At 38.4% G+C, this 127,629-nt stretch overlaps 2 protein-coding genes, 1 long non-coding RNA gene and 1 pseudogene across 8 annotated transcripts; 2 read left to right on the forward strand and 2 right to left on the reverse strand.

Moving 5' to 3' along the window:
• The first annotated feature begins 264 nt into the window (after window positions 1-264).
• On the forward strand, window positions 265-85,068 carry LOC114469592 (uncharacterized). 6 transcript variants are annotated; one of them, XM_028457228.1, is made up of 20 exons: window positions 265-474; window positions 11,445-11,546; window positions 16,706-16,896; window positions 20,985-21,151; window positions 23,035-23,160; window positions 23,986-24,074; window positions 44,138-44,287; window positions 46,631-46,959; window positions 47,944-51,405; window positions 56,486-56,965; window positions 61,445-61,539; window positions 63,847-64,068; window positions 66,237-66,416; window positions 66,511-66,610; window positions 67,627-67,758; window positions 76,583-76,669; window positions 76,858-76,956; window positions 79,285-79,326; window positions 84,078-84,113; window positions 84,468-85,068. In XM_028457228.1, coding segments are annotated over exons 1-20 (6,162 nt in total). In that variant the 5' UTR covers window positions 265-402; the 3' UTR covers window positions 84,469-85,068. The 6 variants fall into 6 exon arrangements, with proteins under 6 accessions (XP_028313029.1, XP_028313030.1, XP_028313032.1 ...); XM_028457229.1 differs by having other exon boundaries at window positions 16,709-16,896; XM_028457231.1 differs by lacking the exon at window positions 79,285-79,326.
• Window positions 3,254-3,371, forward strand: LOC114470484 (uncharacterized; annotated as a pseudogene).
• Window positions 85,069-89,875: 4,807 nt separating the features above from the next.
• Window positions 89,876-96,837, reverse strand: LOC114470390 (beta-1,3-galactosyl-O-glycosyl-glycoprotein beta-1,6-N-acetylglucosaminyltransferase-like). The gene is made up of 4 exons (XM_028458576.1): window positions 96,319-96,837; window positions 96,152-96,245; window positions 92,546-92,950; window positions 89,876-91,050 (listed from the first exon to the last, which is right to left on the reverse strand). Exons 1-4 carry the CDS (start codon window positions 96,624-96,626, stop codon window positions 90,535-90,537), a joined length of 1,323 nt encoding a protein of 440 aa, XP_028314377.1. The 5' UTR covers window positions 96,627-96,837; the 3' UTR covers window positions 89,876-90,534.
• A 900-nt stretch (window positions 96,838-97,737) lies between these two features.
• On the reverse strand, window positions 97,738-108,818 carry LOC114470391 (uncharacterized). The gene is made up of 2 exons (XR_003674868.1): window positions 108,740-108,818; window positions 97,738-97,833 (listed from the first exon to the last, which is right to left on the reverse strand). It is a non-coding gene; the product is annotated as an uncharacterized LOC114470391 (long non-coding RNA).
• Between the last annotated feature and the right edge of the window lie 18,811 nt (window positions 108,819-127,629).

A 127,629-nucleotide genomic window follows, 5' to 3' on the forward strand; every position in this document is an offset into this window, starting at 1 on the left:
AATTTCACCTAGAGGCACCAAAATGGCTAGAAACGGCCCTGTGTGTGTGTGTTTGTGTGTGTGTGTGTGTGTGTGTGTGTGTGTGTGTGTGTGTGTGTGTGTGTGTGTGTGTGTGTGTGTGTGTGTAGGAGGGGGGTCATTAAGTTGGGAGGTGCTTTCTACCGCAGGGAGCGCGCCTGGATCGCCGTGCGCGCCTCTAGTTGTCGGTGACGTCACAGCTTCGGTCGGTGGAGGCTCAGTAGAGAGAGAGAGAGAGAGAGAGAAGGGGGCGGAGCCTCTGCTCACAGAGAGTGGTGCAGTGTGAGCACAGCGGGGGACACTGAATGCACACACACGCGCATACACACTGACACACGCGCACGCACATGCACACAACGGCCTCAGTGAAGAAACTTGGTGTTAATGGATAAATCTGTAGCAGCGACGCAGGCCATCATGGAAGAATATCTGCGGAGGATCTACAGCAGCCTAGCGGTGAGTTACACATCAGGCTGTGGGTGTAAAGGGAGGTGTGTCCCCCCCCCCACCACATCAGAGCACCTGTAGATCTACAATCATATTATGTGAACTGCAGCAGTGGGGGGAGCGCGTGTGTTTGGTAGCATCATCATCATCTTCGTGCGTGTGCGCGTGTGTGTGTGTGCAGCAGCCTCTAATGACATGGAGGCGTGACACCAACAAGTGGAGCCAGAGGCTGTGTTTCTGCTATATCAGTGCTCTATGCTGCAGATACTGAGTCATGAATACACACACACACACACACACACACACACACACACACACACACAAAGACATTAATTCAATTTCACTTTATTTGTATAGCGCAATTTACAACAAAGTAATCTCAATGTGCTTATCAAAATATAAAATTCATAAGAAACAAAAAACCCAACAAGATCCACATGAACAAGCATTTAGCGACAAGGAAGAAACAACTCCCTCTTAACAGGAATAAATCTCCGTTAGAACCAGGTTCAGAGGTGGCAGCCATCTGCGTCGACTGGTTGGGGTTAGTGGACAGAAGGACCAACAGAACAGGATAAAGAGATAGAACATCAGAGTGTCTCAGAGTAGTTGAGCCATGAACCACAGATCAGGAACTGCCATCATCAGCTTCACGACACCTGAAACAGAGCAGAGAGCGAAGAACGAGGAGAAGGCACTGACTGCAGAAAAACATGATACATTATTATTAAGTCAGCCTGCCTTGGCCTTGGGCCTCACTCCCAGTGGCCTGGTCAATACTTATTGTAAAGGTGACAAATCTCTTCCTGTTTATTGGTAAGCTAACAGCGACTCCAAGGTCTGTAAATGCGACCGTTCACAGACGAGCCCATGTCCGCTCTAGTGGTTATGTTATGATTCAGTCCTGTTTATGTGCAGTCTCATGAAAAAACAAAAACACTAAATGGCGACAGGTGCACTGCATGTAGCCTTAATTATCACTAACTTGGCATTGCCATGAATCTACTGCTGCAACACACACAACTCAGCAACATGCTTCTACACATGTGACACACACAGCAACACAAGTCGAAAACTAGTCATTTATGTATTTTATAACATCATTTATTCACGTACCAGTGGACAGCCTCCATTCACCTCCTCAGCAAACATTTGTGCATCTTTCTCGCGCTGATAGAAACACATCACCTGACCATTTAATTACCGAGTCCAACCAGAGTGAGTGTTAAAAAGATAGAAATTAAGCCCGACGCCGGGTTAAGTCAAATATCTTTCAGTAGGAGTGCAGCTCTGTGATTGTGGGCAGAATCTGGTCCAGACATAAAATACATCTCCTCTGATCCAAATGACGGTGAAATAAATCAACAGTTGTTGGAGAAATTCACTTTAATTCCAGAGAGTGATGCACACGAACACTCAGAGAGGGAGTGTCTCTGCGCGTGCTTTTGTTTTGGTTCATTGCAAAATCACACGTTCATTCATTGGCCTGGCATGTTTACTACATCATTATTGATGCTTCCAGAGATCAATTTGAAAACGTTGCCGTAATAATGCCGAACTTTATGGAAACAAAAATGGAAACAGAAGCAAAACTTTGTCATGTAAACAGGGCCTAAGTGTAATTCAAGTACTAATATCTATAACAAGTAATATGTTTATTAGGGTGTAAGAAAAAATGTATTTGGCGAGGTATCACGATCGTTGTGTCGATCCAAAACATGTCCAGCTTGATGGTTTTTAATGAAAAAAAAAATAAAACTTTTAATTGCGCTAACATATGCATAGCACGTAAATTTCTAGTCACTAGGTGTCAGTGAACGCACCATCAGACCTTGTTAAACTACCTCACTCTTCAATAAATTTTAGCTGGAAGTTAGTTAATTGCACTTTATTTTCATTAAACATACTGGACACTAGGGATGCCCCGATACAACTTTTTTACCATCAATATGATACCGATAATGCAGCATTGCGTATCGGCCGATACCAATATTGATCCGATATCAGCACAAATCATACATACATTTTATGACTTATTTTGTAGTGTGGAATGTTAGAAAAGGCTTGATCAAGTGATGCCACTCAAGCAGAGAACATTAGTCAGTAACAGAAGGTATGAGAAAAACTGACCCATTTATTATTAACCAATTGGTTACATACATTTTAACCTTCAACATAATATCTACAGTATTTCACAACTGAATAAAGAATAAATACTAAATAAGACCAGCACCAACGTTAAGGTGCAGTACCGCCACCTACTTTGTTAGAGTGTGAACCACAGTCACCAATGAATACAAGTGCTGGAGCGGAAAATTTTATCGGAGCGCTTATATCGGTGATTTTAGATGCAGTCCGATAAAATTCGTTTTCTGGCTGATATCGGACTGATATCCGATATCAATATTTGATCGGGACACCTCTACTGGACACTTTTATAGATGGATGTGGTTAGATACTTAAATAATTTAAGAACTTAACAGAATCAAAATCTGTTGTAGAAACAAAAGTTAAACTTAGTTTTCTAATGATTTTTTGTGATATTATCTATAGAGCCTTGTTTAGTTTTTTGTGATGGGGTAGGTTCGGTGTGTATAAGCTTTTGCTTTTGCAACCTACAACCTCTCGGCTCATTAGCTCGACAATTGAGTGTTTGTTTGTTTTTTTTTACCACACATCCCAGCTATGATCAACTCTCACCACTGAGTCAGACCTGTGTAGGGCTGGGCGATATGGACCAATATTCATATCTCAATATTTTTTTCTCAAAATGGGGATATACAGTATATATGGTGGCCACACCAGCATGTCATTGCCCGATCCCATTAGATCTCAGAAGCTAAGCAGGTCTGGGCCTGGTTAGTAGTTGGATGGGAGACCACTGAGAATTCCAGGTGCCGCAGTGGGGTGGCAGTCACCCCAGTGGTATCTGTCATTGTCTCCTTGGGCAAGGCACTTCACCTACATTGCCTAGTATGAATGTAGTGTGTGAGTGAGTGTTGGTGGTGGTCGGAGGGGCCGATGGCGCACTATGGCAGCCTCGCTTCCATCAGTCTGCCCCAGGGCAGCTGTGGCTACAATAGTAGTTTACCACCACTAAGTGTGGAGTGAAAGAATAATGCCTTAATTCTGTAAAGCGACTTTGAGTGTCTATGATAAAGCGCTATATAAAATTGATGGATTATTATTATATGGTATAAATCTTGATGATTTTAACTCAATCAAGTCTAACCAGAAAGACAATTTTGGGTTAAATTTTCTGATGAAAAATGCATCATAGGCACATTTATTAACAAACAGCTGCACAATATGTGACACTTTTGGCTTTTTCTCCTCTAAGAGACAGCACGTGTGAGTGAGTTCTGTAGTGTGGCTTGTTTAGGGGAAAGTCTGGGTTAGGACACTTATAAATTCATCTAACTGATTTTTATGCTGTTTTCAGAAGTAGTGATATCTGTGACTCCTAAAATTTTAAATTTGTAATACTAAATAAGCTATATAATAAAAATATATTGTTATAGGTGATATTGTAATTTAGTTTATCGCCAAAATAGAAATCTTGATATATCTTGAATCCCGATATATTGCCCAGGCCTAGATCTGTGCAATAGTTGTGACTTTGATCAATGTTTGGTGTTTAAGATTTTAGTTTAAACACGGATCCAGATAAACATATAAAACCTGCACACAAATCTGCTGATACTGTATTTCATTAATTGCCCAATAAACCTAAGCCTTAGTCCGTGTCCATACAGCCGGGATGGCAACTTTATCACAGCGGGGGCCACATTATCAACATTCATGTTAGCATTTAAAATAATGACCAATCAGAGCATTAACACAGGGAAAAAAAGTATTTTTTTTGTCTTTGTGGTTTTTATGTTTTGTCAATTTTAGTCATTATTTGTGTACTTTGTGTCTTTGTGTACTTTGTGTATTATGTTGGGCTTCATATTCTTTCCAACTTCTTGAATTACAATTTTTGGGGATTTGCTTTGGGGGCCGCAAAAAATTAGACTGAGGACCACACGTGGCCCCCGGGCCGCCAGTTGCCCTTGTCTGCCATTAAGTGCACACCAGTGTATGAGCAGCTGTTCTGAACTAAAATATAAACCAGATTCGGAGCATTTATCTATAGCTGCACTTCTCATAAGCCTGGTGGTAATTGAATGATCAATGTAGCAACTGATGAGAGGCGGAGGTTTCAGATATAGTGTAACACAAGTAATAATTGAGATCCATTTCTCTCTCCTTTGTGCACTTACACAGTGGCACACTTTAAATCCCTCACTTCTAGCTCTCTGCCATAAACTTTGATGATTCACTCTGTTGCTGGCCATCCATTATACGCTCTGTCATTCTCCTCATGTCTCCCTCTGATGGCTGTGGTCCAGGAAAGCCATACCTCTAATTGGTCCCGCTAACTCAACCCCACCCCCCACCCCCACACTCTCAGTTTTTCCTCTGTGCAGCTTCAACTTTTTTCCTCTCACATCATTTGGCTTCTGGCTGAAGTCATCAAGAGCAAAATGTACACCCAGCCTTTTTTTTTTTTTTTTGGCCGGGTTCATCGTGCTGCTTTAGAATTGTGTTGTGAAAATAGTTTAGTCAGGATCACTTTAGTCAAATTGTTTTATTTAGCATGCAGTTTAGATTTGGCACGAAGGCTCTGTTCTGGGACCTCTGCCCTTGAAAGCCTGAAGCAAAGGGAGCTCCCCCTTTCTCTTCGCTCTTCCGTGAGCTACATGGAGCGGCATAAGCAGAGAGAGTGGTCAGCAGGACCCCTGGAACAGAAGCACAGATGTTTAGACACTATTTAATTAGACAGAAGAGGAGGAGCTGGGGTGAGGGTGGGTTGCATGCAGAAGTAGGCGTGTTCCTAGTGGTTAGGTTTACGCTATTATTATATTGTATGCGCTTTTGCGAAAAAGTAAGCTTTGAGTTTAGCCTTAAAGGTGGAGAGAGTAGCAGCCTCCTGTATTAAGACTGGGAGCTGGTTCTCAGCTCCCTCTTTCCCACGGTATCTGTCCTTGCTGCTGCTTTGTTTTGTCTGGTTTTGTGAATCCATTAGGAGCCTCTCTTTGCATCTCATCCAAATCTGGAATAATGGAAATGATCAGTTGGTCTCTCAATACAATAAACCACATTTTTTGGACAAAAAAAACTGGCAGTGGTGAGCCCGCCTGTCCGAGCGGTACGTTTGCAGCTGGATATGCACTCGATCCTTGGAACAAGTGGTGAGTTGTGTATCTGTTGATTCTTTCCTTGAAAGACATCGCAGACATCTACATGATTAGAATTATGGTAGTAGGCTTGCTGCTGATTGGAGCTGGCAGCTCTCGGACCTATCGCAAAGTCCGTATTACGTCGTCAGCTATTTTGGGAAGGCTGCCAGTCTTTTCTGAAGGATGTAGCAGGGCTCTCAACACTCAGACTCATTTGATGAATGATCTCAAAAGCAAGCAGGAGCTGGTTTGGAACATTTACACATTGCCCGCTAGTTGAAAGGCCACCTTATTGGATTATCTGCTGGGAGACTGGGACTAAAGGCTATTGAAATTGAGCTAACCTGAATCGAAAACAAGTCGCTTATTCATCTTCGAAAACAAATCACTTATCATCTTTGGCTTCCAAAGCCCAAAGCCAGCCGCTCAAGGTAGTCTCATCTATCACCAGGCTGTTGTGCCCGCTGCCCATATTTGAAATTGTTATTTTTTGGGGGGACATTTTTTAAAATGTAAAAAAATTATGTAATACAGTACAGTGATTTATAAGAAAAAAAATCTAAATTTGATGTCCAATTACATTATTTTTCATGAGTGTTAAAGGATTGTTCAAGGCAAGGAAACTGTAGTGTTGATTGTACCGGCGGGGTATGTTGTGTCCCATTTTGTTGAATTTATATTGCACTAAATCTCTTTGAAGATATTTAGATGTTTCATAATTTTATGCCACGAAACACAGTAAAGAAAAGTGTTCTTTAATTTCAAACTACTTGAAGTGTTTATTTTGCACAGTTATGTTATTGGTATATTTAATTTCATGCACTGCAACATGAATGTTTAGTTTTGGCCCGCGACCCTCGACCGCAATACATTTATATGCTAACAGGAGGATTTTAAACTCTATTCTAGATTTTTACAGGAAGCCAATACTGGAGAGATATGCTCTCTCCTGCTTGTACCTGTTATGTTAGTAATCTATCTGCAGCATTCTGGATTATTTGGAGAGTTTTAAGTGAGATACTGGGACATCCTGACAGTAAAGAGTTCCAATAATCCAGTCTAGATGTAACAAATGCATGGATTCGTTTTTCAGCATCACTCTGTGCCAAGATATTCCTGATTTTAGAGATATTACAGAGGTGGTGAACTACAATCAAAATAAAAGTAAATATAGTACCAATTATGTGGTCTTCTACAGTATGTTGTGGCCGAAAAGAAAATGTTTGATGTGTGTTTTTTTCCCGATAGACATGAATACGTCACGTTCTCCTCCTGTCCAATCAGAACTCTTCTCAACCCCCAGACCTAAAGTGCAATTGAATAAAGCCGAATAAATGTGTTTCCATGCAAACTTCAATTTTGAATTATGTAAATCATGTAAACACGGAGCAGAATACTTCAATTCCGAATTATTTCATTCCCAATAATTAATTCCAAATAATAATAAAAAAAACATCATGTATATGTGGCTAATGTGCTTTAAACTAGTCTTTTCTTCCTTTCTACAAGCTGCAATAATACAGCAACACAGGGTGGTGGATCTCAGCAAAGGAGTTCACAGATTGATAGATATCAGATAGCCCCACACACACACACACACACACACACACACACACACCAGTGCTCTCTCGTTGCACAGGAACAGACCATGGCCTTTTCTCCTGCTAATGCATTACTTCCTTTTTTTTCTGCCCAACTTGTATTGATTTATTCTCCCTCTCACCCTCCTATGATGGAGCCAGCTCAAGACTTCCTCTCCCACTCTCTCTTTCTCATTCACACACACATTTCAGGATTTCCATCTTTAACCTTTATTTAGTTGCCTTATCTCACTATATCTTTATCTAACCTCTTCCTATCTATTCCTTCACCTGTCTACTCCTCACTTTTTTCAAACCTCATTTGTCAGTCTGACTTCCTAGCTTTTATAATCCTCACTCGACCGCTTTTCCTCCTTCCTCTAACCACTTCACACTCCTGACTTTCTCATTTTCTCTAATACTAGCCTCCAACCTTTTTATTGCCCTCCCTCTATGTTTTTCAACCCTCATTGCGTTTATCCATCAATAGTTCACCACTTTACACACACCCAGTACACTTGTTCATTATTGCCTATTCTTCATTCTTTGGTTTTCTAACTGTGTGATAAATCTTTCTTTTACTGATCAGATTTCATCACTCCTGTCCTGTGTACAGTTTGAATGTTATCACCCATTAATTGCATTATTACTGTCCATTGTTAGAGTTGCATCACAATTTATGAACACTGCAGTATTTTTATGATTGCCATTTACTTTAATAATGCATTGGATTTATATAGCACCTTATTTTGGTTACTCAAAGCACCATCATTCTTTCACTCCACACTTAGTGGTGGTAAGCTACTATTGTAGCCACCAATAGTCTGCCTGGGGCAGACTGACGTAAGCAAGGCTGCCATAGTGCGCCATCGGCCCCTCCGACCACCACCGACACTAGGCACCAACCACATTCATACTAGGCAGATACCACGAGAGCGACTGCCCCCTTTCTGTGGCATGTGGAATTCTCAGTGGTCTCCCATCCAACTACTAACCAGGCCCAGATCTACTCCTCGGTAGAGTGACACTTCTATTTTTAGAGCTCCTCCTGCTGACTGGCTGTAGTATAGGTCATAAACCCCGCCTCCTCAATAATAACAGATGAGGTGTTGGTCAAACTGTAAAGTTAAAACACTCGTCGCAAATTTTTTTCCCTATATTGTGTTCAAGTGCTCATTCAAGTTTGTTTTAAACAAGTTACTTGAGGTTGAAAAACGTGATTTTACATCATACAGTATGACAATGATTGACAGCCGTAGATCTTGCGTTACTCTCTTTGTGAATAGCAGTTACGTCATGAAAGAAAGCTGAGACGCCATTTAACTACACCTCTATGATCTGAACAGGACATTGGTAGAATTTCCAGACGGGAAAGATACTTATGTTCTTGGTGTAGCTGGGCTGCGTAACTCATCAGGGCAGGGGCGGGGCGTGTTGTCAGAGCTCCTCCCGCCAGACCCTACTGCGCAGACTCTGGTTCCAAATGACATCAAATTTGCAAGATGGAAGCGCCCCTAAGCGCTGTATTTTGGCTTCAAGAACGTTGAGTGGGAACAGCTACAGTGCACGCCCACTGGTTGGATCCTGTTTGCTGTTGCTAGGCAACAGTGTTTCGTTGACCTACAGTTTCTGAGCAATGGTAGAGTGTAAAGCTAATGGTTGCTTGGTGATATGCGAGGACTGCTGAGTTGTGGGCTAAGCTAATGGGCACAAAGCCAAAGATGCGTCTGAAATCAGACGCGGTCGTGACATCATTTCTTCACAGATGCAGCTTGTAAACGTTTACTTGTTCAGCTATGACAACATGAGCACATGTTGATATTCTACTTGGTCACTTTTGTCACTTCAAATGTTTCCAAAACTTTCAAAGTAGGAGAATCAACAGAGATATTTAGCCTCAGTGTGCTTCAGGTTTTTGTTGTTGGTTCGTAGTAGGTCATAGAAGACAGTATATACTCATTGAGTTTGTAGTGTACAGTATAGTACGTTAGTGGGACATTTCGAACACAGGTTATGTCTCCTGTAGTTGAGAATCTCTCTCTTGGGGCAGATGTAGCAGTGAGGGAAAGATATGCTTCCACTCGTACCATCATCAATAGATTTGTGTCTCTCTTCTTTCATCTTTTCATTGTATCAGCTATAAACTGTGTTATTTGTGTCCCAGTTGTTTGTAATAAATCCAATGACAATCAGGGCTGTGGACTTGTGCAAGATGAGATTGAAGAGGTGAAACTCTTAGGGAAAAGTACACCTGTTATTCTGGTTCGTTGAGCTCTTGAGAGCAACGGGACTGAAATGGGATAGCACAGAGCCACTAACGCGCTCACTGCCACAAAGGCTACATAGACTCACTTTTCTATTCAGTGAAGGAAGAACACTGATATCCTAGCACACTCTGAAACCAAGGCAGTGAACGGGTGTGGCAAAGAGTTGTGTGCATGTTATTCAACTCAATAAAGCTTCTTTTTAGCTTTTTTTGAAGATTCTTTTGGTTTTTGCGAAAGTTATAATAACAACAGCATTAATTAAATCTATCTGTCGTTGCTCAATGTTTTTTAGCGTCAACTGAGAACAGATAGCCACGATTTTCATATTTTGGTTGTTAATGGTGCAGGATTTAGATCAGGCGTGTCAAACTCATTTTAGTCCAGGTGCCAAATATGGATCAGTTTAATCTCAAGCAATTTTATCATTATTGTGGCCTAGTTTGCACTTCCACCATCTATAATAGTATATAAAGTATGAAAGGCACCAACAATTTCCAAGCAATCCCTGCAGGATCTTAAATTTCCTTGATTTTGTGCTCATTTTTTATTTCTTTTAAATTGTATGATGATGGAAAACATGAGAGTACTTCCAACCAGGGCCGGCCTTCCTGCCAGGCAACCCAGTCCACTCCTGCCTAGGGCACCAAATAACCTAAAGCTAGCTCTGCTTCCAACAGTTTGAGATTAAAAATGACTGCCATCATATGATATAACAATGGAAAGACAGTGAGTTCTGAAAAAATGTGCAGTTTCATTCAATTTGTGTATTTGGAGGTACTGAGATAAGATAAAATCAGTTGAGTTTTCAGTGTCATTTTTACTTTCTCCTAAAAGCCAAATTGGGAGCTATAAACTATAATTAACTTCCTGAAACAGAAATGGCAACATTGGTATATTGTAATGTTTTTTAGATCATATCAATTTTCAAACAAAATCAAACGGAAATTGCGTCACATGCTAGTTTTGCGACAATATCACAGATTTACACACAATCTTTCACCGTATACGAGTGACCAACAAGATGGAAGTGTAAATTCTTGTGAAAAATGTATTAGATTTTTCCTCTTCCTTGTGGTGAAGACAAATATACTGGCAATAACCAAGAATGCAATGAACGGTATCAAAGAAAAGTTTTTTTTCCAATGCTGTCTCAGGAGAAAAAAGTTTAAAAGCCAGTAGTGACATCTGATTAAAGAAAGACAATAAAACAGAAACTCAACAGAAAAGGTTAACTGACGTTAAAAATGCGTTAACTCTGAAACGGGAAATTTTCAAGTGGAAAATCGGAGCCTTACCCAAAGAAGACTTTAGATATAGTTGGGGAAGTTTGCTCAAAATGATTAGTATTTTTTTTCACGCTTGATGTCTACAGATCTTATGTCTTTATCCTGAAGAGTATTCTGCACAGAACTAAATGGGAAAAACAAATGTTCTGCCTTTTTCACTCCAAGATAAATGTTTATTCTCTGTAATAGAGCCGTCATTAATGTTCACTTAATCTAAATGGGGAGTGTTGTGTCCTCGTTGTTTTAAATTAATGAACGCCATTGCTGCTGCGATGCAGCTTGGTGTTTTAACTTGTTGCTAATACATAGAGCTTTGATTTACCGTTCCAACAGATTTTTGTCCTTTTTTGAAGATGGATTCATGATCACTTGATCACTTTCATGTTAGAGCTGAAAAATTAGAGCCATTACTATGTTCATTAATAATGGATACTTGTGGTTTATAAATGCTGTAGACATTTAACGCTGACACAGTGACTCAGTAAAGTCCAAATAAAATGTCCCACTCTGCTAATCAATCACTAATGTACAGCACTGTCAACTGTTTCCTATGCTGCATGGTCTAAAACAAAGGTATTTCACAAACACAACGAACCCTTTATTTGTGTGTGTTTTTTTTAGGCAGAAGAGTCAGAAGGTCCAGTTCATGCAGTTTTAGGTGGACCAAAGCCTGATGTGGACACCGTAGCTGCAACGCTGTGCTTAGCGCTACACCTCAACCAGGTAGAAATCATTTTTCTAACAGTGTAAACACGTTTTCTAATCTAAAACACACTTACATGCTATAAAAAGGAGTTTTTCTAACTGCCAAAGAAAAGGAAAGTGGTAAAAACACAGTGAGTTTGGAGAAACATGAATTGAAACTTTTAAAACTAACATCTCTCCTTGAGCTTGCACTGTGTTCACTGTGTTCATAAAGTCAAATGGTTGATAGCATTTGCATTATGATAATGCTCATAATGCCTAAACCTCTATTTTGCAGCAATGAATAAACTTTGCTGGTTGAGACATGGAGCCCAGCAGTTGGTTGAGACACAGAGGTTGCCCATGTCTACTCAGTTATTAGTCCAATGTTATTATTTCAATGACAGATGATGATAAGATGATTCCCTTTTTTTCTGTCCATTTTTGGATGATGTGTCAATATTGGCTTAAAGGTGGCAGAAATTGGGGTGGGGGGTTTGGGGTAATGTACTTTTAAAAGTCGAAACAAGGAGTTTGAACTGCAAAATAATGGGCATGACAAATCGTGAATGTGGTTAAATTGGCAATAAAGTGACAATAATGGGTCAACATATGTGACATTAGATGGAAAAGTTGTAGAAAAGGTGACAAAAATGTGTTGAATGTGGGAAAAATGTGCTGAAAAGGCATTTAATTTTGATGGAGAAGTGGCAGAAATGGGAGTAATGTAGCAAACATGCATTAAAAGGAGCAAAAATATGAATAAGAAAAAGTGATGAAAATAGGTTAAAAGATAGCTAGTTTGGTGTAGCTGCAGAAAAAGGGTAAAAATAAGCAAAAATGGTCTCAAATTGTTCAAAAAATTGTCTGTTTTTTGAAAGCATCTAGTGACCCCCTTCCAGTATCTCGTGACCACAAATGGGGTCTTGACCCCAAGATTGAGAACCCCTGATAAAACTCTCGTACACATATTTAATTCCCACATTTTGGAGATTTTCGTAGACATTCCATTGTGCTACTGACTAAACTTCAAAACAGGAGCCCTATTTACAAAAGAGTTAAAAACTAATGGAAGACAAGAAGAGATGCTTTTATTTTGAAAAAAGGATGTTTGATTTTGAGCTTGAACCTTGTCCCAGGACGATTTTACATTTTGCTTGCAATGCATCATGAGGCGGTTGAGTATGACTAGTGTGCCCACCGTACATACTTATAAAATAGAGGTTTTGCACTGACGTCACTGATACCATGTGGGTTTTGTTTATGCTTCCATTTTGGACGGCATCAGCGTGTCAGCAGACCACAGTCCAAGTTGTGTGAATGTGATCATAATCTATAAATGAAGCCACATTTAACAGGGTTTATACTTTTAAGTTATACTAGATCCATCTCCGATTGCCTAATTTACTAATTCAAGCAACATAGTTACATTTTAATCACTGTTTATACTTGACTTTGCTGTTTGAAGTACTCCTGCTAATTTTAGCACACTGTACACTCAAAGTCTCACACATTGGGAGCGAGACACACGCATTTCAATCTGCTCACACACCTCACCATGTATATCTCACGTAGAGAAATTACCAGGATTAAGGTTTGTTCTGAAGTGACTAGATTACATTCAAAATCAATGTAAATGATGCGACTTCAAGTGAACTTCCTTCAAGTAGCCCGACTTGCATGATTTCGGCAACTAGGTCCTGCGCAACCTAGTCGCTCAAAGTAAAAAAAAAAATCCAACTTTTCTAGCGACAACTCCCCCGGCCATCACTGTCTGTAGAGCCGAGGCAGCAGCCCCTCCCTCCCACTACAGTGAGAATGTTGCAGAGAGAGGCTGTACACTTCCTCAATTTACCAGGGCAAATTTAAAGCAGTTAACTTTTTGAATAAGCCTACATTCTAAGTGAACACATCCTTTTAGTAACTTTGTAAGTTGATCATTTAAACTGTAAAAGCGGCGTTGTCTATGATAAGTGCTGTAAATGCACGGCCAGAGAACACACACACACAAGCGAAGCACCCCTGCACCCGTGCGTCAGGAAATCCGAGGCCCACCAATGGCGCAGAGCTGCGCTGCACTCCGGCATAACGTGACGCGCAGGGCTGAGCCCATGAGAGGCCACCCACAGCTGAAATTCCCTCATGTGGAGGCGGCCGAGATGGATGATGTCATCAAGCCATCAATCTGATAAACCGGATACATAATCTGAACTGAACAGATATGGCCGGTCAAAACAGTGCAAGGCATGCCCTGAACGTCTCCATCCGCTGCGCCGACAGGTGCGCGGTGAGAGGCACCGAGCGCAGACACAGTCCCAGAAGACAGTTTCCTGTGTAGGGGACAGCATACTCTTTTCCGCATTTGTCATGAACCCTAGGTCAGAGGTCAACAGAATATGCGTGCGCTGTGTCCTCCGATTCAGATTGTGCCAAAACCAGCCAATCGTCCAAATAGGTGGCCAACCGGATGCCCAGCCTCGAATGCCGGCACCCCCTCATTAGGGGGCCAGAAAATACCTGGAGTAAAACTGCTCTGGGACATTGCAGGTAGAACAATAGAGATTGCTCCTCTGCTCAGCAAAGAATCAATCTCCTCCTGTAATACACGGGCCGGGTCTCCCTGGTGTGTATTACACCCGCAAAACGGGGAGGGACAGCCGCAAACTGCGGCCTGTAACCTTTCGTTGTCGTCCGCAGCACCCATGGTGGAGCCGCAATCACTGTCCATTTCTCTCACTTAACGGAGATGGTGGATAAGTGCTCCGGGTTGTTCAACCTGGGAGGCACCGGCCGTGGTACAGTGGCGCCCTCTCCCGGAGGCAATCTGCCAGTGGCCAGAGAAACTATTTGCGGCGTAATGGCGCCCTCTTGAGGTGACAGATTGCACACTACCAGAAGGCTCAACCGGAAGGCTTTATGTCCGTGGCAGCCCAACTGCAGAGGAGCCAACCCTGTCACGGCGGCGCCATCTGCCAGTGGAGCAGAGCCATACCCCCAGGAACGAGCTAGTGGTACCGCTTGTTTCCGGGGACAGTGTGGTAACAGGAGCTCTGCAGCACCCAACCCGGAGAAGGCAGAGGCCTCCCGCCAAGCGGAGACTAAGACCAAGCGGCCGCAGGCCAGCCCGGGGGGCCTCGTTGAGGCAGAGCGGACTGCGGAGCGGCCGAGCACAGTGACTTAAACAGCGAAACCTGGGGGTCAGTTTGAGACGGTCTCTTCTATGAGGACAGAAACAAGACCGGGGGCTTCCGTGGAAGACACAGACGGAGAGCTTCATCATCTCTCTTTTTTCTCTGCAGCATCGCTGCACAAAAACCAGCGCTCGGCCAAATATCCCATCCGGGACTACTGGCACATTGAGGATGTGGCTCTTTTCTGCATCAGAAAGCCTAGTGAAGTCAAGCCAACACGCTCGTTCCTGAAGCACCATTTTGCTCATCATGCTACCCAAGGCCTGCACGGAGTGCGGAGATACACACCTGGTACAGACAAAAATGTTCTCCACTGTTGCTGGGTCTTGAGACCGAGTGAAAACCCTCACACACTTCAGCTTCGTAAGCTGTGAGGAGGGAGAGGACATTTAGAGCTCTCACTGAGAGCGCCGCTGCCCAATGGGTACGACTGAAGATAGTCCGTCCCGGTCGGTAGCATGGGTGTCCAGGGAGACAGAGCAGGCTGGCATGGCAACAGGTGAGCTGCAACCAGCGGCTCCACCATTGGCATTCTGAGATGTCCGAGGCTGTCCACATCCTCACAGTCAAGGGTGGAGGAGCCTGTCACATGAGACTTTCCACTGAAAGGGCGGTCCTTTCATGGATGCGCCACTTTCAGCAACATCTCTGGGAAAACCGAGAAGCTTACTCACATAGCGGGACCTAGTGGCCTCCATTACGACAGTGCGTCACGGGATGGCGAGGCGCATCACCGCGGGCCTTCACAGCTCCACGGTGTCCAGGCTTGAGAGAGAGGAGGAAGGTGTGAAAACCTCCTCCTCCAAAGAGGGAAGAAAGACGGCACGCCGCTGGGAGCCCCAGCTGGGGCCATGAACAGCAGCTTCCCGTCCCTTCGGTGAGAGGAGCCTCGGTTTCCATCGCCGCTTGACGCAGGAAGGAAAACCAGGTGGATTAGCTTTTATGCTACCATGTGGTGGCTAACGCAGGTGCTAGCAGGGATGCATGACAACGTGCTCCAGAAATCCGAGACGTCGGGGACAGTGTTGACTCTTTTTTAATGGCAACTGGATTGCTGAATTTTGGGAGCTTGGGTACCATGGTAAGGAGCTGGAACCGGGCCTTACATGGTGGTGAAGACTCGGGAGAGAGATCTACTGCCTGGAGGGCGTCAAGAGCAGCGGTCTGGGACGGCAGCAGATGTGCTGGAGTCGGTGAGCTCTGGCCTTGTGGCACAGACCTAGCATCAGGGCTGTCACCGGGGTCATACCGGAGTGAGAGGCCGTTGAAGGCCAATGTGCACACCGGAGGGGCAACGTTGGAAGGAGCAGTCAACGGTCGCTGAGGCTCGAGGTTTTCACACCTTGTGGCAATGAAGGACAGCACACACAAGCCCGGAGGCATCAAGTGGTGATGTCTGGGAGCTCTGGACCTGTCGGTGCCGAGCTCAAGTGGCTAACAGATACCGTGAGCGGGAGAGCTGCGCGAGGACCAACGTGCGCCGAAGTGACAACGTTGGAGGAGAACCGACAGCCGGAGCTGGGGCTCTGAATTTCACTTACCTGTAAAGAGCAGCACTAACCGAGCAGAGCAAGGTAAGCGCTGGTTGCTTCTCGACCTGTTGTGGTCCACGCAATGCGTTTATACTTACCAGTGCTTCTGAGGGCTACAGGGAGTGTGTATCCCATAGTGAGACATCTCACAAAATATTATGAAATAGAACCTTAAGTATTCATCCGGCTATTTCTCACATACTCAATCTTTCTATATTATCTAATGTTAACACACTACATACTCATTTGGATGTCACACTTAGTATGAGTAGTACGTTAGTATGACATTTCAAACACAGCCTTTAACTGTTACATATTTACTCTGGTTATGAACTCAATAGGAATACAACACATAACCATCTGATTTGTAGTCGGCCGTTAAACTCATACCCTCGATACATCTTGTAACGTTATAATGTCAACACCCTTGTTTATCAGCACATTGATTATTTTATTTTTCTTTATGATTTGAAAGCAGGCTTCAGGTGGCGTTTGTGTGCCCGTGCTGTGCTGTGATGCCGTGCTTCCAGAGGAGACACTGAGGTATCTGCAAAGGGTTAAAATCAATGAGAGCTTGTTGCTGTGGAGGGATGACGTGGACCTGGTGAGGCTCCATCAGGATGGAAGGCTCTCCATCACCCTGCTGAGAGATGGGCTGTTGGAGAGGTGAACACACACACACACACACACACACACACACACACACACACACACACACACACACACACACACACACACACAATCGCACACATCAGCATCCTACACAGTGGATGTTTCCAGCAAAGACCCGTGTGGATGTTTTAACGAGATCGTACATATTTGATTCCATGTGTCAGGATTGTGGTCATTTATAATTGTAATTGATAATTAATTACAATTATGATGTAATTTTAATTGAAATTGTAATTTTTTTTAAAATCTGTTGCTGCTGTGTTCATAATTGAATTGTAATTGAGTTCATATAATTCACTTTGTAATTCGCATGGAAATTTATTAGAAAAGGTCAATTACAATTTAATTATACGCAACCTTGGGGAACCACGTTACTTTTTACACTACCTGTCATTTCTCTGGAGGATCATTTTACCATTAAAAAAAAATAAATAAACAAATCGAGTGGTAAAAAATGCTCAGACGCCCACACCAAAAATATTGATACCAATATTTTTATTGATTAGGAAGCCTAACAAGGTAACCAAGAGATAAAAAACTAATTAAATGATAGATATTTTTTTTTATTATAACACATTGAGTGTATATCCTTTAATGGATCCCCGACCCAAATTTCACAATGATTTTAACATAAAATCAAATAAAAGAGCAATCAATTATAAAAATCTGAAAAAAATTAAAATCTCAAATATAGAAACACCAAAAACATAAAACCATTAGATGTGCTCTATTAAATATTAGATCACTGAGATCCAAATCTCTACTAGTAAATGACCTTATCTCAGAAAATAAATTTGATTTATTCTGTTTAACTGAAACATGGCTGTATCAAAATGAATATGTTAGTTTAAATGAAGCCACTCCTCCCAGTCATTTAAATACTCATATGCCACGAGACAAAGGCCGTGGAGGTGGTGTAGCAGCTATTTATCATTCCTCTCTCCTAATCTATCCTAAACCAAAGGCCAATTACACTTCCTTTGAAAGCCTGTTTCTAAATTTATCTCATACCGAATCAAAAACCTGCCAGCCAGTCTTATTTGTGATAATTTACCGTCCTCCAGGCCCTTATTCTGAATTTCTGTCAGAATTCTCTGAGTTTATATCAGTTCTGATAAAATACTGATAGTAGGAGATTTTAATATCCATGTTGACAAAGATAGTGATAGCCTGAGCTCATCCTTTATGTCCCTAATAGACTCAGTTGGCTTTTTTCAAACTATTAATGAAGCTACTCATCGTTTAAATCATACTCTTGATCTTGTTCTAACATATGGCCTTGATATTAATGAACTAAAAGTCTACCCTGAAAATCCTCTGCTATCAGATCACTTTTTAATATCTTTTAACATTATCCTAGAGGATCTCGCACTGTGCAATGAAATAGTTACGAGTAGAAATCTGTCCAATAGTGCTGTGGCTAAATTTAAAGAGGCCATTCCTGCTGCCTTAAACTCAGTGCACCATCCAATAAATAACTATGATATTAATTATAACCCCTCTCAACTGGATCTGCTTGTCGATAGCTCTGCTAGTCTACTAAAATCCACCTTGGACTCAATTGCCCCATTGAGGGAAAAAACTATTAAACGTCAGAGGAAAACTTCGTGGTTTAGCTCTGAAACTCACACACTCAAAAAAACAACTTGTAAATTAGAGAGAATGTGGCGCTCCAATAAAACAGAGGAGTCACGAATACTCTGGCAAGAAAGCCATAGTAAATACATGACAGCCTTACGACATACTCGATCTACATACTACTCCTCACTAATTGAAGAAAATAAAAATAATCCGAGGTACCTTTTCAGCACTGTAGCCAGGCTAACACAAAGTCAGAGCTCTATTGAGCCCATGATTCCTTTAGCCCTCAGCTGTGAGGACTTTATGACATTTTTTAACAATAAAATTCACAAGATTAGAGATAAAATTAGCCACTCCCTGCCTTCACCTGTAAATAGGCCTAACCTAAACTGTTTCACACATATAGGACTTCAGGAACTTAACTCTATTATTTCATCCTCCAAACCATCGACCTGCCTTTCAGATCCGATCCCAACTAAGCTGTTTAAAGAAGTTGTTCCCCTGGTCTGCCCATCTTTGTTGGAGACAATAAATATATCCCTATCAATAGGCTACGTGCCACAGTCTTTTAAAGTAGCTGTAATCAAACCCCTTCTCAAAAAACCTACTCTTGATTCCAGCACTTTAGCAAACTACAGGCCTATATCTAATCTTCCTTTTATTTCAAAGATTCTTGAGAAAGTTGTGGCGGCTCAGCTCTGTGACTTCCTTCAACACAACAGCCTGTTCGAGGACTTCCAGTCAGGTTTTAGAGCTCAACACAGCACAGAGACGGCTTTAGTTAAAGTAACTAATGATCTACTCTGGGCTTCAGATGAAGGACGACTCTCAGTGCTGGTTTTATTAGATCTTAGTGCAGCTTTTGACACTATAGATCACTATATTCTACTATAGAGATTAGAAAAATTACTTGGAATCACAGGGACTGCCCTAAACTGGTTTAAGTCCTACCTATCTGATAGGTATCAGTTTGTACACGTGAATAATAGGTCTTCTGTGTACACTAAAGTAAGCTACGGGGTTCCTCAGGGCTCTGTGCTAGGTCCAATCCTCTTCTTTATATGATCCCCCTTGGTAATGTTATGAGAAAATACTCTGTTAACTTTCACTGCTATGCTGATGATACCCAACTGTATGTATCAATGAAGGCTCAAAACATTCCTCTTTGGTAAAGCTTTTAGTTAGGAACCAGCTCATAGCTCATAGTTAAGATGCAATAGGCATAGACTGCCGGGGGGGTCTGGCATGCTCGGTTGGAGAGAGGTTGGAGAGGGCGTTAAGAGAGAGGTCATTTAGGTTCGCGAGGGACCGGAGAGGGTCCCATTCCTCTCTCGAACACTCCCTCTATGTCTGCTTTTTCCCTTGTGTGTTTGCTCCTGTACTCCTTCTGGCTTTTGTCTTGCAGGTCCGTGGGATCCTCAGTGTGGAGTTACAGAGTCTCAACAACTCTGTCTCCACCCTTTTCTCTGCACACACCCAACACAGCATAACGTGGATGGCTGTTCATCATAGGAATGGGATCCACACAAGGTTCCTGCTGCTTAACAGAAGGTTTTCCTTGCCGCCATGATGAATTCATGTTGGGTGTGGGATACATATGTTTGTGTATATACGTATATATGTGTGTATCCATTAAATGAAGAGTCCGTCCTTAAGACTGCTCTACTGTAAAGTGTCTTGAGATACCATTGGTTATGATTTGGCGCTATACAAATAAAAGATTGATTGATTGATTGATTGATAATGGGAAGGTAATGAAATTGACTAGTCTTACATAAGCCAAGAGTTGCTGCTCATCTTCGCTTCAAACTGAGCCTCTGTCCAAACTTCCCTGGTCTTAATGTCTATATAAGAACTTTAACCATTGTCTCTTTCTCTTCTCTCTGTCCCTGAGCCCTCCTCATGTCCCCTGGATAGTTCGCCTCCTGTGTCCTGTCTGTTGGAGGCGGGTTCTCGTGCATTAGCATCATTGCTGCATGTGTTGCTACTCGCTACGCTAACTGCTGCTGTGTTGCTGCTCTTTTCCGCTCTTTAGCTCTGGCTTAGTTAGCCATTTTTACTGTTTTCCAAGCTGACAGAGAAAGAATTTTTGCGCAAAATCAAAGTTTAGACACAATGTGGGGGCGTGGCCTGACTTTGCCCCCTCTTCCTCACTCGCGCTCATTTTTACATTCAATTTTGTGTGTACAATGACATTTCCAGTGATTTTAACTCAATAAAAGATGCTACTGTCCAAATGTAATGCTTAAAAAGATCCTATGAAGGGAGGTGCCAGATCTTGCTGCGGTGAATTAAGCTCTGAATTCAGTTGTAATTGAACATAGAAAATTGAAGCCTTAATTGTAATTGAAAAATGTAATGTACCCAAACCGTGGTGTGTACTGTTCATCCTCTATTATCCAAAGCTGTGTTTATACTTATACAGTATCTCAAACATAATCATGGCTTATCCACAGTTTGCCTCCACATCTCTCATGGACCCCGTTTCCTCCCTTTTCCAGCTCTGAGTATCGCTCTTTTCAGTCCAGTTTCCTCCGAGTGGTCCATGATGACGGACAGCGGGATGCAGAGGATGATGACCCTGTGTCCACGGTGACAACAGTCGCCACAGAGATTCTTCAAGATGCAGCCGAGCACATCCGAGCAGAGCTGGGGGAGATTCTCGGAGGTGAGAGAGGAGCAAGCGCCCCCCCCTTGGGCGAGTAATGGGGCGATACAAGAGGACACACACAAATCCCCTAACATGACTCGCTTAACTCCCACTAGGAGAGATGCAGAACAAGAGAGATGAGGGGTGGTGAATGTGAGTAAAGAAGAGTTAAGGAAGAACATGCATAATGGAGTCCATCATCAGATCTATTCCCCCCTCCCCTTTAAAATAAATAAATAAATGTGAGAATGTACACATTTATCTTTGTTCAGAAAGTCTTTTCCTTATAGCCTTATTATTTTTTTTATTATATATTATTTCTCAGCAAGATAGATAGAATTCAGAGACAAATTTTACTCTCGGGATACATTGTTAGTGACATTATATCAGTGATTTCCAACCTTTTTTTGATCGTGACCCCATTTTAATATCACACATTTACACACAATTAGTGACAAAGTAACAAGATTCGCCAGCTCAGCTATTTTTATTCTGCATTTTGTTTGAACTACATTTATATTTGAGAAAGTGAAAGTATAGAATACAGTTGTTTAAGATTGTTTTTTGAGTGGCGTTGAATAATAAATACTAATACTTTAAATAATTTTTTAATCAGTGTTTCTTTCATTATTATAAATAATTACACATTTCAGGGGACCCCATTTGAATTCCAGGCGACCTCACATCGGGGTCACAACCTCAAGGTTGAAAAACACTGCATTACATGATTATGTTTTTTATGTGTGCAGGAGTAGTAGGTACGTGGCTTCAGGTTAAATGTCTGAAGAGGTACAGGACTGTGAAAAGTTTGGGAAACACTGCCTTATAGGAAAAAATAAAAGGGAAATCAGTTAATTGTAATAATTATGAATAATCCTATTGCTTTGTAAAATATTGGTTTTGTTTCTGTTTTGGTGATAAAATTATTGTAAGACCTGAATCAGAGCCATACAAGATTTTTTTTGTCTTCTTTTTGAATAATATGTTCCTTAGGAAATCCACTTTGTTTCAGCAGACACCTCTGACGAAGACTGGCAGTTGACAGTCGAAACAGTCGTGGAAAAATCTGACTTAAGTTTCTGAATGTGTGTAAATAATTTTTGGTGCCAGTAAAATACTTTAATTTTGGTTCATGGGCTGAATACAGACCAGTTTGATCTTAGGTGGGCCACAGATTTTAGGCGGGAAAAACAAGCAATTTCAACATTAATGTGCCGTAGCTTGTACTTCCACGTATAAATGATGAATAAAGTACTGTATGTAAGGCACTTTCAACATCTAAGCAATAAATTACCTTATTCTCTAATTCACTTAAATTTCTTTGATTTTATGACCAATCTTTTAGACTAATTTGAGGAAAATTGCAGGATTTTGGGAACAATTTAAGTTCTTTCAATAATTTGTGATTAAAAAAAAAATCACTGCTGTCATGTGATATAAGTATGAGAAAACTGAGTCCTGCAAATATTGTGAAGTTTCATTGAATTTGTGTAGTTGGATGGACTGAGATATCTACAACTGAATTAGTTGCTCATTTACAATGATTCATGTTTTCTGTAATTATTACTTTCTTGAATTCAATGCACTAAAGGGCTAGATTTGGCCCCCGGACCTTAAGTTTGACATTGGTAGACTGTCCATAAACTGAAAGAGCTTTATTTTATTTTTTACATTTCACTTCTGTATTTCACCTTCTGTACACAATCTACTGTGTTGTGAAAGCAAAGTGCATTTTACCAAACATCTTGATAAGATCAGACTGCAAGGTTTAAAAACACAATGAATGGTTTGGTTGGGATTGGCCCAAACATCTTCCAATCTTTGTCGAGATAGTGCACAAGAGCCTGATTATAGATTTATTTTTACAGCGCTAAAATGTAATATTTTGTGTGTGTTTAAAGTGGCTTTACAACTGCAACGAGATGCCCTGTGGATAAAGGAAGGCCGTCGCTCAGCAAAGCTGGAGGACCTGATCAGTTCATTGGATCAATGGAGGGAAACCACAGATTGTCCACCTGATGAAGAAGGTGCATTTTTGGAGGTCTTTAATAAACACTGTGTCTATTTTTTGCACCCCCCAAAGTAAACAAACAAAAACCGCAATAATGATACATTTACAGAAATATACAAAAAATGACAACAAAAACAATAGAAATGCGTAAAACATGAACAATAACACACAAAAGAAATAGGAAGCTAGAAATACACAAAATTAACAAAAAAGACCCCATAAAAAATAATAGATAACATCCAAAATACTCAAAATTACCCAAAAGTTGCATAATACATGCAAAAGGATAACAGAGAAAGATACTAAATTACAACAAAAACACACACAAATCCTTTATTCTTTCCTGTGTTAATGCTCAGATTGGTCATTATTCTAAATGTTGACTTAAATGATATTATTTTGGCCCTGGGAGTTCAGCCATATCATTTTTGAGGCCTCTGCTGTGTTTAAAGTTGCCCATCTCTGACTTAGAAACTTATTAGACATCATGTTTAGTTTAAAAGTGAGCAAAAGTTAAATTGGTTTGCTGAAGTGTCACTATAGTATACACTATAACAATTTCATTCCCGTGTTTCAACCTATTGTTTTTCTGTGTTTTTCTTTCATTATTTCGTTCTTACATTAGACTCACATTACACTTATCATATGAGAGTCAAATACATTCATTCATTAACTTATCCCAGTACATCATGTGATTACTCTGTTTGTGGTTAAACTACGCCATTCATTCTTCTGTGTGTGCTTCTCCTATCTGTTGTGAAACTGTTTTGTATCCTTTGGGTGTGTTTCCTATAACTGTAAAGTGTGTTTGTGTGTGTTTGTGTGTGCTGACTTGGTGTAGACTTGATGACGCGACTGGCCGTGGAGCTGAAGGAGTTTTCCAATGGAGAGATGACCGTGGCACTGACCTCACTGACTACAGATATGGAGGTAAGTGCTTCAGGCCACCTCATGATAATAAAAAAAAAAAAATCACATTTTGTGTCTTATCAGGTATTTATTACTACAACATGCAATGAAAAGCTTAAAGGGGCAGTGATATCCATTCATTTAGCCTCACTCAGAGGCCAAAGTTGAAAAAATTTGGTTTCTTCCCTCTTTTGCTATTCCACATTTTGTAAAAAGTCAGCTCCAAATGGGTGAGTTAGATTTTTGCCCCCTTATAAGAGGGCAAAGGCTGCTCCTCCTGACAATCCAGGCTCCTCCCACTCTACATAAGAATGTTAGCTCCTCCCTCTCATACTACCTCACAGGTAAAACAAACATGGCGAAGGCAGCGCATCGTCACAAAAGGTGTGTTGCTTTTGACTGCGTTGAACAACGGACAAATATATTTCTATTACCTTCAGAGCCTCTCAGGACCCAGTGTCTGGATTTTATGTTTGCTGCTCATGTACCAAGCGAGATGGGTAGAATCCTGACTAGTGGGCGGGGCCTGGAAGTCTCTCCCATGTCCCATCGATTTTCCAAAAGTGCTTGGATCGGGCCGAACAAGGTATCAGCGGAAAGGACTGGTGCCCCGAGTCTGAATATGTGCTGGGTAGAGTCCGAAATGCACCCGCTTGAGCTGAAACTTACAATTTTCCGGCTGAAAAAAAGTGCTAATTTTGGTCAAAAAGTGGCATCAGCGGACAGGTTTTATTCCCCCGAGTCCGGATATGTGCACTGTACTAGAGGCCGAATATGCCCGCTGGAGGCCCTGGAAGTCTGTGCTTGTCGTTCAGTCCCATCAATGGGACCAGGGGAATCTCTGGTCCCCTTTAGTCAGGCAGGGTGCCTCATCCCTGGGTAGAGTCCTGGTAGGCGGGCCTGGAAGACTCTCCCATTGATTCTGGAAAAGTGCTCGGATTGGTCCAATTGAGGTATCAGGGGAAAGGTCTGGTCCCCTCGAGTCCGAGAATGTTAATCATTCCTGGGTAAAATCCGAATTTCAACTGCTGGAGGCCCTAAAAAGTCAGCGTTTCCCTCTACCAGGGGTAACTTTAGTCAATGGGAGTCTGCGTCTACAGACACGCCCACTCATGCATATTCATGAAGGCCCAAAAACAGCGTGTTTTTAGAAGAGGTAATGAAAGTGACTTTTCAGAGGGCTAAAACTCCAGAAAACAGGCGAGTTTGGGAAAATAAACCTCAAATACTGTATTGTTGGGGTTCTTAGAACAAATGGAGATCTTGGATTAAAAATTGCATATTGCTTTTAATAATGATGGTTGGTGATGAAAGAAACCATCAAAATGTCACACTCCACCAACCAATAGCAAAATTGGATTGTCATAGCCCGGCAATCGCGCTAACATTTTAATAAAATGTGCTAAATTCTAATACAGGAATTAATCAATGACAGTACTTCATAACAAAATACATTTGTTTTCAGCAAATACGTTTTGGGGTTTAATTTTTCTTAAAAGAATCAAGATAGGGTGATGGTGAAAGATTCCTTAATTATTTATATTTACTGTAGGGCTAGAGGTGGACAAAGTACTCAACTGAATTACTTGAGTGAAAGTACAAATACTTCTTGTCAAATTTGACTCTAATACAAAAGTAAAGTAAAAGTTCTTAGTCAAAATATTACTTAAGTGAAAGTACTGAAGTAATTGCATGAAAAATTACTTAGGTATTGAAAGTAAGTAAATCTTGAACGTCATCTTTATCATCATAAGTACAATAAGATAACACTGATGCACAATCAATTACAGTAAGGGACCGGGTGTAAGAAAAAATGGATTCGGCAATATATCACGATATTTCACCAAGCGATTATCGTATCAACCTCACTCCGACTCCTCAATGCATTTTAGCTGGAAGTTGATTGCACTTTATTTTCATAATAAATACTGGCCACTTTTATAGATGTATGTGGTTACTATTTTTTAAAGAATTTAAGAACTTAACAGAATCAGAATCTGTTGTAGAAGCAAAAGTTAAACTTTTGGAATTACAGATAGTTACCATTTACTTGTTCATGCAAGTTTATATATATATATATATATATAAATATATCATTTTTTACTTGGTGAAAGGTGAAATTTGTAATCATTGATATCGCGATATATCGCAATGTCCAGTGTCCTCTCAGAACACTTTGAATTACAATATGCTCAAAGGTCATTATGGATTTTTGATCAAATGAAGCAACAAAAAACAAAAACAAAATGTACATACTACAGCTTTAAGGAAGTTCTGGACCAAAGTAACTTTTGATGGTTTTGGTGGTTTGATTAAAATGTATGAGACCTGCGCTGTGCCTGATTAAGGAAGGTGTTGTGATGTTCTACATTTACATGAGATGTAGATGGACATCTGAGAGCGACATACACACACACACACACACACACACTAAAGTCTACCCTTTGTATATCTTTCTCCTGCAAACTTTAATATCTCACACACACACACCCGAATAACATCTCTGTTGTCAGTCTCCTCTCTCCCACCCCTTCAAAAATTCTAAAATATTCATTTTGTCTTTCATATCTCCATCTTACTTCCAAAGCCCATTTTTCTCAGCGGCTGCATAGCGTGCAGTATTAAGCTATGTGTAAAATAAATGATGTCTGTAGCCGTAGGGGTATGGCTCTGCCTCCCTCACAAAACTACCTAACGTCCAAGGAACATTAAACACCCAGATCCTCGTTTAGCGAATAAATAACCATTCATTTGAATGGCTTTGTCTGTGTGTGTGCACCGGACTTTCTGTGCATATTTTACCAGCGCTGTGCCTACACGCTGAGTGTCAGGAGAGAGAGAGAGAGAGTTTGTGTGTGTGTGCGTGTGTGTGTGAGGGGGGGGCCATTAAGGACTTAATATAGAATAAATGGCCAGGGGCCTGTGTGTCGCCAGCGGACCCCAACTTCACAGCGTCATGGTGGGTTACTAATGACCTGATATCAGGCTCTAAAATGAACCCCTTATATGCATGCCGGTTGCAGTGTGTATATATTTATATATTATGTTTTAATTGTGTTTGAAAAGAGAGTAAAATTGTATGAGAGTCATTTACTGAAGGGGCTTTGGGAAGTTCTGCCTTAAATGATTCTTTCCCGAAAACTAAATAAATTAGATGGAATTAGCCGTTAATGGTTTGTGTACTGTGCGTTTGTTAAAGTGTGCGGTGCGTGTTTCACATTGTGTATCCGTGTAAGTGTGTGTGCGTGTGTTCGATTGCACTTAGAGAGGAAAGAGTTAGATCATTGGCTGAATAAAGTATGGCAGTGATTGCCTAGTTAGCAGAAGAAGAAGCTTGTGGTGTGTGCGGTAATGATATGGACACAACGTATAGACTGACTAATGTAGTTGTGTGAGATGTGCAAACACGCATCAGTCAGTTTCAGTGCGTCTTCATCACTGGAAGAGAAAGTGCAAGTGGAACTGAACGGGGTTTAAGTCTGAAAATCATGTTGAATGTAAAGATAAACGTTATACAATAAGTCAACTCGTCCTTACGGGGGATCGTGAAACTCTCACGTTAGTTAATGTATTGTTTTGTGCGTTCCAACACGATTTCCTCATTCATTTGAGCTGCTGTAAATGTAAATATGCTTCAGATGGGAAACAAGTGCCCATAATAATTGTACGGTTTTATTGGACTAACTACCTTTAATCCACTAACTCCCACCGTAAAGGGTGTGCTTGACTGGTGAAAAGTGTCACTCAAGCTCGGACATCGGATTGCTGTCTTTTAACAGTTTTATTTCCATTCAACCCTAACTATTATTAGCACAGTAACCGTGTCGTTTGCCAGCCAGGTAATCAACTGTAACGACATAAAACAAACACACCCACAACATTAACAACACGGACATTTTAACGACTGTATGAACTGCACACATGAACATTTAAGTAGTTAACACAGGTTTAACATCTACACAATAACTCACCAGCTCAGCTTCACCGACATCCGTACAGATAAACACATACGTGGGTAACACACATCACGCCCTATATTTTCATAGATTAATCCGCCCCAAATAAAATACAAAAAAATGCAGTAATTCCTCAACATAAATACAGGGGGTTTGGTTGGTGATAAATCGAAACAAATATAAAATATACACCAACCTATAAAAAATAGGAGAACTCCACACAACAATCCTCTGCTGCCCTTGTGCACCAACTGGAGTTATACAAAAGGATGTGGTACAGTTAATAATAAATGGTTGGTTATGGATGTTTTAGACCAGGGGTCACCAACACGGTGTCCGCAGGCACCAGGTAGCCCGCATGTACCATGTGAGGGGCCCTCAGTCACCAATAAGGTCGATCTAAAATCTGATTTACTTTCCAGGATTCAAACTCACAAATATAAATGTACATATGACAGAAGTAGTTATTACCTAGTAAAGTTAAATACTGCTGCACGTGGTCACATTTTAATATCAAATTAACCATTTTTAAATGTTTATTTTAACTGAAACATTGTGACATTGTTTGAGGTTTGGTGCATGTGTTGTGGTATGTTATAGTATAATACGCTACTGGTCAAAAGTGTTAGAACACCACATGTGGGGATGTGTCGATTTTCTTGAGTCCTTATTTTTCTTATTTTCAGCTTCCAATATCTCAGTAATTACATCACATAGGAAACTGATATTTAGTATAGTAATACAGCTCCACCGACTCTCTCAGAATACACAAAAACATCTGCTACATCTTCTCTGGTGGACATGCCAGCTCCTCAAAATTGGGAAAAGGTTTGTCGGGATTTGGGTCTGAAACATGTTTGGTCCTTCAGTAAACAACTTAGCATATGTAATTTCATCATCTTAGAGCTATGGACATACTTTCTTGCTTTACATTAATACATTCTGACTAATGCTACTTACATATATAAACATATATTGTACACACAGAAGGGCATTTTTTAAAATTGGAAATGGCAGTAAATATGTTGAAATTGATATAAGCATAGAAATTTAAGCCGGATGGACAATTTCACATTTTTCTGGACAACTGAGGAAGATTTTAAAACAAATGTGTGAAGTAAAAACCAGCATTTTCTATTAATTGTACATTACGTATTTATAAAACTGCAATTAAGTAAATATTGAGAACCTCCCGACCCCTCCCCCTTTAATTTTTTTTTTTAAAACATTCTAAAAAAAACAAAAAGAATAATGGAAGAATAAAACAAAATAATTTTTGGTCTTCAAACCTTCTGATCGCCCATAAAAAATGACTTATCTTCTCTTTCATAAAACATGTTTACTCCACCCTACAGTGGCACGTTACAGGTGCTAAATTTGTTTTTTTTCCTTCCAATCTTTCTGTACATATTTGAATTCACTTGTGTATAACAAATAGGTGTACAGTCATAAAAGCATCGAGTGAGCAGTCGATTTTTGAGAGTTTTCACAGGGTAATGGGAAAGTCTTCTGTTGTTGTGACATTCTACAAACACATTGTTCAAATATTCATGACAGTGAGTTTGTGTTTGATTTTAAAAAGCTCAGAAATTAACGCTGGCAGATGAAAGTTTGAGTCAGATGAAGACGTGTCATGCTGTGGAGTTGATGAAGTGTGAGAAGGACGAGAGGATGAGTGCACACACACACACACACACACACACATACACACACACGCACAGACCTTACATTTTAAGTCAATAAACTGCTTTTTGTTATACATTAATACAGAATCCATAAAAGAATTGATTAATATCTTAAAGTTCCTTTTTTTCTATACATTTCTCTACTTTTATGCTATTAAAATACCCATCGATGGTGAAAGCGTATTATACATTTAATATTATTATGTTTGACTCTGTGTTAAACCAGATCCTTTTTTTTTTTTTTTACTTTAAACGTCAAATAGTGTTGCAGTCCTCAGTAGAGCAGGGCTGGTTTTAAATAACAATATATTTAGATCAAACCAACCCATTGTTCCTCAAGTCAAATTTACTTAAATTTCCACATTTAGTCATTTTTTAAACAATTCAAGTTGTATTTAAGGCCATTAAATTATTATTATTATTTTTTTTTTATCACTGTATTTATTGAGTTTTTCATACAGATATAGAAAACAGTCCGATAAATTATTACCTGAAAACATTCAAAAGCTCTTTAGAATAAAATATTCACTTTTCCTGCGGATGCTTAAAAAGTCTTAAAAAGTCTTGAATTTACTTTGATTAAAGCTGTTGGAACCCTGGTATAATACAGCTTTATCTGTGATTGCAACAAGTACAACAACATCAGTGCAATTATTTAATTAATATTAATAGTAATAATAGTAAGTTAATTATTTATTGAGAGGAAAGGGGTTTACAAACTGAGAAGTAAAATGAATTTTAGGTCTGCGAGTGTGTAAACAACAAGGAAAAGCTTTTGTATTTCAGTTTGTGGAAAAAGATTCCTGGACAGTTTGCCAGTGGAAATTAAAGAATGTACAAATATCCAGCAATTTTAAAGGAAATATATTTATGTAGTATGTATAATGTGTTTTTTTGTGTGTATTATAATCAAAATCATATAAAGATGAGACAAAATGTTTTCATTAACGGCAGCAATGGTTAGAAAACAGGATGCTCAAAATTATATTATTTGTTTAGTGGGAAAAGGGGCGGGACTAATAAGTTTATACTTCCACCCACTCACTTCCCAACACAAAAAAGTGTGTATGCAGTAATATATGTGATATTGTTGTTTTTTTTTTCTGGAGGGAAGCCATCTGCATCAAATCTTTTTTTATTATTCTAATGTTGTTTTTTGTATTATTGCATTTGCAATTTATTCGAAATAAAACAGTAAATCAAACATTTTTAGAGGAATGCACATATTTTCCACAGCTAAAGGCCACGATCTTCTTAAAATCCTTGTCAGAGGTAGTAGGCTGGAAGTTTTCTCAGTGCTAAATCTGATGCATTAGCCTTTTGGCACAGCTGTCTTTTCAATGCTTTTGTCACTTTCCAAATTCTTTCTCAGACTTGTGCATCAGGCGTCATGTTGATCCCGCTCGCGAGCAATTTAGCTGAGCTTCGAAAACACAGAAGGAAAAATCTGCTGACGTTCAGCTGGGAACAATATTTTAACTCTTCTATTATCCTCAAATATTACTAACACATTTTACCATGGGGGTCAATTTCACCCCAGAGATATTTGCCTCCAGAAATTCATTTTCAGAAAATTGTTGACCAAGATTTTGTATCAGACACTCTATTTGTTGAATTAAAAAATAAGCCCTTGAAAATGAAACCATGACATTCTCTCTAGCGCCACCATCAGGACACACTTTTATATTAGAATTAATTTATTTTGAATAGTTTTCATCCAACTCTTCTCAAATTTACTGACAACATTAACGACCACCTGAGTATGAATAATATTGGTTGTGATGATGATATGACCTTTCCTGCTGCGCCACCATCAGGTCAAACTTTCAGTTTTTGAGTTAGTGTATCTTGGAAATCTTTAATCCTAATCTTTTCTAATTTGGAGTGCACATTAATGACTCTCATACTGATTGATATTTGTGACCTCCCTTCCTCATAAACATTTATTTACGGCTCCTTTTGAACATAATCCTCTGTCTCAGACACATGCTTCTCCACGTCACTTTCACTGTGAAAGAGCTGTTCCAAAACCTCATTTTTATTTTCAAATGTCATGTATCATCTCAAAAGTATAAACTCTGCACCTGCAGGTGTGGGGATGTAAAGTCATATATGGGTCTCACATAGACCGACACAGCTAAAACCGATTGGGGTCAATTTGACCCCAGAGGAACACCAAAGCGTGCAATATTCGTTCAGCACATTGAAAAAATATCATTGTGAAAGTTTTATGCTGAATTGTTTGTACCCATCAAATGAACAAAGTCATGAAATATGAAGCAAAAACAAAGTCAACTTTAATGATAAACATTGAATGTGGGTGAAATTGACCCCAAGGATAATAGGAGGGTTTAAAAGGAATTGGATGTTGGTTCTTCTCTAAGCCATGATTTGATGATGAAGAGGATCAAAGATTATAAATGTGGACACACTTAAAAATCAGAATCCATCAAATTTGGATTCAAAGACAGGTGGTAGAGGGACATGTGTGCAGGTAGGGTTAGCACTAGCACAGTGATGCTATCGGCCTGCTGGTTTACTTTTTATTCTTTGAGTGTCCATCTCTCCATCTGGGCTCTGTTTTCAGGTTTGTTCTGTTGATTGCCTCTAATGTGTTTGTTCACAGTCCTCCGGCCCTTCTATTTGTTTATGCAGGGCCAGTTTTGCCCTACGCCACTTGCACAAATAATTATGCTGGCTAATGAAGGGGCCTGCAGCCACGGCACTGGGTAAATGCCTTTCTGATGAGCATCACTCGGGGACAGCAGGTGGAGGCTTGGGCCTCCCAGGGACTAAGATTGAAGACCAAGAAGCCAGAGTGCCCCTCCCCTCCCCGCCGTGCTGCTTTTTTACTTGAAACCTCCAAGTATTTAACACATTTCATCAGGAGCCTCTGCAGCCGTGATAACTCACAGGATGATTGTACCACGAGAAAGTTATGGAGGACAGAAAGTTGTAATTATTTCTTGGACTCGTTTGAGCTCTTTCACAGTTTAGTTTTGTTGTTTTTTTCTGGCCTAAAGGTAATACTGACCATCTTTATTCAGGTGGACATACGTGATATATTCTACTAGGAATGTAAGGTTATATTCTTTATATTTTTATTTTAGATGTTTTTAAAACATGGATATTTTTCTTGCATGGTGATAAATGAAGAAATGTGCAGTTTATTTTTCATTTATGAGTTCAAACAGTTCAAACGTTTTTTTAGGTTATTTTGTCTAATTGTTTCTCCAAGAGTTTCTTTAAGAACAAATCGAGAATGTAATCATTAGTTGAGTGTATCCTTACAGCCCTATATTTTATACAGAGGTGGACTTCGTCAGTTTTCACGAGGGTGGTCGACCCTATTCAATTTCTCAAATCAACCCTCAGTAGATTAGATGAGAACTGGAAAGTTATAGACTGCCATCAAAATGACTATTTATAGATTTAAAGCTGCTGAAGATGATGATTAAAAAATTATATATATATATATATGATAAGTTAATAGCATAGGCCTCATTGATCAATAAATCAAAGGAATTTTGTGGTAAAATGTGTCCCTGTTGGAACGTCTGCATAAAAAAACATAGAGCAAAGTTTGGTTTTGGGGACCAGGAGCTGGTGGGAGATGTTACATTCTGGGCCACCCTTTGGCTCCTCATCCAGTCACATGAAGATTATACTGAATCTTCATCATCATCTCTTCTAAAAGAAAAGCAAATTTCTTTAGTTCCTCACCCTTCCCTGAGGCTTTCTGTGGCTTTAAGAACAAACAAACAAACAAACAAACGAAACCAAAACATCTATAGACCCTTAGCGGAATCTTTAGTTTCTAAATTTCCACATCACATTCATGGTGTCATGTGGAGAAAGAGCCTCATGAGACAGACTGACAGACAGAGATTTGGGTCTCTGTGTGTTAGTGCATGTCCATTGAATGGCTGTTAATATGAACATTGTGTGTGTGTGTGTCCGTGTGTGTGTGTGTGCGTGTGTGGTACATCAAGAACATGTGTGTGTTTGAGAAGGGTGGTGTCAGCTCGCTCCTTGCCACCCCATTTACTGTAGCTGTACCGCTGTGATCACAGACAGATGTATAAATCAAACCTCGCCTGATGGATTCATCAGGGTGGCGAAACGATCGCCTGAGAAGAACTCGCAACTCTCGCAGCATTCTGCGTTCTGTCGGAAAGGGTATGCAAAGAGCCTAAATGGATGAACGCTTGATTAATTCTTTGCCGGAGACGTTGGAGACAGCAGGAAATGTGTTTTTGCTTTGACTGTGTTTGCACGGGAATTTACGCATGCGGGGCGTGAGTTATGAGGCCTGAGTTTTGTACCTAGGGCTATTGTGCATAATGACGGCAGGTTTTGGAGAACTGCGAGCAGCCACTAAAGACTTGCTACCTGTGGAGCCTCGACAGCCTGTGTGTGGGTGCTAGTGTGTGTAACTTTGTGTCAAGGAAAACTAAAGCTGCGAAGCTGTGGAAGCAAGTTGTGGTATAGAAAGGAAAACTTTGTACATCAAGGTAACAAAAAAAAAGAGCAGAAGGAGAGATTGAAAACTGACCAACAATATATTTTACTGTAAAGCACATGTGTCAAACTCATGGCCCAGGGGCCAAATCTGGCCCTTTGTAGCATCCAATTTGGCCCAAAGGAGAAAGAAAACATGAATCATTGTGTAATATTTGCAGGTGCTCACAATTTTCTCTAGTGCTTATGTCACATGATTGCAGTCATTTTTTATGCTAAACAGTTTTTCTTCAAATTGTTACAATAAGTTTCCTTAATTAAATAGAAATTTGTCTCAAGATTTAGGACATTTAAAATGAAGAACCTGTTGGGACTGATATCTGTCACTTATTGGTCAGTTTATTACTTATTTTTCTAGTCTATACAGTAAGTAGAAGTGTAAACTCGGGCACAATAATGCTGAAATTACTAATTTTCCTGCATAAAATCAGTGGCTCTCTTGAGATCAAACTGCTCCTTATTTGGCCCCTGAACTAAAATGAGTTTGACACCACTGCTGGAATTACACAAAGGAGTCTGTGAGGCAAAGATTTAAAATGACAGGATTCATGAAATTTGAGCATTCACAATTTCCATGGAAGTTCAAGGATAACGATTTCCTGATGGGCAACTTCATCTACAGCTAGAAGCAAAAGACGGCACAGAAAACAAACACAAAAATCCAGTAAAAACAAGTAATGAGGGGAAAACCCCAAAAACAAAACAGGAATAAGTTTTGAATAAAAATTGTCATTTTTTTTTCTGGATGAATATCTTGAAACACCTGATTTATTAACATCCCAAATAAATAATAAGTTATAGCACTAAATTAGATGCGCACACAAATAGATTTTGCATACAATAGTTTGTTCACCGGTTGCATATGATTTACTGAGATTGATTTAGAGCTGTGTTTTTCAACCTTGGGGTTTCCCGGAATTCAAATGGGGTCACCTGAAATGTCTAGTAATTATTAAAAAAAAATATATATATATATATATATAATGATTAAATAAACTGGTGACTGATAATCGACTGTGAGGAACAGTAGATGTTGGAACTTTTTTGACACTTTTGCAAAAACAATTACAGGTTTTTTGAAGGCAGTACAAACTATAATTTTTGCATGTTATTATTTTGTTATTGTTATACATCATTTTTTTATAGCGCTTTTCTGGGTACTCAAAGTCACTTTACAATGAAAGGGAGCAGTGTTGGGGTTCGGTTCCTTGCTCAAACGAGGAGCACCAGTAGATTCATTACACCACCTCTGGTTCCTTTAGTCACATATCATGTGCATGCTTTATGTTTTGTTTTAATTTATTTATGTATTAATAACATTTCAATTCACCAGTTGATCAGTAATGTGACTTATGCGTTGCTCCTTTTTTTTGTCCAGGAGTAAAAGTCCTCCCCCATCTGTGGGTCCCCTCTGTGTGGTGGGATTAAAACATGAAGCTTTCGTCCATAGTTTCCCATAAATATCCAAATATCACACAAGCAGAACAAGATTTAATTGTAAAACTGCTTGTCTGGTTTTTCTGTATTTATATGTTTGTTCAAAGTCAGTAAAACAAAATAACCACACTGTTTATTTGTTATTTTGATTTGGTTTTAAACGGAATAACCAAAGAACGAAGGGTACTCGGATTCTTGTGATAAGTCCCTTATGCATAAGTTCAACAAATTTAAATACAGAGTTTTTTCATGTGGGTTTTGGGATTTGGGTAGACTGATAGCAAGTAGATACTTTAGTGTAACATGTTGTCATTTATAATAAAAAAAGGCACATTGTGTCGGGGTAAGCCGAGGGAGAGACAGTCTGAGTAGTAATTTACACAGTTGAAGAGCCAAATGGCAGACAGACTGTCGCCCTGCGTGTTATCACTGAGATTTGCACTCTGCTCGTTTTCTGCCTGTGTTTTTCTTGTCTGTATGAGTGAGTGTGTGTAGTTTGGTGTGTGTATCAACCCAGTTGGGTGGTAACATCAGAACGCCAGCATAAGCTGAACCATCTCATGTGCTCTGTGTTGTAAATGATAAAGTTTGCTTTGGTTTAGTGAAGCTGTCACGAGTGCGTAATGGTTTGTGTTTGTTCATAAGCTGAGGTCACAGTAAACGACTGGAGGTGGTTTTATTTTTTCTATTCTCTGCGTTTGTTATGAGGTACGCGTGCCTCTGCTTGTGTGTTTGTGAGTGAATATGTGTGTTTTAACAAATCTTTTGGAGGCTTCATTGCACTCATCGGGATATCAGTGTTGAGGAATGACGGTGTCAGAGCGGTGACAGTTGTGTGTGTGCGTGAGACGATTGATGAGCTCCAGTCTGACAACAGCCATATTGTGGAGAGAGGAAACGACGGATAGATGGAGAGAGAAACAGAGGGAGAGAAGACTTTGTACCCCCTCATCCTCACAGGTTAATATTGACACAGCCTGGGCAGATACAGAGCTTGAGGTGCTCATCTATCATTTTCAGTGGACACAAACAAACACACTCACACACAGTCATCCTGCTACGGCACGGGAACATCATGCCACGACACTACGACAAAACATACAAACTGTGGCACGTGTCAAACTCATGGCCCGAGGGCTAAATCCAGCCCTTTGAGCATCCAATTGGGTTCGCAAGAGAAAGTAAAAATGACAGAGAAAAAAACATGAATCATTGTGTAAAGCAGTGGTTCTCAAACCTTTTTTGGCTCAAGTGCCCCCCTTTTCTCTTATTTCTGAATCCAAGTACCCCTTTGCCTGACTACAACAGTTTGCTTAGAAAACTATAGAGCTGGGGTCACCAGGTAGCCCGCATGGACCATATGAAGGGCCCTCAGGAACTCTAGTCACCAATGATCTCCAACTAAAATCTGATTTATTTTCCAGGACTCAAACTCATAAAGATTAATACATACGATGGATGTAGTTAGTACTTAGTGAAGTTAAATACTGCTGATAAAGTTTTAGTATTAAATTAACATCTTTTAATTAGGAGAAATAAAGTGTTGTTTGTTGAATCTTAAACATTTCTAGCCTTATCTTAGTTTTACCCACATTGCCTAGTATGAATGTAGCGTGTGAATGAGTGTTGGTGGTGGTCGGAGGGGCCGATGGCGCACTATGGCTGCCTCGCCTCCGTCATTCTGCCCCAGGGCAGCTGTGGCTACAATAGTAGTTTGCCACCACTAAGTGTGGAGTGAAAGAATAATCCTTTAATTCTGTAAGGTGACTTTGAGTGTCCAAAAAACACTATATAAAATTGATGCACTATTATTATTATTATTATTATTTAGCCTCTAATTAAAGTGAAACCGTGAACATTTAGTATTTAAGGAATGCTTTTCTTTATTTTTGTCTGCACATGCTGTCAAAGGTCAACACTACAAGAAGTGCAATCTTTTTAAGACAGCAATGCATAATTGTGACCATCACCAGCCCTCCCTAAGGAAGGGTAAAAAAAACACTTTATTAAAGGGAGAATATAAACAGAGAGGGCAGTGTTACACCTGAGAGTGAGATGTGAAGTTGTAGTTGTGCATATTGTGTTGTGTATACAAGCCCTTCTGGTGACAAGTGTGAAGCTATAATGGTGGTGGCTGTGGACAGAGGGAAGGAGTGAGTGGTAATACCTAGAACAGGTATTTGGGATCAACGTGTCTAAATTAAGCCCAGCACAAGTTTTATCCCACAGCCCAAGGCATGCCAGTGCATCGTAGACCAATGTATGTGCAAAAACCGCTACTGTAAACCCAAGCGCTGTCCCGGACCCGAAGATGCAGCCAGGCCAGCGGAGAGAGCGGGGGCCACGGAGCCCCAGGCCACCCCCCACAGCCGAGCAGCCCCCCAGACACCCCCAAGATCTCAAGCCAATAGGCAGCCACTGCCCCCCCACATACACACCAAAGCCCCAAGGAGCCGAGGACCCAGTGCATCCCGCCACCCACCCCAACTCCAAGCCCCCGCCAACATCCTCCCCTCCACTCACACCCACACCCCCTCATCCAGGCCCCCAAGGGGAGGGCCTAGAGAGCCCCCTGCCGGCGACCCCAGCAGGGGAGCCAAGGCCCACGCCCCGCAGATGGCCCGAGCCGCGTCCAACGGGCAGCCTGCAAGCCAGCAGGGACCGGACCCCAGGCCAGGAGGACCCGAAATAGAAGCAGCACCACGAGTAGCCCCCTAGGAACGACGAACACATCCCCAGCCACCTAGGGCATCAAGCGGACGCAGCAAGTCGTCCCTCTGGCCCCCATACGCACCGACCGAGCCCCCCAGATCACCCTTTATTGACGCTGCCCTCACGACAAAGTCAGGCCCCCCCCCTCCCCAAGAGCCCAGCCAGACTACCATACCGGCATGCGGCGCATGCAGCCCCGAGGCAGCAGAGCTGCAGGGCACCACCCAAGCAGGGGCCACCCCGCGCCGCACCCACAGGCATGCAAGGATGCGGCCCGCTCTACCCACCTCAGAAGACCCCCGCCAGGACCGGCCCAGCCAGCCGGCCACGTCTGCCGGACTCCAAGAGCACCCCCCCCCCCCCCCGGGACCGGGGGGTGAACCCCAAGGGCGAGCCTCCCACCCCAGCACACAAACCGGCCACAGTCCAGCAGGACCGCACAGCCCCAGACGGCGCAAGGACAGCAGCCCATCGGACAGCGCAAGCCACAAGGCAATGCCCCCCACCGGCGTGCTAGCGAGGCCCTCCAATGGCACACACCCGGTGCGAAACAGCAGCCCCTAGCCAAGGGTGCCCCGGACCCACTCACCGGCCCGCAGATAGCAGGACAGACCTACCAGGAAAAATACATTTACATTTGAACCACTAAAACTTACCTTGGTGAGCACTAACAGTAAATGTTACAAAAATCCTTCTACAGTTTTGTTCCAAAGAAGTATCAAACCAGTATTGTTTAAGTTATAAGTAATATGAATAATAATATGCTAACTAAAGACACAAATAAGTGATAAAAGGCAATATTTAGTAATGTCAAAAAAAGTACAAATTAAGTTATGTCAGATCAACACAAAACAATATTAAACAAATACAATGGGCTGTAAACATGATGAAACTTTAGGAAGACATCTGTTTTGTGTCTTTATTTAATTTGATTTCAATTCAACTTTATTCATAAAAAGCCAACTAAAATAAAAAGTCACATCATAACGCTCATAACAAAATATAAAATAAAGAAAAAACAACAATTCCACATAAACAAGCATCAGCTACAGTAAAAAAAAAAAACTCTCTTTTAGAATAGAAGCTTTTATTGTCATTGTACACATGTACAACATTAAGGTGCTCTCCAAGTATAACATAAAACACACTCTTAAATATACATGTTTGAGCCAGAGTCGGACCCGGCGGAGCGAGATGAAAATGAAGATGATGAACCTGAAGAACCCAAACAAGTGAGCTAACACAAGCACCGAGCTAACGCTAGCGCCAAGCTAACGTCACAAAATGCATTTTAATACAGTCTTTTCGGAGACAAAAACGGCAAAATACAATGACTAATGAAAACTTTAGACTTAAATTAAACCACGTAGGCCATATCATCAAGGATCTAAAACGAGCACACAGCGCTAACATATGAAGACGATGCAACTGCTAATGCTAACAAAACAATGACACTTTTTAGCGTTATTTACAGCTTACCGAAGTGCTCTGTTCGTCGTCTCCAAAGATAGAAGGAATTGAACCCTCAATCAGACAAAGTCTTTTGGCAAATCCTTCTTTACACTGGCGGAGGTTGCAGAAGCAGTCATCCTTGAAGTGCTTCACGCACACAAAAATGACCTTACCCACAGATGTGGGTACATTTCCGTGAAAAATAAAACTCAACCAGGCACTTTGAAAAGGTTCTGATGCTGGGAGATGTTGTAATGAAGCGTGTGGGTTACTACATCCAACAACCGAACATTTTGACTTATCCTCTCGTAACTTCTGCATCCTGGAGCTTGGACTACAAAATAAAAGCGAGAAATAAAAATGGCGGATTGCTCGAAGTGTTGGACCTGGAGTCGATGTACTAATTTGGCAGTTCCCCTGACGTTATTGTTCAAAAAACGTAATAGAGAATCGAAAAATCGAAACAGATGGAAAAATATGACCAAAACAGAATATAAAGATATCAACGAGCACCTGAAGAGATTAATTTGAACTTTTCTGTGCTTCTAAACAATCTAAATATACATCAAAATGCATTTAAGGGCTAAAAAAGTGGATTTAGAATGATATGTCCCCTTCAAAAGATTTTATAACGGGGGGACGAAACGAGGTGCAGCACTTCTCTAGAAAGTCCCCTAACAGCCTCTGTCTACAACTTTTGCCCATTTACTCAGTCAGTCGACAGGTGTGAGAACATGAGTTTGAGCTGGAGCTGATACAACAATTGAAAAAATCACACAGTGTCTGCCTGTTTTTACTCTTCTGTCTCGAACGATATAGATGGTGTCCGGGTTTTTCATATATACAGTATATATATATATATATATATATATCGTGCCGTGACCACTAGGGCTGGGTAGGCACATTGCAAATCGAGACCACCAATGACAATTTCATGTTTCTGCTGTCAAGTGTTAATTCAATTCAAATCAATTTTATTTGTATAAAGCAATTTCCAACAAAGTCATCTCAATGCGCTTATCAAAATATAAAATTCATAAAAAGAAAGAAAAAACCCAATAAGATCCACATGAACAAGTGTTTCACCATCTAACAAAATCAATATCATAAACACCATTAAAAAAACATAAACAATTATTTAATATAGCCTCCATACTCTCCCAACAAGATATATCTCATGACACGACAGCGCATCCTTTGTTTGTGTTGGAAACACAGAAATACAGAGAAAATGACAACTTAGAACAGCCTCAGTGAGGAGCATCCACAAAGTCAATCCTTCCTTTTGTACCATTCACTGTGAAAAGTATGAAACATGTTCTGACCTTACCTTAGCTGAAGCTCTGGTAACTCAGGTGTTGGTCTCCATCTTTTAAAAGCTGTCGTTTTTCCTCAAAACAAAGTTTCTCTATCATCTTTAGCGCTGTCATCCACACTGTAGTGTTATCCCGCCCACTAGCTAGAGAACGTAGCAGCAGAAGTCACGTGTCATCTATTCACTAATGTGCTGTGAACTTACGTATAGCATTTAGCATAGCGCGGTTACGTGCAAAGGCAGCTCTCTACGCTGCCTTTACGCATAAATGGATGTCATATTGGGGACCTGACTGCGCATGCGCAAACACGTAAAATCACACAATGGGAACGGAGGCAGAAGAGCGACGTGCCTTTGGGAGCGCTGTTTAGTAATTTGGGCTATGAAACGCACAAAATTCGGACACTTTCAAACTTATAGGTACTGTAGGCTATTGGAAATGGAAAAATAAATAATTTATAATTAAAAAAAATAAATAAATTAAATAATCAAAATATTAATTCACCCTTGGGTAGGCACTGCCTACCTTGCCTACCCTGACGGCACGTCACTGATATATATATATATATATATATATATATACAGGCGGGGGCAAGGAGATATATTTATGTATTTAGTACAATGCCCCAGACTGTTTTATTGTACAGTTACACAGCGGTGGGGATCAATGACTTAAGGCACCCAAACTGTAGCATTACTGCCACCTTTAGGAGGAGAGCTGCTGTGCAGGAGCCCATATATGGAGGGTTAGCTTCTGGAGCTAAGCGTGGAGGAAGCTACAGCTGGACCCCTCTCACATATTTTGACCATATTTGGTCAGTATAATATAATATTTGTCCATTATAATAAAAGGCTTTTTAATATCTCTTTCCTCATTTAGATGTTTTTAAATTTTGGAGTGCCTGGTTTTCCCATTTTTTGACACATACAGTATTTCAACATTGTTTGACATCATCAACAGATAACACACAAAAAGATATGGTTTTACGTTTATTTTATATTGCCACAACACAATACACAGTTTCAGAATTTTTTTTTAAAATTGTGATTTAATGCCATTAACTCGGCAAAATCATGTGAATAATTGTGAATAAAGATTTTGATAATTTGACAGCACTAATGTAACTATATTCAAGACAACTCGTGTACATTTATATTGATAAAGCTACTTTTAGGCTCTAATTTGCGTTTTTCAACCTTGGAGACGTGACTCCATGTGGGGTCACCTGAAATTTGAATGGGGTCACCTGGAATGTGTTAAAAACTGATTAAATAGATATTTTTAATTAAAAACACAACACAGTCTTAAACAACTGTATTCTATACTTTCACTTTCTCAAATATAAATCTAGTTCAAACAAAAGGCAGCATAAAGACAATAAGAAAGATTAAGAAAAAGAAGAGAAAAAATACAGTATTCAAATATCTGCATCTTGCCACTTTGTGCACTAATCCTGGCTAATCTGTATTTGTTACACAGTAAAACAAACATGATCAAAAACCTATTCTAGAAAAAAATTGGTAACACTTCACTTTAAGTTTTGTACATAAAGGCTGACATTACGTTGTCATTATCTGTCATTAGCATGAATGAGGGGTCATTAAGGCTGTCATTAAGTGTCGTTTGTTACCCTAACCTGATATATCCTACTGAACTAGAAGTATTGTTACTTGATTGAAATTGTATTTAAGTACAAGTACAAGGAAGTCATACATAAGTAAAATGTAGCTCAATTAAATAGTAGTTACTTTCACTCTCCACGTTTATATATAGACGGTTCCCTCACATACAGTAAACATCTCATGTAGAAACTTGAAAAGAAAGAGACCAAATCTTACACAGTTGGAACTTCATTTATTTCCACAAAGACATCTGAATAAAATAAAAGGTTTTGTCAAAATGTTCAATTCTTTTTGAAATAAAATAACACCAATTAATTCAATTCAAAATAAAATACAGTACATTCTCAGGCTCTAAGTATAGATGCTGTACATTTATGAACTCTAAAACTGAGAAAATAACCAGCATTCAATGTTGTTTTTGGCGCCGACCAATCAGATTACGGTCAATCTGATTGGTCGGCTATTATGTGACGCATTTGATTGTTGTCTGGTCATTTCCGTTTTTCGTAGTTTCACAATGTTGATCATTTAAAAACCAAAAAATAATAATTGACTCAAAATGTAACCAATTACTTTACTTATTTTAAAATGTACTGAAATATAAGTAAAATGACTGATTTATAAAAATACTCTAACCCCACTAGATCTCTCCACCTAACCCAAAAAATGCAAACATAGCTCCAAAGGAGTAATAATTTAGCAAAAGGCACTTAATGATGGCTTAATGACACCTTATTCATGCTAATGACAGATAATGCCAGTGTAATGTCAGCCTTTATGTATAAAACCTTCAGTAAAATGTTCCCAGATACGCAAACTCAAGTGAAACAAACAGGGTATTACAAAAGCTTTGTCAGTTTTTTTCATAAATGTCTGTTTAGTTTGAAAGTTCAACTTAAATAAGCACAGCAACAATTTTGAGAACTCCATTAAACCAACAATTGCACAGCCAATCTGGAATAATCAAGCAAATGTGTTTTGAAAAGTATCACTTTACACACTTTCTGAGTAACCCTGCTTAGCAAATTAAAGTTGTCATAACGTCGTTGTTAATCATTTCTGAGAAAAAAAAAGAAGTTCCCTTGACAAACAAAACTATTAATTAATGCAACTTTCAATCCATCAATCATTGTGCGTGTCACTGAATTACCATAAACTGTGCATGGTTGCTGTTTTAAGAGCAAACAGTTAATTTCCAAACTATAAATCACAAAGTGCCTCTCTACCCCTCTGTGCTATTTGACAGCTTCGTCTCTCATTGCCACAGATGAAGAGCTTGCTTGAAACCAACCAGTTTAACACAATTATTTCAAGTCTTTAGTAAAATTTATGACTTTTTAAAAAGTTTTCCCAAATTAAAAAGTGTCTCTTCTTCCCGTTTAGGCCTGGTATGGTTTTGTGGGAGGGCTAAAGTCCTTCAGTCACTGCCATGGTTTTGATGGTCTTGTCATCCTGTTGACCATCAACGACGCCGTTAGTCATCCACGCCAACAGGTGGCCGTCTACTCCAACAACCCTGATGTCTTAGACCAGGTAAAGTAAATGAAATACTCAATTACATTGGAAATATCGGTAACACTTGAAGTTTTATACAAAAGGCTGTCATTACGCTGTCAGAGTGAGGTATCGGGTAACAGGAAAACCTCTGTCATTTATCAGACCAAACTGACTCATGACTCAGCAAAACCTCCATCAGATGAAACGGCCTCATATGTCAAACCAAGTTCCGTCAAATTACACGGCCTCAGGCTTCAAAATAAAATTCATCAGACTCACCGGCCTCAGGCTTTAAAACAGGACACGATGTTTTATTTTGAAGGAACCAAAAGTACCCATGACGAAGTAAGTTCAAAATAAAATAACAGCTTTCAACTTACTCTCATATCCGAAGTAGCACATTTTGATGACGTCGTGTATTTCCGTATGTGTATTTTGAAAGCTGTTATTTTATTTATTTATTTTTAAAGGTTAAGATATATCAATGTTTCATTTAACTATGTATTTATTATTCAAACAATACGTTGCTATATCTTAACTTTAAAAAAAAAAAAAGGAAAACGTCTTTTCAACTCACTTCGTCATGTCTACTTTTCCTTCAAAATAAAACGCCATGTCCTGTTTTAAGGACAGAGGCCATTGAGTCTGATGACTTATTTTGAAGCCTGAGGCCGTGTAATTTGACGGCGCTTGGTTTGACATGTGAGGCCGTTAGATTTGACAGAGTTTTTGCTGAGTCGTGAGTCCGTTTGGTCTGATAAATGACAAAGTGAGGTATCGGGAAAATCTCTAAGACCTGACGATGTTCAAAAATGTACACCCTAATGTTTATCTGTATGTATTATCTGTCATTAGCATGAATAAGGTGTTTTTCAGTTGTCATGAAGTGTCATTTGCTAAATCATTGATTCCAAACTTTTTTGGCCAAAATTCACCTTTCTCTTATTTCTGAATCCAACTACAACATTTTGCTCGGAATTCTATGAAAAAACAACTATAGAGCATAATAATGGAATCAATGAGTGATACACATTTTAAAGAATCTCATATTTGTTTTTTTCTTAAGAATTTTATATTTTGATAAGCTCTACAAGATGACTATTGTAATGTGTAATTGGGGCAATATAAATAAACTTCAATTTAATTTACTTGTTTAAATAAGTGGAAAGAAACTGAATAATTAATTTATATATATATATATTTCTTTTTTTTTTTTTTTTAAATCACTTTTGGTCTTCTCATAACTGGTGTGGGACCAAGACTAATCCTTGTCATTTCAGTTCATGTTCTAAACAAGATAATTTCCATCATCATTATTATGATTTTCATGTTAACTAAAAAATAAACATTATAAAACCCCATATTTTTAATGGTTTTATTTGTTTTACACCTTCTCTCTCTCAAGTTATGACACCTTTGGAGCTATGTTGGCATTTTTTGAGTGAGGTAGAGGGATCCAGTGGAGTTAGGTAGGGTTAGGGTAACGAACGACACTTAATGACATCCTTCATGACACCTTATTCATGCTAATGACAGATAAAGACAGCGTAATGTCAGCCTCATGTATAAAACTTAAAGTAAAGTGTTACTGAAATATCTAATAATGTATTTCTTGTTCTATTGGTTATTAAGATTAAAGCTGCCACCGTTAAAACTTTTTATTTTTGTTTTTATGTCAATATTTATATTTAGCATATCCCAGGTTGTCTTGCATGCTTCCTTGTGTGAATCTATCTATCTGTCTGTCTGTCTGTCTCTGTGTATCTGTCTGTCTACATATTTCTCTTATTTTAGTGATTATTTATTTATTTAATTTATATTATATGATATGTATTTAATGTAAAATAAACTATTAAAATAATTGTGTACGCCTCATAGATCAATGAACGGAACATCACTTACACAAAAAAAAGAATACGGTTGAATTTGCCGCTCAATTGTTTGTTTTTATCTCCACCTTGAATAATGCGTTTGTTGACATTTCACACATTGCATTGTGGGAAGTTGAGGAGGTCAGTGATTTGCTTGACACCATTTTTGCTCTAGTTTATTACCAGTATTTCTCATCATATCGGAAAGAAAGATAAAAACACTTCTATGAACCCGTCTCCAAGACTCTACAACCCATAATGCAATGCGCAAAAATGTCAAATGTGTGTTTATGATGGAGATGAAAACCAACTCTCAAGTGGTAATTTTGACCTTTTTCTTTTCTTTTTGGTGTAAATGATGTCCGATTCATTGATCTATGAGGCATACGCTTTGAAGGTTTGAAATAATTGTTGTAGCAAAGCGCTGTAGCTGCATTCTTCTTTTGTTTTCTGTCAAAAATGTAATTGACAGGGTAAGGATGTTAAAATGATGTGCTTCTCATTGCAGGTTTGCTGTGAGTTGGAAGAATCTTCCAGCTGGTCTCTTTCTGGTGAACTAGATGCTACTGGGTGTCTTAAGGTTTACCACATTCCAATGAACACCACTACATCCTTTGGTACTCCTCCTCTGCTTGAGAAGGAGATCCATGATATCCTGAGGGACTTTGTGGACCAGCGTACCTCCGTACTGGCCTGCGATCCCAGCAGCAGGACCTCTTCAACAGAAGGAGTAGCAGGCAGTGTGGAGTTCTCTCAGGGCTCATCAGGCATCAATGACATGGATGGTTCTGACATAGAAAAAGCTGAGGGAGGAAATGAAGAAGGCGCGATAGCAAGGTATATGAATTATCGGTAACACTTTACTTGAAGTTTTATACATAAAGCCGACATTATGCTGTCATTATCTGTCATTAGCATGAATAAGGTGTCATGAAGGCTGTCATTAAGGCCATGTTTACATGACAATGTTTTGTTTCTGTTTTTGTTTTCAAAAAGTTAATGTTTGCCTAAACCCGGGGTCAGGCTTCATTTCTATCTTTTTATCACTACTCTGGTTGGGCTCAGCTCAATGCTGCGCAGTAAATTAACAATCAGGTGATGCGTTTCAAGAAGCGTGAGATGACGCACAAATGTTTGCTTAACTTGTTGTGTTGCTGTGCGTGTCACGTGTGTAGAAGTAGCTCTCTAAGCTGCATGTGTTGCAGCAGTAAATCGGTACGTAGCATGTAGCGGTAAATGAAACTGTCATGTTTACAGTTTAATGCAGAACAAGTGGCTAATAAATAAAGCTGAGTTATTAAAGAAACTTGCCTACATGTGCGCACTGCACACAGATGTGAATAGTGTCAGCAGCAATGGGTTCAGGCTTAAAGAGAGATCGGCTTTATTTGGGTTTGGGCCGTGTTCTGATGGCTACGGGTCGGGTCTAACATTGTAGGTTTGATTAAAGCTGGCCTTTCAGGCTCTGCAGCTGCAGTGTGCATGCTTGTGATACAGAAATTGTCGTTCGTTAAATGATGACACCTTTGGAGCTATGTTGGCATTTTTTAGGTTAGGTGGAGGGATCTAGTAGGGTTAGGGTAATGAAGGGTTAAGGTAACGAATGACACTTAATGACAGCCTTCATGACACCTAATTCATGCTAATAACAGGTGCCCTGTCATAATAATGACAGCGTAATGCCAGCGTGTTACGGAATCATCTATCCATGATTTTTTTAAATCTTTTTAAAAATATATATATATATAATTCAATTGACTGAAGATGTTTTATATTTAAACAAATATATTAAAAACACTATGTTGTATTTCTGTTGGACAGAGTGATGGCTGATGGTGAAGAAGACTCAGGGCGAGCAGGAGCGTGTGCTGGTGGGGAGCTAATAAGCCCCGATAGCGGTATGACCACCATTCGCAGCAGCCGATCCTCAAAGGAAAGCTCCGTGTTTCTCAGCGATGACAGTCCAGTTGGTGAGATTGGAGCGAGTGGAGGGCCAGCAGCAGGATCTGGAGGAATGTTCCTGAAGCATCCTTCTCCTCTGGGGTGTTCATCTCTTACTCCTCCTGCCCCTCCAGAGAGGCGGAAGAACCGCTCAAGCAGGAATAAGCTTGGCAATGTTGACTTGCTAGGTTTTGATCCACTACAAAGCAGTGACCACACAATACCAACAGGAGGAGAAATGGCAGATTTTGATGAAAGAGACAAAAGAGCAGGGAGCTCTACCCTATCTGAACTTGAGGAACTAAGCTTGCTCGACTTTTCTGTTGGAGGGCTTGAACACCGGGATCAAATTCATGGATGTGAGCTGAGTGACACCGTGGTGCCTCCAACACCCGTCAACAGCCTTGTTGGTAGCCGCCCACCGAGCAGTTGTGGGGTTAGATTCTTCCCAGAGGACGTAGTAGAAAGGATCAATGGTCTTCAGCACAAAGACAGTGTGTCCTCGTCTTTGTCTGAGACTTGGGATGAACTTGGTTTCGAAGCCCAAGGAGCTTTGTCATCAGGAGACATGAGTAGTTGGAGCAGGCTCAAATTTGTAGAAAGCCCTCAGAATGTTTTAGAAGAAGACGAAGAGCCAGTCTGTGACATGGTCGAAAGAGAAAACAGAGAAGACATCGTGAAACCTGAAAATGTGCCTCAAAGGGTAAAGAATCTTCAGCCTCAGCTCAGTCTAATCACAGAGCAAACTGAATTATACGACAACTGGAAGTCAGAATCTCTATTTATCGATCAGTGGAATCCTGTCAGCCTTGCCGAGCTTCAGTTGACACCACCAGAGGATGAAGAAACCGAGAAATACAGAGCTTGCATTAAAGCTGCCGCAAAAGGCAGGACAACTTCTTTGTCGATGAAGAAAGTTATCCATAACACATTAACACCAGATACATCTAAAGAGGAGGAAGATGTGGCTCAAGGACACAAGAGAAATGAATTGACGGAGCCTCTTGACTTCTGGACGTACTCGGCCCAAAAGGGGTTCCTTAAATCCGACAGTGGGACCACAACTTCTTACCCTGAATCCCTCGACATGTGGAATACGACGATTCGCGAGGACAGTATCTCACCTCTTACAACCCCGGACAACCTGTCTGAAAACTCGGGTTCTCTTTGTGGACTGCAGCCCATTTTCAAGAGTAGTACATCTATGGAGAGCCCACTTGGGTATTCTGAAGGTGGAATGCACATGTGGAACACGACCATACGAGAAGACAGCTCGTCTACAATAGCCAGCCAAGAAGGAGCTGAAAACGGAAAAGACCACAGTCGAACGGGGTCAATGGATGCCAAAGAGCAACTTGAATCACTTGTAGAGAAACAGGAAGGGGAAAAAGCAGAGGAAGAGGATGGTGGTTTAGATCTTCATCAGATATCAGATTATGAGGCAAAGGGGAATAATTTCAATGTCAAAATTATTATAGAGACTGTAGAGGGGGAATCGCAGGAAGAGGAAACGGGCAATGAAGGCAAATCAAATGTCCAGGGTGAGCAGTTATTACAAAATGAGACTCCTTCCGTTATTGAAGGCAGTTCCATGTGTGACTTACCCGTCCAGGGCATGGTCACTTCCACATCTGAGTATGACAATATCGGAGCATGGAGTCTTATTTCCTCACCTGATGTCCACTTTAGCTCTGTAGGCGAGCTGATACAGCTCGAGGGAGAGTCCAGCCCTTTTATAGGTCTGACCCAACCAGTTCAGCTAAGTGACAATGACCACAATGTTGACAATAAAGTAGAAATTACAGATAAAAAGCAATTAGCCAATCAAGTATTTTTGTTTGAGGAAACCAGTTCATTGGGTCCTTCGAGCAATTGTGTACAAAGCTCAGTTGAAGCTAAATTCGACATTAAAACTAGAGAAGGCTCAGATTCTGACTCATCTCCATTTTTTATTGTGGAATGCTCCACTGTCCCCCAACATTCATCATCATCATGTCCAGAAAATGGCCAAATCCCAAGTGGTGCAAGTTTAGAAAGCTTAGTTTCAACCAAGCCTGGTGACACGCATTCTGTTTCTTCAATACCTAATCTTACAATTGGTATAGAAAATACAGACAAACCTTCATTTAAAAGCTTGGAGGAAATTGAAATTGTTGAAAACAGATTAGCAGAAGACATATCCCTGAGCCCCAGATCTGGTTGGGAGGGGAAATCAGCAAACAGCCCTGACATCCTTCAAGCAGGTAGTCAAGATAAACATGGGTCAAGTTCAGATGCAGACTCATGTTCAGGTCTGGAGATGGAATACATTATGGTCTCGGGTACAGTCAGGGACGCACAGACTGAATGTGGTCGCATGCCAAAACAGGACAACAGGCATTCAAAAGTGCAGAGAAAGTCTATGGAGACGTTTAGTTTACTGTCATATGCTGCCACGGTACTGCAAACTCAGGCCCAAACGACACGTCAAGATCAACCAAAGCAAAACCAAATCAGAGAATCTGACAGCTCATCCATGGCAGATTTGGAGACTCAGGACCAAGGTAGTCTTGAAAACTTCACACAGCAACATCTGGTGCCAAAAATGATTCTTCCAAGCCAGTCAAAACCTAGCTCGGAATCATTTCAACAGTCCGAATCAAGACCACAAGTTAACGTCGAGCAGTACGACAAAGAAACGAGCTTCGTGACCCGAAGTGCATCGCCATCATTGCGATATTCGTCAGATCACTTCCTGAAAACCAGAGAGGAAGTTTATGTCCATTCCCAGATCTCAATGGAAGATTCCGATGAGGGCGGCCAGTCACCATCTGCACCTCCAGCGTGTCCTACTTCCTTTGGGGACTTTCATGAATTTGGGCATCAGTTAATGAGAGAAGACATTTCTCAAACCACTTCCGAACCTGAATCTCCTGCACTCACCAACAGCTCGTTTTCCCACTCTAGCTCTCAGATCGAGACTCCTGGTAGTGACTCTGCAGAAAAAGGACTGGGGCTACCTTTTTCTGGAGATTTAATGGAGGAGGACATGGATGAAGAGGAGAGGGAAGAGGAAAGCCGGCGATCCAACTCGCAGTCGACTTCAAATGTAGAAACCCATAGAATAGAGGGACAACAATCAGGATCAGCAGATCTTTTAAGTTTTACAGAGGACTTAGTCAGGGGCCCATCCTCTCAAACTGATCGACAAACTATTTGGCCAAACACAGACGTATTTCTACAGAACAGTGGGACATGTTGCAGCGGACAACCCATGCTGACAGATGCGTGTGATAAATGGTCAAGTGATCAGCCGACAGGGGACTGTGAAGCTTCTCACCAAATCTATTCATCGGATTTAGGGTAAGAAACAATAACTACATTATGCCATTCATCCAGGTTGTATATATATCTACTTCATACTCAGTCGGAGTCTGTACCAACTGTCATTAGATGTAAAGCAGCACCATCTAGAACATTTGAAATTTAAATGTAGTGGGAGTGAGGAGAATTGATTTTGGATAAATGAGGAAAAACATAAAATAGTTTTTCAACATGTTTTTCACAGAGCTGTAAAGAGTACTGATATATCCTACTCAAGTAGAAGTACTGTTAGTTGATTAAAATTGTACTCAAGTAAGTAAATAAGTAAGTAAAATGTATTTGTATAGCGCTTCTCACAGACAATAGTCACAAAGTGCTTAACAATAGTAAAATAAATAATTAAAAGAACGCATGTAATTCAGTAATTAGTATAAAGTATAACAAAACACAATGCTTGGTCAGGTTGGACAAGAATGCTTGCTGAAACAAATAGGTTTTTAGGTGCTTTTTGAGGGCATCCACTGTGTCCAGGGAGCGCAGCTCTGAAGGAAATACAAGTCCAAGCAAGTCCTACATGAAATACTGAAGTACAAGTAAAAAGTACCTCAATTAAATAGTACTCAAAGTAAAAGTTGATAGTTACTTTCACCTATTTTTGGTAATAAATCTTGCCAAGATTCCCTTGCATACAGTAAACATCTCATGTATGAACTTAAAAAAGAACAAATTTTATTTTTCACAAAGACATCTGTATAAAATAAAAGGTTTGTCAAAAATGTACAATTCTTTAAAAAATAAATGAAACCAATAAATGAAATTCAAAATACAAAAAAAAATCTGAGGTTGTAAGTGTAGCTACATTTATTAACTGAGAAAATAACCTCCATTCAACGCTGTTTTGGTGCCTTGCATTTAGGGATGTAATGATTCACTCAACTCCCGATACGATTCGATTCACGATACTGGGTTCACGATACGATTCTCTCATGATTTATTTTACAAAATGGGACTTTATTTTTTGGGGGGAAAAAAATAGAAAATACTGTATTATTTTCCTTTCATATTTCATTGTCAAAAGAATCCCTTGATGAACTATTCAAAACAATGCAATTTAACTAAAAATAAATCTTGAATGAAATAAATAAAGTAATAATACAAATGAAGAAGTCTATTAATTTAAATTCTGGTTCCATAGTAAACAATGCAAAACTACATAATAGCTCTTTTTCTTTTTAAAAGTGCAACTGAAAATGTATTTTGTGCCTTATCAATTGGACTTTTAAAAAAAAAAGACGGTCTGCACTGTATATAATGTCAGATATTTGTTTGGACCAGCAGAGGGCGCTGGTATTAGTGCAGTGAAGAAGAGATGCTATGCTAGCAGAAAGAGCTAATAAAAAAACGTAACTCTTACAGATATTTACGTAATATTACAGATATTCTTTCGGTGCTAAAGGGGTAAGGAATCATTTATGAAAATGTTTAAAAGTAGAAGGCGGCCAGAAAGAAAGTAGTAGCAGATGCTGCCCGCTGCCTACACTTTTGGACGAGAATAAATATATAAAAAAAAAAAGTACTGCGATTCAATTCTCAGAGCATCGATGTGAGCCGTGATACCTATTAATTGATTTTTAACTGCCTTACGATTAATCGTTACATCCCTTCTTATATTACATTTGTTCTGATTGGTTGGCTATGATGTGATGCATTTGATTGTTGTCTAGTCATTTCATTTTTTAGTAGTTTAACAATGTCTGTTGATCATTTTAAAACAAAAATGATAATTTACTCAGTAACGGTTGGGTGTACCCATTAAACCAACTCAATTACAGTAACATGAGCACTTGTAATCTGTTACTTTCACCTCTGCATTCAGTAACATTTAGCTCAAGTTTAGTCATTGACGTCATTAAGACATAAATGTGAATAAAGATACTGCATTTAACAAGAAGACCCTTTTGATCTGTTTGTGTGCAGTAGTGTTGTAGTAGTCAAGACCGGTCTTGGTCTCGAGACCGGTCAAATTTTAAAGGTCTCGGACTCTGAAGCATTTTGACTCGGTCTTGTCTCGGACTCGGGAATTTCCCTCAAGACCGTTCGAGACCAGCACTAATTCCTGCTATTTTGAAACTTTTTTATAATGTGATAATAACAAGGAGAAGAACGGGATAAAACAATCCTTTATTCATTCTTTAATCCACCCCGTATAATGACCGCAACCTTCCTTAATGTGTGTGTGTGCGTGTGCGTGTGCGGCTACGGTTTAAGTTTGGACCGCGGAGCAGAAGGGAGATATGAACTAATGACTGGTAAAAAGTCCAGTAAAACTCCTGAAAACAATGACCAGGAATAAATATTATCTCCCTGGTAAAGACAGTAGCTCTAACAACAGGTAAAATGATAAACTGGTGATATTACAGCCAGTGAATGCAGTACAGGGGACGCACTTACTTCACCTCTGGGTCCTAGTGCCTGCCGTCCGGTGAAGCCTGTTCCGTTTACCGAGGTCCGTGTGTGTTTAATAAGTCTGTGTGTGTCCGTGTGAAAGTCTGCATGTTTATGCCTCTGTCCATCCACTCTTTTCATTACATCCATGTATTTTAAGGCTTTTATTACATAGTGTCAGCTGTAGTCCGGGCCGCCGCCATCTTGGATTATGTCGTCACCAGTGCGTCATCGCCGCAAGTCGCGAAAGTGCAGAATGACTCAAATAACTGTAAAGAGGTCTTATTTATATTAACTGTCGAACCTTGTCATAATCTTATTTATCTATATATTTTTTTAAATTAAAAAAAATGTTTATGGTCTCGGTCTTGGACTTGACTCGGTCTCGTCTCCCGGAAGTCTTGGTCTTGTCTTGGTCTCAGTGCATTCTGGTCTCCGTCAAGTCTTGGTCTCGGATAGTGTGGTCTTGAACACAACACTAGTGTGCAGTAAGTGAGAGGATGAGAAAATGAACGAGTATCAGCACTGTGACAAGAAGAGAACATATGTCTGCAAATAATGTGTGAAAAAAACTGTGTGCGTGTGCGTGTGTGTGTACGGTGCCTGTGTGTATAAATCGGTTTACGCCTCATTGAATATGCATTACCTGCCTCATTACAGCTGAAGCCTCAACACAGCTGATGGAATTAGCTTCCCTCGCGCACAAGGTGTTAGTGTGTGTGTGTGTGTGTGTGTGTGTGTGTGTGTGTGTGTGTGTGTGTGTGTGTGTGTGTGTGTGTGTGTGTGTGTGTGTGTGTGTGTGTGTGTGTGTGTGTGTGCGTGTGCGCTTTCACCTACAAATTTACACATTTTAAACTAGAACCCCATATATCCATCCTTGGCTAAAGACATTTATTATTTTTATTATGTAATTCTGTATGTCTTTTCTTTGCTTTCCTTTTTCTTTTTTTTTTTTTGCCATTTCTGTGTTTTTTATTCCAACTGTCAACTTTAGATCGTTTAGAAATTTGTCAAAATGTATAGTGCAGCCTCACTTTGTAATATATTTCTGTCTTTGTTCTAAACTTTAAAAAAATACACAATTTAACACAGTTTTGACGGGAGATTTCTACCTATTAAAAGGGAGTGTTTTTCCCCACTGTAGCTGATGCATTTTTCATGTGCATTGTTAAATTTTTTTCCAAAGAATTTTGATAAGTGCTACGAGATGACTATTGTTGTAATTGGCGCTATATAAATAAAGTTGAATTTAATTGAGTTAAGCTAAATATTACAGATATTAGATTGATTCAGATTGATTCAGAAAGGCTTTACAGTGAAACATTGATTTTTGAAAATTATATCTATACGCATAACTAGGGCTAAGTGGTAAGGACCAAAATCCATATCTCAATATTTTTTTCAAAATGACGATATGCAATATAAATGTCGATAGTTTTAATTCAAATAAAGTCTGACCATGAAGACAATTCTGGGTTAAATTTGATGATGCAACACAGGCTAAAATAACATCACGGTGCTTTAAGTTTGATAAAAAAAAACAAACAAAACAAAAAAAGTTGTGCGTGTATCACAAACATGGGAAACTAGTGGCCCCAAAAGTAAATGCACAAAATGACAGCAAAAAACGAAAACACAAATATATGGAGAAATACACAAAAGAACAACACAAGTAACACAAAAAGAGAAAAAATGCAGAATGCGACAACAGAAATCCAAGATCAACAACAAACAAATACGTCTCAGAAAGACAGAAAAAAATTTGAATTACACATAAGAACAACAAACATGCATAGGACAACAAAATACACAACATTTATGAACAAACAACTGCACAATATGTGACACTTTTGTCTTATTCTCCTCCAAAAAAACAAAACTTGTGTTTATCACAAACAGGGGCAACTAGTGGCCCCAAAAATTACTACAAAAACCTAAATTAACAGAGAAATACACAAAAGAACAACACAAAAACAAACAAACTTAATAGGACAACAAAATGTACAAAAGGATAAAAAAAATCCACTATAAAACACCAAAATACACAAAAAAACAACAAAAAGCCACTATAAAACACCATAATACACAAAAGAACAACAAAAATACACAACCTGACACAAAGAAAAAAAATGCAGAATGGGACAACAGAAATGCATAAAAGAAGAAAAATAAACAAAAGGATGACAAAAGACACACAAGGAGGAAAAAAGAACATCATACATACCAAAAAATACACAAAACAACAACAATACAGAAGACAACTAAATACACAAAAAATATACAATGGGACATTTATTAACAAACAGCTACACAATATGTAATAAGGGACAGCACGTGTGAGTGAGTTCTGTAGTGTGATATGGGTTAGAACGTACTTAGTGATCCATCTAACCGTTCTTTTCATGCAGTTCTTAGAAGTAATGAAAGCAGTTACTCCTAAAATGAGTATTTTAAATCCAAATAAGCTATAGAATAAAAATATATCAATATAAGCGATATTGTAATTTTTTATATCGCCAAAATAGAAAACCTGATATATGTTGAATCTCGATATATTGCCCAGCCCTACTCATAATAATACTAGCCTGCAATAAATAAATATGGGTGATTAAAATAAATCAAGAAATATATGACTTTTTGTAGTTTTTCTGAATTAATTTATTTTTTCTTTCAGAATAAATCAAGAAACATCCCAGCTGCCGACCTGCCTAACAACTGATAATGCTGCGCACCAGTGGACTCCCAGTCAGGACTCAACTCAGGGCCAAACCCAGTATGGCTACAACTACCATCACATCGACCAAAGAACTGAAAACCAGTATTCCTATTCAACCAGTTCACACAGTAAGACCAACATGGAGCCAGGCGTCTATGCTGAGTTCACCACTGATAATCCACCCGTCAGATACGGAGCAGAACAGACTGATGGTTATTACCAAGCTGCTGGACCCACAGCTTCCTGTCAGTATGTGGATGAAAGCAGATCTGCTCACCACCAGTACTCCCAGTATCACAGTGATGGCGGGGACCAGTTGGAGTCAGACCAGGTTAATTACCAGTTCAACAGGCCTTCATTCTACCAATCAGAGGGCCAGGCTGAGAGGGACCGTGCTCAGTATATGACGGAGGGATATGTTCATTTTCACCTGTCGAGGTAAGATTCTGTCTGCATAACAACATTCTGTCCATCTGATGAAATACGCTGTATTTCTATTGGGTTTAGCAGTTGCAGGGCAATAGAAATACAAGGTTATTTAACTTTTAGGTACTGTTTATAATCACATGCTCAAGTCGTAAACATGTGTCAAACTCATTTTAGTTCAGGGGCAAAATATGGACCAGTTTGAGGATTTTAGTTGGTAAAAATAATGTGCCCTGGTTTGCTCTTCCGCCTATAAATGATATACAAATGATAAAGCATGTGAATATATCAGTCGGCTCTTCACTTGAATTCACCTGGTTTTGGGTATTTAGGGAAATTTTGTGGAATAATTTGAGGAAAATTTGCCAGATTTTGGAATGCAGGGTTTTTCAACCTTGGTGTCGTTACCCCATCTGGGGTCACCTTGAAGTGTCTAGTAATAAAAAAAAAAAAAAAAAACTACTCATTAAAATTAGATTAGTTTTATTTACAATACATATTTATCTCAGTAATAGATATACAGTGCAGGAAGAGGAAGAAAGCTCAGTGCTTGAATAATTTGTTGTTGTTGTTTTTTTTTAACTTCAAATTAAAACCATATTTTTAATTTCTCAATTATAAATCTCGTTACGGTAAAATTAATTTTTTTAAAAATATATCTTAGCTGGTTGCATATTGTCACTTTGTGCACTGATACTGTGACTACGCTCTGTATTTGTAACAGTATAAGAAACATGATCGAAATGAAAAGAAAAAAGTCTCTGGGGTCTCCAGAAGTTTGTGATATAAAAATGGGGTCACGACCCCATGGTTGAAAAACACTGCCCTAATGCAAAATGTGCTCTAAAAATATGTTATTGATCATTTACTAATTAGAACCTAAAATTATCTTTACTATTATAAATGTGCACTCATTTTCTTAAATTTAGTTATATTAGTGCTGCCAAACAATTAAAATCTTTAAACGCAATGAAGCATATGATTTTTCTGAGTTAATGTCGATTATTTATTTATTTTTTGCTGAAACTGTGTATTGTGTCGTGGCAATATAAAAGACACGTAAAAGCAACTTTGTTCCAACAAATGTATTGTGCTAAACAACAACAAAGGTTTGGTATTTGTTTATTACTATTAGTACTTATTATAAAGGAATATTTCCTTTACAAGGAAGCACTGATGCACAAACTGAGAGAGGAGTGGCTGGAACAGATTCTAGAAACAACTTCTAAAAGCATCGTCCAGCAGTGTGCAGGCACCGCTAGAAACAGTGATACTGCAGAGAACCGTCAAACTCCACGGCCTGTGGTAGAGAACCAGAGCTTGAAGACAAACGTACCACCCTGAGAGGGTGACATTTGGATTTTATTGAATAAAACTCAATCTGAAATAGTTAGGTTGAGTCTCTGCTGAACAGAAAATATGTGTAAAAGGTGTAAAAAATGAGTCAATGATGTTTTTTTTTTAACTGTTGTTAACCACAAGAGGGCAGCACAGATTAACTCTATACACATCAGCTCTACAATGGATTATTTCTTCTACTCAAATATATTATCAAATGCAATTTAGAATGTAGTTCCAAGTCACATTAAGTGACTTTGTTTGTTGTTTTGTACAACAATAAAAAAATTAGGTGTATGCTTTTTAAATACAATGATAAAAGTTTGTTTTGAAAAACAATTTAAGAAAGGTGTGATACATTAATTCAGTTAAATTTTATTCATATAGCACCAATTACAACAAAAGTAATCTTAAAGCGATATCAAAATATAAAATTTGTAATGAAAAGGAAAAAAACCCAACAAATTCACATGAACAAGCATCAGCGACAGTGGGAAGAAACTACTCCCTTTTAACAGGTGGAAATTTTCATTAGAACCAAGTTTAGAGGTGAGGAACATCTGCTGCAACTGGTTGAGGTTAGTGAACAGGAGGAGGAACAGAACAGGATAGAGAGATAGAACATCAGTGTGTCCCAGACTAGTTGATCCGTGAACCACAGATCAGGAACTGTTAGCAACAGCGTCACGAACCTGAAACAGAAAAGAGAGAAAAGAGTGAGGAGAAAGCACTGACTGCAGAATAACATGATACAGTATTAGCAGGTTTGCCTGCATGGTTTTGGGCTTTGTTCTCAGTGGTTAGGTTAACGTCTAGCGGTGTCTCCATGGTCTGTAGATGCGGCCTTTACAGACGAGACCCTGTCCACCCTTACTTATTGGCCGGGAATCTCACCCAACCAGGCAATGCAGCTTGACCTGACTTCTTACTTTTCCATTACTTTATATTAATACATTCCCTGAGCTGTGACTCAGGATATCCAATATCACAGACTGAATAATAGTCAAATTTAGTTTTGTATTTACTCTTGAAGTAAGGTTATTATGGGAGTTCACAAGCATCTTCATTTCATTTTCATTTTATTAAGATCCTCATTAGCTTGTGAAGTCTCAGTCACTATTCTTCCTGGGATCTCATCAAATTCATTACATGCATTTTACATTTTTTTTCTTTTACACGCACGCACGTGCACACACACACACACAAACAGAAGCCCAATGTGAAAAAACAACATAGCCCATTGTAACAGTTTTTGTTGCAGTTCCAGATACACGTGCTTATGTAATCATACATTCATATTGAAATAATGATGCAAAATATATGTATGATAATAATAGCAACAGAAAACAAAAGTGAGGAGCTCCATCTCCTCACTAATCATTGATGAAGTTTGCAAAGTCCTCTTTCTGTTTTGTTGTTCTCCAGCAACAAAAACACAGGCAATGATGATTGGTTAACAGAAGAGAATGCATCTTTATCAACTTATTTGTAATTTTCACCTAAATCACTACTCGACCGTTTCATTTTTTAATTCAGGGAGTAGACACTGAGAAGCAATGGTCCATTCATGTTTCATGTAATACACAGAAAAAACAGTTGACCTTTCAGTGTTTATTAAATTAATGTTTCTATCACTGTAAGGCACAGCTTAGTTTAGATCACTGTTACGACCCCCTCAAGGATGTCATGTCAGGGGGGCCGCAACATAAACAAGACGCCACACAGAAATCAAAGGTTTATCAAAAGTATTTATTAACAAAATCCTAAAAGTAGCAACAGAACAAACTAAAAGGGACTGGAGACCCTGGCCAAACTGAACAAAAGTAGGGAGGACACTAGGCCAACCCTATACAGGGCCATCGTCCCAGCGTCCACCCTCTAAACTACAAAAACATACAAAGCACTAAAACTACCTAAAGACAAAAACAGGACTGCCAGAAATCTCCAGTCCAAACTAAAATAACAAACTTATGAAGCTCTACAGTGGGGCACTGAAGAACTCTCCCCACATGTCTGTTGTTGTGCCTTACTCCTTCTGGTCCTCTCAGCCCTTTATACAGCTCCTCCCCCTTCTCCTACCTGATTGCTGATGTGAGTCAGGTGTGTTAGGAGAGAGGCAGAAGGGCAGGCTGAGAGGCCCTTGAGGCACCAGCCGAAACAATCACCTATCAAACACTAGGTCCGGTGGCCAAATCCAGCCTTTTGAACTATCCAAATTGGCCTGAAGGAGGAAGGTAAAATGACAGAAAATGTGAATCATTGTGTAAATAACCAAGCTTTTCACATATAGATACATATCTCAGCCCTATTTAATTAAAAAATTCAATGAAACGCAAAAATATTTGCAGATCACGACATGACACGTCATTTATTGAGTGGATATTGTTTGTGCCATATATATTGCATATACATGGAAGTGCAAATTAAAGATGATGAAATTGGTCTTTTTTTCTTAAAGTCTAAGGTCCACTTGATTTCAAACTACTAAATTATTATCAAGACCCTAAAAATTAAAATGTGCTGCACCACTGGGATTCTCATGACCCGCCCCCATCATTTCTATTGGCAAGCATCACTCATTTAACTGTGCCTGTGTGTGCATGCATACATACACACACAACAGCCCTTATGATAATCAGGTGGTCACATGATCCGATTTTTATCAACTCTTGATGGGAATGATTAGGATAAGGTAGAAGTGCAACAAGGCAGTTTTTCAGAGTGGAAGAGGAACGTTTATGTGTGTGTGTGTGTGTGTGTGTTCATTCGGGCTCTGTGTAATGCTTTTCTCCATTGTTGTCCAGCTTTATGCTAATGAGTGTTAGAGGGGCTGTAGGGGGAGGTGGGGTGGGGGGCAACACTGCTCAGTATTGTGTCCTGGGCCCACACGTGCAGCCTGGGAACAAGCAGTGAGTCCGTTTCTCTCCATCTGCTTCATCTCAGCTCTGATCTTTTTACTTCCACAGACGAATGAAAACATTTTAAATTCTATCAGTGCAATGGGAACTGTGTGATTGGAGCACGTTGTGTGTAGATGATTGTTTTTGTCTTGTTTGTCCCTCTACTGTGTTTGTTTGTGCCTCTGCTGGCAGTAGCTATAGCCATGATCTTTTTTGCTGTGGTTCATTATTGTTTCTTGGTGTCTCCGAGCAGACAGTCCCAACAGGAAGCAGCTGCAGCTGCAGCAGGGATGATGGTGAAGATGGCCTCCAGTGAGGACGCTGCTGAGGACCTGGACAACAGAGAAGGTGACAGGGTTGGGCTCAATTATAACTGTAATCGAGTAATTGATAATTCATTACAATTATGGCATATTTATAATTGGTTACACATGCGTAGTTATGGTAAATGGTAACTCCCAACCTCTCGATCAGAAGATGACACCTCTACCACCTGAGCCATGGTCGCCTGTCATTGCAGTTAACATATTATATATATATATTGGGACAGTATTGGGACATCCCTAGTAAAAGGTTGAAATTGCCGCCTGATTGTTTGTTTTGATGTCCACTGTAATATGTTAAAGTTACATTTATTCAGATAACTTTTTTCAGGAAGTTGTCTGAATAAATGAAACCTTAACTTATTATCCACTGTAAAGATTCTGTTTGCTGACATTGTCAGTAAAGTTTTGCGCATTGCATTTTGGGATGTGGAGTCCTGTAGACCAGTGGTTCTCAAACTTTTTGGGCTCTCGTACCCCCTTTCTCTCTCATTTCTAAATCCAACTCCCCCTTATGTCCGACTACAACATTTTGCTAAAAATTCTGTGAAAAAACAACTATAGACAAGGCAAATATATTTGTATACTGTAGCGCATTTCATACACAAGGCAACTCAATGTGCTTTACATGATCAAAAAGTGTACCAGAAAACATTAAACAGCTTAAAATCAATAAGAACATTAAACATCAGCAGCAAAAACATTTAAAATCATCAACAAACACGTTACATTAACAACAACATGACCAAAAATCTCCTTCTCAATCACACACAGTAGAGAAAAAGAGAGTTTTTAACTTTGATTTAAAAATGTTCACATGTGATGCTGACTTCAGCTCTGGTGGCAGTTTGATCCATTTCTTTGCAGCATAACAACTAAAAGAAGCATCACCATGTTTACTGTGAGCTCTGGTCTCCACTATCTGACCTGTGTCCATTGATCTGAGAGACCTGCTGTGTTCATACCTGACATGTATTCTGGACCTTGTGTGTGTGTGTGTGTTTGTGTGTCTGTGTGTCTGTGTCTGTCTGTGTCTGCGTCTGCGTGTGTGTGTGTGTGTGTGTGTGTGTGTTTGGTGTCATTTTGAGTATGTTGTTGTTTTTTTTATTCAGTGTATTTTTCTATTGTTTTGTGTGTTTTTGTTATTGCTGGTAATATTCAGTGTGATGATCATTTTATACTAAAAATAAACATATAAAATGTATAAAATCCCATATTTTAATGCTTTAATTTGTTCATTTTCCTCTCTCAAGTACCCCCCGTAGTGCCATTGCATACCTCTAGGGGTACACTACTGTAGACGGATCCATAGAAGTGTTTTTACTTCATTCTTATTGTGATTTCTTTGCCAGACAAGGATCTGGATCAAGTGATCGACTTGGCAACATTTTTGTTCTGGTTTGTTCCTGGTATTAGTCAGGTTCGTCAGATTCAGATCTTTCTGTGTAAGCCCCAAAATTCTCCACATCCCACAATGCAATGCACAAAACTTTCCCAACATGGTTATATAAAGTTTACAGTGAAGATCAAAACAAACTTTCCACCTTTTTACATTTTTGGTTTGAGCAAATGGTCTTTGATTTAATGATCGAGTTCCCCCTTATGTCCGACTACTACATTTTGCTTAGAAAACTATTTAAAAACTACCATAGATCATAATGATGGAATGAACCAGTGATAAAACACATTTTAAACAGTATTTAGTGCAGTGGTTCCCAACCTTTTTTGGATTGTGACTCCATTGTGATATCCAGAATTTCTGTGACCCCAAAGACATTTTTTTTCTAGGATTAGTTTTGATCATATTTAAGCATATTTAAGCTCACATATATATATATATATATATATATATATATACAGCATTTTAGTTGAACTAGATTTATAATTCACAAAGTGAAAGTATAGAAATACAAGATTATGTTGTTTTAAATAAAAATAAAACAAGAATATTTACATTACCTGAAGAAAGAGGATGCAGTAGTACGCTGCATGAGGGAATTCAGAAGATCATCCATCCATTCCACTTAAAAACTGGGATCAGAGCGGAAAAGTCAGTTTAAGGGCTGTATATATATTAAAGTTAAAGATAGGGAAACATGGAAGAAAACAGTTGAAAGACAGCAGATAGCTGAATATTTTAATATTCAGCTATTTTAAAATTGGGTTACACGTACCCTCATTTCAGAAACACTGATCTATCTACATTATGTCTTTATCTAATAAAAACAAAATTACCAGCAGCTTTAAATGTAAAAACATGTTTGTTTGTTTTTTTGCATTGGTTTAAAATGTAATAATTCTATATGTTTGAAATGCGTCCTGCTCCATTAAGAACGATCGTCTTCAGTGGATATATCCGGGGGGTCCAATCAGAGGAGGAAGTTGGCGGCCCCTCCCATGGATGTGTCTCTGGACCACAGCGAAGGTTCACTGCTTTCTGAAGATGCTTTGGACACAGAGGAGGACGCGTTGGATACGGGGGACGACCTAGATGTCAACGTAGATGAGTTAGACACGCCCGATGAAGCCGACTCAGTGGACTTTGATGGACATGGTAACACACACCTGTACATGCATTATTACATTTAAACTGGCTTCGTAGTCGACGGTAAAGCACAAGAATCGCACACATTCAGGTTGTGTTTGAAATGGCATTCTAACGTACTGATAGGGCTGGGCGATATGGACCAAAACCTAAATCTCAATATTGGCGATTCACGATATAAATCTTGATATTTTTAGTTCAAATACAGTCAGAACAGAAAAAAACTATTTTGGAGTAAATTTGATGATATAAAATGCCACACAGGCATATTTATTAACAAACAGCTGCTCAATATGTACCACTTTAGTTTTTTCTCCTATTAAAAAAAACCAAAAACTTGTGTGTGTATCACAAACATGGGCAACTAGTGGCCCCAAAAGTAACGATGTGACACGAAATGACAGCAATAAAATACACAAAATTACTTTGAAAACACAAATTAACAGAGACATGCACAAAAGAACAACACGAATACCTAATAGGGCAACAAAATACACAACAGGAGAAAAAATGCACGATGGTACAATAAAGAACACAAAAAAAATCTACAAAAACGTCAAAATAAATGGAGAAATACACAAAACAACAAAAATACACACAAAACAAAAGACACAACAGGAGAAAAAATACACAATGGGACCACAAAAATCCAAGAACAACATACATACCCAAAAATACACAAATCGACTCAGAAAGACATGAAAATTACTGTATGTGCACGTATGCTACATGGGGACATTTTCTCAGTATGCACGGTGGGCACACTAGTCATACTCAACTGTCCCATGATGCATTGTGAGCAGAACATAAAATGGGACTGGCTTCAATCTAAAAATTAAACATCTTTTTAAAATAAAAGCATCTCTTCTTGTCTTGATTTTGATTTTTAACCCTTTTGTTAATAGGGCTCTTGTTTTGAAGTTAACAGGATGTTTGGTCAGTAACACAATGGAGGGTCTCTGAAAATCTCTGAAATGTGTGAATGAAGTGCGTATAAGTGAGTTTTATGGATGAAATGAGCACATGTTGATATTCTACTTGGTCACTTTCTCACTTCAAACGTTTTCAGAACTTTCAAAGTAAAGGCGGAGAATCATCAGAGATATTTAGCCTCAGTGTGCTTCAGGTTTTTAACTCTGTCGGTTCAAAATGCATCTTGGGAAACTTGGAAGTATATTTCAGTGGGATCATCATAATCATACTTAGGTGGGAAAACAAGGAATTTCAACATGAATGTTCCCAAGTTCGCACTTTGACGTATAAATAATACATATAGTATGTAAAGTGCCCACAATATTCAGGCCATAAGTGACAAATATCAGGTCTCAAACTTTACTGGCTCAAGTTCCACCTTTCTCTTATTTCTGAATCCATGTCCTCCTATGTCCAACTACAACGTTTTGCTTAGAGGACTATTTAAAAACAACTATAGAGCATAATGATGGAATGAACAAGTGATTACAAACATTTCAAAGAATATCATTTTGTAAATAAGTGGAAAGAAATGGTATTTAGTATAGTGGTTCCCAATCTTTTTTGGATCGTGACCCCAAAGATAAAATTAGTTTTTGATCATGTTTAAGTTTAGATATGTATTTTTTTTTTTGCTGCATTTTAGTTGAACTAGACATATATTTCAAAAATTTGTTTTAAATTTTCAGAAATTTCAAGGCGACCCCATTTAAACTCCAGTCGACCCCACGTAGGGTCCCTACCCCAAGGTTGAAAAACACTAATTTAGTGGCTCCTGTATTTATTCCTATAGTTTTAATCTTTTCCAGTTATCTCACGCCTGGGGTGGGACCAAGACTGACACTTTGTTTGTTATTTTCCCCTAACTCTCTCTCTCTCAAGTACCCCCTGAAGTGCCATCGTGTACCCCTAGCCCCATTTGGGAAACACTGCTCTAAAGGGCCGGATTTGGCCCCCGGGCCTTGAGTTTGACACACTTGCCCTAACCCAAAAAATGCCAACATAGCTCCAAAGGTGTGCTAATTTAGCAAACGACACTTAATGACAGCCTTCATGACACCTTATTCATGCTAATGACAGATAATGACCGCGTAATGTCAGCCTTTATGTGTATTGTGACCAATAACTTTTTAGCCTCTTGTGTTTGGTTTCAACACTTCTTTTGCAGTTTTGTGAAACTCACCCGTCCCTGATCTGTTGAACAGGAGACTCTGAAGAGTCCAGTATGAATGCAGCAGCTGCCTCTGGTGTCCCCGTCACGGGCCACGGAGCAGCTGAGGAGGGCAGGGACAGCAGGCTGTGGAGGAGCGTGGTCATTGGAGAGCAGGAGCATCGCATCGATATGAAGTGCATCGAGCCGTATAAGAGAGTCATTTCACACGGAGGTACAGGAGGATCACTCCAGCAAAAGTCCATCCCAAATGCTGTTTATTGTTGAATAAAACCATTTTTTTAATCATTTCTCGTCTGTGTTTTCAGGTTATTACGCGGAGCATAACGCCATCATTGTTTTCGCAGCATGTTTTTTACCTGACAGCGACTGTGACAATTACAATTATGTGATGGAAAACCTTTTCTTGTAAGTGAAATTTCACTCATTGTGGATCTGAACGACTGGTTCTTACAACACTGACTCCCATCAGGAGTCCCAGCAGTATGGTGGATTAGTAAAATCCATTTTCCCTTTGTTAATGAAGGATTTCCCTTAACTGTGATCTGGGTCATAAAAACACAATCTATTCATGTAAGCAGTCTCTTGTTTGATTGATATCTGGCAGAACAATAGTTTAAAAAATTAAAAAAATGATGAATGACAACAGCAGAAATATAGCATTGATATTATCCACAAACACTTAAACCTCTCAGTTTACATGTGCGAAAAGGAGTAGGAAAAAGTGTACATTTATTTAATCCTACCCCTTTATTCACTACCGATGACTAAAATTACAACTAATTACCCATCTATCATCATACTAACAAATCTACATATTCACAAATAGTCCTTATCTAATCAGTATTACTCAAAACAGAAAAAAACAACAACTGGTGATCAGTAAAGCCCTTCTTTAGTCCTGTTCTTTTTCATCATTTATTTATACCTGTTTTTAAATTGAATTATGTTTGAAAATTGTTCTGGCTCCACACTTATTCTGTTCTATAGTTTTTACTCCACAAATTGACACATAAAAACTTTTTAATGTTGTTCGAACACTTAAATGTTTTAATTTTAACGTTCCCCTTAATTTATAAGTCCCCTCTCTTTAGAAGAACATGTTTTGGATATTTTTTGGGAGTAGATTATTTTTTTGCTTTGTATGAAATTTTTGCAGTTTTAAATTCTACAATGTCACAGAAATTTTAAGTTTTAAACTGTAGGAATAAGAAATGTGTGAATTATTCCCATGGCTCTTTTCTGTGTTAATACCAGTGGCTGAGTTGAGGTTTTGTACCTGTTTCAAACAAGGATTAAGTCAGAATGCAATTGGTAAACTGTCGGTGTACTGGACCCCAATAATAAAGCCATTCGACATTCTGTTGAAAGGTTTTTAAACAAATATGTAATGTAAACATACAGTAATGGTCCTTTGTGTGTAGGTATGTAATCAGCACCTTGGAGCTAATGGTAGCAGAAGATTACATCATCGTTTACCTGAATGGTGCAACACCGCGCAGAAGGATGCCTGGTTTCTCTTGGATGAAAAGGTGTTACCAAATGATTGACAGAAGGTAAGGGCCACACTAACCCACATACATCAAATGGGTGCAAAGTACACATTTGTGTAAGCAAAAGTTTGGCATAGGAAAGTCATAAGAATATCAAAATAATCTAATTTTATTTAGTCACAGTCCTTTATCATAATTGCCAGGACAGGCAAAACAGCTCCTAGTTAAAAACAGGGATTAACGTTGTTAAAGAAAACTTGGGAGAATGATTTAGGGTTGACTTTTCAAGATGATGTCTGGTCAAACATGTGAATGTACATACTTCACATTTACTAGCAATAAGTTTAAAAACGCACATTTCAAATGTATCTATAAATTGTACCTGACACCAGTTAAAATGAACAAAAGACATATCTATTAAGTGCTCTCGATGCAAAGTGGGGGATGGAACATTTCTGCATATGTTTTGGGAATGTTAGCGTTTGAAAACGTTCCGGAGCTCAATCCATTCATTTACGCAAAAAAAACACGAGAAAAAGTCTTTGATATGAAACCTAATAACTCATATTTGCTAAATGATACGCAAGATCTTTTGACAGGAGGAAATGTAGACTATTAATTACAATAACATACTTTGCAAAGAAATGTATACTTTTAATCTGGAAGGATTCTCCAATTTTCAAGACATTTCTGTCCCAAATATCAGAATTTTTACCAATGGAGAAATTTACTTTTGAAAAATATAGACAGGGTAAAAGTTTTCAAGATTTATGGAATCCAATACTTTCAAGCATGGAAGTTTTCTCTAAAATGTAATCAGTAATATAGGACCTTGGTGTTCCTGGTACTAAAAGTGATGATAATAGAGATGTGTCTGGTGTCTAATAGACATACAGTAGCTGAAACATGAATGTTGCTGCGGAGAGCAGGGTTTTTTTTCTTCATTTTTTATGTATTACGTTAAAATATATGTAGATTCAGTCATTGCTTACGAGGGAGGGATATGAGGGAAATAATGCATGTTTATGTCTGTATATCTCTTTGGCAACTGTAAAATAAAATAAAAAAAAAATTAATAATAATAATATAAAAAAAAAACTGTCAGTGTACTGGACCCAAGAGCCAACAAAAAAAAATTCAACATTTTGTTTGAAGGTTTTTAAACAATATAGGTGATGGTACTTTTGAATCCAAGAAAAAACATTTGGAATCCTGTACAACTACTTGCTTGTATGCCGGTAACTCTCTTTTGCAGTCACCAAGGACTGGCATTTTAGCATTTTATCACCAAAACATTACTGTGGCACCTTTTTGCCTTTGTGGAACTAAGTTTTGGGCCTTAAAGACCACCACCATGGACTTCCGGTTTGGGTGAACATGGGATAGGGTGCGTCGTCTCTGTCTCCCGCAGCTACAACTTTGAAAATCTACTTTTTCCTTAAAACCCCCAACCTGCTTCGAGGGTTATAACTATTATCTAAACCTAAACCAGCCCAGAGAGATGTCGAAAGCTACAAAGAAGGGAAAAAAGACAGAAGCGGATGCCTCTGCGACTAATAGCGACACAGTGCTAACTAGCATAGCCGCCATGCTGGAGGCCCACAGAGCAAGCCTCGCAGCCGACTTTAAAGCTTCATTTGCCGCTTTGGAAATGAGACTTGAAAAAATACAGTCAACGATGACAGAGCAGGGTCAGCGTATAGACTCTTTAGAATCCCATGTCGAGCTGCAAGACCAGCGGATCCGGGCACTGGAGGAGAAGTGTGTGGCACTTGAGGCTAACAACACCAAGCTAACGGCTAAGGCTATCGATTTGGAGGGCCGCAGCCGCAGAAATAACATTAGAATAATCGGCTTGCCTGAATCCATCGAGGGCCCCAGACCCCAACTTTCTTCACTGACGTTCTGGCAGAGATATTTGGTGACCAGATTCTACAGTCTCCTCCTAAGTTGGACAGAGCCCACAGGACGCTCACCGCCAAACCACAACCAGGCTCCCGACCGAGACCGGTGATAGTCCGTCTCCATTGCTATCAGACCAGGGAATTGATCATCCGAGAGGCCCGTAAAAGCCGAGGGAAGCTCCAGTACCGGGGGTCACCAATTCAGATCTTCGAGGATTACACGCCAGAGGTCGCCGAGGAACGGGCTAAATACCGTGTGGTGATGGCCCAGCTCTAAAATCTCAACCTTCGGCCTGCACTCCTTTTCCCGGCCCGACTGCAGATTACCCTAGAGAACGGAGCGAGGAGGAGATTCTCATCTCCGGAGGAGGCCTCAGTCTTCGCGGCCGATTATCAACAAACCTCGAGGCCTGATTAGCTTAGGTGCTAACTCACCGGCCGTTGATGTGGGCTAAGGTAACCTAGCCTCCTTACAAGAGGGGGCAAAATGAACATTACACATCGGGAAGCTGCTTGTTTCAAACGGGAACCTATTGTGTCTTAGCACCAGTCAGTGTTTATTTATTTTTTACTTTATTTGGACAATATACTTGGTTATCTTGTTTGCTTGGAGAGGTTTGGAGTCGTGTTGGACATTGTGGAGCTCAGGCCTGAAGCCTCACTGTTTGACTGTTCTGATGTGTAGCTGGATAATAGTTCATAGGATGATGTTGTGCTGTTAAGTTACTACATGGTGAGAAACTACTATAATTTTTCTATGTATATAATGAGGGAGGAATTGTTACTACAATTGACCATTTAATTTTCAAATCCAAGTGTTTAATGTATTGTATTTCAGTATCTCTTATTATTATTATTTTTATTTTTTTTGTTATTAGTATTTTTAATTTGCTTTACTTTGTTTTCACCATGTTGTGACTATTTAATCGCTTCAGGTATTCAATACCTCTCAAATGTTTATACGTACATCGCACAAGATTATTTTATTTATTTATTTTACTTTACTATTATTATTTTAAATTTTACTTGTTTATTTTTCTTTTCATTATTTACTCTACTTTATTTAATTTTCTATTCATTGTTGCTATTGATTTATACTGAGTATTCAAAACCTCTCCCATATCTATCTACGCGTTGTACAAAAGTTATTAACATGTTCAAGGTTCACACAAAGGACTTTGGGGGTTTCAAACAGTATAAAGAAGCTGCAGAGCTGAGACAGACAGAAGAAGAGGAAAGAAGAGTTGGGGAATGGGGAAGGGGGGTGGGGAAGAACCTCTTTACCTGAAACTGTTTACTTAGAATTTTGTTTTTTGTTTGTCTTCATCTCATGTTGTGCTGTCTCTGTGCAGAGGTTCACATGCACCTCTGGCTGTTGCTCCCTGGAGTTGACCTACCAATCTACTGCTAAATACTGGTGGGCTAAACGCTGCGATCAAACGTACGAAAATTATGACCCATATCAAAAACCTCAATGCCGACATAATGTTTCTTCAAGAGACTCATCTGTAACGCAATGTAACGCAGATCACAGATAATTAAATAGGCCTTGGATTGACAAATGTTTTCATTCTCAGTTTAATGTGAAAACAAGGGGTACGGCTATATTGATCAGGAAAAATGTACACTTTAACCCAGATAGAGTACTGACAGACTCAAGCGGCCGTTATGTTGTTGTCACGGGGACATTATATGAAAAACAAGTAATCCTAGTATCAGTCTATACTCCCAATTGGGACGATCACAATTTTGTAAGCTCACTATTTGCTACCATTCCCAATTTAGACTCTCATCTGCTAATAATGGGAGGAGACATGAATTGTGTAATTGACCCGATACTAGATAGGTCTGTCACACGATCAGCCACACCAACTAAAATGTCCCAGGCTTTTTTCACATTTATGGCACAATACGGATTTATTGACCCCTGGCGACTCTTACATCCCTCCATTAAGCAATACTCCTTTTTTTCTCATGTACACCGTTCCTTTTCCCGTATAGACTATTTCCTGATAGATAAAAAACTTTCCTCAGCAATTATCTCTACTCAGTATTTACCCATCACAGTGTCAGATCATTCCACGGTAATTTTGGACCTCCATTTTAGTATGAAACCAAAAGGATTCAGACATTGGAGTCTGAGTCCTCTTTTACTAGCAGATGTTGACTTTTGTAAGTACATCTCGGACTCTAGTACATTCTTCTGTGAAACTAATATAAATAATGAAACCTCCCCGTCTATAATATGGGACACTCTCAAAGCCTATCTGAGGGGTAGAATAATTTTTTTCACTTCACATGCAAATAAATTACGGAGGTCCCGGCAAAAAGAGCTAGAGGAATCTATCGGAGACTTGGATAATCGATTGTCAAATACGGGTACACTGGACCTGTACAAAGAAAGAATAAAACTTCAAACCGAACTAGATCTCCTTCTCACCACTGAAGCTGAACAGCTCCTCCTTCGCTCTCGGGGACTAGTATATGAGCACGGGGACAAAGGTGGACACCTATTAGTACGTCAGCTTAAAACGAGATCCGCTACGAATCAAATTATCCAGATAATGGACGAGTCAGGCTCCATAACTTTTGACCCGGACAAAATAAAGAGTACTTTTAGGTCATTCTTTTCCCAGCTATACACATCAGAATCTCACACGGATAGAAATCAACTAAATAATTTTTTTGAAAATCTAGACCTACCCAAGGTCTCACCTGAAAATAATCTGAAACTAGACACTGCTATCACTCTGTCCGAAATCAAGGAAGCGATACAGTTAATGAACAGTGGCAAATCACCTGGTCCTGACGGATACCCGGTCGAATTCTTTAAAAAATTCTCAGATCAGTTAGCTCCACTTTTACTCGACATGTTTAATTATTCATTTCAACAAGGCACCCTGCCACCCACATTAATGCAAGCTTCCATCTCCTTCATTTTCAAGAAGGGTAAAGACCCACTAAACTGTGCATCCTACCGCCCAATATCACTCCTTCCAGTAGATGATAAAATACTCGCAAAACTATTAGCTCGTTGATTAGAGTCCGTCATGCCCCTGATCATTTCAGATGACCAGACAGGATTTATAAGAGGAAGACATTCATATTCTAACATAAGAACGCTCCTTAACATCTTCCTCTCACCATCCCCCTCTAATGTCCCAGAGGCCATAATATCTCTCGATGCCGAGAAGGCATTTGACAGGGTGGAGTGGGAATATCTTTTCTTTACCCTGCAACAGTTTGGGTTTAATAGTAATCTTATCTCTTGGGTCAAACTACTTTACTCTTCTCCTTATGCTTCAGTCTGCACAAATAATCAACGCTCTACGCCGTTTTCACTTTTGCGGGGCACCCGACAAGGGTGCCCGTTATCACCACTGCTGTTTGCACTGGCGATTGAGCCGTTGTCGGCTGCTCTGAAGAGGAGAGCAGGATTTGAGGGTATTGAAAGATGGGGCATAGAACATCGGGTCTCATTATATGCAGATGACTTGCTTTTATATGTCAAAAATCCTCTGAAAAGCATTCCTCATATCCTGACACTGTTGAACTCTTTCGGTCGCATATCTGGATATAAACTTAACATCTCTAAAAGTGAATACTTCCCAATAAACCAGTCAGCCAAAGACATACCTCCCTCATCTATTCCTTTCAAACCAGCCATCACAGGATTTAACTACCTTGGCATTACAATTACACACTCTATACGAACTATGCGTGAGAGGAATTTGACCTAATTGACAGCTGCAGATAAATCAGATTTACAAAAATGGGACTATCTGCCGTTATCTTTAGCAGGTAGGATACAAATAATTAAAATGAATGTACTACCGAGATATTTGTATGTTTTTCAATGCCTCCCGGTGTTTCTTCCGAAATCGTTTTTCACAGCCATAAATGGTATTATTTCATCATTCATCTGGGCTAATAAACGTTCGAGGGCAAATCGAACACTGCTCTGCAGGGATAGATCAATTGGGAGGCTGGGGCTACCCAATGTTATTGGCTACTATTGGGCAGCCACTATGAACAAGATTATAGCATGGTTCCCAAGCCCTCACCTCAAGTGGTACCGAAGTGAGTCCGTCTCATGTTCCTCATCTCTGTTGGCTTTGGCTTGCAGTACCTTGCCCCTCACGCTGTCAGATTTCACTTCTAATTCAGTTGTTGTTGGAACTCTTAAAATTTGGGCACAAATACGGCATCACCTTGGATGGCTCACTGTCCCTCTAGCATCTCCTATTTGCAATAATCATCTCTTTATTCCAGCGAAGACCGACTCATGATTTGCCACCTTAGAAAAGAAGGGATTATGTAATTTGGGAGACCTGTACATGGATGGTGTGTTTGCAAGTTTTAATCAATTAATCTCTACTCTTAACCTACATAAATCAGACTTCTTCCGGTACTTTCAACTGCGGAACTTTGCAAAAATGCACACTACATCATTCCCACAGATTCCAACACCCAGTGGAATAGACTTGATTCTTAAGGCTAAAACCTTAACAAAAGGCCATGTTTCATTCTTTTATAAATTACTCTCTCCTATGAGCGAATCTATTAATAAAATCAAGGTACACTGGGAGTCAGAACTACAACTTAATTTCTCTGAAGATTTCTGGGAGGGGGCCTTGAGGGCTGTTAACTCGTTGTCCAGTTGTGCTAGACTCTCTCTCATACAATTTAAGGTCCTGCATAGATTACATTATAGCAAGGAGAAACTTTCAACCCTCTATCCAGACACCGTTGACCAAAATTGCAATAGATCTTCTCAAACCCCATGCAATCTCACTCATATGTTTTGGTCATGTCCTAAACTGTCCACATTTTGGCAACTATTCTTTAAAACAATGAGCAGATGACCCCCCCACAACATATTCATTATAAAATATGCCAGCATGGCGGTTCCGCATCAACAACCAGGGAGTGGGCAGCCATCGATATTCATTCTGTACTGTTGTTGACAGCTATTCAGGCAGGTATGAGAATGCGCACATGCATGGTTCATGTGTAGATGTGTAGCTGCACATGTGCACTTAAATATGTGTGGACATGTGTATATGTGGGGGTGTATGTGCTGTGCAGAGGTAAGTGTATATATCTGTATGTACTTTTTCATATCTATTTTGTAGTCATATTTGCACGGTAATTATTTAAGAGGCTCAGGGGTTTGGGGTGAGGGGAGGGCGGGGCTTTCTTTGTTTTGTTTGGATCAAGTTTTTGTCTTTTTTGTCCAAATTGTTCAATTGTATAAAAAGAAAAGAAATTGTATGCTTTTGTATACAGTTATATCTGTGACTTGCATTTCATAAATAAAATTATAAAAAAAAAAAAAAAGACCACCACCATGCCACCAAAGGCTAACAGCAATCGCACTGAAGAGTTTGTCACCATGTATGCGAGTTGTTGGATCAACGAAAAGACTTTTAGAAAACCTTGCATAAACAGAGAGAGAGAAGCTTCAAAACATGTGTATACGTGATTGTTGATTCTTCAAATTCAAGAATTGATGGCTTGTCAAAGGTTGCAGTTCTGATAGGGTACAAATTCACTGTGGTGTCCCACAGGGATCCATGTTAGGACCATTATTATTTTTTGATTTATGTAAATAATCTATGTAATGTCTCGCAAGCTCTTATTCCATTAATGTTTGCTAATGATGCATATTTAGTTATACCTAATTATAATGCAAGTACTCTTATAAACCAAACCAATGTGGAATTATCTGCATTTGATACATGGTTTAAGTTAAAAATCTGTCAACAGGGGCGGTGTTTAGCTCAGTGGGTAGAGCGCCCGCCCCATGTACAGAGGCCATAGTTCCTCACCTGCAGCGGGTCCAGGTTCGATTCCCGGCCTGGGACCCTTTCCTGCGTGTCATTCCCTGCTCTCTCTAACCCCCTTCCTGTCTAGCAACTGTCATATAAAGGCCACTAGAGCCAAAAAAATCCTTTAAAAAAAAAAAAAAAAAAAAAAAAAAATCTGTCAACATAAAAAAATCAAAAGACTTTTATCAAATGTTGCTTGAACAGCAGCAGAGACGCTTCAAAACATGTCTAGAATAGGAGAATTGATGCCTTGTCAAAGCAAATATGACTTTAAATTGAGTTTGAAATTGACTCAAAAGGATTTTGATGATTATAAAACTTGATCCTCTGCTTTGGCAAAGAACTGTGATGAGCTTCGATCTGATCTGAACTCAACTTGTAGAAGTCTTACTGATGTCTTTGACCAAAACGAGCTTTGGAGGACCAATCAAAACTCAAGGGAAAGTGAGACAGCTTTTTACTAAAAAATTACAACTGGATCATCTTAAAATTAAGCTGGATTGTCTACATAGAGCTGGGAAATATGCAAACTCAGAAAGAGCTTGACCATGTCCTATTGTGGTGAGATTTCTGCCTATGAAGGATAAAGCTGCTGTTGTGGATGGGAACATGAAACTAAAATCTACATAAATGAGGATTTGACTGAAGATGTTTGTCAAAAAAGGAAGGAACTTTTTCCAGCAATGAAAGCAGCTTTGGAAAGAGACAATATAGCATATTTAAAATATGCTGTCATTATGTCAGATTAAACCAGTTTGGTGGTGTTATATCTTTGTTTATTCAGAATAAGTATGAATTTGTACTAAGGGATGATTTAAGGATTTTCTCAAAATACAGTGAGGGAAAAATTGTGTTCAAATAAGTGATATTGTCACAAAACCTGCATGTGAGGGTTTATTTTGTGTTTTTCAATGACAGCTTGTTTTTTTTACAGATGTACAAAGGTAGAAATAAGATAAATCATCTGACACTGTTTTGATAATATCAGTTCAAAATACAACTTTAGATGACTGAGTTTTTGCTTTCAGTTGTATAAACTGGTATAAAAAGTGCCCTCAGGAGTCCAAATATTGTCTTGTGTTTCGGCCAGTTTTGTTTTAAGCTTTTTAAATCGAATCTGCGCTGACAAAATAATGCTCATCTGCGTTACAGATTAAAGAAAAACCTCAAGATGTTCATCATTGTTCATCCTTCTTGGTTCATACGCACTTTGGTGGGAATCACCCGACCCTTCATAAGGTCACTTTCTGGCACTTTCTATGACTGTTTTATTTTCGTCTATGGTAGAAAAGTTCATTGTACAAAACTTACAAAAAACACAATATATGTGATAAACAAAATTACTTTCTTAATGCTGTTTTAAATTGTACTTAATATCTTGTTGCGATGCTGTGGTTGAGTTTGAACTGTTTTTCTTGTTTACGCAGCTCAAAGTTTAGCAGCAAGATTAAATATGTCAATAGTCTGCGGGAGCTGGGAGAAATCATTCCAATGGAGTACATCCACATTCCATCCAGCATCATCAAGTGAGTCTGATTGTTTTCATGATTATCAAATGTCAAAATGTCAACTATGAAAAAACAACCTCATTTTACAAAATCCTATTATGCCATATGCCATTTAAATTAAAAGTGTATCCAAAAAAATGCAAAGGCACATAATGACATTTCAATGTTTGTGTAGGGTCGTTTAGTTTGTCATCTTTGTAGTAACATCATAAGCTTAGAGAGGAATATTGCTCACACATAAGCTATAATGTAAGCTGACTGATCCACAGCAAAACCTTGACCAAAAGTTCTGCCTTTACAAACATAATAATAGTCATACTGACTTTAGATTGTTAGTCAGTTTTCTTTTTAACAGAATATTTAGCACTAAAAATGTTGTTGATCATGGTGTTTTCTGCTTTTTATATATCTGATGGAGGCGGTCATTTTCCTTATGCTTCCTTTTCTCAAGTCAATTCAAAAAAATTAAAAATAAATATATATATATACATATATATATTTATTATTATTATATTACAAGACTTTTGATTGGTCAATAATGTCTCAGCACACATCTCATTAAGAGATGTTATTTAGTATTTCACAAAATGACAGAAAAATGAACTTTAAAACACACAAGTGCACTACAAAAATATAGAAAATGTATAAAAAAGACCTAAAAACCAGACAAAAAGGACTCCTGAAACAAAAAAATCACAAAAAATGTACACAAATTGACACCAAAAACACTCAATAAACAACACCAAAAACATTTACATAACAAAAACTTCAAAACTACAAAGAAATACACAAAATGACTCCAAAAACATACGAGATGACAACAAAAATACACAGAAGTAACAGAAGAACACACAAAACAACAACAAAAACACACAAAATGAGAGACAAAATATACATAATAACAACAAACAGACACAAAATTTAAAACACACTACAAAAATGCAGAAAAATGTATAAAATGACACAAAAACCAGACAAAAATTAGTCCTGAAACACAAAAGAACTGAAATTGACTCAAAAAGCACACAAAATGAGATTAAAAAAATATCTCAAAATCACAACAAATGTACACAAATTGACACAAAAAACACTCAATAAACAACAACAAAACCACAAATACCTGCAAAAAATACACCAAAACTACAAAGAAAATGCACAAAATGACTAAAAAAACATACGAGATGACTACAACAATACACATAAAAACACACAAAACAACAACAAAAACACAAAATACAGAAAAAAATATATACATAATAACAAAAATACACATAATTTACTTAAACACATAAGTGGACTAAAAAAATACAGAAAAAAATATAAAATAACATAAAATACACTGAATGAGAGAAAAATATACAAAAACACAAATAGATGACAAAAAATACAAAACTACAAAGAAAATACACAAAATTACTTGAAAAACATTTGCGATGACTACAAAAATTCACAGACATAACAGAAAAACACACAAAACAGCAATAAAATCACACAAAATTAGAGAAAAAAAATATACCAGTACATAATAAGAAAAATACACAAAATTTACTTTAAAACTTACAAGTGAACTACAAAAATTCAGAAAAATTTATAAAATGACATTGAAACCAGCCAAAAATGATTGCTCTTAAAAAACAAAATCACAACAAATGTACACGGAAAACACTCAATAAACAACCACAAAAACACAAATACCTAACAAAATGACTCCAAAGACATACAAGATGCACAAAATTAAATAAAGAATACACATTTTAATAAAAAAAAAAAATGTTGAAAAAAAACCCCCCAGAAAATCACAAAATATGAAAACAAAAATACACAAAACCCTTTGAGCTGTCCTGTTTTAACTTTGGGATTGGTCATTATGTGAAATGTTGACATGAGGTTTGATAATGTGAATTTTGTGACCCCACTATGATAAATGTTGCCCATCTTTGGCCTGGACATTAACACCTCTTTAAACTAAAAACTAGGATGTGTATTCAACATTTAAATGGAATAGTATATCATTTGGTGCAGAAAGGTTAAATGTCATCTAATCTTTCCATAACTTTAACCTTTGCTGATTATTAGCATAACAAATTTGTTTCAACGCATTACTCTCACTTATAAGTTAGTACAACTGAGCTAACCAATGACATTACGCAGGCAGAAAACCATCATGTATAATCAAATCTTTGCCTTACCTGACTTTAAAGTTTTTTCTCACTGGAATAAAGTGAAACCTGATGATTAGGTATTATATACAGTACATATACATATACATAGTCTACAAAGGAATAAACAATACTTTTTTCTAAATTGTAATTGAGGTATTTTCACACATTTTTCACTCTGTCCAAGGTATGACGAGGAGAGGGCTGTACAAAAATTTGCATGTATGAGGTAAATCCCTGTACCTGCCTGTATAGTGGATTTTTTATTTTTTTTTATTTTACATGTCAGACTTTTCTTCAGTGCTCATGTAAATGTTCTAACGCTCAGACTAACCCGTGAATCATCTGGGGCTGTTTTTTTATCTAACCCAAAGAGAATCCAATATTAATTTGGCATGTTTCTCTAATAGGGAGGGTTTCCTTTAATCATTCTTTTTGTTTTTATTTCACCTTTCATCCCTAGAAATAATCACAGAAAGGCTTTGCTTCAGATGATCTCAACTAAAACTAGGGATGCACCGAAAATGAGGAAACCAAGGTCGAAAACCGAAATTGTTATGCATATTATTAGTACCATTGCATTGTGTACTAACCTCATTAATATCAAAGCATTACAAATGTATAAATTAATGTTAATACTTCAAAGAATATATCAATTAAAAATATATGTCATCATTTATTTAACATTCCAACAATGCACAGTATAAAATAAAATGTTCATCTTGACCCCACTTATGCTGACATTAAATATTGTTGTACAGGCCTATAACTGACTGGGCTGCTGAAAAAGACAAATGTTCTCTTCTAGAAACACAAAGTATATGTTAGAGCCCGATATGTAACGATGACCCGAAATGTAACAATACCTGAATTGTTATTTTAAAAAAAAATATAAGTAAACCCAAAATGTTACAACTGGTCAATATGTAACAAGCTGAACACAAAACATAAAAACTTTTTCCTTCATTTAGTCATATGAAAAACATTGCTTCTCGTGTCAAATATTGTTAGTCAATTAATTTACATTACTCAAGGTTACATATTTATAAATATATATATATATATAACCACTAATGAACCACTAATAATGAACCACTCGGCAGCAATCGCCTTTCTTTTTGCGCTCAATGTTCATGTATTTTGTGATGACATGAACATCATGACATTTGTAGATGGTAGAAAGTACCGAGATAGAGAGCGGAAAAAAAGCGATCACCAGTGGGGCGTTTACAATCCGTTGGGACAGTGGGACATTAGCCGATTATAGCCGATATAAACCATGGGACACAGCCAGGGGGGTTATTTACTGGCTTTTATTTTCTATAATAACCCCATGGAATCAGCTGTACGTTTTAGCCAACACCGATGTTTTGTTGACTATAACCAAGGCGGGTAGGTCCCCTATGAGCCCCCAGCCTCGGAAGCGGGACGGCGGGTGCGAGCTGGCTGGGTGGGTGGCTCCATCGGAGGTGTGCTTCGATTGGTGACATCATCAACGCACAATGCTGTAAAGTGCCATTCATATTGTAACAGACTGGGTCCTATGTTACTGAGTTATGTTCCACATCTAGTTTAACGTTTAACAGTAGGGATGTAACGATTCACTCAACTCCCGATACGATTCGATTCACGATACTGAGTTCACGATACAATTCTCTCACGATTTATTTTACAAAATGGGACTGTAGACAAATTTTTCTTTTATTTTTCATTGTCAAAAAAATTCCTTGATAAACAATTCAAAACAATGCAATTTAACTAAAAATAAATCTTGAATGAAATAAATAAAGGAATAATACAAATGAAAATGAATCCTATTAATTTAAATTCTGGTTCTATAATAAACAATGCAAAACTGCAAAATTGTTTTTTTTTCTTTTAAAAGTGCAACTGAAAATGTATTTTGTGCCTTAACAATTGGACTTTAAAAAAAAAAAAAACCGTGATTACACTGATTTACGTCATATTTGTTTGGACCAGCAGAGGGCGCTGGTAATAGTGGTCGGTTGGCATGCAGATATCTTGCAGTGAAGAAGAGAAGCTATGCTAGCAGACAGAGCTAATAGAAAAACGTGACTTTTGCAGATATTCAAGTAATATTACAGATATTCTTTCGGTGCTTAAGGGGTAATGAATCATTTATTAACATATTTAAGAGTAGAGGGCGGCCAGAAAGAAAGTATTTGCAGACTCTGCCCGTCGCCTACACTTCAATTTTCAGAAAATCGATATCAACCGTGATACCTATGAATCGATTTTTAGCTGCCTTACGATTAATCGTTACATCCCTATTTAACAGGGTTTGTGGTTTTCCATGACATTTGAAGCATTGTTGTTACGTGCAGCTTTCTCTGCCAATGGTTGTTTTTGTGTACATGTGTTCTGCGTGTTGATTGGCTGCGAGGCTGGGGAAGGGCGGGTGTAAGCGGAGAATGAGGAATACGTTCTGTTTTAACGACTTCCATTAAAGGCTGATAAACATTTGATAACGGCTTGAGTCACGTCATTACAATACAGTATAAAACACACGGCCCGCACTAACATTACATTTTCACATTGTCCTGCGGGCCACAAATTATTGTCTCGCGGGCCACGAGAAGGAGACCTCTGTTGTAGAGGAATTCAAGTATCTGGGGGTGTACTTTAACAATAGGTTGGACTGGACTAAAAACACTGAAGCTGTCTACAAAAAGGGCCAAAGCCGACTCTTTGGAGGCTGAGGTCCTTTAAAATCTTCCAGACAATGCTGAGGATGTTCTACGAGTCCGTTGTGGCCAGTGCAGTCTTTTTTGCTGTCACATGCTGGGACAGTGGGTTGAGGGTCACAGACAACAACAGGCTAGACAAACTGATCAGGAGGGCCTGTGATGTCATGGGGGAGGAACTGGACACCCTTACGACCGTGGCTGAGAGGATGATGCTGTCCAGGCTTCAGTCCATCTTGGATAATGTCACACACCCTCTCCATGACACACTGGCCCAGCAGAGGAGCACTTTCAGCGGGAGACTCCTCTTACCCAGAAGCACCAATGAGTTCCACAGAAAATAATTCCTGCCTGTGGCCATTAAACTCTGTAACGCCTCCCTACGATAGTCAGACACCCCCCTTCTGTAACCTGACTCAAACACGTAATTTTGCTCTTTTTGCACTTTCACTTTGCACTCACATAATTAAACTGTACAGTTGACATTTTATATTTTTATATTTATATTGTTTTTAATAGATGTGGCTTGTATGATATTTATTGTTTGTATATCTGGAGCTGTAACGAAAATAATTTCCCCCTGGGCTGGGCTGTATGACCAGCACCTGTTTATATATATATATACAGTATATAAATATATATATATATAGTAGATACACACACACAAATATGTACGCATGTGCATTTGTGTGTGAAACTACACTACATTGTAGCAATAAGCCCTTTGACTCACTCTGTGATGTAATAAATTATTACAATATTAGGGGAAAAATATTTTTTTCATAATGTAATAATGGGGCATCGACTGGTTGTAACATTTTGGGTTTTATTAAAAAAAATTTTAATTCATTCTAGGCTCACCACTTTTGTTTAATTATTGACCAGTTATTACATTTTGGGTTGTTGTTACATATCGGTCTCTAGCAGTGCATTAAAGTTCTTGATGAAGATCAGCTTCTCTGCTTTATGACAGTGAAGTTTGTTGCTGACTCTGTGTGCATCTCCAAGCAGCTTCTCAGCATCCATTGGATCATTTATTGTGAGCGCTGGTTTAATCCCATTCAAGTAATGATCTTTATAACTAGGGATGAGTAACTTTCACATTTGAACCGATACTCGGTACCTGTGAATTGGTATCGGGACTCCCCGGTACCAATTTTCAGTACTTTTTTGTGGTAATAAATAAAATCTCAAAATGTTCCAATTTACCATACATATTTCTCATATTTAAAATGATTAGATTTGGCGGTAAGGCTCTGTCCTGGGACCTCTCTGCCATTCCAGCAGCTGCGTGGAAAGCCCGAAGTGAAGGGAGCTCCCCCTCGCTCTTCCATGAACTACATGGAAAGGCATAAGCAGAGAGAGCGGTCAGCAGGACCCCTGGAATAGAAGCACAGATGTTAGATGGCAACAGGGGACACTGTTTAATTAGACAGAAGAAGAGGAGCTGGGGTGGGGGTGGTTTGCGAGGTGTTTGCGGACGAAGCGTGTGGAAGTAGGCGTGTCGCAGTGGTTTAAATGCAGCGCTGTGACTAATTCTAACCACATGGAAGCATGGAACATGATCAGCTAGATGATTAACTGAATTAGGGGATGATGCTGTCAGTTGTTTAACAGCTACTGTCAGCTGGTGGGGCCGGGTTAAATTGACTGAACTAATGCGATGCTTTGCAAAATGAAACTTAGTTATAGCTCTGCCAAAAAAACTGAGTTTTCGTTCTTTGCTATTGCTGGTGCCAAAGCTTAGTTGGTTCTAATCCTGTTTATCCTAAAAACTGTGTGTAGGAGGAGCCTGTTTTGCCCATGCAGCCGCGATGTTAAGGGAGAGTCCATCGAGTTTTAGAAGAATGTAAGAAGACGATGTTTGAAACTTAAAGGTTTACCACCTTTTTAAGCTACTAGTCTTCCTTCATTTTCTTACTCTATAATTAAAGTGAAACTGTGAACATTTAGTATTTTAGATGTGTTTATCAAACTGGTAGCCCTTTGGGTGATTCAGTATAGCACAGTTTCAGAAAGGTTGATGACCCCTGACTTAGATATTAAGATTTTTTTACATCATCATAAATAGATTCATCATAGCTCTAGACAGGGAGGCCACACATGACTACTAGTTAATAGTCAGAAACATCCATCAGTTGGCACTACCTAGCGCCAGTTCCGATGTTGACTAATCTCCAGCCTGTGCATGTGCTCTGACAACACAATCATCCTGCTACTTTACACACATCTTCACTAACTTCTGCTTCTGCCTTTTAACCCAACGCACAATCAGACTGGATACTGAATTGGAAGACGTGGTCTTTAAATGGTAAGCCATTATCACCCCCCCCCCCCCCCCCCCCCAAAGAGTTTATAAATCCCGATAAATCAGTGGCCCCTCTGTAAGTTTGAATATTAGAGCTACACAAATGACACACAACTACACAACTACTGTATATGCATCACTGAACACAGATGACTGTGGTCTCAAAGAGCCTTTGTGTAACTGCTTAGAAAAGGTTTGAAATATGGATGAGTCGCTATAAAACCCAGCATCCCAGATTGAAATATGCGTATGTTTTTCACCCAAATGCAACCTTTTTTTTCTGGTTTCACAAACTGTTCCCTTTTAAAAACATGAGTAGTAGTTTTTCTCTTCCTTCTTGTCTCGTCTCTTCCTCAGAGTTGACAGGAACGACTCAGCAGTTTGACACTGGATGCCCGTCTGCTGCCTTTCTTTCCTCTTCCTGCATCGTGCTGTATTCTTCTACCACAGCATGTGTAAAGGTGAAAGCTATCTTTGAGCTGGTAACGTAACGTGCATCACTATAGCAGCAGCATTAGCGACTGGAGCAGAGAGAAAAAGTGCTGCGGTGCAAACTGACAGGAAAAGGCTTTGCTGTGAGTGCTGAGTGTGCAGGACTGGAAGAGACTCTCACTGTGTAGGGAATGGATTATTTGCACCGTATATACATGATAGAGAACTATAAAAGAACTATTCTCTTTTATTTTTGTCATTTGAAGAACATTAAAAGCATTGTTTCACTGAAACATTGTATTTATACTGTTTGTGCATTAACTATTGCCTGAATTGTAGCTTTTTTTAAGTCTTATATTAAACTCATCACCATGGATGGACTGGGACGTAGATTAGGACGTCATTAAGTCAGTGATTCTCATCGTGTGGCTTTTTATGTCTTCATTTAAATTATTCTTCCCCCAGAAAACCTTAAAAGGGAAAACTTCTGAACCACTTTTGACCTTTTTCTTTGATCCCATTTTCAAACTCTGACACTTTTTTCAGACTTTAGTTTCCTTTCACCATTAAATATTCCTTTTTTTCCCTATTTTTTGTCCATTTATGCAAGTTTTTTTCACTTTTATCAAATTTTTGTTCTTTCTTTAATTTCTTTTGGCCACTTTTCACCCAAATAAGCTAACTTTTGCCCAATAAATACCACTTGTTTTCTTTTTTCCTATATTTCGACCCTTTTTGTTCCACGTTTTTGCCATTTTCACTATTGTTTGCCACATTTTGCCCATTTTCACTATTGTTTGCCACATTTTGTTCAATAAAGCTACCCGTTGCCATTACATACCATCTGGTTCCTCTTCATTGACCCATTTTTTGGCCACTCTTGACTGCTTTTGCCTAAATTTAGTCACTTTATACTTTTTTTCTTGCCACGTTTTTGCCACTTTTGGACCATTTATGGCCACCTGTTACTATGTCTGCCTCCACTCGCTCATCAAAAAAAAAATGTAGCGGACCAGCCCACTTTGGGTCGATGGTCCACCAGGACGATGCCCAGTATACCAGATGGCCAGTCCACCCCTGCTCACGACTCTTAAAACTTAAATATTCCAGCTGCACTCAGCTTATTATCTGCGTTTCCTGGACAACGTGTTCATTTAAGCGTAGATCTGTCAACAAACTGAAACATCAAGTGAATCTATGTTTACACAAAAAATAAAAAATAAAGGTTTACAAATTATGTTCCACACCCTTTGTACCATGTAAGCCTGTACACACTGTGTTTTATGAGTTTACAACCACAACACTGTGTCATAATGGGATCAATAAGGGTTGTGTAACTCAGAATATTGCTCCATTATTTTTGATAACAGTGAGCAGTTATCAGGAGCTGCGTTAATAACGTGTTGCATGTGTTTACTGTGATGTATACACACTGAAAGTCAAGTCAGTCATGTTAAATTCCAGTTTTGTGTGTAACGAAAAGTGATTGTTATAATGTTATATGGAAATATTGTGCATTCACAGGTTATCAGATGTCAACTCTGATTTTCTTTAATTTTTTTCATGTTGCTTTGTGGCTCACACTGTACTAATTCATGGTTTGAAAAGTAAATTGTTCACGTCATTAAAAGTTATGCTTGTGTGTTTCAGACTAAAATTGGTTTTGTGGTTCACTTTTGAAACAAGGCCAAAAAAATTGCTGAACTAACATAAAATGATTTTAGGCAGTTTTAAAAATATTTCCAAAGTGACAGTTACTGAGTGTCACATGCATCTGTTTTGGTAACCTTATTTTCAGAGGAAATACTGGGGGTATGCATAAACCACAGGAATTAAAGTTTCTGTGGCAACAGCAACATGCGATCTTAAGTTTCTACCACAGATATATATATATATATATATATTATGAAGTTCACAAGTATATGTAACTAATCTTAATTAATAAATACTAAGCCCTAAACTCATACTCAAACAATAACTCTGACATAATAAGTAAATATGATGCATCTCCTAGTGATAATCCAACCAGCACAATGGAGCAACATTCAAATTAACAACATTTTAATAAATGTTATCAAGTGATGCAGAGGAAGGTACAAAGATTAATGAAAATCCTGCTTAACCCTCCTCTTATCCTCAATGTTTATCATTCAAAAAATAATAGTTGACTTCATTTTTTTGTTTCATATTTCATGACTTTTCCTAATTTGTTGGGTACAATTGATTAAGCGTAAAATTATCAATACAATGTGCTGAACACATATTGGTGTTCCCCTGCAAACTAAGGAAGGACAAACATATGAAAGCTTGCATGGCAGCCCTTTATCTAAATCAGACATGGGCAACTGGGGGCCACATGTTGCCCTCGGTCTAATTTTTGGTGGCCCCCAAAGTAAACATACAAAATGACGGGAAAATACACAAAACAAAAGCATTAAAAAAATACAAAGAATTACGACATTGCAGGAAAATACAGTAAAAGACATGAAAATACTCACCAAACAAAAAATATGAACAATACGACAACAGTTATACACAAATTTACTCCAAATAACACAAAATGACAACAAGAATACACAAAATAACTCAAAACAATGTATTAAATTACAGAAAATGACAAAAGTACACAGAAATAACAAGAAAAACCAACTCACAGTACTAACAAACAAGCAAAACAACAACAGAAATAATAAAAATACACAAAAGGACAATGGAAATGCACAAAATTGCAATCATAACAAGCAAGACAACAAACATGCACAGAATGAAAGAACAACACACAAAATTACCATAAAAACCTCTTTGTTCTTGTGTTAACGTTCAGTGGTGTCATTATTCTAAATGCTGACATGAATGTTGATAATGTGGCCCTTCCATCAAACAAACACATTTTTGTGGCCCCGCTGTGATAGAAGTTGCCATCTCTGATCTAAATCATTCCTCATTATGCTCTGTATTTCTCTCTCTCTCTTTCTCTCTCTCTCTCTCTCTCTTGAAAATGTCCTCTAAGAAAAGGTTTACAGTCAATGAGGTTTGGGAACAGCTCTTTCACAGTGAAAGTGACGTAGAGAGGATGTGTCTGACACAGAGGATTATGTTGAGGAGGACCCAGATTTTGAGGATTTCTCATTTAGGGTAGTAAATAAATATGTTTATTAGAGGAAGGGGGGTTCACCAACATTAAAGACAAGGTTGATCATTTTTTGAAAGCTAGCATGATTTTGAAAGTAGTATCCGCCGATGGCTCTGCCTCCGTGACTACAAACTCTGTTTTAACTCTGTCACCGGTAACATGCTTTGAGTGTAGGCTTGTGCACAAAAGGGGTCAAGAAGACAGGGAGACGTGATTGGTAACAAAAAAAAAAAAAAAAAAAAAAAAAAAAAACGTCTTTTTTAATTGGTCAAAGTTTTTACAGGTTTACAGCTGCTACAGATGACGGATTTTCTTCATTCCTTTTTCAGAGCACGTAAGATCTTAAATTTTGTCAGGACATAAAGAAAGTTTCAACCAAAAATGTAAAAAGTATATCAGGAAAATTACCTACCCTACCTTTAATCAATATGGTTCATTCTGTAAGAGTCACAAATGTGCACCCCAAATGATGAAAATAATTTCAAGACACACTAACTCTGTTGTCAGGAAATTTGAGAAGATTTGGATGAAAACTATTCCAAGATAACTTCATTCTAATATAAACGTTTGTCCTGATGGTGGCACTAGAGAACGGGCGTTGGTTTCATTATCAAGGGCTTATTTATGTATTCAACAAATAAACAAAGTGTCTGACACAAAAAACTTGGTCTACAATTTTATGAAAATCTTTTCCTAGAGGCAAATATCCCTGGGGTCAGATTGACCCCAAGGGTAAAATTATGTTTGTAATATTTCAGGATAATAGGAGGGTTAAGTGGCTTGTTTGTGAGTTTAGAGGTATTCAACATCGAGTTATTCCTTTCGATCCAACAGATTTCTTACATTTTGATTGACTTTAATCTTGTGATCTTTGCTGCTTTTTCAAAGTTCCACACCACTTTGACAGTTTTATAGGTGTTTTTTTTTCAGTGCTTAGATTTTCTAAAAATATTACAAATTTTCCAATGTTTTTTCAAAAACTAAAAATTGCCATGAACTCTGTTTTTTTGTAAACACATACATCTATGTATCTGGTGACTAAACTGGGACTGCAAAGGGCCAAATCCTTTCAAAATGTCCTCGGGTCAAAGTGGCAGACAGCAACGAAAGATGGGACGAAATATCATGCAACAAGATATCGTGATAGTAAAACGTCACAAGATGTATCATTGAGGGTATGAGTATCACACAATCTGCTGCACACCAGATTATGTTTGTAATTTTATCTTCCTATTGAGTTAAAAAGGTCAACCCCAGAGTATCTACAGCATGTCCAGTGTTAAAGTCAAATAAAAGCATGGTTATTTTTTTGCGATTATTTTTTTGTCCTCTTTCGGATCCAAAAATACTGTATCATCCCATTATTGTCTATAGTATTATATTGTGAACTAGACCTGGGCAATATATCGAGATTCATGATAGATAGATTTTTATTTTGGCAATATAGAAAATTAAAATATCACTTAAAATGATAAATCTTTCTTTCACAAGTTATTTTATATTAAAATACTCATTTTTGGAGTCGCTTCTTTCACTTCACTACTACTCAGAACAACATGAAAAAAAAGAAAAAAACTAAAGAGGCACACTTTTTTTCATTTCATTTCCTTATTTATTTATTTAGCACACATTAAAAAAAACACACATTTACGGTGCAAGGAGGAAATGAAGCCCAAAGGGCTTGTATAAGAGCTCCACCCCTTTCAATAAACACAAACAACTTAAAATAAAGACTAATAAACAAACACCTATGAAATCATGAGACAAAATGCACACTTAATCTTTGATATATGGGGAAAACTAATATATAAACAAGTACACAAAAACATATATCAAAAGACAAATGAAAACATTGAACAAAATATTAATTGAAGATCAAAAAAATTGTGCAGCTGTTATTTAATAAATTTACCTTTGTGGCATCCTGCATTGGCAAATTTAACCCTTTCTGGTCTACCTTTATCATCATTTTGAGAAAAAATATGGAAATATGAGTTTTGGTGCATATTGCCCAGCTCTATGTATCATCCCACCCCTAGTAGCTACATTGTGGGAATGTTTGTCAGTCTAAAGTCACTGGTTTTCAAACTTTTTTGGCTCAATACCAATTTGCCCATTTGTCCGACTACAAAATTTTGCTTGGAGAACTATTTAAAAAATCAATAGAATGAACGAGTGATAACACACATTTTAAAGAATCTCATTTTTAAATAAGTGGGAAAAAAACAGTATTTAGTTGCAGTGGTTCCCAACCTTTTTTTTTGGAACTTTAGAAATTGAGAATGTAATTGAATTTCAGGGGAAAAATAATAATTGTAATGTTAATTGTACTGGTAACCTTAATCGGAATTGAATTGTAATTGAACATTGAAAAATGTAATTGACCCCAACCCTGCATAAGGCTAACACTACACTGTCATTATCTGTCATTAGTATGAATAGGGTGTCATGAAGGCTGTCATTAAGTGTCGTTCACTAAATTATGACATCTTTGGAGCTATGTTGGCATTTTTGGGGTTAGGTGGGGGGATCTAGTGGGTTCAGGTATGATTAGGGTCAGGGTTAGGTGCATGGTCATATTTTCTCAACAAAACCCCCTGAACGGTTCTGGACCGTTAAGTTGGGAATAAGGAGTCAGGTTAGGGGTTAGGGTAACGAACAACACTTAATGACAGCCTTCATGACACCTTATTCATGCTAAAGACAGGTGTCATGTCATATTAATGACAGCATAATGTCCATTAACCAGCCAGATTAAACCCTGCCTCACCTTTAACTAGGATTCAATGTCATTCCAAAAAACTGGATCATTAGATGGATGTAAAAATCATTTTTCTCTTTCTTTTTTTTAATTTTCTATTACCACATCTTGAGAGGGAAAAGAGTTATTGATTGTAAGTCAGACAGTGCTTTTTGTCTCAAATATTTTTCCAAACAGTACACAGCAATGGCATCAAAGTCAGTGTCAAACTTATTGGCAAATAAGTGATGATGTTCCAGTAACCATGGTAGGTCTCCTGCTCCATACACACATATTCCTCTATTGTGTGTGCCTTCACATTTTGGGTACGCTGCCTCCAGCGAACCTTGAGGGCCTTCGTGCCACTGCCACTTTACTAGGCGTGCGTGTGAATTGAGATCTGTCATGTCATGTTTGACATGAGGCCACCTCGAACCAGGAATACCAGGCATTCTTTGGATAGTTGCCCACAGAAACTCATCAGGACTGTAGGTGTCTTTAGCCCATTCAATCAGAGTTTGTATTCGACTGTCTTCTAATACACTGCGGATGTAACCTCGGTTAACCACGATGTAGGCGCTTCCTGACAGAATTGGCAGATCAAAGGGAGGCTTCTCTTTTTTCTCACCTGTTTTCTGAGAAATGAAAAGAGGAAATGTGAAGGTGGTTTTGGCAAATAGAGCGAGAATATTTGCATTTCCTGAAGAAAATGCTAGTGTACTGCTTTATATGATAACCTAGTGTTAAGACTAAGCTAGCATTAGCTGAACATTAGCAATAAGGTTGAAAAAAGGATGAAATGGGTTTAAAAAAAAAAGAAAGAAAAGAAAGTTGAAAAAAGTTTAAATGGGTTAAAAATAAAATGTTGAAATGGGTTGGAAAAGATGGAAAAGAGTTGAAAAGTTGAAAAAAATTGTAATGGTTTAAAAAGTTGAAAAGGGTTGAAATGGGTTGAAGGTGAACAGACAGCTAAATATGTTGAATGGTTGAAATCAATTGAAGTTCAGAGTTGAAGGTTTCCAATGTTGAAAATGTGGATGAGAAAATGAAAAGTTAAACAGTTGAAAAAGTTCAAAAGTTAGAAAAAAGCTAAAACATAGCAGAATGGTCAGAAAATATTTAAACATTTTTACACCAAACTTGTTGAATCAGTTAAAGGGGACATATCATGCTAAATCCACTTTTTTAGCCCTTAAATGCATTTTGGTGTATATTTAGATTGTTTAGAAGCACAGAAAAGTTCAAATTAATCTCTTCAGGTGCTCCGTTGATTTCTTTATATTCTGTTTTGGTCATATTTTTCAATCTGTTTCGATTTTTCGATTCTCTATTACGTTTTTTGAACAATAACGTCAGCGGAACTGCCAAAATGTCACATATGTTGACCCATTATTGTCATATGTTAGCGCTGTGTGCTCATTTTAGATCCTTGATGATATGGCCTACGTGGTTTAATTTAAGTCTAAAGTTTTCATTATTCATCTCATTTTGCCGTTTTTGTCTCCGAAAAGACTGTATTAAAATGCATTTCGTGACGTTAGCTTGGCCCTAGCGTTAGCTCGGTGCTTGTGTTAGCTCACTTGTTAGGGTTCTGCAGGTTCATCATCATCATTTTCATCTCGCTCCGCCGGGTCAGACTCTGGCTCAAACATGTAAGGCTGGATGGACAAGTCTTCTGTTGTTGACATTGTGTAAATAACGTGTGAATAAACTTTTTCTGCGCCGCTACATAGCCATATCTCTTCTATCAAACTACAAAAATGGCCGAGCAGAGTGGAGTTGAACCTGGAGGGGGGGCGGGGTATGAAGTGTTTCATTTGCATTTAAAGAGACCGCACCAAAACGAGTTGCTCTTAGAAGCACATCAGAAAAGGGGTAGAAAAGGGGCCTGTGGAGCTATAATAATGAGGAATTCAGACCCAAGCAGTGCAGTTCCGCTTTATATAGACCACAACTGTATGATTTATATGTAAAAAGGAAGGATTTAAAACCATGATATGTCCCCTTTAAAAAATGAGGGAGGAGTAGGAGTAAGATGGAATGATAATATTAACCAGAATAAAGTTTAAGGATAACAATAGTGACACTAATGACACTAATTAGCAGAAATAAAAAAAATGAAACAAGTACCTTGGGATGCCCATCAACTATCTTGAAAACATTGTTCACCCTCTCCTTCTTTCCTTCACTCATTTTCTCCGATTCCAAGCTGTTCTCTCCTTTAAAGGAACGTAACATCCTCACAATCTCCAGGTTGGTTTTAAGAGGGAAATCTTGCCCACAAAGGTTGATGAAGTATTTCCACTTTATGCTGGAGTTATAGAGATCTGCCATACAGTTGAGATCAGCCTGGACTCGTGACCAAGAAGCATAGGTTACGCTCTCGGTCCGCTTTGCCAAAAAAATGTTTGGGAAACAGGAAGTAATGGCTTTGATGGCGGAGACCACAGAAACTGCCGATTTTTGGTCCACGTGAATACAATAAATATTATGAGGTGCGTAGATGGCCCGAAGCAGTCGTTCAAAGTTCTGCACCTGAAGGTGTTGATAAGAAAAGTTGTATTCATCTCATCTACAATGTTTACTACACGGCATACTTTTCCTCTGTTTACTTTTTGTCACATTTATTGCAAAATGTAGTCCATATCATCAACTGAATTTAGTTACTAAAAAAACTAAGGGGTCTATTCTCCCGTCTTCTCTCCTACGCGTATTCTCTGGTCCAGGTTGCTGACACGCCCACCGCGAGTAAGGAGGCAAAAAGCGCCTATGTGTGAATGATGGTGGGCTAAAGGAAAGGAGGCGGTGATGTCATTTTTTTGGGCTGTCTGGAAATCATGGAACATGGAATTTTGCCAACACTTGTAAATGTCATTGAAATCCGTGAAAATAATAAAGTTCACTTTTAATTTGAAACACCTTTGTTGATAAACAATGTAACAGGTTGGTTTGATCAGATCATTGATCAGATTATTGCAGTTAAAATCTTTCTCCTTGATCATCGTCATCATCATCACCGTCATCATCATCATCGCTGTAAAGCGTGACTGAGATAGATGCGCTGGAGATATGAGGAAATAACCCGGCCACAGAGCATCCTGCTTTAACAGAGGGATGTTTGCAGTGAAACAGAACTATTGGCTTCCATAACACCCAGTTTTATTTATTTATTTAGTTTGTTTTTTTTTACCTTGTCTGCACATGCTGTCAAAGGTCAACACTATAAGAAGTGCAATCTTTTTAAGACAGCAATGCATGTTTTGTCATTGCAATTAAATAAATGAATTTATTTTACTGCATAAATGTGACCATCACCAGCCCTCCCTAAGGAAGGGTAAGAAACACTTTATTAAAGGGAGAATATAAAAAGAGAGGGCAGTCTTACACCTGAGTGAGGGGGTGGGGTTGAATCACTGTGACCAACATGGACAGAAGTCTGCATCTGTCAGAGTTTTAATTAATCGCGCAGCAGCAGCTGAGTGATCACAGCTGCTGCTGCGCAACACACGAGTCTGTGTAGCTTCAAATGTAACTAAGTCCATATTTGTAGTGCAATATAGTTAGAAGCGCGTAACCGGAAAAGGACTTAAGCACATCGGAGAATGCGCGTAAAGCCAGATTTGAATGGGAACACCCACATTTCAGGGCTGCTTCACCCACAGTGCATAACTGGGATGAAGGCGCGCAGTGACTGACTTAAGTACAGGGGGAGAATAACGCGCAGCTAAAAACAGCGCCGCTGCACTGCTTTTTGGACCTACGCACATGGGAGAATAGAGCCCTAAATTATTAAAGATTTTACTCAATTAATACAGAAGTTCTCCAAAACATAATGACTCCATGTGCAATGTGTCATTTTACTTTCAAACACCACAATATCTAGTAGAGATTCTTACACATCCAGTAATAAACTGTAACGGATTACAGTTACTTATAATTTGTAATCTGATTACATAACACTGGTACATGTAACCCGTTACTCCCCAACACTGATGATCCATGCTGATATTGGGAAGATATTGATTTCGGCAAACTCTCCAGTCTACATTATTGTTATCGTATCGGAAGTGAAAACTCATTATCGGGACACCCCTTGATAGTGCACATTTATTAGAGAACACGCTTTAAAGACATTCCCTAGTAAATGTATTTAAAGCAGATGGGTAGAAGAACAGCAAGATCATACAGAACAGAAGTGTTTTCAAATTTGAATTTAGCTGCTTAAAAACTGTAAGAATCAGGAGAAATATCTGGTAACATTTTACTTGAAGTTTGAAACTTAAGGCTGACATTTCTTCTATCAATACTCTTGTTGTTTTTATGCTGTAAAGTGTCTTTGAGTGTAAATCAAATGTATTATTATTATTATTATTATTATTATTATTATTATTATTACGCTGTCATTATCTGGTGTAATTTTGAATAATGTGTAGAACTCTGGGGAACCACTTTTAAAACCATAATAAATTATTCATTAAATCAAAACTGATGAAATTTAAAGATACTGTGTTATTCTAAAATAACACAGATAATGTTCAAATTTAAAATAAATGCTCTTCCAGAAGGCGTTCATAAATACTTCTCACTACAGAGCAGCAAATACAGCCTCAGAGATCAATTTATGTTTATTTTACCAAAAGCAAGTTTAGAAGTAAGACGAAGATGTCTGTCTGTTCAAGGTGTTAATTTCTGAATTAATGTTGATATAGAAATAAAAATGAGTGACACATTATTTAATTTAAAAAGAAAATGTCACAATATATTTTAGAGAGTTATGTGAAGCAGTAGAAATATGTTTGTGTTCTTTGTTAAATGGTGTATATAAAATAAAGTACATGTGTATCTACACTATATATTTCTTTTCTTTTTTTGTACTTTGTTAAATGCTTGCATTTCTTTTGTGTGTATTATTGAGAAAGGTAATGAACATTATGATTTATGTTGGGCATTTAGGCATTTATGCTTTTGCCTGTTTCAGTCTTGTTATATATATATTTTTCAATTGTGATTTATGTTTGAATATTTATTTGTTAGACTAAAACAAACAAATAAACTGAAAATTATTATTATTATTATTATTAATAATAATAATAATAATAATAATAATAATAATAATAATAATAATAATAATAATAATAATAATAAATCCTACAAAAAAAGGACAAAAATAAAATAAAAAATGATGAAATTGTCTTCAGAACAACCTAAGAATGTTTGATCAGAGAGACAAGCTTTGATGTAAATTTTCTGTGTTCAAAACAGGAGACGGGACTTAGAAAAGCAAACTGCTTCTCTCGTCTCCTTTTTCGGCATGGACAAAAAGAAAAAAAAAACAAAAAAAGAGAATGTAACCATGTCAGAAATAAACTGAATAAAAAAAATTAAGATTAGCCTAAAGTTAGCATTAGCCTAATGCTAGCTTTAGCCTAACGTTAACATTAGCCTAGCATTAGCATTAGCATTAGCCTAATGTTAGCATTAACCTAGCATTAGCGGTAGGGCAAGGTAGGGTTAGCGTTAAGGTTAGGGTAACAAAGGGTTAGGAGTTAGGGTAACAATATTAACGTACAACACTTAATGACAGCCTTAATGACACGTTATTCATGCAAATAACAGGTGTCATGTCATAATAATGGCAGCGTAATGTCAGCCTTATGTATAAAACTTCAAGTAAAGTGTTACCAAACATATTTTGCAAGTGAAATTTGGAAAAACAAAGCATCTCGAATGACATACCTTGTGATGTACGATAATGGAAAAGGCCAAGGGAAAGTCCTCTTCTTCCTTGCTTAGCGGCATTGTTAAATACTTCCGTTTCAACTTGAATCTTCTGTAAATGCAAGCCTCTATTAGCCCAGATACCCTCAGGTAGTGAGTGTTTTTGATTCTTAAACATACAGTACCTGCAGTCTTGGGCCTCACTGGTGTAAAAGTCATCAGGGATCTGGATGCTCTTACGAAACTCCTTCGTGATGGTGAGTATTTTGGCCTGACGCACTGCTTCTTCGTCTCCCTGTAGAATGGCTGAACAGTTGCACGCCCTCTCCGGGCCACCATCGGCATCTGTATACTCCAACCAGTCGTAGTTGAGGATGTGGGTGGATCCATTGCCAGTATTCACTTTAATGATTAGGGAAAGTAACCCCAGTGATCCGACTATGACAGTGAGCTTTACTAGACATTGCAACCGGCACTTCCTGAACCACTGCATTATTCCAGGCGACCGTGGCTCAGGTGGAAGAGGGGTTGTCTTCTGATCCAGAGGTTGGGGGTTCAACCTCTGGATGTCTATGCGTCAAAGTGACCTTGAACAAGACACTGAACCCGAAGTTGCTCCCAATGGTCGACTAGTGCCTTGCATGGCAATTCAGTCCCATTGGCTTGTGAATGAGCTGATATTGTAAAGTGCTTTGAGACTACTTCAGTGTGGGGATATCAAGTCCATTTAACGTTTATTCTATTTGACTGTTTATTTTATTTACATTTATTATAGTTACAACCAGGGTTGGGGCCAATTATATTTGTAATCATGTAATTGATAATTTATTATAATTATGGTGTAATTATAATGGTAATTGTAATTGAAAAAAATCTGTTACCGTTGCTATCATATTTGAATTGTAATTGAGTTAGGATAATTGACTTTGTAATTGTAATCAGGGAAATTCTATACAAATTGTCAATTATAATTTGATTAAATGCAAAACAGTTCTATGACTTACACATACGTAGTTAACAATTATTCAAATGTGTTTCAGATCAATTTTTGCCACCACCTGTCAGTGAATTTTCACACCCATACAGGTAGTAATGATTAGAAGGGTTAGTGGGTTAGAGTTAAGATATGATATGTATTTTTTTTAAAAGGGACAATACAATTTCACAGAGTAACAATAATGTGAATGTTACTGACGTTTTGTACAGAGTTTATAGCTATTAATAAATTCCACGTCTTGTCCCTAGTTGAGCGTTTACATAAGATATTATAATAAATGCACTAAAATGTTAATGTAAAGATGTTAAAATGACATCGTACACTCATACAAAACCACAATACAATGTTATATGAATAAAAGTTGAATAAAAGTTTGTAAAATTGCAATTGAAATTTAGTAATTGACTTTAACGGGAAAAAAAATCATTTTAGCTTATTTGTAATTGGAAAAAATGCCAGTTACCATAATCATTATTGAATTCTAATTGAATGTGGATAATTGTAATTGTAATTGACTCCAACCCACAATGTTTAGGTGTTTTAATTATTTAGGAAGTATGATAATAATCGAAGAAAATATAAAAAGCACTACTTTATGTATTTTTTTAACCATCTTTTTTTATAGTCTTTAATAACTTACTGAGCGACCCTCACACTCACATTATTGATTCAAGCAAATTACTTCCTTCTTTCATTACAGAACCTGTAAAAAATAAAATAAAATAAAATCAGAGTCAGAATTAGAAGTACTATATTTATCCCAGGGGGAAATTACTTGTGTTTCAGCGGCTCAAGAAATAGTACAAATAAAAAGAATAAACATGAAAGAGTTCATCACTGAAGTATGTGACAATCTTTGTCAGTAAATTGTACTCAAGTACAAGTAAGTCCTACATAAAATACTCAAGTACACGTAAAAAGTAGTTCAATTAAATATTCCACAAAGTAAAAGTTACTAGTTACTTTCACCCCTCGTGTTTTTTTTTGGTACATACAGTAAACATCTCAGGTATAAACTTAAAAAGGAAGAGACCAAATCTTGTACGATTGGAACTTAATTTATTTTCCTCAAAGGTATCTGTATAGAATAAATTGTTTGACAAAATGTACAATTATTTTTAAAATAAAATAACACCAATTAATTCAATTGAAAATAAAGCAAATTCTCAGGCTCGAAGTATAGCTACGTTTATGAACTCTAAAACAGTGCCATGTGAAATGTGCCATGTGGTTAACAACACAATAGGTAGACACCACAACCTGAACCCTAGAACGTAGCTGGATGTTGATCAGAAATGGCACGACTAACAACATTAGGATTATATACAATGTGAGAGACCATTAAATGGAAATTTAAAAAGTTATTGCAAAAAAATATTATTTACTCACTAAAAATTGAGTCAGGAATTGTAATGAATTACTTTACTTCTTTTAAAACATACTTAAGTACAAGTAAAATTGCGTATTTAGAAATATACTCAAAATATTCTCAAAAAAGTACCCATAAAAGCAACTCAATTATAGTAACTTGAGTTCTTGTAATCCATTACTTTCACCTGTACAAAACCAGAGGTGACAAGTAACGAAGTACAAACACTTTGTTACTGTACCTAAGTAGTTTTTTTCTTTATTTGAGTATTTTTTTTGAGACTTTTTACTTTTACTTCTTACTTTTTCAAACAAATATCTGTACTTTCTACTCCTTACATTTTAAAAATGAGCTTGTTACTTTCAGTCCTTCGAAGATGAAGTCACAACGTAAAAAGACGTAACTGGCACTGAGCTGCAGAAGCCGCGCCTCCAGAAAACTCTCTGCCGTGATTAACATGTAAACAGACATGGCCACAAAGGTGAGCATGTCAGCGTCCTTCGCTTCCGCACACTGGTTCCACCTGTCTGTTAGCTGATCTGTTCGTGTGTTTCTGTTGGCTGAACCACAGACACGAATACGTGCTGAACAAAGACAGCTACAATTTGATAGAATTACGGTTCAAAACAAACAGCGCACACCGTCACAAACACTAGACAACACACTCCCCATGGCTGAAGCACCGGACCCGAGCGGTGAGTTTGCCGCAGCGTCGACCGTCAGTGGCATCACTAATTTTGCTCAAAAAAACGAACTCCAAAAGTCACATTTGGAACTATTTTGGCTTTAAACAAGGTAGAGACGGTAAAGTGGAGCTTCCATCAAGTTATAGAAGCCAAAGGAGGGAACACATCTAACCTCATAAAACACCTGCCGTGTCGTCACACACATTTATATCTAATAACAGGTTAGTACGCACTGTTTATGTTCTCATTGGCTAATATTAGTTAAAGGATGTCAAAATAGCTCAGTGGTAGAGTGGGTTGTCCAGTGACTGAAGGGTTGGGGGTTTAAATCCCGCTCTAACCGAGTCATTGTCGTTGTGTCCTTGGGCAAGGCACTTTACCCACATTGCCTTGTATGAGTGAGTATGAATTGTGCATGTATGTTGGTGGTGGACAGAGGGACCGTAGGTGCAAAATGGCAGCCACGCCTCTGTCAGTCTGCCCCAGGGCAGCTGTGGCTACATTGTAGCTTACCACCACTGGTATGACTGTGTGAGTGACTGGTGTGAATGAATAATGGTTTCTGTTACACGCTTTGAGTCTCCTCGAAGAATGCGCTATATAGATCCAAGCCATTATTATTATTATTATAAAGCACCTACAAAATGCATAAAAATATAGTTTTCACAGGGAATCAGTTCCTGTTTATTGTATTTGTCCTCTATGGTTCATTATGTTGGAGAACAAACATGATTGTCAAATAGATTGTTTAAAAGGAGATTATTTATATAGTTAAATGTGCAAAGGAAACTGAATGAATTTAATTTCAACCATATAAATATAAAAACTTTTATTTGTTTTTTATTGCTTGTATGCTTTTGTACATGTACTCTTATCATGGACCAAACAACACTATAAGTAATGAATAAGTATTTATAACTTGTACAAATATATTGGCAACTTCTATCAAATTTTATTATTTCAAATTTTATTATTTCATAGCCACTGTGGTTTTTTTTGGCACTTAAAATATTTGTATAATCTGTACGTTATATTATGAATTGTATTTTTTCAAATTAATTTGGGAAAACTGTAATGAAAACTTTTTATCACTAGGGGGGCATTACCACCAAAACCCCATGTACTTTTTTAGTTTTACTCAAGTAAGGGAGCAACTTCAATACTTTTACCAGAGTCATTTTTTATTGAAGTATTTATACTTTTACTTGAGTACTGAAAACTAGTACCTTTACCACCTCTGAAGATACTGTTGTATTAGGAGGAACAGGAACTCAAAGAATTCGTAAAAACCTCACATGAGTCGTACTTCCACCCTGAAAGACAAACAGAGGCCCTTCCTAATGTGATTAAGTACCAACCCTTTCATTGCCTTACCAAACACATTAAGCATTGAAAAAGTCTTCACCAGAACAATTACATGTAGAAAATTCTACCGTTGTTGTAAGACCACCTACGAATAGGGGATCCTTAACAGAAATTTTCAAGCTTAAAGGTTCTTTTTTAAAAGATGTATTGCTTTAAATTGGAAAAATATGAACAGACCTAGTGCCTCCCAATGGTTAAAACAAATGTTGTCTAGCTTACTTTTGGAAATGATAACATACATTTAGAAGTCAAAGCAATATATAATCCAAAAAAATTGGGGACCCTTTTTTGACTTCGATGTTCCTGACTTCTTAACTAATTTTTGAATCTCTTGCAGTTTTGCATAATATGTAGATATGTCTATTTCCTAAATTCTTAGAGAAACTATGTTCTTGAAAGGCCTTGTGTGTCTTTTTTTGTTTTGTTATTTGTTTTGTTTTTATGGGGGGGGTTCTAATCAACTGTTCCAGAAATATATACATTTAGACTACTTGCTTGAAACTGTAAGGGATTGGCAGAGGTGAAAGTAATGGATTACAAATACTGACAAATTACTGAAATTTAGTTCCTTAATGGGGTAATTGTATTTAATTTTTATTTATTTTTTTAGTATATTTCTGAATTAGTAATGTTAGTTGTACTTAAGTACCTTTTTAAAGAAGTAAAGTAATTAGTTACATTTCTACACCCAACTGTTACTGAGTATATTATTGGTTTTTTTAATTCCATGGTCTCTTCATAAACTGAGATTTTTTTTTTTTTTTTAATTGAATTTATTGGTGTTATTCTATTTAAAAAATAATTTTATATTTGCACAACACTTTTATTTTATACAGATGTCTTTGTGGACTATAATCGATGTTCCAATTGTGCAAGATTTAGTCTCTTCCTTTTTGGGCCTACATATGTTAAGAAGTGAGATGACTTCTTACGGCGCTAACTTCCAGGATTTAATCATTGTGTGCTGGACTACAAAGCTGGCTAAAGTTTTACTGATCTAAATCACCATGGTTACTTTTTATATACAGTACATATCATAAATACTCTCACGCTTTTACACATTAACAGTGTCAGCTGCTTCCTGCCTGACTTCTTTCATTCCTGCCTTTTCTGTATCAACAGTGTTGTTTTTGGTCTGAATTATGGATTTTAATTATTATTCATCATTTTAAACTCAAGCAACACCTAACCTGGTCAGGACCAAGTTATGAAGTGGATCAGATCTGAGCGAGTATAAAAGCTCCGCCTTTTGGTGCACTGCACTAACACTGTTGCTCTTTGCTGTCATCATGGATTTAAATTCATTACATTTGTTTAAGATAATAAGCAGTTCATTGTAAAGACGGTCGCTTTGCCAGGTTCTCCATTGATTGGTTCGACGCTGCAATCTCCACCCCATGTACCGAGGCTGAAAACACTTGGCTTGAATTAGCGTGTTGTTCGTAAGACAGCTTCTCTCTGACAGGAAATGTTTGGTTAGTTGAAGCGTACTAATGGAGATTAATCCAAGTTATAATTATCTAGATTCATAAGTTTCTACATGAGATGTTTCCTGTATGCAAGGGAACCTTGGCATGATTTATTACCAAAAATAAATGTGGGGGGTGAAAGTAACTACTAACTTTTGCTATGAATACTATTTAATTTAGCTACTTTTTACTTGTACTTGTAAAAAACACAAGACGACTACAAATATATGCAAAGATAGAAAAACACACAAAATGACAACAATGATACACAAAAATTACTTGCTTACACAAAATGAGTCCCAAAACACACAAGATGACTACAAGTATTCATAAAAAGTAAACAAAAACATTTGAATATGTATCAAGATTAAATGCAGACATTGTTTTCTTTCAAGAAACTCACTTACTTCATTCAGAAGAAAAATCTCTGACAGACTCAAATTTTAACAAAATATATAATTCGTGTTTCAATTCCAGGCAAAGAGGAGTCTCGGTTCTTTTCAACAAAAGGTTGCTCTTTAACATAATCAACTCCACCATAGACCCAGAGGGTAGATATATTATTATCAAAGTGGTAATCTATAATAAATGTTTCACAATTCTAACCCTCTATGCCCCCAATAACGACGACCCTGAACTCTTCCAGAGACTTTTTTCGGAGCTATCGGACCTATCTGCAGATTCATCTGTAATCATCGGAGGTGACTTCAATCTGACACTCAACACATCATTAGACAGATCCAGTAAGTGCCCAAATACAAAACCGTCTCGATCTGCTAAAGTATTAATGAATTACATGGATGATCTTGGAATAGGTGACGTATGGAGACTGAACAATCCAACTAAAAAAGAATACACTTTCTTCTCCCCTGTGCATAAATCCTTCTCCCGAATTGACTTTTTTCTCTCAAATAAATCCATTGCACATAAGATTTCCTCTAAAATACATCCTATAATCATTAGCGATCATGCCCCAATATCCCTCACCCTGAAGTGTGACTCTAATCAGAAATTATCCTCTCTGTGGCGCTTTAATACTTCATTACTTAATGACAGTGAATTTGGTAAAATGATAAGAAAAGAATGGGAGGACTTTCTATTAACAAACGATTCTCTGGAAGTGTCACCGTCCTTACTCTGGGAAACCGGCAAGGCTGTCATCAGAGGGAAGATTATATCATACTCTTCTTATAAGAAAAAACAGGAACAGATAGCAGAAAAAACGATTGAAGAAAAAATTAAGAAACTTACGGAAGAATACGCAGCTAACCCGTCTGAACTTTTATGGAAAAAAACTCCAAAATACAAAACTTAATCTGGACATAATTTTATCTAAAAAAACGGATTTTATTTTACAGCAATTACGGTACAAAAACTTCGACTACAATAATAAATCAGGCAAATATTTAGCAAATCAGCTTAAACACAACAAAAAAAACTATTTCATAGCGGCAATTTCTGATAATTCAGGTCAAACTTTAAACTTACCTCAGGACATTTCACTGATTAACACAGACATAAAAATTATTTCCAAAGCACTCACTTCCAGGTTAGAGAAAGTCGTACAGTCAATTATATACCAAGACCAGACAGGATTTATTAAAAATAGACACTCCACAGACAATGTTAGAAGACTGTTTAATTTGATCAACATGGCACAGAACTCTAAAAAGAAAACAATAATCTTGTCACTAGACGCAGAAAAAGCATTTGATAGAGTCAACTGGTCATTCCTCCTTGCTGTCCTTGGCAAATTTGGCTTTGGAGATTCATTCATACAATGGATCTCCACCCTATACTCTAAACCTAAGGCCTCAGTAACCACAAACAAAATAACATCCCAAAGCTTCACACTGCAGAGGGGAACGAGACAAGGTTGCCCACTCTCACCTTTGCTTTTTGCAATATTTGTTGAACCTCTCGCAGCAGCTGTTCGTCAGAACTCTGTTATTAAAGGAATCCACTCATCCATCTCAGAACACAAAATTAATCTTTATGCGGATGATATTTTACTCTATTTGGAAGAACCCCAATCCTCATTAGAAGAATTATTTAAACTAATAAACAGCTTCTCTAAACTATCAGACTATTCCATTAACTGGTCAAAATCATCAATCCTTCCTTTAACGAAAAATTCATGGAACCCAGCAACCCAAAACCCACAGTACCCCTCCCCCACAAATATAATTAAATATCTCGGCTTAAATATATCACCAAACCTAAATGAATTAATTAAACTGAACCTAGACCCTCTGTTGGATAAAGTAACAGAAGACCTGCGGAGATGGAACAATCTCCCCATCTCACTCCTTGGCAGAATAGCCTCAGTTAAAATGAAAATCTTACCTAAATTAAACTATCTGTTCTCTATGATCCCACTGAAACCACCAACGCAATGGTTCAAAAGATTAGATTCTGCAATTACAAAATTCTATGCTAGGAATAAAAAACCCAAAATAAGCCTTTCAACTCTTCAAAAAAATAAAAGCGAGGGAGGGTTGGAAGCCCCTAGTTTCACGCATTATTACCTAGAAAACCAAATTCTATATTTAACTTAATGGCTAAAACCAAAAGAATACCACAACACCTGGCTAGAAATAGAACAGCTAGACTGCAAACATATTAAACTCTCTGATCTCCCTTTTATCACTGTGACCCTCAAACGTCATAACTGCTTTAAAAACCCACTGATTGCCTCCACCCTGACTGCGTGGTGGAAAGCCCTGGACATTACAAATGTTCAATTAAAAACTAACATGCTGTCTCCAATCTGGCACAACCCTGACTTTAGAAACAGAAAAACACCGCTCTATCTAAAAACATGGGAAGATAGCGGAAATATTCATCTCCAAGAACTCTCCGAAAATGATAAGCTCAGGACATATAACAATCTAACCCAAACATTTAATATAAATAAAAGTAATTTTCTTCAATACCTACAAGTAACAGAGACAATTAAGAAAAATACGGCAATAGATTTAATCACCTTGCAACCTCCAGAACTGGCCATATATATGAAAAATATCTCAACAAAAACAAAAAAACTCTCAAAAATATACAGAGCACTCTTGAACACTAACTCTAATTACTTGCCAATCGCTAAATGGGAAGCTGAACTCTCAATCACCACGAACACCGATTTCTGGACAGAAATTTGTTGCAATACCTTTAAGATGACTAAAAACACAAATCTTCAGCTAATTCAATACAAGGTCCTCCACAGATCCCACATTACCCAACAGAAAATGTATAAAATGGGCTTCTCCCCAACAGACATCTTCTCTCAGTGCACCCAGGGAACAGCTGATTCATATTTACATGCTGTATGGCTTTGTTCGCCAGTTCAACAGTTTTGGTTTCTAATCACTGAAAAACTGTCCTCCATTTTGGACTACAGGATTCCTCTATCTCCAAATCTATGTCTGTTAGGAGACCTGACTATTCTTGATATTCCAGCAAACCAATCACTATCCATCCTTGCGGCACTTGCCATAGCAAAAAAAACAATATTAGTGAATTGGAAAGATAAAAAATCCTTAAACATAAACCAATGGCAAAATCTCCTCAGAGAATTTATTTCCATGGAAAAGATGTCTGCTCTCAGAAAAAATAAAATAACCTGCTTTGAGGAGCGTTGGACTCCTTTTCTAATTGCATTGAATCTTGATTTTTCTTTCTTAGCCTGATGATCTAGCCTGCAAGCAACTGCCAGCACCACTCTTTACTAACACACTGATCTAACTGTAGTCCTGGACCTCCATGGGCTTGTGGGGTGGCCTTGACCTGGGTGGCTTGAGTGGGTTGCTGGGGTGTTTTGGGTGCCTCTGTGGGGGCGTGCGTCCCTTTCGGGTGCTCTTCTGGTCCCTGGGCGGTTTGGTGTTGCTCTCCTGCCCCCTTCGTCCAAATCTGGGTGGCCCTTGGTGCCGGGGGCCTGCGTGTCTCTCTGCCACTCTTTCCTCTTGCTCTCTGTCCCCCTGTCTCGTCCTCCCCCCCTCCTCCGCCTTTGCTTGGCGCCGGCTCTCCCGTTGGGTTTGGCGTGGGGGGCTCCTGTCGGCCCGGGGTGCTGGTGGGGGGGCTGTGGCCTTCGCTTGGGGGGCGGGCATTGCTGCGCTGGGTGGGTGGCTCGGGGGTTGGCTCGTCTGGGGGCCTGGGGTGGTGGGGTTCGTGGCTTCGGGACGGGGGGGTCCGGGATGGTGGTGGCTGCTCTTGGGGGCGGCACTTGCGTCCTGGGTTGTTGGGTGGCGGGGTGGTGCGGTGGGTTGCTCCGCCGGCCGGTCTGGGCATCTTGGCCTGGTTCCGCATCGCGCGGGCGGCATCAAGGAAAGGCGATCTGGCGCGCTCTGGGGTGCTTGGTCGGTGCGCCTGGGGGCCGGCGGGGCAGCTTGCAGCATCCCCTTGGTGCCCTCGGCGACTATGGGCGTGGTTGTCGTCCCTGGGGGCGCTGCTCTCGGTGCTGCTTCCGTTGCGGGTCCTTCTGGCCTGGGGTCCGGACCCTGCTGGCTCTGGGCCCACCGGCGGATGCCCACCGGCTGCCCGTTCCGCGCGGCTCTGGCCGTCTGCTGGGCGGGGGCCTTGGCTCCTCTGCTGGGGGCTCGGGCGGGGGGCTCTCTGGGCCCTTCCCTTGGGGGGTTGGGTGCTTGGGGCAGTTCCTGGGCTTGCAGTAGCGTTTTTTTTTTTTTTTTTGCACATATGCTGGTATAGGAAGAACAGTCTATTCTTCCCCACCTTTTCTATTTCCTGCCTTGAGTCTCTCCTCCCTGCTCCCTTTCCCCTCCCCTTCCCCCTCCCCCTCCACTTAGGTGTAACACTGCTCTCCCTTTTTATATCCTCCCTCTAATAAAAGACTTCTTACCCTTCCTTAGGGAGGGCTGGTGATGGTCACAATTAAGCAATAAAATAAATCAATGTATTTTATTGCAATAACAAAATATGCATTGCTGTCTCATATTGATTGCACTTCCTGTGGTGTTGACCTTTGACAGCATGTGCAGACAAGAAAAAAAAAAAAAGTAAACAAAAACATACTAAATAATAACAAAATATAAAAAACACTAAAAACAACAACAAAAATACACAAACCCTTTGTTCTTTCCTGCATTAAGCCCTGAAGTGGTGGATGTCCGATTTCATCTATAGATTATATATTCTAAACAAAACTTACATGTTTTATGAGTCTGTAATTATATCCACATGGAACTGTTTTAGAGTTCATAAATGTAGTTGTAAAAAAAAAAATTGAATTGAATTTATTGGTGTTATTTCATTTTAAAAATAATTGTACATTTTGACAAACCTTTTATTTTATACAGATGCCTTTGTGGAAAATAGATTAAGCTCAAATTGTGCAAGATTTGGTCTCTTCCTTTTTAAATTTATACATGAGGGGGGTAAACTACGCATCTAGATTGGATTAATCTCTGTTCGCTGGCTTGAACTAACCGAACATTCCTTCTCAGAAACAAACTGTACTACAAAGGTCCATCACCTATGATCAAAACACGCTAATTTAATCCATGATTACAGCCTCGTTACGTGCGCGTGTACATGAAAGGTCTGACCAATCAATGGAGAGAACTGTCGGACTGAGCGTCTTTACAATGAATGGAGGAACAGCTTAACATCTTAAACAAATATAATGAATATAAATCCATGATGACAGTGAAGAGCAACAGTGTTAGTGCAGCGCACAGCAGGAGGCGGAGCTTTTATACTCGCTCAGATCTGATCCACTTCATTACTTGGTACCGACCAGGTTGCTGAAGTTTAAAATGATGAATAATTCAAATCCATAATTCAGACCAAAGACAACCCTGTTATTACAGAAAAGGCAGGAATGAGAGAACTCAGACAGGAAGCTGCTGACACTGTGAATGCGTAAAAACGCGAGATTATTTATTAAATTTATCAATTGGAAAAGCACACAAAATGACAACAATGATACACAAAAATGACTTCAAAAATAAATAAAAAAAATACACAAAATGAGTCCAAAACACACATGATGACTACAAGTATACATAAAAAGTAAAGAAAAACATACTAAATGACAACAAAAAATATTTAAAAAATTACTCTTGAAAGACAAAACAAAGACAAAAAATAAAAAATGAACAAAAAAATTCGAAAAATACACAAAATATCAATTTATTTTATTACCAAAATTAAACATTGGGGCTGAAAGTAACTAGAAACTTTTACTTTGTGTAATATTTAATCAAGCTACTTTTTACTTGTACTTCAGTATTTTATGTATGACTTACTTGAGCTTGTACTTGAGTACAATTTCAATCAATTGACAGTACTTGTACATGAGTAGCACACATCGTAACCAGATTGGTTTCAACATAACTAAATCTATCTCTAACACACACTGATTTAGAACACACACACTTCCTATTTTGACTGTTAGCTTTCATTTTAGCCAAAAAGCAGTGTCTAGTGTGTTACTGAGGGCACTTCAACACAGACGCTGACTTCAGGAATCAAACCTCAACCAAAACATCACCATTGTTGGCTTTAAGCTTTAATTTTATCTCACAAATTATGATTGATATATGGTTTGCAATTGGTCATAGATTGAATAAAAGTCATCAAATATGATTGAAGATAAATGTAAGTACTGTTTGTATAGTTTGAAATAAGTTAACTTCATAATAATATGTCTTTTGGCATACATTTTGATTAAGCAACTGTTGTAAAGTCAAACATAAATGTTCTTACCTGTTAGGTGACACACAGATGTTGGTTCTAAGTCCTTTATCTCTTATCATGTTGGGAGGTGTGGTTCTGGCAGCTCTTCCCAAGCAGAGGGTAGTGGGAGGGTCAATAAGCAGGGGAATTTACAATATCTCTGTGATTCGCAAGCACCACACCATGTGACAACAAAGGTGCAGAGATAACACATTTCCTCCAAAATAATTATTTTTTTGCTTCATTCCCAAAATCAGAGAACATGAAATGTGACCATTCAGCAATGATTCAACAGACATCACTGATAAAAATATAAAAGTGCATTATATTGATTGGCGATTCTCAACTGGTGGGTCGGGACCCAAAAGTGGGTCGCGGACGTGTACTGTGTGGGTCACGGACAGCTGGTGAAAAATAAATAATATTTAAAGTCTCTCATGTTGGACTCATGCCTTTTATTTTGAAAGAAACGGTTCAGAATCTCAAAGTTCAAATAGTTAATCGACTGAAATTGTGCACTTTAAAACAACTGGAACTTGTGCAGAATTTTTCTATATACAGTAAACTAAGAAAAAAAAGGAATTCCAGATAAAATGTACAACAGGTCAGGAGTGATCCACGTTTGAGAGAAAAAATAGTACTACTATTGGCGTTTTTGGCTCTTACTATTACTACTAGTGGCGTTTTTGGCTCCTGCTTGTAGCACTCGAGGCAATTTTGGCTCTTAGTAGTAGCACTAGTAGCTTTGATTAGCAGATGATAGTGCGTGATGTCTGCCGCCACCTTCTGGTAATATTTATTTGTGCAAAAAGTGTAAAAAGCACACAGAACCCCTGCAGATGTACTTGAAAAATTATGATATTATGAAATTATGCATAACAATCTGTCTGTCTGTCTTAATGTGGATGTTGTTAAAAAAAAGATTAAAATGCTTCAGCTGTAGGCTGTGTCTGGGGTAAGAAAATGTTAGTTAGGTTCCACTGAAAACTCAATATTTTATTTCACACTGTCTGTAATAAATAACACAGTTGTTTTTACAATCACAATAGTTTACATTACAATTCTGCTATGATAACAATTATAATTACATTTTAGAAACAATATGATTAAAAAAGGAGCATGGTTGAATATTGATTTTCAAGTCATCATAATAGGCTAACAATTGAAAACTATTATTCCATCCATTTTCAGACCCACTTGTTCCTGTTTTTTCAGGGTCGCGGGGGTCTGTCGATGCCAATCTCTGGCTCTCATTGGGCGCTGGGCGGGGGTACACCCTGGACAGGGCGCCAGTCCATCGCAGGGCAACAATTGAAAACGAATTCATTTTAAATAAAATATATATTTTGTATTATAATATGTTACTTAAAAGAAGACATTGTTTGGTTTATTTCCAATTCACATGAAAACATGTCATTTAAAATAACACAAAATCAAATTGATCCTATTGTTAAAAAAAACAAAGAAAAAATGTTTCAAAAAGTTTACATTTTTACATATATACCTGTATATTTCAGTGACATGTTATTGTTTTATTTCCCACAAATACTGCAAGGAATAGTAATCATTAGTGATTGTTAGAACAAATAAAACAAGGTTTACTGGACTAGAGGTGAAAACTTTTCTGTAATATGAATACAAATGTAACATCGGATGAGCATCATAAAATTCTAAAAAAACAATTGCTGGTATAACTCAAGGTACTATTCAGAGCTGGCCCTTTAAAACTGGCAAAAACACTGGTTTGACACTGACCAATTAAAACCCTTGTCCCGCCTGCCTCATATAATGCAGTCCACTAGTGGCACTAGTACTACTAGTGGACTGCATGTTGACTAGGGTGGGAACCTCTGGGTACCTCACGATACGATACGCGATACAAAGCTCACGATATGACAATACTGCGATTATCGATATATTGGTCAGAAATCAATCTACGATAATCTATGACATAACAAGAAAAAAAAGATTACAATTTTACAATTTTTATTTTATATTTCTGAAAGACAATAAATTGAAAAAGTGTCCTATGAACAGTGACACTACAACATTTCTGTAAATAAGTGTCAACATACCAATGTAAACGAGTAAGTATCTCCAATAGTGCTTTCTGTAAACAAAAATAGGGTCTTTCTTACCAGTGACACCATTATAGTGCAATATTCCAGTAAACAACACATTGGTTCCTTCAACAAACAGTGACAACATTTATGTGAAGACGTACCTGCACATTTTAGTGAAAAAGCAGAAAAGGTTCTGAAAAAAAAAAAAAAAAAAAAAAAATCGATACTTGGCGGGAGCATATCGATAATCAATCATGTGGAAAAATATCGCTAAATATCGCAGTACCGAGATATCGTCACATTCCTAATGTTGACCTTTACAAGTTAACTAGTAAGAACCAAATGTCCAATCGTGACACTTGTAAAATGCATTTGGACTTTACTAGTAAAGTAGTTATGTTAGCTAGTTAATTACTAAGGGCATAAATGTTCTTTGTACCTCTAGTATTAGTGTTATTGATCTTACTTGTTAACAAGTAGGGTTCAAGATGTTTACTAGTAGTACTAGTAAAAAGTCCTTTAAGTCCTTACTAATAAACTAGTGAGGCTTTAAAGTTGTACTAGTTGATTACAAATAGTCAAAATGTCCACTAGCATCACCAGTTAGACTGTGACCTTGCTGATTAACTAGTGAGGCCTAACACAGTTAACTAGTTAACAAATAAGTGCAAAATGTCCACTAGTTAGAGAATTTATTTGTCACATGTTAACTAGTAGTCAACAAATCATGGTACTAGTGGACATCTGTGCTCAACTAGTTAAACTAGTAAAGTGTTTTGGCTGCTCAGCATGTAAACATGTCAAATTGTAGCATACGACTAGTTAACTAGTCAAAAGCAGATGTCCGTTAGTAAGCTGTTTTGTCCACAACTAGTTTACTACTGCCACACAGTGTTCCACTAGTTTACTACTGAGGTAAAAAATGCTCCAGCTAGTTTATCTAGTGGACATTGAGGCGCTACTAGTTTACTTGTAAACTGTACAGGGCTTTACTAGTAAACTAGTACAGTAAAAACTGTTCTCACTAGTGTGACTAGTTAACATTTTAGCATTCAATAGTTTAGTAAACATTTCTGAGCCTCACTAGTTAACTAGTAGGGTTTGAAATACTCCAACTACTGTGACTAGGTGACAGTTTTTCTTACTCGTTACCTAGAACACTAAAATAATTCTTCACTAGTATAACTAGTTGACATTATGAGTTTAACTAGTTAACTAGTTATCATTTATGTCTTACTGGTTAACTAGTAAGATTAAGACATATCAACTAGTTTACTTGTTTAAATCCTTTAAACCAACAAGTTGACTAGTGTGCAATATGTAAATGAGGTGGGTGGGGTTATAACATAATCCTGGGTCCTGATTTGATGTTATTTCTTATTCTTATTTTGAGAGCCTATTGGAAGCCTTATTCCCCACCTCTGCATTATCATTTTGTGCAACAAGTGTTACTAGTGACATTTTAGATTTAACTAGTCTACTAGTAAAACATGTAAGTCTCGCTAGTTAACTAGTATGACATAAAAACAATGTAAGTGCAACTAGTGGACATATGTTCTCTTACTAGTTAAGTAGTGAACATTTAGAGCCTCACTAGTTCACTAGTATGACTCATAAAGCCATCGCTAGTACAACTAGTCAACCTTTTTGCTTTGATTAGTTAACTTGTAAAAACTGTGTATCCTAACTAGTTAACTAGTAAGGTTGAAAATAGTCAAACTAGTTTAACTAGTGGACTTCTTGGCTCTAACTAGTTAACTGGTAAACATTTTGAGGCTCACTAGTGTTATGGTCAATTATTATATTCATCATCATATCGTCAAATGTATGTTCATGTGTACAATTTGTCATGTTTTAATACATGACGACTCCATTACTCTTTACACTTTTGAACAGCTGAATCATGATTAAACAGTACAGATCGTATTATTCTCAGTGCAGCACAGTCTCTGCCAAGGCCAGAATCGTTGCTCGCATGCAGCACACACTATCATGGAGATAAGGGTGGCGCCACATCTTCCTCATAACATATACATCTTCATCATCCTCAAATCTTTCCACTATTGGGCATCTGACTCTCCCCTCCTCCTTACCCCAGAGTGGAACTTTTGCTCTTATCTGTATAAAAAGCTTAAGCTTTGAAACTGTTGGGAAGGGCGCGGCACTTCCTTCGGACGTCCGCCTGGACGGACGCTGATTTTGTTTCACTTTGTTCCATTTTGTACCTTTTTTTCTTAGTTTAGAATAAACATTTTTTATATAAAATCATCAATGCTTCTCCTGGACTCCATCATTCAACCAGAGCAATGAATCATGTCTCCAAATGAGGTCAACCGTAAATTCAGCCGTAACACTAGTTAACTAGTAAACACAAAATACATGTTACTAGTTAACTAGTAAACGCAAAATACATGTTACTAGTTAACTAGTAAACACAAAATACATGTTACTTGTTAATTAGTAGATATTTAGCACCTTACTAGTTAACATGTAGGGATTTTTCCTCTCTACTAGTTTACTAGTACATGTTTCAGTGTTCTACTAGTGCTCTAGTGCAGTCAAAGACCTCACTAGTATAGGAAACTGAGCTTTCATATCAATGATATCTAATATATGCTCAATCGGCTTTCCATAACAGCAGCCTCCGTTTGGGCTGCTGTAAGTGACACTGTGTTACTGCTGCTGATAGATTGGTGTACTGTGTGCACATAGAGAGAGAGAAGCGCTGCAGTAATATGCTTTTAACAGAGGATGTTATATTACTATGATGTTGCTGTCAGACTAACGTTAGCTTGTTGGCTCCTCTGAGGGAGGGACTTTAGAAAGTTTGGAGGCAGGGCAAGAGAGCAGCGGGGAGGGAGGGGGAGAGAGGGATCTGAAAGTCGCAGACTGAACTTTATAGAATCAAAGAAAGAGTTTGCTTCCTGGGTTGAATAATTAGATGTATAATGAGATTTATAGAAATTCACATTATAATTATTTGTCTTCTGGATCTTCAGTTATTACGTTGTCAATATTCTATTTAGTGATATTTTTTTCTAAATTAAAGAAGTCGGTCAAATTTTTTTCCCCCTCTTCAATCCATTTTGCTCTTGAGCGGATGAATGCTCCTTTAGCATTCTCCAAGTAAAAATCATCTAATTTAGATTTTAGCTGATTTAGTCCTAAAATATTTTCATCACTTAATTGTGGTAAACTTATTTTATTTTATAGATAATTTTGGTTTGCTGTTGTCTTTTTTAATTAGCCCTTTTTTTTCGCTTTTCAATACTTAACTGTTTCACTTTATATTTTAACCATTCCCACTTACTGATAGGTGAGAAATCAGTCATTATTTTTATTTCCAATATTAATTTCTTGATTTTATTCAGAAAGAGTCTGCTTCCTAAAAGGTTGCCATCAAATTTCCAGTGAATCATCCTTGGTTTTGGTACAATATTATCAAGAGAAATAGAAAGTGTAATAACACCGTAGTGTAAGAGTAAGAGGGTAAGGGAAAAGGTCACACTTCAAGGCAATTCTAGAACACAGGGAACGCTCTGAGTTATTACTCCATGTATATTTCATTTTTCCAGGATTTTGTTCCCCCAAATATCATACAAATCAAGAGGATTAGAAAAATCTGTAATTATGTAATTAAACTGCTGAGAATTTTGATGTGCAGGGAACCTGTCTACTTTGTCATTTGGTACTATATTAAAATCTCCTCCGACAATAACTTTACCAGTTAAAAAAAAACTTTTCCAATCCTCAATTATATTTTTTAGGGTGTTAAATAGTTTCTTTTGTTTTTGGTATGATTGTTGAAGCCATACACATTTACTAAAATATACCTAATGTCATTTATTTCAGTACTAACCATCAACCAGTGACTTTTATTATCACTTTTGTGGTCAACAATTTTCTTCACGAAAGCAAATATTCATCTCTTTGGAGACCTTTGCATTTTTGGACAGCTTCCAAACCTGGTTGCGCACAATCAATCAATCAATCAATCAATCAATCAATCAATCAATCAATCAATCTTTTATTTGTATAGCGCCAAATCATAACCAATGGTATCTCAAGACACTTTACAGTAGAGCAGTCTTAAGGATGGACTCTTCATTTAATGGATACACACATATATACGTATATACACATACATATGTATCCCACATCCAACATGAATTCATCATGGCGGCAAGGAAAACCTTCTGTTAAGCAGCAGGAACCTTGTGTGGATCCCATTCCTATGATGAACAGCCATCCACGTTATGCTGTGTTGGGTGTGTGCAGAGAAAAGGGTGGAGACAGAGTTGTTGAGACTCTGTAACTCCACACTGAGGATCCCACGGACCTGCAAGACAAAAGCCAGAAGGAGTACAGGAGCAAACACACAAGGGAAGAAGCAGACATAGAGGGAGTGTTAGAGAGAGGAATGGGACCCTCTCCGGTCCCTCTCTAACCTAAATGACCTCTCTCTTAACGCCCTCTCCAACCTCTCTCCAACCGAGAATGCCAGACCCCCCCCCGGCAGTCTATGCCTATTGCATCTTAACTATGAGCTATGAGCTGGTTCCTAACTAAAAGTTTTACCAAAGAGGAATGTTTTGAGCCTAACCTTAAAGGTAGAGAGGGTGTCTGCCCCCCGAACCGTGGTTGGTAGATGGTTCCAGAGAAGTGGGGCCTGATAACTGAAAGCTCTTCCTCCTATACTACTTCTAGAGACAAATGGAACAACAAGTAGGCCAGCATTTTGAGAGCGTAGTGTTCTGTGGGGATTGTATGGCTCTACAAGCTCCTTGAGATAGACTGGTGCCTGTCCATTTAGGGCTTTATAAGTGCGTAGAAGAATCTTGAATTCTATTCTATATTTTATGGGAAGCCAAAGCAGAGAGGCTAATACAGGAGTAATGTGATCTCTTCTCCTAGTTTTAGTCAGTACACGTGCTGCAGCATTTTGAACCAGCTGAAGTGTCTTAAGCGACTTGCTCGGGCAGCCTGCTAAAAGAGAATTACAATAATCCAGTCTAGAGGTAACAAAAGCATGGACTAGCTTTTCGGCGTCGCTCTGAGACAGGATAGATCTGATTTTAGCAATGTTACGGAGATGAAAGAAGGCAGTTCTTGAAGTTTGTTTTATGTGAGAGTTGAAGGATAAATCCTGATCAAATAGAACCCCAAGGTTTCTAACAGTTGTGCTTTGTGCCAGAGTAATGCCATCTAGGGCAGTTAGGCTAGCATAGGTTTCTCTAAGGTGTCGTGGGCCCAGTACAATGACCTCAGTCTTGTCTGAGTTAAGAAGAAGAAAATTTTGGTCCATCCAGGCCCTAATGTCCTTCAGACAGGCCTCAAGTTTAGATAGCTGATTTGTCTCACCTGGCTTCATTGATACATACAGTTGGGTATCATCAGCATAGCAGTGAAAGTTAGAGTATTTTCTCATAACATTACCAAGGGGGAGCATATAGATGCAGAAGAGGATTGGACCTAGCACAGAGCCCTGAGGAACCCCGTAGCTTACTTTAGTGTACACAGAAGACTTGTTATTCACGTGTACAAACTGGTACCTATCAGATGGGTAGGACTTAAACCAGTTTAGGGCAGTCCTTGTGATTCCAAGTAATTCCTCTAATCTCTCTAGTAGAATATAGTGATCTATAGTGTCAAAAGCTGCACTAAGATCTAATAAAACCAGCACTGAGAGTCGTCCTTCATCTGAAGCCCAGAGTAGATCATTAGTTACTTTAACTAAAGCAGTCTCTGTGCTTTGTTGAGCTCTAAAACCTGACTGGAAGTCCTCGAACAGGCTGTTGTGTTGAAGGAAGTCACAGAGCTGAGCCGCCACAACTTTCTCAAGAATCTTTGAAATAAAAGGAAGATTAGATATAGGCCTGTAGTTTGCTAAAATGCTGGAATCAAGAGTAGGTTTTTTCAGAAGGGGTTTGATTACAGCTACTTTAAAGGACTGTGGCACGTAGCCTATTGATAGGGATATATTTATTGTCTCCAACAAAGATGGGCAGACCAGGGGAACAACTTCTTTAAACAGCTTAGTTGGGATCGGATCTGAAAGGCAGGTCGATGGTTTGGAGGATGAAATAATAGAGTTAAGTTCCTGAAGTCCTATATGTGTGAAACAGTTTAGGTTAGGCCTATTTACATTTAATGGTACAACAGGCCCAGGTGAAGGCAGGGAGTGGCTAATTTTATCTCTAATCTTATGAATTTTATCATTAAAAAATGTCATAAAGTCCTCTCAGCTGAGGGCTAGAGGAATCATAGGCTCAATAGAACTCTGACTTTGTGTTAGCCTGGCTACAGTGCTGAAAAGGTACCTCGGATTATTTTTATTTTCTTCAATTAGTGAGGAGTAGTATGTAGATCGAGTATGTCGTGAGGCTGTCATGTATTTACTATGGCTTTCCTGCCAGAGTATTCGTGACTCCTCTGTTTTATTGGAGCGCCACATTCTCTCTAATTTACGGGTTGTTTTTTTGAGTGTGCGAGTTTCAGAGCTAAACCACGGAGCTTTCCTCTGACGTTTAATAGTTTTTTCCCTCAATGGGGCAATTGAGTCCAAGGTGGATTTTAGTAGACTAGCAGAGCTATCGACAAGCAGATCCAGTTGAGAGGGGTTATATTTAATATCATAGTTATTTATTGGATGGTGCACTGAGTTTAAGGCAGCAGGAATGGCCTCTTTAAATTTAGCCAATTTCTACTCGTAACTATTTTATTGCACAGTGCGAGATCCTCTAGGATAATGTTAAAAGATATTAAAAAGTGATCTGATAGCAGAGGATTTTCAGGGTAGACTTTTAGTTCATTAATATCAAGGCCATATGTTAGAACAAGATCAAGAGTATGATTTAAACGATGAGTAGCTTCATTAATAGTTTGAAAAAATCCAACTGAGTCTATTAGGGACATAAAGGCTGAGCTCAGGCTATCACTATCTTTGTCAACATGGATATTAAAATCTCCTACTATCAGTATTTTATCAGAACTGAGGACTAAGTTTGATATAAACTCAGAGAATTCTGACAGAAATTCAGAATAAGGGCCTGGAGGACGGTAAATTATCGCAAATAAGACTGGCTGGCAGGTTTTTGATTCGGTATGAGATAAATTTAGAACCAGGCTTTCAAAGGAAGTGTAATTGGCCTTTGGTTTAGGATAGATTAGGAGAGAGGAATGATAAATAGCTGCTACACCACCTCCACGGCCTATGTCTCGTGGCATATGAGTATTTAAATGACTGGGAGGAGTGGCTTCATTTAAACTAACATATTCATCATGATACAGCCATGTTTCAGTTAAACAGAATAAATCAAAGTTATTTTCTGAGATAAGGTCATTTACTAGTAGAGATTTGGATCTCAGTGATCTAATATTTAATAGAGCACATCTAATGGTTTTATGTTTTGGTGTTTCTGTATTTGAGATTTTAGTTTTTTTCAGATTTTTATAATTGATTTCTCTTTTATTTGATTTTATGTTAAAATCATTGAGAAATTTGGGTCGGGGGACAGACACCGTCTCCATAAAATAATATTCATCACCATCACAACAGTTGTCATGGCAATGAACACAGCTATCATAATAGCAATGGGAGGGAAACTGTCCTAAGGCAAGCGCAGAGGGGCGTGGAGGACTCCACCTCTGTAACATGGTCTCATTCATGAGATGTCATAACAGTGACTGTGCCATGTTTTCTGATAGTAGAGATGCCCCCGCCAAAGTAGGGTGGATTCCATCTCTTCCTGTCAGGTTTGGTTTTCCCCTGAAGGATCTCCAATTTTCAATGAAGCCCACCTCGTTTTCTGGACACCACCTCGATAGCCAGTGGTTAAATGATGACATGCGGGTATACATGTCATCACTGGTCAGATTTGGTAAGGGACCAGAGAAAATTACGGAGTCCGACATTGTTTTAGCATAAGCACAAACTGATTCAATGTTCACTTTGGTTGCTTCCGACTGACGATGTCGGGAGTCATTAGTGCCGACATGGAGGACTATCCTATCCAACTTACGGTTACTCTTTGCCAGCAACTTTAGATTTGATTCTATGTCACCCGCTCTGGCCCCTGGGATGCACCTCACGATGCCCGCTGACTTCGCTAGCTTCACGTTTCTCATATGGAGTCGCCAATTATCAGAGTTTGTTCCCCGGTGAGTGTGTTGTCCTCACGGAGGGGGGAGAACCTGTTTGAGACGTGAACATGGTGGTGTCCCGAGCGGCTTTTTGACCTTCGACTATGCTTACCATGGACAGTAACCCAGTCATTGCTGGCCGGGGGGGAAGCTAAGCTAGAGCTAGCGCTAGCACGGTCCGCACCGGCTAGGTCCTGCTTGCTAGCTTCGGGTTTGGTATCAGGGGTGCGGAACCGCTTCTCCAGATTGTTGATCCTCGCCTCCATATCTAACAGTACGCTACACTTTATGCAACTACCATTGTCCCTAAAGGAGGACGAGGAGTAGCTAAACATCTGACACACCGGGCAGGAGAGCGGAGGAGAGGAGAGAGAGGCCATAGGTGCTAAATTTAAGCTAAGCTAAGGACAAAAAGGAAGTTTAAAGGAGATTACGCTGCCTCTAAGAGGCAAGGTTGCTTTTTACTTAACCTTCGTATGTTTAACTGTACGGTAAAAAATTAAAACAAGTGTTTTCAAGGCTAGAATATCAATGACAACAAGTTTGATTAGCGTTAGCAGAACACAGTAGTAGAGCGCTGCAAGCAGCGGTAGGGCGTAAACAGGAAATGATGGATACGTCACCACGTCAACCTCTTCTTGAGAGCAGCACTACTCTCATCCCAAACTGAATGATGATTTGCCGGGTTCTGTCGTTGTTTCCTCTCTGACCCACTCGGTGCACTGTGTCAACAGTAGTGTTGTAGTAGTCTTGGTCTCGAGATCGGTCTCAAGACCAAATTTTAAAGGTCCGGCTGATATCGGAGCGACATCAAATATCAATATCAAATCAGGACAACCCTAATAGAAAGAAATACAAGGTAATTTGATTTTTAGGTACTGTTTATAATCACATGCTCAAGTCATAAAAAAAATGTAGAGCAGGGGTGTCAAAACTAATTTTAGTTCAGGAACCAAATATGGACCAGTTTGAGAATTTCAGTTGAGAAAAAGAGCAAATTCAATAATAATGTGCTCAGGTTTGCTCTTCCACCTTTAAACATACCTGTCAGGTTTGGATTTCAAAATAAGGGAAATTTTCTGGCGCCCACTACGAGGCGTCCTGCCTGCACAACCAAGCTCCAGTATCCTTTATTTTTTAAGATAGGTGTACAAGAAATCTAAAATACCCACTTGTCAACCACTTTCTAAATACAATTTTGTTATTAGAATCTTGTAGTCCTTGTAGTTAACATTAAAATGCTGTGAACATTCCTACTAGGGCTGGGCAATATGGACCAAAACTCATATCTCAATATATTTTCTCAAAATGGTGATATACGATATAAATCTTGATAATTTTATCAAATAAAGTCTGACCAGAAAGACAATTCTGGGTTAAATTTGCTGATGCAAAATGCTACACAGGGACATTTATTAACAAACAGCTGATCAATATGTGCTCTCAGAAATCCATCTAACTGAGCTTTACATGTTGTTCTGAGAAGTAAAAGCAGCGACTTCTAAAACTAGCATTTTGTTTCATATGATGTATGAAATATTATAGTTTTCTATATCGCCAAAATAAAAAACTTGATACATCTTGAATCTCGATATATCGCCCAGCTCTAATTCCTAAATTATAAAACAGCCTAAATAAAAGCATAAATGGTATATGAAGCACATGTGTTTATTTAATATACTTACAGTTCATATACAAGTCAACACGTTGCATATTTATTGTTAATTTCACACATTGCTTGTCTTTAAGTTAGACATTAACATTTTATTTTATTACATATTTTCTGATAATTTCTCATGCTCACTCATGTGGTTCTCTGATATTCACTAATGACTTATTATACACATTTATTACAGACTTTACATTCTTTAACACTTTATAAAGCAGTGTATATTTGTGGAGCTTGTGATTAGATGATTTTTCATGGTGACTTACGTCGTTCCTTCCACTGTGGTAGATGTTAAAATCTCAGTTATTAATCTAACAGAACGTGTAACTGTGTCACATCCTGCTGCTCTTTAGGAAGATAAACTCTCTGTTACATTTTACAATGTATTTACACCAGTTCTTTGTTTTTTTTCACCAGAACGTCTTCATTCATTCATCATCTATTTTCTGAGTTGTTTACGGGTTTGTTGCCGCTGTCAGCACTAATCTCGCGAGAACTGTCACTCAGGCCATTTCAGGTGTTAGTTCTTGTGAGGCTAGTGATGGAGTTCAGTTTAGTAAGTCATCATTTAATTATTATTACATTAAAATTACAGGATATTTACGGGAAAATACTAATACGGGAAGATGGCGGGAAAGAGGGGTAAAATACGGGAGTTTCCCAGCCAAAACGGGATACTTGACAGGTTTGCCTATCAATGATATATAAATGATAAAGCATGTGAATATATCAGTAGGATCTTCACATGAATTAACCTGGTTTTGAGTATTTAGGGAAATTTTGTAGAACATTTTGAGGAAAATTTGCCAGATTTTGGAATGCAGGGTTTTTCAACCTTGATGTCGTTACCCCATCTGGGGTCACCTGAAATGTCTAGTAATCAAAAAATGAAAAAAATTCATTTAATTTGAAAAAAGGATTAGATTTATTGATTTTCATTTTTATTCATTTGTTTTGCACAATAATAATAATTAAAAAAAACAATACATAATTAACAGAAATAGATATACAGTGCAGGGAGAGGAAGAAAGCTCAGAGCTTAAATAATTAGTTGTTTTTTATTCTTCAAATTAAAACACCACACAATTTTTTCAATTTCTCAATTATAAATCTTGTTAAGGTAAAATTAATTTTTTTAAAAATATATCTTAGCTGGTTGCATATTGTCACTTTGTGCACTGATACTGTGACTACGCTCTGTATTTGTAACAGTATAAGAAACATGATTGAAATGAAAAGAAAAAAGTCTCTGGGGTCTCCAGAAGTTTGTGATATAAAAATGGGGTCACGACCCCATGGTTGAAAAACACTGCCCTAATGCAAAATGTGCTCTAAAAATATGTTATTGATCATTTACTAATTAGAACCTAAAATTATCTTTACTATTATAAATGTGCACTCATTGTCTTAAATTTAGTTATATTAGTGCTGCCAAACAATTAAAATCTTTAAACGCAATGAAGCATATGATTTTTCTGAGTTAATGTCGATTATTTATTTATTTTTTGCTGAAACTGTGTATTGTGTCGTGACAATATAAAAGACACGTAAAAGCAACTTTGTTCCAACAAATGTATTGTGCTAAACAACAACAAAGGTTTGGTATTTGTTTATTACTATTAGTACTTATTATAAAGGAATATTTCCTTTACAAGGAAGCACTGATGCACAAACTGAGAGAGGAGTGGCTGGAACAGATTCTAGAAACAACTTCTAAAAGCATCGTCCAGCAGTGTGCAGGCACCGCTAGAAACAGTGATACTGCAGAGAACCGTCAAACTCCACGGCCTGTGGTAGAGAACCAGAGCTTGAAGACAAACGAACCACCCTGAGAGGGTGACATTTGGATTTTATTGAATAAAACTCAATCTGAAATAGTTAGGTTGAGTCTCTGCTGAACAGAAAATATGTGTAAAAGGTGTAAAAAATTAGTCAATGATGTTTTTTTTTTAACTGTTGTTAACCACAAGAGGGCAGCACAGATTAACTCTATACACATCAGCTCTACAATGGATTATTTCTTCTACTCAAATATATTATCAAATGTAATTTAGAATGTAGTTCCAAGTCACATTAAGTGACTTTGTTTGTTGTTTTGTACAACAATAAAAAAATTAGGTGTATGTTTTTTAAATACAATGATAAAAGTTTGTTTTGAAAAACAATTTAAGAAAGGTGTGATACATTAATTCAGTTAAATTTTATTCATATAGCACCAATTACAACAAAAGTAATCTTAAAGCGATATCAAAATATAAAATTTGTAATGAAAAGGAAAAAACCCAACAAATTCACATGAACAAGCATCAGCGACAGTGGGAAGAGCTTTTTTTGAGTGTGTGCGAGTGAAAATTGAATCCGGTCGCTGGTGTTGTAGTAGTCGAGATCGATCTTGGTCTCGAGACTAAATTTTAAAGGTCTCGGTCTTGTCTCGGACTCGGGCTGCCCAGACTCGGGATTTTCCGTCAAGACCGTTTGAGACCAGCACTAATTCCTGCTATTTTTAAACTTTTTTATAATGTGATAATAACACGGAGAAGAACAGGATAAAACAATATTTAATTCATTATTTAATCCACCCCGTATAATGACCACAACCTTCTTTAATGTGACTGAGTGACGTGTGTGACACACTCATACGTGTGTGGCTACGTGTCAGTTTGGACCGCAGAGCGCAAGGGAGAAATGAACTAATCACCGGTAAAAATCCCAGTAAAACTCCAGAAAACAATCACCAGTAATAAATATTATCTCCCTGGTAAAGACAGTAGCTTTAACAACTGGTAAAATGATAAACTGATGATATTACAGCCTGTGAAGGCTGGATAGGGGACGCACTTACTCTGCTTCTGGGTCCTAGTGCCAGCCGAGCGGTGAAGCCTGTTCCGTTTACCGTGTTTACTGAGGTCCGTGTGTGTTTAATAAGTCCGTGTGAAAGTCTGCATGTTTATGCATCTGTCCATCCACTCTTTTCATTATATCCATGTCTTTTAAGGCTTTATTACATAATGTCGGCTGTAGTCCGGGCCGCCGCCATCTTGGATTATGTCGTCACCAGCGCGTCATCGCCGCAGAGTTGCACGAGCATAGAATGAGTCAAATAACTGTAAAGAGGTCTTATATTAGTCTATTATCTTTTTAAAGTGGTGTTTTTTTTTGTGGCTTTAGACTCCAATTACATTTATGTATATAATATGTTCCCCACAATATCAGAATCAGAATCAGAAGAGCTTTATTGACCAGGTACAGTTTAGAACAATACGAGGAAGTTGCAGTGAGAGAATACACATCAACACACCGGAGCAGCCATTTGCGGCGCCCACATATTTAGGTGAAAAAGGGATCAACAACAGGAGGAGAGGAGGGGTGAGGGGAAAAAAACTGCCAGTTTGAAACTGATTTCCCTATAGAGAAAGCAGTGTGAAATCAGGAAAAAAACCACCTCCGCTAACATAAATATAAGCATGACACAGTCAACAACTCGAGACAAGGCACGTGCGAAGAGTTGGGTGGGAGGTTGGCTGGGGGAGGGGGTCGGGTTGGAAAAACAGCAGGATTCCTGCCGTTTGGGGACATGGGCATGCTGCCAATGGGCGCTGCAACCACGCCTCCATGCAGCTGCGGATGGGAGGGGGGGAAAAGATGGCGGACGAGGCATTTGATGTTGAAGACCTGTAGCTGCGCTACTGACAACAGCCAGATGACGTGTGGCAAAGTTCAGCATCAACAGTTCCAAGTGGGAATGTAGGGAAGGAGCGGGGGGAGGGAGTGGGGGGTAAGAGCCGCCGTCTGCAGAAACTTCCTAGTGATAAGTGATGAGACAACCTTGGCTTTAGCCTTGGCTGGCTGGGGAGCTGAAAGGGAGATAAGCAATGTGATTTGATACAGGCTATGTCAATTTGCAATAGCCTTCTGTCCTGGGTCTCTCTGCTATAATCCAATGAGTGGCCTAATTTCCACTTCCAAGCCGGGTCTCCAACTTCTCCCAGTTGTTATCCATAACGCATAGACGATCCAAAAGCAGCTCTTGCTTGCTTTTGATATCGATCAACACATGAGTCTGAGTGTTCAGAGCCCTGCTACATCCTTCAGAAATCACTGGCAGCTTTTCCAAAACAGTTGCCAGCGTAGTGCGGATTTTTCGATAGATAAGGAAACCACCAGCTCCGATCAGCAGCATTCCTACTATCATTATTCCAATCATGTAGATGTCCTCCACGTCTTCCATGGAAAGGATGGACAGAGACACAACTCGCCACTTGTTCCAAGGGTCAAGTGCGTATCCAGCCGCAAACGTCCCGCTTGGACATGCGTGTTCACCACCCCCGGTTCTTTTCGTCGAAAAAATCTGATCGATAGCACTGAGAGACCAACTAATTAATTCCATTATTCTGGTTTTGGATGAGTTGCAGAGAGAGGCTCTTGTTAGGCTCACAAGATCAGACAAAGAAGCAGCTGGGAGAGATAAGAACGGAAGGGAGGGAGAATCAGAGAGTGCGACTGTCCTCGTCGAGAGAAGCAAAAACAACAACATACCGTGCAATAGCTTTGCTGATCTGTCCCTCGATAACAGTCACAGTCCGTTAAAATCTAGCCGCAGCATTAGCTTAGCTTCACTGATGCATCTTTTGGAGACAAAAATAATGCGCGTATTTCCACTCTGAGAAGCTCGTCCTCTTCTCGCATTGACTCGCCATGATTGGCGCACGTGTTGTAAACAGAAACACGCTGACAATGCTTCTTCTACTGTTTTACTGTGTTTGGCACGGCATCCCGCAAAAATATGTAGCACCTCTTTAAACAGGAAGTACACTGCTGCTAGCAAAGAATTGGACAAACACACCATATTGTAACGGTAACTACGTTATTTCTTTAGAAAAATATTGCGTTACAGTACTAGTTACTGTCAAAAGTGACGTTGGGGCGGTAACGCACTGTTCATGACACCTTATTCATGTGAAAGACAGGTGTCATGTCATATTAATGATAGCGTAATGTCAGCTTTATTTATAAAACTTCAAGTTAAATGAACCAGCCAGATTAAACCCTGCCTCACCTTTAACTAGGATTCAATGTCATTCCAAAAAACTGGATCATTAGATGGATGTAAAAATCATTTTTCTCTTTCTTTTTTTAATTTTCTATTACCACATCTTGAGAGGGAAAAGAGTTATTGATTGTAAGTCAGACAGTGCTTTTTGTCTCAAATATTTTTCCAAACAGTACACAGCAATGGCATCAAAGTCAGTGTCAAACTTATTGGCAAATAAGTGATGATGTTCCAGTAACCATGGTTGGTCTCCTGCTCCAAACACATATTTCTCTATTGTGTGTGCCTTCACATTTTGGGTAAGGTGCCTCCGGCGAACCTTGAGGGCCTTTGTGCAACTGCCACTTTACTAGGCGTGCGTGTGAATTGAGATCTGTCGTGTCATGTTTGACGTGACGCCACCTCGAACCAGGAATACCAGGTATTCTTTGGATAGTTGCCCACAGAAACTCATCAGGACTGTAGGTGTCTTTAGCCCATTCAATCAGAGTTTGTATTCGACTGTCTGGCAAATAGAGCGAGAATATTTGCATTTCCTGAAGAAAATGCTAGTGTACTGCTTTATATGATAACCTAGTATTAACACTAACCAGGCATTAGCTGAACATTAGCAATAAGGTTGAAAAAAGGATGAAATGGGTTAAAAAAAAAAAAAGTTGAAAAAAGTTTCAATGGGTTAAAAATGTTGAAATGGGTTGGAAAAAGTTGAAAAAAGTTGAAAAGTTGAAAATTTGAAAAAAATTGAAAAAAGTTGAAATGGTTTAAAAAGTTGAAAAAGTTGAAAAGGGTTGAAATGGGTTGATGGTCTTAGCTTAAAGTGAACAGACAGTTAAATATGTTGAATGGTTGAAATCAATTGAAGTTCAGAGTTGAAGGTTTCCAATGTTGAAAATGTGGATGACAAAATGAAAAGGTAAACAGTTGAAAAAGTTCAAAAGTTAGAAAAAAGCTAAAACATAGCAGAATGGTCAGAAAATATTTAAACATTTTTACACCAAACTTGTTGAATCGGTTAAAAAATGGGGATAAAAAATAAGGATAACAATAGTGACACTAATGACACTAATTAGCAGAAATAAAAAAATGAAACAAGTACCTTGGGATGCCCATCAACTATCTTGAAAACATTGTTCACCCTCTCCTTCTTTCCTTCACTCATTTTCTCCGATTCCAAGCTGTTCTCTCCTTTAAAGGAACGTAACATCCTCACAATCTCCAGGTTGGTTTTAAGAGGGAAATCTTGCCCACAAAGGTTGATGAAGTATTTCCACTTTATGCTGGAGTTATAGAGATCTGCCATACAGTTGAGATCAGCCTGGACTCGTGACCAAGAAGCATAGGTTACGTTCTCGGTCCACTTTGCCAAAAAAATATTTGGGAAACAGGAAGTAATGGCTTTGATGGCGGAGACCACAGAAACTGCCGATTTTTGGTCCACGTGAATACAATAAATATTATGAGGTGCGTAGATGGCCCGAAGCAGTCGTTCAAAGTTCTGCACCTGAAGGTGTTGATAAGAAAAGTTGTATTCATCTCATCTACAATGTTTACTACACGGCATACTTTTCCTCTGTTTACTTTTTGTCACATTTATTGCAAAACGTAGTCCATATCATCAACTGAATTTAGTTACTAAAAAAACTAAGGGGTCTATTCTCCCGTCTTCTCTCCTACGCGTATTCTCCCACCGCGAGTAAGGAGGCAAAAAGCGCCTATGTGTGAATGATGGTGGGCTAAAAGAAAGGAGGCGGTGATGTCATTTTTTTTGGGCTGTCTGGAAATCATGGAACATGGAATTTTGCCAACGCTTGTAAATGTCATTGAAATCCGTGAAAATGATAAAGTTCACTTTTAGTTTGAAACACCTTCGTTGATAAACAATGTAACAGATTATTATTGCAGTTAAAATCTTTCTCCTTGATCATCGTCATCATCATCACCGTCATCATCATCATCGCTGTAAAGCGTGACTGAGATAGATGCGCTGGAGATATGA

Source organism: Gouania willdenowi, chromosome 9 (assembly GCF_900634775.1).
Source record: "Gouania willdenowi chromosome 9, fGouWil2.1, whole genome shotgun sequence".
Taxonomy (NCBI): domain Eukaryota; kingdom Metazoa; phylum Chordata; class Actinopteri; order Blenniiformes; family Gobiesocidae; genus Gouania; species Gouania willdenowi.

What these genes read in the sequence shown, in the direction of transcription:
- LOC114469592 (XM_028457228.1), top strand. Translation starts at nt 403, where the DNA reads ATGGATAAATCTGTAGCAGCGACGCAGGCCATCATGGAAGAATATCTG. An exon ending in GAAGAAGGCGCGATAGCAAG is followed by an intron (nt 46,960 to 47,943) that starts GTATATGAATTA and finishes TCTGTTGGACAG; the next exon opens with AGTGATGGCTGATGGTGAAG. An exon ending in GGACCTGGACAACAGAGAAG is followed by an intron (nt 61,540 to 63,846) that starts GTGACAGGGTTG and finishes TGCTCCATTAAG; the next exon opens with AACGATCGTCTTCAGTGGAT.
- LOC114470390 (XM_028458576.1), bottom strand. Translation starts at nt 96,626, where the DNA reads ATGCAGTGGTTCAGGAAGTGCCGGTTGCAATGTCTAGTAAAGCTCACT. An exon ending in AGTGAGGCCCAAGACTGCAG is followed by an intron (nt 96,246 to 96,318) that starts GTACTGTATGTT and finishes TTGCATTTACAG; the next exon opens with AAGATTCAAGTTGAAACGGA. An exon ending in TAGTTGATGGGCATCCCAAG is followed by an intron (nt 91,051 to 92,545) that starts GTACTTGTTTCA and finishes TTCATTTCTCAG; the next exon opens with AAAACAGGTGAGAAAAAAGA.